Source organism: Euprymna scolopes, chromosome 13, assembly GCF_053919585.1.
Source record: "Euprymna scolopes isolate OS-2025 chromosome 13, ASM5391958v1, whole genome shotgun sequence".
NCBI lineage: Eukaryota > Metazoa > Mollusca > Cephalopoda > Sepiida > Sepiolidae > Euprymna > Euprymna scolopes.
Window position 1 is genome coordinate 126,025,383 of NC_136494.1, and position 138,969 is coordinate 126,164,351.

Genomic DNA, 138,969 nt, shown 5'->3' on the forward strand with positions numbered 1-138,969 from the left:
TGTCAGTCTTGTAATTAGAATCGATTCATCCAATGTTTCTTCTGATGTTTTTCTATTCTTTTAATATAACTTTTTCTCTTTTAAATAAATCATTATGTAACAATCTTTGTATTCCTGATAATATACAGGCATGTGGTTGCATAAGATATAAAAGTTTTATCGATTATTTGGAAGCAATATATATTCTTTTGATTCCAATCCAACACGACAATACACAAGTCATTTTGACATATTGTATATGTGATTCTGAAGAGAAAGCATGGAATTGTACGGTTTTCAATAACATATGTTCAGGGTGTTTTTATTCTCTTCATCATCGCTGTTTTGTCTTTTGGTTGCTGGAAAAATAAGCTTTTTTTCATGAAGAAAGTAGACACAAGGAGACATTCGCTGAGTTTTCTTCAACGTTTTATTGAAAGAAAATGAACTCAGGAAAAAGAGACACATTATCTTAGCTAATTACTTATTTATTAATTTTATTTTCTATTTTACTGAAATCATCATCATATTGTTTATGAATCCGAATATTCTATTGTTGGCAATGGTTTCCCAAATATTTTTCTAGTCAGAATATTTATAGAAAGATAACAGGTACTTACAGGAGGGACCATGTGAAGGTTGTCAGCATTCTAAGTGAAAGTAATTCCATGGAACGGACTGGATTCGGACATGGAATACCCAGGAAGTCATCCCTGTCGTTATCCCCTTGACAACCGTCACCTCAAATGAGTGGCACAGATGGACAGATACATCAAGGCAATATCCTGTTTAGATTATTTCTACGTTATTGACCGTGTCTCATTCGTACTGCTTCCATGCAGAAACTAATTTGAAATTTTTTGCTTCTCTCAGCTCGAAAACGTGACGTCATTCGTCATCGTTTGACATTTTTGTCTACTGTTTGATTTGCTGTCATCCTTGTCTCAACTTTACGTCACCTGTCTCTGGAAACGATTCTGTTTACAAATTAAGGTTTTTATAACATGCACTAAATGTGGCCCCTGTCAAAATTCACACTAGCTAACTTAATCGCCATTGACAAGGGGTCCCTAATATATAGCAGAATGAAAACCACCTGTTATCATTAATGGGGAAATGTTCACAATGTGGATGGGGTAACCGACTCAAACAAGACCAATGATAAGGGGAGGTTCTGTCATGATTTCTCCATTGCTTATGACCTCACCCAGATTGTTCACGAACCTACCCATGTGCCCGACAGTGACGGCCAGTATGCGAGTCTACTAGACCCTTTTCTCACAACTTCCCCTGAACTACGTTCAGTTTCCATTCTGTCTCCACTTGGATCTTCTAACCATTCTGTTGTATCAGTTACGATAAAAATGAAATGTAATAAGTCCTCAGACGTACATTTCCATCGTACAGTATATCGATACACTATGGCTGACTGGAATAGCTTCCATATATTTATATTAGATCTACCTCTGTGTTCTATGTTTGAAAAGGATGTGTCCTCTATAGTATAAGATCTGACGGAATGGTTAATTGACCGTTTCATACACCCACAAAAGTTTCAGCAAAAACCTAACAGCCAGCCATGGTTCTCTCCAGAATGTGCTGCTGCCATTGTGCACAGAAATCACTTTTTCCATTGCTTCCAATATAATAGATGTATTGAGACTAAAGCCGCTTTCAGGACTGCCAGCAACCATTGTAACAAAGTAATAAAGAACGTGAGAGAGTTGTATACTCAATCTGTGAAGTCCAAAGTAGCTGAGCAGCGTGTTGGTTCCCACCAGTTCTGGCAAATAGCAAACAGGATCCTGAACAGAAGCGTGTGCTCTATCCCAACTATCATCAATGGACCTGAGGTAATCTCGTCAGCATCAGACAAAGCCAAACTCTTTGCCAAGAACTTTACAGCTAATTCTAAACTTTGTGACCAAGGCCGCCAACCCCCAATATTTCCTCCTGTATCAGTAAACACAATATGTGATATACAAATATCTGTATGTGATGTTGCCAAGCTAATCAAAAACCTTGATTCCAGTAAAGCAACTGGTCCTGACGGTATTCCAATTATAGTACTCAAAAAACTTCAACCAGAACTAGCGCCCATATTTAAAAAACTGTTTAAACGTTGTCTTAAGGAGGATTGCTTCCCATCTCCCTGGAAAATCTCATCAGTATGCCCTGTATTTAAGAATTCAGGTGATTGCTCATCCCCCTCTCAGTACAGACCAATAAGTCTCTTGTGCGTCATGAGTAAGTTGCTGGAATAAGTGTTAAATAGAGAACTAATCAACCATCTCAGCAAAAATAACCTTCTTAGTGACACACAATATGGTTTCCGTTCTGTTAGATGTACAGCAGATGTGCTTACAGTTATATCTCATAGGATTAGCAAATCTCTCGACAGAGGCAACCTTTCTAGGGCAATTGCTCTTGACATATCTAAGGCCTTTGATAGGGTATGCCATAAATGTTTTCTTCACAAGATCTCCAGCTGTGGTATAGCTGGAAATGTCTTCTCAATTATTAAATAATTTCTCTCTGATAGGCTCATAAGAGTAGTGGTTGATGGGCAACAATCAGAAGCTCACAGTATTAATGCTGGAGTCCCTCAGGGGTCCATCCTGGGCACAACTGTCTTCCTGATCTACATTAATGATCTCCCAAATCACATCCTTACATCATTTGTAGGCATTTATGCTGATGACACTACCATTTATGATAGCACATCTAAGACCATAAATGACCAAGTTCTCTCCGATTCTCTCTCCTCTGATCTTGAGCGCGTGGTACAATGAGGAAAGGAGTGGCTGGTTACTTTTAATTCATCTAAAACCAAACTTTTATCTTTACATAATCAACGCTCTGATCCCCATCTGGCATCAATTGAAATGAATGGCTCTCGTCTTGAGGAGGCCTCATGTTTTGACAAGCTTCTGAGCTTGACCTTTACTCCTGATCTTAAATGGAACATGTATATCAAATCTGTTGCAAAGGCCGCTGGAACAATAGTGGGATCCTTCTATCAATCCACTAGATATCTCATTGCTGATGCAATTCTCTATCTATATAAGAGCCAGGTACGTCCAAGGATGGAATACTGTTGCCTCATTTGGGCAGGAGCTGCTAGAATGGACTTATCCTGTCTTGATAAAGTTCAAAATAGACTTTGTAGCTTCCTAGGCGATGTCCTTTTCTCTTCCCTGCAACCTCTATTTCACAGAAGAGATTCTGCAAGTCTCTGCTTCATCGTTATTTTCATGACAAGTGCTCGACTGAGCTTCAATCTATGGTCCCCTTTCACCAAACTTTCACAAGAAACACCCGTCTGGCAGAAAACATTATCAATAATTCCCCCCACACTTTATCTGTGCCTAAACCTTAACATAGATTCCATGAACAAAGTTTCTTTCTTAGAAGTTCACGCCTCTGGAACTGTCTTCCGTTTTCGTGCTTTCCAGCTAACTACAATCTAATTGCCTTCAAGTCCAATGTAAACAAGTTCTTGATGAGCCGTTCCACTTAAGTTAACAAATTTACCGAATTTCCATTACTAACGATTACTATATTGTCCAATTGACTACTGTACACACTTTAACCCTTATACACTCTTTACCGTTATCCTCAGGTGGTTTCTGGGCCTTGATAAGTGGTGATGCCTTAGTAAAAAAAAAAAAGATTTATTTAAAAATCAGATACAGCGTTTGTTGTGTAATGAAGGGTTTCCAAAACTCCAGGACACTATATAGCCCCTGAGCAAGGCAAAGGTTTTTCGCAGAGTATTAACAAGATAATTTTCAAAATAAATATGAAAAACATTAATTTCAAATTTGAACACAAACTAATGATTTAGGGATTCATTTACTAAAGGCTCAGGCCAAAGAGAGCAACCACATGTATCATTCTCTTTCCAGTAAAAAAAAACAAAAAATCAGTGATTCAATGTCTGCAGCCATTTAATTTTTCTATATAAATCATTTGGTCCTTTTTGAGATAGGGGAAAGTGAACAAATGTTTGTGGAAGAGGACTGGCGAATATCCGTCTTTTTTTTTTTTTACAAGGTGGTCACCACTTATCAAGGCCCGGAAGCCACTCAGGGATAAGGGTTATTGTAAGAACAGTACGTTAGTGTGGAGATTTAATAAAGTGTCTACTTAAGGGGGCGGTTCATCAGGAATTTGTTTACGTTGAACTTGAAGACATCCAGGTTGTAGTCAGGTGGGAAACAGGCAGACGGAACAGAGTTCCACTGGCGTGTAGTTCCAAGAAAGAAGCTTTCTTCATGTAATCTACGTTTTGGTTTAGGCACAGATAAAGAGTGGGAAAAGTTTTTGACAGTGGATTCAGCTGGGCGTTTTTCGTAAAAGATTGGTGAGGAGGGAACAGAGATTGGAGTTCAGACGAGCACCTGCCATGGAAATAACGATAAAACAAAGATAGGCTTGCAACATCTCTTCTGTGGGAGAGAGGTTGCAGGGAAGAGAAAAGGGCATCCTCCACTAAGCCACAAAGTCTATTTTGTACTCTGTCAAGGCAGGATAGGCTGTTTTTAGCAGCTCCTGCCAAGATATGGCAGCAGTATTCCATCCTTGGACGTACTTGGCTTTTATATACATAGAGAATTGCATCAGTAGTGAGATATCTTCTGGAGTGGTAGAAGGATCCCACCATCTTTCCAGCGACCTCTCAACAGACTTGATGTACGTGTTCCATTTCAGATCAGGAGTGAAGGTCAAGCCCAGAAGCTTGTCAAAACATGGGGCTTCTCCAAGACGAGAGCCATCCATTTCAATTGATGCCAGATTGGGATCAGAGCGTTGATTAGGTAAAGATAGGAGTTTGGTTTTAGATGCATTAAAAGTAACCAACCACGTCTTCCCCCACTGAACCACGCGCTCGAGATCAGAGAAGAGAGAATCAGAGAGAGCTTTGTCATTTACAGCTTTTGATGTGTTTCCATAGATGGTCGTGTCATCAGCATAGATGTCAACGAATGATTTAAGTATGTGTTTAGGGAGATCATTGATGTAGATCAGGAAGAGAGTTGAGGAATTCCAGCATTAATACTGTAGACCTCTGATTTTTGTCCATCAACCACTACTCTTATGAACCTATCAGAGAGAAATTATTTAATGATAGAGAGAACATTTCCAGTTATATTGTAGCTGAAAATCTTGTGAAGTAGGCCTTTATGCCATACCTTGTCGAAGGCCTTTGATATGTCAAGAGCAATTGTCCTAGAAAGGAAGCCTTTGTCAAGAGATTCACTAATCCTATGAGATATAATCATTAGCACATCTGCGGTAGATCTTGCAGAACGGAAACCATATTGTGTGTCACTAAGAAGGTTATTTCTGCTGAGGTGGTTGACTATTTCTCTATTTAATATGGATTCCAGGAACTTACTCATGACACACAGGAGACTTATTGGTCTGTACTGAGAGGGAGATGACTTGTCACCTGAATTCTTAAATACAGGGCATACTGATGTGGTTTTCCAGGGTGTTGGAAAGCACTTCTCCTTAAGGCAATGCTTAAACAGTTTCGTAAGTATGGGAGCAAATTCTGGTTGGATCTTTTTTAACACTATAATTGGGATGCCGTCATGGCCAATTGCTTTACTGGAATCAAGGTTCTTGATTAGCTTGGCGACCTCATGCACAGATATTTGTATGTTACCTAGTGTGTTCTGTGTTATAGGAGGAAATATGGAGAGTTGATGGCCTTCGTCGCATAGGGTAGAATTAGCTGCAAAATTCTTGGCAAATAGTTTGGCCTTGTCTGAAGCTGTGGTGTGTTAGTAGCTTGGTGTCAGCAGAGATGAGGTTTGTGAAGTTACATATAATGAAACTGAAAAAATCAAACTCAGCAGTTTTTATCAATCCTTTCTCCTTGAAAAAACGTTAATCTTTTAATTTTTTTAAAAATCTAGCTATTTTGTTCTAACTATTTTGTTTTAGCTAAGCTGAGTGGTCGATTATACTCGAGGGTATTTTAAAGGCTCCCTTTAAAGATCCTACTCTATTACCAGGATTACTCCACTTATCCTGGATCCTCATTTTGTAATGCTGAGTGTTTAACAATAGGTCATCAAGTACCGTTTTATAAGTTTTTTTGTTTATATAATAGTCAAATAAAAAATAAAACGCTAATGGAAACGTTGCATCCCTCTACCTGTTCTACAAGTATTTTAATGGTGAATGCTCTGACGAACTGCAGACACTTGTGCCCCCACGACGTAGACACCCTCGACAAAGTCGACAGGCAGCTAAATCCCATCCCCACACAGTAGAGATCCCTAGATGTAAAAGATCTTTCTACTCCAGTAGTTTCTTCCCCAGAACCGCTAGACTCTGGAATTCCATTCCAAGTTCCTGCTTCCCTAACTGTACTGACATGCAGAATTTCAAGTGCAACGTGAACCGACATCTTGCTGCCCAAATCCCAACATAGTGCCCCAGTAGTTGCTGCCCCTGATAGTAGCCCCCTACACCAAAGTGGCAATGCGCCTTGTTTGGGGTGAAAATGTAATAACAAATTTTTTTTTAAATGTCTTTTCTAGAGCGACAATTTTATCGTTCCGTCCTGTATAGTAGTAAAATATAGATGGAACTTGATTGCAATAATATTTAAAAAAAAAAAAAAAGCTCTAATAAAAACAGGTTTTTGAATTCCGATGCAACAATTTATATATGAAAGTTTAGCAGAGATTAATTATGATGCATTTACTCAGCTTGCAAATCATGTAATCATACCAAAAACACGCTTAAAAGCTGAAGATAATTTCAGAAAGATTCAAATTCCTCCGTTTTTTTTTTAATATATATATTTACTTTACTGATATCCATCCGAAGAAATTACATTCCATTATTATAATGAAGTGTTTACTTTAAATATATGGAACACGTGTTCCATTTCCGAGATTTGTTTCCGTTGCCTTTATTTGCATTCAAAATAAAACCGAATATATTGTGTTTCAAAGAATAACGATGTTTGCTTTGGATAGGCAAGGTCAAATATATTTTAAATATAAAGATATATCTATATATCTATAAAAGTGAGAATGCCAGTGTGTATGTGTGTGTGAGATAGATAGATAGAGAGAGAGAGGTAGAGAGAGAGAGAGAGAGAGAGAGAGAGAGAGAGAGGACAACTCTCAACCTATATTCTCAACGAATTTTTGATCTACCGACTTGAAATTTAGTATATAGGGTATTTCGGCATGTGGAAAAAATTTTAATCGGTTTTTATTCGGAAAAGGGGCTGCTAAGGAGTCAAAATTGAAAATTGCTGCTTAGAGATCATCAGATTTTATCTGCTTGTCAACTGTTTCACGACTGCGCATGTGTAAATTGTTCACATGGCAACTTCCTTATGTTAAGAATAAGTAGGTTTGAAAAGACTTTTTTTTAAAACGTGTCAAGCTGGCCTATTGGTTATCGTACATGACTCGCTGTCTCTAAGTTTCTCAGCTCGAGTATTTTTATTTTTACTTACAAGAAATGAACTGTTTAGAATAAACATAATACTTGCATGCACATGTCTCAGGTTCTTTCTGAGTTTTTCTTTCATGTATTTTTTTAAGGAATTTAACGTTACGCTTAATACCGGGCAAGACCGTGTACATCTAGTAATATATATAAAGTTTTATGAAGAACTAAGAATTGAACCCATTAGAGAACACTTTTCCATTATACCAAATGGGACAGTTAAAATTTATTGTATAACCTGCATCAGAAAGACTCTATTCAGACCCAAAAGAGATCTGATTTGATTCATTTGCATTTTTCCAAAACTTGGCCAAACTATTTTCAAATTTCCTTGATGAAATTTATTGGCGATATATTTTTTCGCGATTAATATTTTAAAATGCACTAGAAAAATGATATCGCACTCCAATAAACATCAGTGCTTCTTTGCTGTGAGAGAATAATTCATTACTGGAAGAACAAGATGTCAAAACATTTAAAAATGGCACTCAAGTTATTAACTAGTTTAAGCGCATCACTTGTTTCAAGTTTCACCAATATTCCAAAACAATTGTTTTAAATAATTAACCCTTATTCCTGAGTGGCTTCCGGGCCTTGATAAGTGGTGATCACTGTGTAAAAAAAATGAAAAGAATGAAGTAGGATTGGTTTTTATTTTGGTTGTGTTATTATGATTTTATTTTGGTTGTGTTATTATGATTTTTATTTCGGTTGTGTTATTATGATTTTTATTTTGGTTGTGTTATTATGATTTTTATTTCGGTTGTGTGATTATGGTTTTATTTTAGTTGTGTTATTATGATTTTTATTTTGGTTGTGTTATGATTTTTATTTGTGTTGTGTTATTATGGTTTTTATTTTGGTTGTGTTATTATGATTTTTATTTTGGTTGTGTTATTATGGTTTTTATTTTGGTTTTGTTATTATGATTTTTATTTTGGTTGTGTTATGATTTTTATTTCGGATGTGTTATTATGATTTTTATTTCGGTTGTGTTATTATGATTTTTATTTTGGTTGTGTTATTATGATTTTTATTTTGGTTGTGTTATTATGATTTTTATTTCGGTTGTGTTATTATGATTTTTATTTCGGTTGTGTTATGGTTTTTATTTTGGTTGTGTTATTATGATTTTTATTTCGGTTGTGTTATTATGATTTTTATTTCGGTTGTGTTATTATGATTTTTATTTCGGTTGTGTTATTATGATTTTTATTTCGGTTATGTTATTATGATTTTTATTTTGGTTGTGTTATTATGGTTTTTATTTCGGTTGTGTTATTATGATTTTTATTTCGGTTGTGTTATTATGATTTTTATTTCGGTTGTGTTATTATGATTTTTATTTCGGTTGTGTTATTATGGTTTTTATTTTGGTTGTGTTATTATGGTTTTTATTTCGGTTGTGTTATTATGGTTTTTATTTTGGTTGTGTTATTATGGTTTTTATTTTGGTTGTGTTATTATGGTTTTTATTTTGGTTGTGTTATTATGATTTTTATTTTGGTTGTGTTATTATGGTTTTTATTTCGGTTGTGTTATTATGATTTTTATTTCGGTTGTGTTATTATGGTTTTTATTTTGGTTGTGTTATTATGGTTTTTATTTCGGTTGTGTTATTATGGTTTTTATTTTGGTTGTGTTATTATGGTTTTTATTTTGGTTGTGTTATTATGGTTTTTATTTCGGTTGTGTTATTATGGTTTTTATTTCGGTTGTGTTATTATGGTTTTTATTTCGGTTGTGTTATTATGATTTTTATTTTGGTTGTGTTATGGTTTTTATTTTGGTTGTGTTATTATGATTTTTAAACATGCTGCACTTCACCTTTTTCACTTCTCTTTTGTGGTTTCGGTTAGTGGAGGAGAAATCCTTCATGACTGATACATTTTTTATTTTTGTTACTAACCAGAGTGCCCCCTTTTGGGGAGCTGGTTCCACCCCCACCTCCATATTAAAAACTGACCTTGTGTCTAGCTCTACCCTCGTGGGGAGGCAAGTAAACAAAAATAACTTGCTTTCTTTGACGTCTTTTTGAAAAATTCTGAAAGTTTTATTCTTATTTGAGATGGTAAGCACCTTTCTAATACTGTTGGAATCATCATCAGCAGCAACAGCAGCAGCAGTAGAGCCAGCAGCAGAGCCAGCAGCAGAGCCAGCAGCATCATGTGTTCTTTCATAGAAACATATTTTATTTCCCCGGCATATAAGCACAATAATTTTTATTGTGTGTCTGAATCTGTTTTCTTTTTTTTTTCTTGTTGTTGTTGTCACGTTCATCACACCTTTTTATTTTATTGTTTTTATTTTATTGTTTTTGTTAGTGGGAATTGCCTTACGCTCGTCAACTGTCCATTGCCATATGTGTCAACACTCGTTATATAAATGACATGGTTTATAAGGCTACAATCCTCAGGCCATATAAATGGCATGGCTAGCAAACAACACCAGATGAGAAAAATGGTGCTTCCCAGTGAAGCCTTGAAGTACTAAAAATTTAGAAATTCCCTTTGGAATTTCCTCCCTGTTTCCCGTTTACTAATATGTACAAGTTTAAATGTAATGTGAACAAATATTTTGTTGCACAATTCCCCACACAGGATCCTCCTAAAAATCTTACCTTCTAATCACAGTATCCCCTGATATCTCAATAGCAATATACCTTGCATGGATAAACGTAAGTTTAGAAAAATGATATCTATGTATGTTAAATTATATCAAATTTGAATTTAGTATATGTTTAGAAATACCTCCCACATTTTAAAATTTCAACTATATGTATTAGTATTCATCAGACTACTGTTCTCATCTTGAGTGTGATTTTCACGTTTCGGTCGAGATAACCTCCGACCTTCTTCATGTGTATCTTGTCGAACTCGAGAATATTTCTGTCGAACTCGGAAATTTGGATGGAATTTTGAGGGGAACCCTTTATTTATTTCACGGAGGGTAGCATGCTCTTGTTTCGTCAGCCATGACTGGATAGAGGTCCTAAGTCCTAAAAAATTCGCAAATATATTCGTCGTCCACACTGAGGATTGAATCTTCAGGAGAATATCACTTTTACCATTGATTTTTCTCAGAACTCTAACCACTTGTAGACAATTCTAGTACGAATTTTAGAAGCCTTAAACCTGTTTTTATTTCTAGTTGTAAATATCATTATTTATTACTAATTATTACTACATATTAATGTATATCTATCTCTATACTTATTACTTGTATATGTTAATGTTTTTATTTATTACTTGTGTATATTATCTATTGTTTATAATAACTGGTTCCCATATCATATTGAATTCTATACTAGGTTTACTTAACAATTGGTTATTCCCCAGCATATGTGCTGCTTCTTTCAGTCGTCTTACTCTCCACCATTCCTCTCTGTCTATAATTTTCACTTCGTCCCATAATGGTAGATGGTTTCCCTTTTCTTTCCATTATGGTCAGCTTTACCTGACTTTTCAGTCTCTCCATGTACTATGGCTTTTTGATGGTCTTCTAACCATACTTTCAACAGACAACATATTCTACCTCTGTATAGTTTTCCACATTTGCATGGGATTTCATATACAATATGAATATGAAATAATAATAATATGTTTAATAGGTTTTAGGCTCCTAAAATATGTTTTAATAAGTTTAAGGCTCCTAAAATTTGTACTAGAATTGTCCGCAAGGACCCGTGGCGCAGTGGTTAGAGTACTGGGAAAAATCAATGGTAAAAGTGTTATTCTCATGAAGGTTAAAGGTTCAATCCTTAGTGTCGGCGACGGAAAAATATATTTACGAATTACTTAGGACCTCTATCCTGATGGCTGACAGAACAAAAGCATGCTACTCATGAAGTAAATAAAGGGTGCTGCTCGAAATTCCGTCCAAATTCCAGAGTTCGACAGAAACATTCCCGAGTTTGACAAGATACACCTGAAGAAGGTCAGAGGTTATATCGACCGAAACGTTGTGAAAATCACACTCAAGATGAGAACAGTAGTCCGATGAATAATAATACAAGTAACGAATCTTCATCTCAAAAATTCAGACGCATCATTTCAACTATATGTTGCTAATGAATTTATGATGTATTTTGCTAATAACTTACCATATATTTTCAAGTACTTTCATCAAGTTGGTTTAGATTGGTACACATCATGCTTTTATTGTTGAACTGTTTCTGAAGAATGGTGAATCTGTAATTGCAACACAGGGAGCTTTCTGAATTCATTACAAGCATGGTGCTGTTCCAGATAGAAAATCAATACAGCTATGGGTTGCAAATTTCAAAGCTACAGGGAAGGCCAGACAGTATTCGAACTGTGAGACTTTCTGTAATTCAGTCTTCTACTCGCTCAGCGCACAAACATGCTTTGACCTTAAGATTGTCTGATCGAACAGTCAGAAGGATTCTACACACTGATATGAAGTTCCATCCTTATAAGTTAATGATTGCTCAGAAACTGCACGAGTGCGACTGGAAAGATGGCATGTCAAAAAATTTCTGCCCACTCTGTATAAGATAAAACTATAATCCCAATTCTAATTTAACCACCGTAAGAAGATAAGAATAATCTACTTACAAGTTTGGCTTAATTAGCCTAATAGAAATTTGATATCCTAACTTTTTTAATTTGATAGTAATAAGCATTAAAACTAAACAAAAAAAGAAAAGACATTAACTACTGACATATGACTTGGAAAAGAGAAACATGCTGACAAAACAAAAAGGAAATAAAATAAACTAAAATAAAATAAAATAAAAAATATCATTTTGAGTTGCGTTTGTTCAGCATATCAGCATCAATGTCAGTATTTGTCATCTTCATCTTTTTATTCATGATGTCTGTCACCTGCTATCATCACAAACATGTTTTTTATATAAAATAAGATGTAAATTTACAGAAAAGAAACCTCAAAAGACTGGCTGACAAACCATAAACATTCTACGATGTATTTTTCCTTTTCTTTTAATGGTTTAATTAAACAAGAAGTATAATATTCAGATTCTCTACTTATTGGCGTCCTCAATAGATCAAAGTGAGACACAGCGTCGGTTATTAATATGTAGAATATACAGCTCCCTAAAAGAGTTACTAAGGATTGATCCAGTCGGAAAGGATTTTTTTATTTTCTTACTGAGGATAGAAATTTTATTCCAGTCTGAAATGAAAAAATCTCTTTTTCTTCCGTATTAGTTTTTTGTTAAGTCTAATTGACAACACTCTGTCTTCATACCTTTCCAAATAGTATTAGAGTATAACAAGCCATACACTATGAACTATGCAAATAACTGCACCTTGAGCACCCAGACAAATTGTACAAGCACAAACCAATAGCAGTACTTGAAAGCGGAAATCATAAAATTCCATGGGACTTGGAGGTATAAACAGATAAACTCTTCTAAGCAAGGAGACCACATGCCATAATAGTTAAGAAGAAAATGTCCTGCCAGATTGTAGATTTCACTGCCCCAGCAGATCATGATGAATATAGGAGACTGAAAAGTGAAGCAAATAAATGGAACAGACCAAAGAGCTTAAGGAAGTATGGAAGATGAAGAAAGTCAACATAACACCAATAATAGCAGAAGCAGTAGGAACAATCTTAAAAAACTTTGATAAAAAAAAAATGGGAGATTGGAATAAGGAAAATCGCTGAGAAAATACAACATATAACGATTATGAAAACGGCTGAAATATTAAGAAATACTCTTGAATACAGAAACTATTATTCATGATTTACAAACGATAATTCGACGCCTCTGTTCAGTATCGAAAGACAAAGGATAACCCCTGTAGGGGCAGCTTCGCATGTAATTGTGTGACAAGGGATGCGCAATCTCCAAACACACCTCTCTTGAATCGGCACTGCTTGAGCCCAATGGCAAGGAAAAGACTAGGACAACTGGAAACAATGCCGAGATAAGCTGAGAGTATATACAGCACCTGGAAGATCCAAATGGTCACCCATCTGGTACTGGCCAGGCTCATTGCTGCTTAACTTCAGTGATCTGATGGGAACCAGTGTGTCAAACGTGATTATGCTGATTATGCCCTAAACGATAATTAGACATATGGAAACCGCAAAAGAAGTAAAACCAAAGGATAGAGAAACATTAAATTAATTCAATCAAACGAAAACCAAATAATTGTAAGCTACCCCCTCCTCCAAATAATGCAGTGTCGACATCAAGTGGCACCACTCGAAATTGTAGTAAAGAGTTAAGGGGATGGACAGACCAAGAAAAGAAAGCACTAACTAAACTTCCACTGGATGAGTGCAAAGAGGACTAGGACCTTAGAGAGGCTTATTGCCACCCAAATTCAATGGTTGCTGCCAACAAAAAAAATCAAAGCAGCTGTTGCGATAATGCAAATTCATCTGCAAAGGTGAAAGAGGTGGAGAGTACTGGAAATCTGGGGAGACTTGTTGTGACTCAGACTTCAGGGAACACCACAAGTTGTTCTTAAAGAGAAATGTTGATGACCTGTGTGACTACTCCTGGTGAATAAATAATAATAATAATAAACATGCCTCATATCATGGCTACCGAGAGAGTGACGTACTTACCAGATCAAACATGTAGGTAAAGAAAGTTTCCGGTGTTCAACCACGTGACCAAAAAAATATTTTCGTTGCCTTAGATTGTGCACGTTTTTTCATTCTCCTAAAGAACTGCACGCCTGTGGAACTCTGTTCCGTCTGCCTGCTTCCCACCTGACTACAACTTGGATGTCTTCAAGTCCAACGTTAACAAATTCCTAATGAACCGCCCCCTTAAGTAAACACTTCATCAAATCTCCACACTAACGTACTGTACTTGCAATAACCCTTATCCCTGAGTGGCTTCCGGGCCTTGATAAGTGGTGACCACCGTGTAAAAAAATAAAGAATAAAAAAATAAAAATAAAGAGAAAAAACAATTCTTCATTTGGATAATTATATAATTGCAGTTATTATAATAATTTCACATTGGGATAATTTTAATCTAACAAAATATAACAGTAAGTGGATTGTTTTTGAATTTTTATATCTATCGAAAGAAGTCGAATATTTCATTTTATTTATTTTTTTAAACTGCAAACTAAACAATTTTTATATGAGAATATTTTTCGGTTTGTTCTTTTAATAATAAATAAAACTTTTCATTGAGTATTTCCAAATATTTTAAAGTTAGAAGCATTTTTCACAACAGTTTTTTTTTAACTAAAACAATCGATTAATTCAATATTCTAGCACCGGGCGTAATTTATTTCTTTGAAATATATTTAAAACTTAAAAGTTTTTGTTTGTTTGTTTGTTTGTTTTATAATATTTTATCTGTAAATAATTTGCATGACTGAAATGGGAAATGAAATAGGAGATTCATTATTTTACTCCTGAAACATACGAACATAAATTCATCTTAAAAATTCATCAACTAATCAGTTTTTATTAAAGTTTTGACATGAACTAAAAATAAAGAGTACATTAAATTTTAGTTAACATATTTTCTTGTGTTTATCTTATGAATAAATATTGTTTGGTATTTGTGCTGTGTACTTATCGTGCTGAAATAATAACGTTATTTAGAAAGCCATTCTTTATAGGGGAGGCTTTCTAACTATTCTGCACTTTCACCTAACAATTTAATTAAAAAAAACATACCATAAAATTTTACTTGAAAATCCTATCTAAAATATAGCACGGTGCATACACTGCATAAGCACCATTATTATTATTATTATTATTATTATTATTATTATTATTATTATTATTATTATTATCATTATTATTATTATTATTATTATTATTATTATAACAACAACAATAACAAAAAAAGTACTTCACAGGGAATGTGGACCCTGCATAAATGGGTTTTAATTTAATCGTTGCTCCCTAAAATTTTCTTAGTTTTTAACCAATGTTCACATTATAGTATGATTGTCTTTTAGTAGTTATGTAAACTGCATTTCCGTATTCATGTATTCTGCACTGATATGAAAATAAAGACTATAGTGAAGTATAGGATTCCTAACCATGTAACTGATGAAAATACACTACACATTTTGATGAAAAACATGGGAAAAATGAACATAGAAGAACAGAAAACCAAAACTTTAAATGTAATTTCTGTATTAAAAGTAATACTTATTTAAATATTTCAACAGATAATCTCGTGGGGATAATCCAGCTCCCCAATAAGGGGCACTCTGGATAGGAACCAAAATAAAAATTATCTCAATAACGAAGGATTTCTCCTACACCGGCCGAGGACAGAAAAGATGAATTTTAGCATCAGAACAGATACTACACTGCGATCTTGTCCCGACGGCCAAGAATTGTTTGTATTTTATGTTTCTTTAATTGTTTGTTCCCTAAATTCATAATTCGGTTTTATCAGTATTAGATTGTATAATGCTTTGAAATTGCGTAATTTTACATAATATTTATATTTTATATTGAATAAAGTTCAGTTTCATTATTAATTGAATTGGGTGCCTTTCTTTTCTTTTTTAACATGCTTTAATGCTTTTTTTTATGCCGTCATATAGTATCAACAGTAACATTTCGACAAATCTTACCTACATTGCCTACAGGCATTTTTCAGTTAACAGGCCCTGTATATCTTGGTGGCCGTGCTCGTATACATTTAAACCAAATCTTTCCCATATTCTTACAGCCGAACGTTGGTATATTATATGATACTTATAAACGTTTGATTAAATATACCTTATCATGCAAGATTGCTGCGACAGATATGTGCCTATAATTTTGTATGTTGTTATGAATTGAAAATTATGGAGGGACATAAATGAGATGGCTTGCTGCATTGTTTGCTTTCCGAAACGAGCAACGGGAAAAGTGACACCTGTGAGGAGAAATGTCATTCGGCATTTGCGCAGCTTTTGTGGGTCTTGTGTGGAAGAAGCGTTGCAAGTGAATTGAAGCTGAATTGCCATTTGCTGACCACGTGCACATGTACACGTAATCCATCTCTTCTGTGATTCGTTCGTCGCAAATACAATAAAAGCATTATTAACGTTCATAGCAATGCCATTGTCTGCATTAATTAATCAAACATACCATCTAGAAATAGGAGATAATAACAACACTTTTTTTATTGATTTATTAGCGGGAAACCTCCACGTTGCTTGGGAATGAGCCAGAATCCCTGTGTATCCATTCTTTCCAGCCTCATTACCAATCTTATTCGTTTTTTTTTTTAAACATTTTATAATTATACAAATTCCAAAGAATGAATTAAATGAAATAAAGTAAACCGCTGTTCATGAATGACCCTACGATGTTATTCTACCTCTTGCTTCCTTTATTTTCTTCTTTAATCCTTACATTCCATGAGCGATTTCTGACAAAGATGGAAGAGTTACTGTTTTCTAGGTTATAATCTATTTCATCTAATACTTATCACTGTCAAGTTTTTGACTTTGAAGTAGTATTTTTTTTTTAGCTTTTTACATCAAGTGGCTTCAGGCCTTGTCTGTAGCAATTTCCATTTAAAATATATAAAGTAAATAAAAAGCTGGGATTCCTCATAACATTTAACCTGAGAAAGATTGTTTTTGATCTTAGTATAGTTGCACCATATTTTAATCATTCGACCAAACAAAATTTTAATTTTCCAATTATATAAACATTTAAATTTTCCTATTATATAAAAATTTAATTTTCCAATTATATAAAAATTTAAATTTTCCTATTATATAAAAATTTTGATTTTCAATTATATAAAAATTTTAATTTTTCAATTATATAAAAATACTGAATATTCAATGTTACTTCATTTAAGAACTTAAATGTAGATACGATTTAGCGAGTGCAAGAAGATTGATGCCATTCCTTTCCATCAATGCAACTAACACTTGAAAAAGAATCAAGAGAATATATTTGGTCCTGTTGTTAGATAGTCAAGGTCGGATGTACTCAAACACTGAAAATCCAGATTGAATTGGAAAAGGAAAACAATGAGAATGATTCGTTCTGGCTACTGAACATGTTGTCGTAAGCTGATGTCATCAAACATAAGAGGCTTGAATCAATTGTTAAAAAGGTCACTGCAAATTGCATAAAAAGCTTGAATTGATTTGAATTCACTTGTTTTTGCTTTGGCATACAGAAGGAGATCGAATCCAGAAGAATCCTTTTTTTTACAGACCCGCAATGAAGCGATGGGCAGTATAAATTACTTGATAAGAAATAAAATGTCATAACTTCGTGAATATCGCATGGATTTGAATATAATTTTGGGAAATAACTAAACTTGAAACATTTATTTGATGATACAATTTTCATATTTGTGTGACGTATATTTAGTTAAATATTGATATTTTACTAAACTGCAATAAAGTTATTGACACAGTTTATATATATATATATATATATATATATATATATATATATATATATATATATATATATATATATATATATACTCAAAACAACTGTGTTTCCCTCCCTTGCTGTACCTCCTTTCTATTCTTTCCCTTTCAGGTTAAATAATATAATTACTTACGATGTTATTTCCTGTCTCTTTATAACATACTTTTCTAATATTTTCATTCTTTTCTTTCTTTATTACTTTCGACTGTTAATAAATAGATAGATAGAAATAGATTGTGACAGAAGCGATAGAGCGCATATAAATAAAGTGCAAATGAGAGTGATAGGCAGAAACTTAAAAAGATCACTTGATGAGTCAATTGCAAATTAAAGTTAACAATCAGAACAATTAAAACGTTCTTGATTTCAAGCTGTTCTAAATTCCACAAAACCATTTGCAATAGACATTTGCTACCCAAATCCCAACATAGTGCCCCAGTAGTTGCTGCCCCTGATAGTAGCCCCCTACACCAAAGTGGCAATGTGCCTTGTTTGGGGTGAAAATGTAATAAACATTTTTGTCTAACCACAATCTTATTATAAATTTTCGTAGTGCCTGTCTGTCTGTGGGTGTGTGTGTATGACGCGTTTTATCTCAGCCTAGAGACAACCCACCCCAGCAAGTAAGGTACCGAAATGAAGCTTATGACCCAGCGGATGTTTTAGTGATATTTTTATTCATGTTTGGTGCATGAAAATGCAAAAAAAATGCAAAAATTGCAAAAAAAATAACGATTTACTAAACAACGTCTTATTTACTGGATTTTTTCCGATATTCAGCGGAAGTTATTATTTTCCTTAGTAAGTTTGATTTACTCTCTGTGTGTGCGACGCGGTTTATCTCAGCATAGAGGCAACCCACCCAGGCAAGTAAGGTACCGAAATGAAGCTTATGACCCAGCGGATGTTTTAGTGATATTTACATCCATGTTTGGTGTATGGAAATGAAAAGAAAATGCGAAAGATAATAACGATTTACTAAACAAGTTTTATTTACTGGATATTTTTCTTGTACAAGGACTCAAGTTTGCCCAGCTGGGCAATCTTGGGTTCTTGTATATAAACAAACACTTAATTATTTTTTCTTTTTCATAAGTTTAACATACTTGAATGATTGAAAGCAAATAACCTAATAATATTACTACAAAGGTTTAAGTGATTTACTTTTTCTTTTTAACTGTTTAATAGTAATTTTTACTATTAATGTTTTTTAATAGTACCATCATTATTGCAATCACAAAGATGATTGAGTATTACATTAATTACATTGCGAATCTTTTACTTTGAGGAAGAAAAAGTTCAAGCATAATCTTTTATTTCGAATGTTTTACCCTAGAATTTTTATACAAATTTGAACATGTTGATGTCTTTATTTAAATAAATTTTACAAAAATTTTCTTTAATACTAAATAAGGTGTACTTCAGGAAACGTGCTTGCTATGTTGATAACGAAATGAATAAATTAGATTGTCTATTAAATTCTGGTCATATAGTGTCCTTGTTCGTAACATATATATATATATATATATATATATATATATTACAGGTGCGGACTTTCTTTTTGACGCCCTATATATATATTATATATATATAGGGCGTCAAAAAGAAAGTTCGCACTTGTAATTTATTTCAAAAACTGCAAATTTAAGCTAAATTTAATGTAACTGTTTAAACAAACTATACTTCATTTGATTGGCCTTTTATTCTTCTATAATTTTACCTGTTCATATTTGACTTTTAATTGAACTATTCTAGTGTTCACGTCAATTTTAAAAATAACTTCAAATTGAGGAGGCAAAAAGAAAATCCGCACAATGGAAAATTGTTATTTAAATGTAATTTTAATGCAACACAAATACAACAGAAACACAATGAACTAGTTAATATTTAGTAGCATAGCACTTCTGTAATTTGACAGCCTGTAGACTTTTGGGAATTACTTGAATTAGACTGCAGCAATACTCCGGGGAAAGGGCATCCCACTTTTCTTTAATTTTTTGTCCAAAGTTCTTCCAAATTTGAAATTTTATCATTGTGTAGCTGTTACTTTCGATAGGATTGAGGTTTGGAGATTGTGCAGGCCAATCCAAACACGGAATATCATACCCTTCCAGGAACTTCTTGACATTGCCAGCTGTGTGAATGGGAGCATTATCCTGCATGAAGATGGGATTATCATCTAAATTCCAACCAAAGTAGGGTAGAAAATGCTCGGTCAACATATTAATGTACTTCGTCGAATTAATTCGACCTTGCAAGCAAACTATAGGCTCTGGACCATTGGTACTAATACTTCCCCATACCAAAATGCCCCTCCACCACCTTGCAGCGTTGAAATTGAACACCTAGGATTAAATTCTTCGTCTTATGTTTGATTCATGTGTGGAGGCAGCCTTTATGAAGCTTTACTTGTATTTTGTAAAGGGGAAAAATACTTCTGTTTTATTATTAGGTGCAAAAATTAGGTGCAAAAATAATGTCGTTTTTGACATTCAACTTTAAAAGATTATACCTCCTTTCACAATAAACTTTATTAATCGAAATAAGAACTATTAGAATCGACACATTTTTGCCAATGAGAAACAAGTTTATTTATCCCATTTGCATAGAAATCCCTTCTGGAAGCGATGAAGTCATTGAAGGCTGATTCGGCATCATCTTGGCTTTTGAAACAGTTTTCACGCAGGACGTTGTCAAGATGCTTGAAAAAATGGTAATCAGTGGGCAAGTGGTCCGGTAAATATGGCGGATGAGGCAGAGTCTCATAGCCCAATTCATTCAGCTTCTGCAGGGTCAGTTGAGCAACATGCGAGCAAGCGTTGTCATGGAGGAGAATTGGTCCCTTCATATTGGCCAAACTCGGGCACATACATTGAAGTTTGTGGTGCATTTCGTCAACGTGTTGGCAGTACTTCTCCATCCATAATCGTTTCGCCCGGATTGAAGAAACTATGATTGATGAGACTGGCCGCAGATCACCAAACAGTCACCATAACCTTTTTTTGTTGCAATTTCGGCTTCGGGAAGTGTTGTGCAGTTTCTCCCACATCCAACCACTGCGCCGAACATCGCCGGTTGTTGTAGAAGATCCACTTCTCATCATATGTCACAATCTGCTCGAGAAATTGGTCGTTTTTGTTGCGCAAAAGGAGGGTAGAAGACACCTCAAAACGAAGATTTTTTTTTGATTATCGTTCAATTCATACGGCACCCATTTATCCAATTTTTTTTTTTACTTCCTTATTTGCTTTGAATGGTGAACGACTGTTGTGATCGACATTGAATTCAACAGCAACTTTTCATGTGGTTTTGTGAGGATCAACTTCAATTAGGCTTTCAAATGTTTGTTATCAACTGCAGTCAGCCAGCTGCAACCGTCTTCATCTTCGAAGCTCTCGCCACCATTGCGAAATTTCTTGAACCACCGTGGTGCCACATATTCGTTAGTAGTTCCTAGGAAAAACGCATCATTGATATCAAGAGCTGTCTCGGCAGCTTTTCAGTCTAGTTTAAACTGGAACAAGAAAATCATGCGGATTTGAATTTTGTCCATGCTGTCGAAAAGCGTGTAAAAAAATGAATGAAGAGATTGAGAAGGGAAACGAATAACACAATTCGACAGAGCGAAAAACGCACTTCAAAATGATATATAACATGGCGATATATATCAATGAATTAATTCAGAAATCATATATAAAAGTAACACATGTGAGAAAACGATATTGTTTTTGTACCAACCTAATATATATATATATATATATATATATATATATATATATATAGAGAGAGAGAGAGAGAGAGAGAGAGAGAGATTGAGAGAGAGAGAGAGAAGATATAGAGAGGAGAAGAGAAGAAATGAGTAATAGTATACAGTTGAAATTTGATTGGACCTTGAGACCAGTGTTTTTAGAAAGCGTGTCAAATCTGTCTAGAAAGTACTTTAATGATTCAGTCAGTAAGCCTAACAATATTTAAAATCAAAAGTTGTTCTGAATCAGAAGTAAAAATACACTAAAATATTTTAGATCATTTTCAAGTGTTGAATATCAGGCCTGAGGTATTAGAGATAGCACCTGTCTGGAAGAAATAAGATTCGGTTGTTTGGTGCAGAGACACATTTAAAGACACCTGCAGACATAAAAAAAAAATAAACCAGTTTGTTAAATAACAATACAGCTGGAAGCCATGCGCTCAAGCTATGTTCAGTGTGAGGGTAAAATCCTTGTTTAAATTGAGATTGAAAGAACGTTCGTCCTCCAATGCACCCTCCGTCGCTCACAACTCTCAATGACTCATTCGCTGCAAGAATCCGTAAAGATGTACTTTTTGGAGCAGTAAATGTACAACATAAATTGAAATGCTCAATGGATCAAAGATATGAGTAAAATGGCACCAATTTGGCAAGTTGAAATATTAAGAATAATAAATCAAAGACGACAAGCGATTACTTACAACGATGACCATTTTGGTCACCTGTGTGAAATTGAGAAAAACAGGACAAAACCATTGTATTTGGTATTAACCATGGTATTTGGTATTAACACTTAAACATGAATGTAGATAATATTTTGATTACAGTTTTCCTAGTTAGTTTTCGACTACTTAAAGTCGTTGAATCGAAACAGATCCAGAAACATGCGGAATGTTGTTACCAGATTGGAAAAATGAATTTGATCATTCTTGTTGGATAAACTTATGATGTCAAAAGGCCTTAAATCCTTGAATATCAGTGCAGTACGGTGTATTTTCAAAATATATTCTTTTTTAAAAAAAATGCAAGTTTTTTTTTTAATTTAAATATAATAGTAAATTTTGAAACTTTGAAATATTGAAAGTCACAAAGAATTTTGAACCTTGGACTGGTGGTACCAAAGCAGGAAGTTTAAAAATACAAACTTCGTGGGCGAAAATGTACCAAACATTGATCTTATTTTTTTTCTTTCTGCCCCTTTGTAAAACTCAATCATGTTCTGCAAAGCTAAAATCAAAATCCGACCTAGGATAGGTATTTTTCTACTGTTATATGAAAAGAAGATTTTTTTACTGTCAGAAATTTTGTTTCCGTCTTCTTAAAATCCTAACAAATTTTTGCTTTCCAAAAGAGAATATGATGATTGACAATCCGAAATATTGTAGGAAGCATAAAAACAGACATCTGACATTTGTAGTTGAAGAAATTGAACGAAATTGCAGAAGTTTCTGTTTTTCCACTCAATATTCATGATTCTTCTAAGCATCAAAATATGTTTCGAAAACAGGAAAACAAAAAGAATTTACTTTTGTTTATTTTTGTTTTTTTGTTTTTTTTCTATTTGTTTCTATGGCTCTGGTCAATCATATATTTGCCAAAGTGAATTTGGTAGCACTTTGAGTATTAAGAGAACTAAGGAACAACTACAGGTGAATAAAATATGTTAGCATAGCTTCATTTAAAACCAGAGAAAATAAAGAGTAGTTTATGTAGGTATTAACTCTGACAACTTACATAATTCTCACTAAAACTAAAAGCCTCAAGTATACAATAAAGACAACAGCTGGATGCACTCATAAATCTGCAAATGGTCTATATATTTATACAGGTTTTGCATGAAGAGGAAGAGGAAGAAGAGGAAAAGAGGATTAGAAGATGAAATAAATAGAAAAAATAGGAGTAGGAGAAGAAAAATGAATGTTAGTTAATATATATATTTTTTTAATTTCACTGAAATACATGGGTTTATATTATCAGTATATTCGTTAAATAGCTGAGCGGTCTTGGCTACAGGTTCGAGTAATAATCTAGTGTTGCCTTACTAACCAAATGTATGTGGTTGGAGGTGGTATTCCTTCGAGTGAAGCTTTCATTGTATCTTTTGACAGCTCTACCAGTCAGTGTTTATGACTTAACCAGCCAATCATATCCTTGTAAGGAGAAACCCAGACGTAATAACACAATCATTACGTCATCAACAAATTTTAAAAATGTATATTTTCCTTTGTTGAAATTTTAAAAAAAAAGTGCAACATCATTTCAACAACAAGTTTTAAAATTCTATTAAAGACTAAATGTTTTAAAAAATAATTCATAGCTGATATTTATTTAATGGAAAGAGGATTAATAGGATCAATTTTTTAAAAATTCTGTTATAATGAGTAATTAATTCAACATTACAAAAGAATAAACAATTCAACATTACGAAAATATATCAAAGTATTAATTACAAATTACGAAATTACTTCGGCAAATTCTCATAATTTAAATTATCAAGTTGATGTGACTAAAAACTTTTACTTCTTTTGAAAACTAAACGAACTGTATACTAAACTAATTTTCAATGTCTTTCTCTACTGTTACTAAAAAGGAACTTTGTATGAGTGTGTGTGTTAGTGTGAGTTTGCTTCGTATGAATTCAGTTACTGCTGGACCATATCTTTAAATTTCACATGAAGGTACTTGATGTGTCTGGGAGTGTTCTTAAGTATGTTTTATATCAGAATGCGTCTGATATATATCGACAATCGATAGTAAAAAAAAAAATCCAATTGAAGAAGGAAGTTCAATTTTGATCAAAGTTAATAATTTTATACAACCTAACATCATAAGTGTGTTTGAGAAATTTTATCACTGCACAAGCAGAAATGCTCAGTTTGTAAAAGTAACTGGAGATTCTTTTATGAGACAAAGGCGCGTTCGAAATGAACGTTTCCTTTTAGAGATCAATTGAACCATGATACTTGACTTTTGTAAGTTTCACTCAAGTATAAGAATAAATAATTTCATTAAATGCACAGTTGATGACAGGGATGTGTATAAAATCAACAGTAGATCCTCCACCAAGCAATGCAGGCTACAATGTATTATGAATTAAGTTACTGCGGGGAGGCATGTGAAATTTTTCCCAGTACGCTGCAGAGTAGCTCCCTAACTAGAGCACACACAATGAATCGATTTGATAAAAAAATATGCAATGTCACCGATTTTGATGACAGTAAAAGTATGGGAAGGTAGAACAATCCAGGTCAATGTCGTGTTTCCCTGTTAGAAGTAGAGATTTGATATATGTCTGTTTGAAGCTGAGACTCTACTATTACTTCTATTGATCCATTATTGTACTACCTTTTAATGTTCAATTGAGTTTACTATTTCAGTCTACTGTGCTTCAATGCTCAATCCATGAGGGTGATATAGTAATTGTTCTATTTTGAAAATACGCTTCTCCCAGGTATTACCTCTTTCTTTTTATTGGGAAACAGGTAGTGCAGTATCCGTTCTATTGTCATGAGTCAATCTTCACAGGCAGTTTTTCCTATTTTTTGATGGTGGAAGATAATGCAGTATATTTTCCTTCGACTTGATAGCATCCTCTCTGGCATTACTTTCTCCTTTATTTTAGGCTTTTCAGAGATCACATATTTTTTGCTAATACAGTATAATTTACATATGTGAGTAAGTATCAACTATGACAACATTCTATAAGATTGGTTAAAAGAAATAAATGTGGCTCATTTTCCTAGTTTTTTTTTTAATTAAATGTACTATTCGCAAGACTATTGATGATATCTTAAACACATATTTTTCCCTCACATAAAGGTATACAAATGTAAAGGTACATGTTGAGTGAAAACTAAGAGCTCATAATTTCGTACCGAAAAATTGGTTATGTTAGGAACATGTTTTTTATTTCTTATTCAACAGATGTGGCTCATTTTTCCTAGTTTTTGAAAAACTGAAATGTAGACTATTGAGGATATCTTAAACACATGTTTTTCACTCACATAAAAGCATACAAATGTAAAGCTGACTGAAAAGTTACTCACATTCATTAAGTGCTCGTGATGTAGTATGGAAACGTTATTATTATAAAAATTGGTTATGTTAGGAACGTGTATATTATGTTTTTGTTTTTGTTAAATTCATAATTCAATATGGGCACCAGTATTTATCATCAGCTTCTCAAACTGCCTGAGAAATATACCAACTGATTTTTATAAGGAATTTTTTTACTTTTACTTATAAGTCCTCACTTATCAAGACTAAAAAAGCCACTCGCAGATAAAGATTAATGAAATGGATACATTGACAGTTGATATGAGATATAATCTATGAGATGACTGACACACTTAAAACAACAACCAACCCACAAAACAGCAATTGTTTTTCCTTTGTCAGAAACATCGCTCACTGCAACACAAAAAAGAAGGAAGTGTGAGTTAAAAGAAACACATCAAACTGCCTGAGAATTGCATCGACTGATTTCACAAGTATCTTTTTTTATACTTCATTTCTTTCAGTATAAATATCACTGTAGTAAAAACCTTTAATAATAAGGGGTTATTTTACAATCACCCTATATGTCACAGTAATTTTCTTTTGCTTACAAATTGAGAAGTATCATGTTTCATAAGTAAATTGCCATTTTGCATATATGCCATCCTACATGGACGCATGCCTATAAATACTTACCAGTAGACGGGAGAATTCATATTCAAGAGAGGTAACTCCTGACATCATTACACTTTCTCATTAATGTATTTTTTTCAACTTATGTTAAATCAATTGTTTGTAAGCATTTGATTCCAATAGGTGTTGTAATGAGGCTTTAAATGATCACAAAAGAATTAATCTCTATATGAAGTAATACATGTGTATATGTTTATATACTTTTATGCACAGGATTCACTCCCAAAATAATTAACCAATCATTACAGATTTGGGGACACAGCTGCTAAGCGTAAGGTACATTTTAGATATTGTCTAGATCATGTAATTAATTGTAATTAAAATGAGAATAAGGATTCTAGACATAAGATTTATGTGATGTGGTCGTTACACTTTAACCGTGTCATTACATTTCAACCACTCGAACCTGCATGTTGTCTGAGATATCATTGCAAAGGAACAAACAAAAAAAGGAAAGAAATAAGAATCCGACTCAGCATTTTTTAAAGTGCAAATGAAAAAGCACTTATTCGTGGTTCCTTCAAAAGAACGCATTTCATTATATTGCAAAAGTCTTTTATCGCACGAATGTGCTTTACAACGCTCTGCCATATAACATATACTTTATAAATATCTCTTTGCCCGCCACCTCATGCAGGCTCTAGCCAGCACGTTCACACCTTCGTGTTCATATGTCCATCTTCCCCAGTATGCATTTTGCATCTCTTCTTCGCCACGTGATGTATTTTTCTCTCGTTTTCTTGTGACGCAAGATCGCTAAAACTGATGCTGCTAATATTTTCACTTGTCAGCTATCCTACAGCTGCTGCTGATTTTGTCACACGCACGCCATATATATTATGCTACATTTAGTATCATTATATCATGAGTTTAATCTTTGTAACAGGGCATAAATGTGGTGTAAAACTGTTCATGGGATAAATTTGATTTGTCAGGAGCGCACAGTAAACTATTGAAGCAGAATTGATTGCGAAAACCGTTTGATTGTTGTAAATCTTGATGGCAAATGTAAACGATTCGTTCTGTGTAAACTATGCCTTCTAAACGACCATTGTGAACGATTCGTTATTGGCGCTAAAAGTACAAACGTATCAAACACATGGTTGCTGTTTGGTGAGGCAACAAATCCTTTGTGATGAATGCAGTCAACGTATTTTAGTCTTCAGCCAATGGAGCAAATAAACTACGACAATTTGATGAAATGATTATTTACTTCCATGGTTTGCTTCCTCTGATATACAAAATATTCACCCGTTTTTTTTTTGTTTGGTTGGTTGTTTGTTTGTTTTTGTTTTTGTTCTTCTTTTTTGCTTTTTTTATTTTCTTTTTGTTCTTTTTTAAGGAGGGTGTATTTTAGTTGAGGTTAGAAATACAATTTAACAGATCTAAACATAGATTTTTTTAAAAACTTTATTTCACTTCAAACAATGCATGTTACTACAAGAAGACAAAGCGTTGCTATGATTTGAGGAGAGATTTATACTGGCCTAAATAGAAGAGTTGATATAGTAGAAGGAACAGTGGGCAGGAAAGGAATTCCAAAGACAAGCGATTTGAGGAAAGAATTTATTTGAATAGAAAGCTTTTCTGACATCTTGGTATCTCTAAATAGAAGGGGTAAGAATTCGCTGCTAGTCAGGTTTGTCGTAAGAATTTACATTGTAAGGGGGGATGCAAGTGCAGTAAGTTCATTGGAGCACATTACGTGGAATGTACTTGTAAAACGAGCGTCGGGGTGCAACAGTATGACGATGGGGCAGAGGTTGGGACTTGGTAAACAATACGGGATCTGTTAGGTTAGAGACTTTCTTTTGCAGCCTGTCCACTAGGGAAAATCTAGTGGTTAGTGCACTAGCCCAAATGTAGCTGCAATTCTGCATGCTGGTTTTACAGTAGCTGGTATAAGACACTGACAGATGTGAGTATTTTTCTAGTGCAGTAAAAGGAGCCCACTTTCTTTGCAGCCATCTTGGCAGTATTAACTATGTATTTGTTCCAATTCATGTTACCTGTGACCGAAGAGTGTGAATATTGGTCTCTCATGAAGAGTGCTATCAGTCATAGCAGTCGGTGGTTGAAACGGCTTCTTATAATTATTGAAGAAAAGGAGCTTTTTTGATCAATAGAAAAACATTACAGTGTCTTGGTAGTATTGAATGGAACCATCGACTTTTGACCTCATTCTACTACAAACCGGAAGTCATTTCCTAAAGATTCAGCCATTGCCTTGGATATGTGAATGTTCAATTTCATTTCATGTCATGATAGAGCGAGGTCTTATTAGCAAATGTACCCATCACAGAGGTAATTGGTGATAATAAAATAACTGATGCAAGCAAATACATTAGTGATAAGAAAGTTATCAGACACGTTTACATTTGTCAGTGTGTTTTTCATGTGTAAGTATTTTTACATTAACTTATTTGTTAATTGATATTTTCTTTTAGTTACAGACACATTTAAAATAAAATGAACATTTCAAAAGCCTATTTAAAAATATTGCATCTCTTATCAAAACGTGAATTGGCTTTTAGTTGATTGGTGTATAAATTTTGATAAAAACAATGCAAAACAATCAGGTTAGTGCAGGAAGACATAGAAGTCGCCATTCATTCTCGGCAACACTGAATATTCCTGCAAAATAAGAAAAACAAAGAAAAACGGTTGCATATGTGCCTAAACTATTTGTTCCTTGGAATTTGCACTTTTCGTTTCCTTCTTTGAGTAATAATTCGTAATTTTGTTGCATGTCGTGCCAACTATTTTAATTTCATTATTTCAGAAATGTTTTCTCTGACCTATCACCTTATCTGATTGGCCAATCACAGTTTACTATTTCTCACTTCTCCTTACCCTCTTAAAAATGCGATTCATTCAAGAGTAAAACAAAGATAGTAGTGAATAAAGTACTCGGTAAAATTCAGTTGCAAGTTACGCTCTTCTGAATGTTCAATCTTCAGTACGATTGACACCAAAATACAATTGTGAACTACTTAGGACTTCTACTCAGTGATGGCTGACAGGATGAGAGCATGATACCTCTATGTATTAAATAAAGGGTTCCGTGCAAAATTCTATGTAGATTCCCGAGTTCGACAGAAATATTCCTGTGTTTGATAGAAAGATTCCCGAGTTCGCTAAGATACACGTGAAGAAGTTTGAAGGTTAAAATAGTATTTGTTTGATTATTAGATTAATTATAAAATATGCAAAATAAAACGACTCTTATTTCTTTTATTTATTCTTTAAATACTGTTGAAAATCGTCAGGGACGGTTTATTTTAATTTAACTATTCATTTGCATTAAAAATAATTTGATATTTAAAGGAAGTTTAAAGCAATTTACTTCTCCATGAATGGTAACTGAGTCATTATTACTCGTCACTTCCAGCCATTACAATAAGTAGAGTAGAAAGTAGACTTTCCTTATTTTGTCCTTTAGTCTTCAGATTCCATTAACTATGTTTCTAACAAAGAATTGATATTTTTTGGTTGGAATTTATGCATATAACATTCATCATTTGATAATCTCTATCACCGAAATTAAGCAACGTTGAGCCTACACAGGAAGCTCGTTCAACCCGCCTAGAGTGGGTACTGCTATAGTACAATAGTTGTAGTTTCTATCTTGAAGCAGCATTTTTCAGCTTCGTATATCAAGTGGTTTTATGCTTTGTCTGGTGTTATTTTCATTAAGAAAATATTAGTATTCATTAAAACAATTTAATTTTTAATCACATTTTTGTATGACTTATGCAGTTATGTTATGAGGTGCCTTTAATAAGTTTCCAGACTTTTTTCATATGGGAACTTCTATTGATAGTACACACATGAAACTTTAGACTCCTTCAAATTAATCTCCTACGGCTGCAATGCACTTGTTGTAATGTTCCAACAACTTCTGGAAGGCCTATGTGAGCAAGCACTGTCACAGCCTATTTCTTCTCCTATATTGACTCATAACGACATTCTCTAACGTTTTCCTTGAGCTTAGCGAACAAACAAAAGTCACAGGGAGCAAGGTCTGAACTATAGGGAGGGTGAGGAACTGTTTTGATGTCCATCTTGGTCAAATAGTCTGTGACAAGGATGGAGTTGTGGACTACAATCTTGGGACTGGTGCAGAAACGTAATCGTACAAATTTTCTGCATCTCCAGTTCCTAACAAATATGTATGTACAGTTCCCACTCTGGCATCAAACTGCACACTTATTGTCTCTATAGGCACATGACGGTCCTTATTCATGGAATTCTTTACTAGGCCTATCAACTCCGGTTTTCTGACTTTCTTATTTCTCTTACACCATTTATCATCCCTCACAGACTCCCTGCCTTCCTTAAATCTCTTTTGCCACTAAAAAACTAATGCTCGATTCATGCAAGATGGTCCAAAAGCAGTATAAAGCATTCCATATGTTTCTGTGGTATTTTTACCAAGTTTAAAACAGAATTTTATTGCATTTCGTTCTTGTAAAGTCTTCTCACGTCCAGATTGCATTTTTGAAATTCACCAGCTGTGACAGTAAGGCTTTAGTAGGGTGTATTCTAATTTCTGCTGTAATAGTTCATTTATACCTGAAATCATAAAAATTGGTCAGTTATTTCATAAGATGTCTAGCAATAACATACTTCATTTCTAAGAGTCTCAAATCATTTTAAATGCCTGTACAAAAGCAGTCTGGAAGCTTATTGGATGCACCTCGTATTTTTTTAGTTTAATTTATGGTATTCCTTTAACGATTCTAACTCTTTAAAAAGTTATTTTTTCCATTTATTTATTTGCTGATCATTTTCTCAATTACAGTTAGGGCCAACAATTTTGGTAGACTGTTATCAAAATGGGTTTTCCTAATTCTAGGATTTATTTAAAGAGACAAGTCAGCTCCATTAATTAGATAGAAAGCGTAGACATTCACCGATTTATTGCCACTTCCGGAAATTATGTGAGGATGTTTGGTGGCTTATTTCCGTTTTGAATTAGACATCTGTATGAAAAAAAACAGTGAGGTTATGGTGAACTGATTACTGTGATTGTGAAATGATTATTTCTAAAAACGGCATTCGATTGTCAATATCTACAAAAGCAGACTTAATTATCCGATTCAATAAAATGAAAATTAGAAGAAAAGAAGCCAATTAGAAAAGTCTGTCTGACCGACGGAAAATATTTCTTATTGCGGATCTTGAGTATTTGTTGAGGGCAAAATGGATAATAATCTTCTTGTCATAGGAATGTTAACGGGAAAATTCCGAGCGGAGAACGTATATCTCTTTTGATGGAATAATGATTGGGGAAAGAAAATTATTTGAACTAACGAGGGATGGACTTTCCCTGTATCAACCGCTGTTCAAAGAATTTCTAAAATTAGGAATTGTACTTTCTTCTCGTGTCTGCACTTTGTTTAACTTTGCTTAAATAAAATGGATGCACTGTTTTTTGTCAGATCGGTGAAGTTAAGCACCGTTGAGTGTGGTTAGTACTTGGATGAGTGATGATTGGAAAATAGCTTGTGTAAGCAAAAACTGCACCCAGATCGGTTCAACATTTGTTATTTCTGCAGGAAACAATATTCTCATACGAACTACTGAATTTCATATATTGTCATTAAAACTTGTTTAACTCGTTTCAAAACTTGGTTTTAAAATAATTTCGAAATTATGGAACGTGTGTGTGTGTGTGTGTGTGTGTGTGTGTGTGTGTGTGTGTGTGTGTGTGTGTGTGTGTGTGTGTGTGTGTGTGTGTGTGTGTGTGTGTGTGTGCGTGTGTGTGTGTGTGTCTGTGTGTGTGTGTGTGTGTGTGTGTACAAAATAAGCCCTACTCCCTGTCCTCCTTGAATCTCTTATGCGACTCAAAAACAGATGGTCGATTCATGCAAGATGGTCCAAAAGCAGTATAAAGCATTCCATACGTTTCTGTGGTATTTCTACCAAGTTTAAAACAGAATTTTATTGCATTTCGTTCTTTTAAAGTCTTCTCACGTCCAGATTGCATTTTTGAAATTCACCAGCTGTGACAGTAAGGCTTTAGTAGGGTGTATTTCAATTCCTGCTGTAACTGTTCATTTGAACCTTAAATCGTAAAAGTTGGCCAGTCGATTTATAAGATGTATAGGAAAACATATTGAATTTTCAAGAGTCTCGGATAATTTCAAACGCCTGTACAAAAACAGTCTGGAAGCTTACTGAATGCACTTCGTATTTCTTTAGTTTAATTTATCAAAACTTAATCTTTAAATAATTTCGAAATTATGGAGTGCGTGTGTGTGCAAAATTAGCTTATGGAAAATAAACATTAGGTGTATTTTCAGCAGCATTATAACTCTCACTTTCCTTATTTTGTCCTTTAGTCCTCCCATTCCATCAACGTTTTTGACAAAAGAAGAATTGCTGTTTTCTTGGTTGGAATTTATTCATATAACATTTATCGTTGGCTACTTTCTGACTCTGAAATGGTATGTTTTATCCTGTTACATCAAGTAACGTCATGCCTTGTCAGGAGCAAAAAAACAAACTTTATGTACATTTATGTTTTTACAAAGAAATCAATTCTTATCAAGGCCCAGAGGCCACTCGAGGATAAGAGTTAATGAGTTATTGGGACAATAGTGCAGTAATCATTTAGGAAAAGTGAAGAAAAAGTATATACACAGACATGACAGAACAGAAAAGACATTCATAGAAACTGTTTATTTCAATAAACATATAATTTATAAAACAAAATAAAAAATAAATGATCACAAATTTGATAACTAGTACTTGGTTGACATCTGTTTTTAATGCTAGGATCCTTCTAGGCATGGCATTGATCAGTTGACGAATATCATCTTGAGGAATTTCTTGCCATGTCCGATGCAATAATGCTAAAGGTATAGACTTAGAAGATGGATTCCTTTTCTTTTTGCAAATGTTTCGGTCTAATATGCCCCAAAGGTTTTCAATTGGGTTCATATCTGGGAACTGACTTGGCCATGGAAGTTTATTAATCCCATTTTGGCTCAAACAATATTGTGTCGCCCGAGCAAAATGACAAGGAGTCTCCGTAACCCATACCCTTCCACTGTTGGGAAATAATAAAATCATGATTGATCAGAGAAAATGACATTGTTGCAAAAGTCATAGGTCTTTCCACCATCTCATGAGCCCAATCTTTTCTGTGCTTAATATTGGCAGGACAAAGAAGAGGTTTCCTTCTTGCAGCTTTACCATAGTAACCCCGCTTGTGAAGATACCTGACAGCTGTTTTGGGACTGGCACCATCTTGTGTTGCAATTTCAGGGGATCCTCTTCAAGAGTTCTTTCCACAGAACGCAAGGTTCGTTCAAAGGGCCAGGAACAACCTAGATGAGGTTTTGTGCACTCTTTGTCCTCTCTTGTGCATTGTACAATCACTCTATTTACAGTAGAAAGGAGTATTTAAAAATTTTCTGCTATTTTGCGTTGACTAAGACCACCTTCATGTTTAACCACGATTCGTCCTTGCAGAAATTCTAATAGGTTCAATGCTTCTTTAGTTCGTGGCATGCTTCAATGTTTTTAGATGCAATTTCAATGAGATTATTTCAGCACTATTCCTATCTGTAAATATAAATAAGCATATATTATTCTTAGGAAAAATATTCACTTAGTGTCTATTCTTTTCTGTCATGTCTATGTATATATATATATTATGAAATATTATTACTTGCATAAAGGTATACCCATGGACATGCATGTTTCTATTTCTCAGTCTACATCAGCATGGAACTCATGCCACCAGCATCTGTTCTACCATTGAGCAGTATGGTGTTCTACCATTGAGCAGTATGGTGTTTTACCATTGAGCTACGATGACTTACCACTTAAATGCCCGGTTTTTATCGCTTTTAAATTTAAGATTTGTTGTTGTTTTTAGCAAAATTAACAGCTTTAGAATGCTGTTATTTATTTTGTGACCTTAGAGTTGTTAAAGTTATAAGCGTTTTTTGTTATTCATATATATATATATATATATATATATATATATATATATATATATATATATATATATATATATAGAGAGAGAGAGAGAGAGAGAGAGAGAGAGAGAGAGAGAGAGAGAGAGCTTAATGTGTAAGAGGAAAAGAGAGATTTCAATTCCATAAGAGGAGAATTATCCGGATAATGCCAAGCTCGACAATTATTATTGGAGCTTATACAATAGGACGACAAGAGTATGAAATGAAGTCACAAAACTATATATTGGTAGATATACAATGGATCATTTATTGAATTTGGGGCTTGATTTGTGAGAACTTCGACTGAAATAAAATAAAAGTGAAGATAATTTGGAAAATATGATAATGGATAATTTCATCAACGTGTTTCTTTTCTTTCTTTTCTCTTTTCTCTGCTCTTTTTTCTTTTTTTCTTCTTTCTTTTTCTTTTTCATTTCTTTCTTTTTATTGTTAGTTCCATTTTTATATTTATTTAAAAAAAAAATTTTCCCACTGTTTTCACTTTCCTTCCCTTTTCTGAATTTGTTCTGTCTATCACATGTTTTTAGTTTAATTTATTTCATTTATTTTTATTCTGCTACCCAACTTGAGAGAAAGAGAGATATATAAAGACTTGGCCAGAGATAGGTTATTTTTTAAATCAATCTATTAAAGCGATTTAGCACATGACAACACATAAAACGGACATAAATTGATGATGATGATGACGATGATGATGATGATAATGATGACGATTACAATAATGATGATGATGATGAAAATGATGATGACGATGATGGTGCTGCTGCTGCTGATGATGATGATGATGACGATGACGATGCTAATGATGATAACGATGATCATGATGACGATGATAATAATAATGATGATGATCATCATCATGAAAATGATGATGATGATGATGAAAATAACGATAATGATGATGATGATGATGATGAAAATGATGATGACGATGATGATGGTGCTGCTGCTGCTGATGATGATGATGATGATGATGACGATGACGATGCTAATGATGATAACGATGATCATGATGACGATGATAATAATAATGATGATGATGATCAGCATGAAAATGATGATGATGATGATGATGATGATGACGACGACGACGCTGATGATGATGATGATGATGATGATGATGATGATGATGATGATGATGATGGACGACGACGACGCCGATGATGATGATGATGATGATGATGATGATGACGACGACGACGCTGATGATGATGATGATGATGATGATGATGATGATGATGATGATGATGATGAAAACTTTGGCTAAAAACTCTTACACAAATTAAATTCTATCAGAAATATTAAAACAATTAAAAACCTACAATTATTGATATGCTGATACTTTTCATAATGCATACAGTTCGACTCTCTGATAAGTTCTGGGTATTTACTAAGATTAGCTGTCTCTTTCAGATTCACATTGCCATCAGCTTAAGTGTTGAAACCTATTTGGCATCATCATCATCATCATCATCATCAGTTTATTCTTACCACTTCTCCCATGATTTCCTTGGCAGTCCTTTATCAACAAACCCTGCTATCTCAACTGTTCTACACGTACTCACCCATTCTTTCAATAAGACTATACTAAAGAACTCTTCTGTTCTGCACACATATCTCTATACTGTCCCAATTTAAACTTCTCCTGGGATAATCAGACCTGAGACTATCTTTAAGACATGTAAATTCACTATATTATTCTCGTAACATTATTCGTCAAGTACTGCATATCCTCAAATCTCGCTCGCACATCACGCTGCATACATAGGTCTGTTAGACGTTTTGTTTGGCCGATAGTTAAAATGGATTTTTTACACATAAAAAACATTGCTTCTTGTCTTTATTGCTTCTAACTTTATCTTCAACATTTCCTTCCTCAACCTCTCATCTCAAAGTGTCATTTTCCGTTTGGCTGTTTTTTGAATATTACTTTTCAATTTGCCTTTTTCTTGTTAGATGTTGGAGTTTCATTCTTTTCTTTGTAATTTTATGCTGATTGTAATCGTTTTAAGTTCGGCAGATTCATATTTGAATTCTGAAGTAAAAAAACACATTCAAATGTCATTTCAGTAACTCATATTCTTATATATATATAATTATTTTTTACTATAATAATTAAATACCTACAGACACTAGTGTTTCATCCTTATGGGAATCCTTAGTGCAGAGTGTCAGGATTAACACCAGTTGAACGATTCGAACCCCGCAACACGAGACATCTCTGGCTCGATTAGTGAAGACGGTATCAATTCGGCTCCCATTAACCATGTGAAATAACGTTGAATTTAAACATTTTAATTTTAAATGTTCATTTACGTCAATTAGACAGTGATCTAATCGTTATACGATGATCTATGCACACACACACATATATATATATATATATATATATATATATATATATATATATATATATATATATATATATATATATATATATATCCACTATTATATAAAAGTCACTTTGTGTGAGTGTGTGTTCTTTCCTCATAGGTTCTGAAACGGCTGAGCCTATCTTTTACAAATTTCACACAAAGATAATTTATATGTCAGGCAGTGTTCTTAGATATGTTCCGATAAGTATCAGAAATGGAAAAAATCCGAAATAGTCTTTCTCCCTCATAGATAAAAAAGAAGCATTTTTACATGGGAGGACAGTTTACGTTACACCAGGGACTTGAACCTTGGATCACCCACTAAGGAGGCCTTCCTATCAGCAGGTACAAAGTACTGAGGCTGCTGTATCGCCATTTGGTGAATAGATTATGGACCATGCAGTAGCTTCTGGTGGGGCTTCTCGATATCATATCAGTGGGGGGGGGTAATTGTTACATCTTTATCTTATCATGGTCTACAAAAAAAAATATTTCTTCACATCTTTTTCTCCCTTAATTCCTTTCTCTGCATTGCTCTAACCAAGACTGTCCACCTATTCCACAAATCTCAAAACTCCATCATGCAAAGTCTCCAGAAAAAATATATAATTAAACCCAAAACTCCAACTTCCAACGTAGACTCCCACTACAATGTCTCCTTCTCCAACATCAGGGTGTCTATGTTCCAATCTTCCAGAGGTTAAAACCCAATTACAGGAGACTAAACAAGACTTTTTATTTCTAAGCGAAACTGGCATTTGACCCACTATTTTATTGTTCGTAATTAAAGGATATTCTTATTGAATATCTAAATCTGACCCTCAAGATCGCCATGGGCATGAAATATGTACCTACATTAGAAATAGCTTTTCATGTAGTAGAAACATCTCTAGAGAATAAATTTTTATTTATTGCGGACTATTATCCTCATCTTTTCTTACTTGTTTCACAACGTTTCGGCCAGCTATTCTTCTGGCCTTCATGGTAACTGCGATTGGATAGGAACTCTGAATCTCCTGACTGCATTCACTGCAATTACTGCCTTCTCACCACGTTTTCGGTCAAGTAAGCCTCTGGCCGGCTTTGGGTAGGATTGAAACCGCTATCTTCAGACAATTCTCACCTGGAACCGTAGATATTCAACATCTCTATCAACTGCGCCACGGGCCCCAAAGGACAATCAAAGTTGAATTTTTTGGTCTTATGAATACATGTTTATTTTATTACCTGATCTTCCATGGTCGGGTCTGTACCAAATGGTATATATTATTTCATTGAAATCCATTACTGAGATGAGTATTATTTATTAATTTATTTATTGCGGACTATTGTCCTTATCTTTTCTTAGTTGTTTCATGACGTTTCAGCCAACTATTCCTCTGGCCTTTGTCAGGTGGTAACCACGATGGGATAGGAACTCTTAATCTCCTGACTGCATTTACTGCAATTACTGCCTTCCATAGTTGTTTTCATCTCACAAGGTGGTGAGACGACAACAACTATGGAAGACAGAATTCCAATTAAATAATACATCTCCAGAGAAGACCCTAATGTGCTTCTGGGTTGCACTTGCTCGCACCAATCCATTTATATTTGCCTTCTTTCACTCCCACACAGCTGTGTCTCTATCTTTAAGAGCATATCTGAGAAAATTGACCACATACTTTCTGCCCATCCTTCGACTAACATTCACGTTTGTGGAGACTTCAATGGTTAGCTCACTCAAACAAGATAGATGAAAAAGGGAGGTTCTGTCATGATTTCTCCATTGCTTATGACCTAACTCAGATTGTTCATGAATCCACCCATGTGGCCGACTCTGACGGTCAGTATGCAAGTCCCCTAGACATTTTTCTCACAACTTGCCCTGAGCTATGTTCATCCGCTATTTTGTCTCCACTGGGATCTTTCAACCACTCGGTTGTCTTAGATAAAATAAAAACAAAATGTAATAAGTCCTCTGACGTACCTCTCCATCGTACTGTATGTCGATACTCTATGACTTAATGGGATAGACTCTGTACATTTATATCAGATCTACCTCTGCATTCTATGTTTAAAAAGAATGTGTCCAATATAATATCAGACCTGATGGAATGGTTAACTGTATACTTCATACCTTCTAAAAGATTCGAGCTGTGGTTCTCTCTTGAATGTGCTGCTGCCATCACGCACAGAAATCACTATTTTCATTGCTTCCAACATAACAGATATACTAAGACTAAAGCCACCTTCAGGACTGCCAGCAACCCCTGTAAAAGAGCAATAAAGAACACAAGAAAGTTGTATGCTCAGTCCATCAAGTCCAAAGTAGTTGAGCAGGGGCTTGGTTTCCACCCGTTTTTGGAAACTCAATGTGTGTGTTGTATCCTAATCATCATCAATAGACCTGAGATAATCTTGTCAGCATCAGACAAAGCCAAACTCTTTGCAAAGAACTTTGCAGCTAATTCTACCCTATTTGATCGGGGCCGCCAACTCCCCATATTTCCTCCTGTGTCTGAAAACATGCTATGCAACATACAAATATCTGAGTGTGATGTTGCCAAGCTAATCAAAAATCTTGATTCCAGAAAAGAAACTGGCCCTGACGTTATTCCTAATATAGGGTTCAAAAAACTTCAACTAGAACTAGCTCCGATGCTTACAAAGCTATTTAAGCATTGTCTTAAGGAGAATTGCTTCCCAACACCCTGGGAAATCTCATCAGTATGTCCTGTATTTGAAAATTCCGGTGATCAGTCATCTCCCTCTCAGTACAGACCAATCTGTCTCTTGTGCATCATGAGTAAGTTGTTGGAATTTGTATTACATAGTCAACCACCTCAGCAGAAATAACCTCCTCAGTGAAATGCAATATGGTTTCCATTCTACTATATCAACAGCAGATGTGCTAATAGTTATATCTCATAGAATTAGTGAATCTCTCGATAAAGGCTTCTTTTTTAGGGCAATTGCCATTGACATAGCAAAGGCTTTTGATAGGGTAGGGCATAAAGGTCTACTCCATAAAATCTCCAGCTATGGTATAGTTGGAAATGTCTTTTCAATCATTAAATCATTTCTCTCTCTGATAGGTTCATAAGAGTAGTTGTTGATGGGGTAGAAATCAGAAGCTTACAATATTAATACTGGAGTCCCTCAGGGGTCCATCCTGGGCCCAACTCTTTTCCTGATTTACATCAATGATCTTCCAGATCACATCCTAAGATAATTTGTAGACATTTATGCTGATGACACTATCATCCATGACAACACTTCAAAGGCTGTAAACGATCAAGTTCTCTCTGATTCTCTCTCCTTTGACCTTGAGCAAGTGGTGCAATGGGCTGGTTAATCTTAATGCATCTAAAACCAAGCTTCTATCTTTATATCATCAAAGCCCTGATCCCCGTCTGGCATTAATGGAAATGAATGGCTCTCGTCTTGGGAAGGCTCCATGTTTTGACAAGCTTCTGGGTCTGACCTTTACTCCTGATCTGGCTGCTGGGAAAATGGTGGGATTGTTCTATCGCTCCAGTAGATATCTCACTGCTGATTCAATTCTCTACCTGTATAAAACCCAAGTATGTCCAGGGATAGAGTACTGTTGCCACATCTGGGCAGGAGCTGGTAGAAGCACCTCACTCGGTAGCCTAGTGGGGGATGCCCTTTTCTCTTCTCTGCAACCTCTTTCCTACAGAAGAGACGTTGCAAGTCTGCTTTATTGTTGTTTTCATGTGCTCTGTTCGTCTGAGCTCCAATCTATGGTCTCTCCTTACCTTTCTTTCACGAAAAACACTCGTCTATCTGAAACCACTATAAATAATTTCTCCTACACTTTATCTGTGCCTAAACATAAACGTAGATTCCATGAACAAATCTTCTTTCTTAGAACAGCACACCTGTGGAACTTTGTTCCGCTTTCCTGCTTTTCAACTGGTTACAATATGGTCGTCTTCGAATTCAATATGAACAAGTTCTTGATTAGCCGTCCCCCTTAAGTAATTCAATTTACCAAATTTCCATTACTAAAGATTACTACAATATTTTTCCATTGACACCATACACACATTAACCCTTATCCTTGAGTGGCCTCCAGGCCTTGATAAGTGGTGAGTGCTTTGCAAAAAAAAAAAAAAATAGATATAGCTCATTGGTAGAGCGTTCGACTAGAGATTGAACGATCCCCTGTTCTCACCATTGAATTTTAATTTTTTCTTATTAATGACAATTTATGATAAAATAAACGGTACCATTTAAAATCGCCGCAAATCATTTCTTTGTTTGCATATTTTAAAACTAAACATTAATCAGAAGTGACTTTTCCAGGGCATTCATCGTCAAGCCCAAATATCAGCTGACGTGATATTGTAAACAAACACAGACGGAATTTGATGAATGAAAATATTATTATTATTATTTTTTTATTTTTCATTTGTTGGGGAATTAGTCCACCATGCAAATTATTCCTCATAGTATATGATAATCGATAGACTATTGATTCTGTAATAATACATATGCAATCTGTATAAATTAAAACATCATGTTTATTTATATGTCCGTGTCCTAGAAAGTTTTCATCTTAAATTCTACACAATTATGCAAAATGTTGAAATCATGCATGAATAGAATTCAGCATAATAGTGAAACCAATTATCTAATAAGAAACCATAAAAAATAAATAAGTAATTAATTAATGCTCGTTTTTCGAACGAATATGCAAATTAGTTAACCTTCATGTAATCGTTCGCATATGCAGGAAAGTTTGTTTTATTAATTTTTAAATAAATAGAAAAATAAGGGGTTTAATATAAATGTCAGAGTGAGAAAATAAACAAAAAAACTATATATATATATATACTAGGATGGGTATTCTGGGTTGACATGAAGTTCCGTTTGAAACACGCCTGCTATACTAATCATTTTCATCATGAGTAACGTGGATACCCCCACAACAATTGAAAAAATAAAAGAACTGATAAACACTTGTAAATGTAATCGCCCCCCCCCCCACCAAAAACAAAGAAGTATCTGATACCATCTCCACCAGATATTTTGGCAGAAGGGATCACTGCCCTAAGAAAACTCACGATTTTGTGAATCTAAAAAAATTAACGTTTATAAACATTAATGCGTGCGTTTATTTTTTATTTTGGTAAATGTGTAGTTCTGCAACGTAAATTATTTGCTTGACAATAAATTATAAAAAACTAGTTATTTTTATATAAAACACATTGTTAGACCCAAAGGCTGAAATAGAACCAGAAAAAGATTTCATTTTTACTATTTTTTCATCATTTATATTTATTATTTAAGGCAGCTATTTGGATTTTCAAATTTGGCTTTTATAAGGTTTGGCAGATTGGCCTTTTTAAGCTCTTTCATGAACTATGTTTTTAGCTGCCATATATATTTTATTTTTGTAATTAAAGGGCGTGAAAAAGACCAAATTTGGCCTTAAAATGGCCAATTTATCAAACCTAAAAAAGGCAAAATTTTAAATGAGTAAGGCGTGCACATTTAGTCCAATAAAAAATGATAAAAAAACATAAAAATAAATGTTGTGTGTGTGGGCGGGGGGGGGGGTATTTCAGCCTTTGGGTGTAATAATGTTTTATATAAAAATAAATAAATTTTATAATTTTTTTGTCTATCAAATAATTTACGTCGCTAAACAATACATTTACCTTTATTTTTTTTGTAAGAGCATATTTTTACTAGCTTTTATTTTTGTAAATAACGAAAATTTTCGATTTGCTTTTTCTAGGGGGGGGGCTTTCGATTTGCTTTTTATTTGTCGTTTTATGTTTCTAGTGTAATTCCCCCCCACAAAAAAATGAATTTGTCATATTTTGGGATTTGTTTTGTTTATTAAATTGTTAGGTGAAAGTAGAGAATGGTTTCATGAAAAATAATTAAATTTTTTGTTATTTTATGTTTCCAATGTAATGCTTCCCCCCCTCATCCCTTGAAAAATTATCGATTTCTGTATAGCCGTTTAAGGAATAAAATAAAATAAACAAATGAAATCTTTTCAGTTTATTTTCGTAAGTGTTTTTTTTTTGTTTGTTTGAATATTAAAAAAAACAATAAAAGTCAAAAATTTTCCTATCTACACGGAATTATTTTTCCAGCTAGAAACTTACTGAAATTACCAAATGATTTTATTTGGCGAACCTTTGCATTTATGCATAGCATCTAGACGCAAATAACTCTAAAAAAAGTTTTTTAAAAAGGTCGCGGTTGGAAATAATAATTCCAAATAAATTAAATTAAATATATTATCAATATAATTGTTGTTTAAAGTTTATTAAATAATTATTTTAAATAGAATGCTTAAAACAATTCTCTTACTAAAAACATTAACTAAAATACCGTTATTTAGTAAAATCGATTTTTCCTAATGTCATATGCAAATAAGGTGATCACTTAATTGTATATTTTTTGCAAGAATCAGACTATATATATACATATATATATATATATATATATATATATATATATATATATATATATATATATAGAAATAACTGAAAGATTTAAGTAAGACACGTTTGTGTTTATATATATTAATCAAATTGTAAACAAACAAACAGACAGGAATACGAATTTATATATATATATATATATATATATATATATATATATATATATATATATATATATATATATATATATGAATATGGTGCTCATAATCTGTATGTATAAAAAAAATTATAACTTTATTTGCATGCTTTTCATCACAAATGTAAATATGTTAAAATTTTTTTAATGCACACGGACTTTATGGGTATCCTGTATATATTAGGTTGGTGCAAAAGTGATGTCATTTTTTGACGTTCAATTATATATATATAAAAAAAATATAAAAATTTGCTCCAACCTTATATATATATATATATATATATATATATATATATATATATATATATATATTGGTAGGTAGGTATGTGTTCATACTTATACATTTCCAAACGAATTAACCGATTATTAGGACTTTTGAAACACAACTGCTAGGGATAAGATTTGGTAATGTGGGTTATATTTAGTTTTACGATTAAAATATCTTTGATTTGTATTAAATTTGATCCATATTCATTAGACACAAATTGAACAAGATTCTCTGAATTTCACTTTCTTCCTATGATTCATTAAATTTAAAAAATATGCTAGAATCAAAATGATGTAATAAATTTTGATCAAAGTTGGAATAAAAATTCTAGACATAACGTTTAGTCACAGTATATATTTATTTTAATCTTTGTAAAAATACAAAAGTGGTGTAAAACTGTTTTAATCACTAAATTAGCTTTACTCGCCCTGGGACATTTTTTATTCTATGAAGTAATTTTATTTATACACATCTTCCACATTTTGATATGCAACCTTCCTAGTTGCAGTTTTTGAGCAATCATTAATTTGTATGGATGGAACTGCATATCAGTGTGTAGAATTCTTTATAAGTGCTCAATCAGACAATTCCAAGGCCAAAATATGTTTGCGAGCTGAACGTGTGGGAGACTGAGTAACAGAAAGTCTCACAGTTCAAATATTGTCTGGCGTTCAAGCACTTCGAGGCCTTCCAGGTGTATTTCTTTTAAGTTCTGAACCTGTAGCTGTGAAATTTTCTACCCATAGCTGTATTGATTTTCTATTTGGACCAGCACCATGCCGTCCTAACTTGTAATTGAATGAGAAAGTGTTGCAATTACAGATTCACCATTCTTCAAAAACATTTCTACAATAAAAGCATGATGTGCACAAATCCAAACAATATTGCTTGATGGAATACCTTTATATATTACGTCTATATTAACCTTTATATTAACTGAAAAAAAAAATGGCCAGTTATTAGCTAAATAACAACATCGTTAGCACTTGCATATGTTCATTAGCAACATAAAGTTTAAAGTTTCAAATCTGGCCGGTATTTGTTTTTGTTTTTTCTTTTTTTTTTTTTGTAACTTAAATATTTCTTTATTGCTGTCCTAAACAATCATTTTAAAATGGTGTTATTCTTTTATGTATGAAGACACTTTAAAAGAAAATTGTCTCTGTTCCATAAGTTTTATACCAATACATATACAGTAATTGTATACATAATCATAATTCTGTTTATATAGTGGCTCTTATTTTATAAAAAATACTTATGAAAAGTCTTTAAAAAGAAATGCAGTTGATTTGGCAAATATTAATTCAACAAAAGCAAAGATTAAAAGGATTCATTGTTTTGGATATTCAAAGATAAACAGAGATTGTGGATAATGGTGTTAAAGAATTGTGTCATGTTCCTTATTTTTCTAATCTGTTAATGCCCGCCTGATCGTGATTATCTTGTGAACACGAGACTTGATGTGTCATGCTGGCAATAAAGAGAAATGTCGTTCAGTTAGAAACATCTATAAGTTTAAAAATAGCAAAATAATTGGAAACTAAAAGCCTTAACATTCAAAAGTCTCCTGTTATTTAATAAACCTGTTATTATTTTAATATTTTAAGCAGATAAATGCTTCTAAATCAACGACATAAGGAAATTGTGATTAAATTCCTTAAAAGTTTAGTACAAACCTGATGTAATGCAAGATGTAGTATCCAGTGGCAGACAAAAATAAATAAATAAATAAATAAATAAATAAATAAGTGGCTGCTGCTTTTTATTATATGCTGGTGATCTCGTGATGTAACAGAATTTCTCATTACCTCATATGCAAATGAGATGCTATATGCTTGAATAAAAGCCTGTTTTGCTGTAATTGAGCTAGATTTAGAGTAGCGAGTTTTAATAGCAGTGTTTTGAATTTGGAGTCAGGAGCAGTTTGTCGAATTTAAGTCAGGAGCATTTTGTCGAACTTAAGCTTAGAAATTAGTAGTTGAAAGTGCAGAATAGTTAACAATCCATTTGGGAAAGTGCGGAATAGTTAACAGTTCATTTGGGAAAGTGCAGAATAGTTAACAGTCCGTTCGAGAAAATGCAGAATAGTTAAACAGCCATTTAGGAAAGTACAGAATAGTTAAAAATCTACTTTTCGAAAGGGCAAAATAGTTAACAATTGGTTATTTAACTACAGAAACGTGTTTAGCGTTTGCTCTTTTTCGATGCTTAATATTGCTATTGGTGTAAATAAAAACAAAAGAATCTAGAGTTTATTTGTATAACAACATTCCTTAAATAAATATTTTGCATTCCTAAGGATGATGAATAAACAGTATTTTGTCTTTAGTTTTTTTCTTTAATGGAAAAACATTATTCAAGGACTTTTTTATATTAAACATTTGTGAATCAAACGCCTTCTTTTCTTTCTCATTCCTTAAAATCATTAATGAAGCCAATACACGTTCAAAGACAGAAATGCAAAACAAATATTTCCATGTTGTGCTGTAAACATCACGCCAATTCTAATTAGATGATGAACATGACTCACATGATGATTTATATCAACATTCTCATTAATTCAAGATTCACATAAACTTATCTGCTCCTATATGAAAGGTATCTATGTGTATACTTATTCCTGTGATGTTTTTTTATTAAAGTGTCACTTCTTATCAAGGGCCAAATGCCACTTGAGGATATCGAAGATAAGAGTTAGAAATCACGTTTTATTTTCAAACATTCAATCAACACATACTTGTTGTTGAGCTAATGAATATGGTTTGTAAGACATCGCCTTAAAGCTAATTTGATATCTAAACTCTTTGTACCAGGGATTGTATACTTTCCTGCAATCATCATTCACCACATGTTTGTACAGTCTCTAATTGTTCGTCACCTTTACTGGATCAGAATGTGTTCTACTAAAGGGTATATGAGTGGTGGGGAGCATAAAACAAATCTAGGAGACCCTTTTTATAACTGGATTTGTTTGTGAGAAGTGCAGTGTTTGAGTTAAATGTGGATATACATAAGTATAATATTTCGATTTTCATATTTACACACACACACACACACACACACACACACACACATATATATATATATATATATATATATATATATATATATATATATATATATATATATAAATCCCCGAAACAGTATTTCATGGTAAACAACTGATGATCCCTTAAAAAATAAATTATTACTGGTACTATAGTGAATTCGAGAAAGCAAGTTGATGCAGTGATTGCAGGTGATTTAATGACTTACTGATTAAATGGTTTTCTAACGAATGATAAAAAATAATTTTTTTTTGTGTAGTTTTAAAGGTTAAAAACTTCGAAGACTATATATATATATATATATATATATATATATATATATATATATATATATATATATATGTTAGTCAAGTTGGTTTATGACCTAGATATAACTAAGAGAAAATTAGATTTCATTTGTACATAAAGCACTGATGAGAGCAGTTGAGAGTTTCTCCCCTTCTTTTTGTTTATTCCACATTATATCATACTTTAAACAGCTTTAAAATATTCAATATAAGTACAACAATATATTAATTTAATCTAAATTAACTACAGAAAAATTCATCTAGCAAAAAGTACATGAAAAACTGCTTTTCAGTTAATTCATTCCAATATTTTGCCTTCATGAAATCGAGTTATTTAAACAACTTTTCAAATGATTCTACAACATTGAAAATAACCACATTTACATGACTTGGATTTTTTTCTTACAGCATGAAATGCGTTTTTTTCTTTTTTTAAAAAAGTAAATCATTCTGTAATATACTAGTATTCATTAGATTTTACAACTGATCTTGTACCACCATTATTTCTATTTAGTATCTTTTTTACACCATTATTTACATTTTATTTTTCAATTAATGTGATAATAAGCAAAAAATTATAATTACATCTATTTTGCTAACAACATTTACTCGGATGAGATGAGCTATTCATTGAAAATTCATGGATTATGGAAAAAAAAATTTGTGTGTAGTTTTGTGGTGAACTTTGAAGGATAGTTTATTACAAAACTACACACAAAATCGATTACATACATTTCTACTCACACCATAATAATAAAATAAAAACAGGGATGATAATTGGTTTCTTTTTACGCGCTTTCAGAATTTGCAGTCCTGAATATCTGGACAAAGAATTCAAATACCTCACAAACATTTTGAAAACCTTGCAATATCCGACATATTTCATATTGAATGCTAAGAGAAAAGCCACACAAATATTTTCCAGAATAAATAATGATAAAAAATCATACACGCCAGACCTTTCTCTCATAAACATACATCTTCTTTTACCTACACACACCAATAATACAATAATCTATAACACACTAAACAAACTAGAAATTCCTATCGTACAAACCACATCACTAACCATAAGACATATATTAAAAACTACGAAACATCTCCATAACAAACCAGTTTCCAATGGAGGTATATACACTATCCCTTGCCATAATTGCCATCATAAATACGTTGGTGAAACTCAGCGTAAATTGGAAAAAAGGCTCAGTGAACATAAAAGATATATAAAAAATAGCAATTCTCTAAGTGCATTATTCTCTTATTCATTGCAGCATAATCACACCTTTGACTTTAAACAGGCAAAAGTAGTTAAATTTATTTCAAATAAACAGCGCCGGAGACTTCTTGAATCTGCGCTTATCGCAATTTCAAGCACAATTAAACAACGTGCAGGTTTCTATAACATAGCGCCATTAATAAGGAAATCCTTCACGAAAAACACCCGTCTAGCCGAATCCACTGTGAAAAATTTCCCCCACTCTATATCTGTGCCTAAATCAAAACGCGGATTCCATGAGCAAAGCTTCTTTCTTAGAACTGCACGCCTGTGGAACTCTGTTCCGTCTGCCTGCTTCCCACCTGACTACAACTTGGATGTCTTCAAGTCCAACGTTAAAAAATTCCTAATGAACCGCCCCCTTAAGTAAACACTTCATCAAATCTCCACACTAACGTAATGTACTTGCAATAACCCTTATCCCTGAGTGGCTTTCGGGCCTTGATAAGTGGTGACTACTGTGTAAAAAAAAAAAAACTTTTATTAAAAGAACATTATTTAACTGTAGACACAGGTTAACCTTCTCACACCATTCAAACACCCCCTGTAATAATTAACACATAATCTCAATCAATAAATCACATAAAAAACACTCATTTCATTTCTGTTACAAACCTATATTTGAATTTCAACAGATATATCTTTTTTTCAGCAAGAATATTAACTGCGTTCATATTTTTCAAGTTACATTAACGACTATATGACGTCACTAAAATTTCCCTCTCGTTAAGAGCGCCAAGCCTCCCCCCTCCTTTTTGAATTTTCAACGCCTTTTTCCGTTTTTCTGAAATAGAACTGCATGCCACTGCGCACGTGAAACATTTTCAAATATTTTGTACTGGTATTTTTTGTTTCTTAATCTCATTCATCCAGAGGAAGTCTCGAAATAAAGATGAAACGTTGATGAACACATAATACGGTTTGTTCCTTTTTATTTCTCTATTTTGTCGGAATACTATTTCCATTATTTTCATCATATATATATATATATATATATATATATATATATATATATATATATGTCACAATTAATAAAAAATGACATACCTAAAACACATAATTATCATAGATGCAGGAGATTTATATACGACCTTATTTGTATAAATGATAATGATGAATTTGAAAAAATAAGCATTTGATTTATCCTAAAAAGTTAGAATTAAGCTATGAACATAGAGGAACAAACCCTACATTCCTGGATTTAGATATAAAAATTTAAGACAGAATATTTATTTATAAAATGTTTCATAAAAGAAACTCCTTCCCCTTTAAAATAGTACGTATGCCATATAAAAATAGCACATGCCCTATATATATGTGTTTTACGGCAGCATTATGCCCGAGAATAGCACGTGTTACCCTAAATTTGATAGATTTTGTATTTCCAATATCTAATTTAGTAATAAGAATGATTTAAGAAGGTGGTTAAAAATAAAATATTTAAACAGTTTAATTTCTATCTTTACATCACCAACGCTCTGATCCCCATCTGGCATCAATTGAAATGAATGGCTCTCATCTTGAGGAGGCCTCATGTTTTGACAAGCTACTGGGCTTGACCTTTACTTCTGATCTGAAATAGAACACGTACATCAAATCTGTTGCCAAAGCCGCTGGAAAAATGGTGAGATCCTTCTGTCGATCCAGTAGATATCTCACTGCTGATGCAATTCTCTATCTATATAAGAGCCAAGTTTGTCCAAGGATGGAGTACTGTTTCCACATCTGGGAAAGAGCTGTTAGAAAGGACTTATTCTGCCTTGACAGAGTTCAAAATAGACTTCATAGCCTCATAGGAGATGTCTTTTTTTTCTTCCCTGCAACCTTTATCTCACAGAAGAGATGTAGCGAGTTTGTCTTTGCTTTATTGTTATTTTCATGGCAAGTGCTCGACTGAGCTTCAATCAATGGTCCCCTCTTGCCAAACTTTCACAAGAAACGCTTGTCTAGCTGAAAACACTATCAATAATTCCCCCCACTCTTTATCTGTGCCTAAACCTAAAGTAGATTCCATGAACAAGGATAGAAACTCGAAAGCAAGTCAATTTCAATCAGCTGTTAAATGCAAAGTTATCTAGAATACTCCCCCTCCCCGAGAGGAAAAAAAATTGTTTTAGGATTACTACTTAACTTTTTCTGTATAAATATAAACGAAATCATCTCTCTCACCGCGACCCTTTCCCACCCAGTCTGCATGAGGACAGAAACTCGAAAGCAAGTCAATGAACGAAAAGCCTTCAAACGCGTTGGAGGTGTCTTTTTGGATAAGAAATAAGTTTAATGAATATGTCAACAGGTGATAATCTCTGCAGCGGTATTTAAAAAATTATTTTGGTGTTAAATTGTCATTATAATTTCTTTATTTTGACTTAATTTAGTCTAATATATTTTATTTCAGTCAGCCGTTAAATGCAAAGTTATCTAGAATACTCCCTCCCCCCTCCCCGAAAGGAAAAAAAAATTTGTTTCAGGATTACTACTTAACTTTTTCTGTATAAATATAAACGAATGGATAGATCAAATGTTACAGGACAAAAAGTGTCATTTTTGGCCATTTTGAGGCACTTTTTACCTCTTTTGAGCCCTTGTAGGCGAAATGGGAATTTCCACACAAAAAATATTTTTTACTATGCACATCTATATATTGAAATATAATTTGTGACAAAATTTCAGGAAAAACTAATGGACGGTTATCTGTCAATCATCTGGACTAACTGACAGACAAACCCACCAAAAACATAGGTCCATCTGAATTTATATTAAGAACAATGCCCTCCACATTTTGGGAAAGTTTCAGAAAAATCTAATGGATGGATCAAATGTTACGGGACAAAAAGTGTCATTTTTGGCCATTTTTTTTTTACCCCTTTTGAGCCTCTGCGGGCAAAATAGGATTTTTCGCCAAAAAAAAAAAATAAATAAATAAATAAAAACAATTTTTTTACTATGCACATTTATATATAAAAATATAATTTGTGACAAAATTTCAGGAAAAAGTAATGAATGGTCATCCATCAATCATCCGGACTAACGGACAGACGGACCCATTGAAAATATAGTTCCGTCTCTGATAAATCGGGGGAGAAAAATGTTACTCCATACCCCTTGCTTAAAAAAATAAAATAAAATGTAAATGTGTTACAGACCGACTGATGGAGTGACTTGCATGCGACTAAAACTGCCTTAGCATGGAAGGGTTTCCCCTTCCATTGCCAAGGAAAAGTTACAAATGTAAGTGCAGCATCTGTTAAGAACATATACTACACTTTGATCTTAGCCATGTGGCCAAGGAAAAGTTACAAACATATGTACAGCATGTAATAAGAACAGATACTACACTTTGATCTTGTTTATATATTTTATTGAGAAAGAAAAAATTGAACATAAAAAACGTACAAAAAATTCAATTCAACAAAATTAGGCACAAGGCCCTACAAGAAATTGGGAGGGGGAGGGTACAGGGTCTTTTTGACTATGTAACAGATGAGACTTTGAAGTCTTACTCTTGACTGGCAACATTTACCAAAATACCTCAATCACTCTGTGGATCCTAATCTAACTAATAACCCCAGCGTTCAATGTAAAATTTAACTATGTACAATTTGTATATTCATTTCTGTATGTTGTGTGTGCATTTTTTTTTTTTTTTTTTTTTTTTTTTTTTCCAAAAGGCCAAGAAAAGTGTATTTATTTGCTCCCCCACCGAGCAAATTAGGCACAAGGCCGATTTTTAATGTGAGGAGTGAAGGGGAAATGGGGACCAACTCCCCGGGGAGTAGGTGAGCTGGATAGTGACAGCTGGTATGAAGGGTTGCTCCTACATTGACTAAGGTCTTACATGTGGGATTGTCCCCCCACATATGGTCTTTGCTTGCAGTATCTGCCGGACAGATGGTATTTATTTGCTCCCCCACTGAGCAAATTAGGCACAAGGCCGTTTTTAATGTGAGGTAAAAACCAGCTCCCCTAAAAGTAGGCAAAAAGGGGGCACTCTGGTTACCAAAAATAATAATTGTCCCAGTATAGAGGGTTTCCCCTCCATTGACTGGTACAAATTATCTTAAGTGCAGTATCTGCCGGACAGATACTACACGTTGATCTTGGCCAAAAGGCCAAGAAAATCTTAAAAAGCTAAGAACAGCATTTATTAACAATAGATATTTGATAACTAAAAAGACTAAGCACAAAAGTGTTACAGACCGACGGACCGACGGACCGACGGAGTGACTTATAGAGTTGCTTGCACGCAACTAAAAAGTTTAATACCTTAAATGGAAATAACAGTAATGTATTCTATTTTCATTTCCTTCATAAGCATGGGAGAGGAATTAATCTTAAAATTTTTATCTATTTTTTTTTTTTACACGGTGGTCACCACTTATCAAGGCCCGGAAGCCACTCAGGGATAAGGGCTATTGCGTGTACAGTACGTTAGTGTGGAGATTTGATGAAGTATTTACTTAAGGGGGCGATTCATTAGGAATTTGTTAACGTTAGACTTGAAGACATCCAAGTTGTAGTCAGGTGGGAAGCAGGCAGACGGAACAGAGTTCCACAGGCGTGCAGTTCTAAGAAAGAAGCTTTGTTCATGGAATCCACGTTTTGATTTAGGCACAGATAAAGAGTGAGGGAAATTTTTCACAGTGGATTCGGCTAGACGGGTGTTTTTCGTGAAAGATTGGAGAGGGGGAACCAGAGATTGGAGTTCAGACGAACACCTGCCATGGAAATAACGATAAAACAAGGATAGGCTCGCAACGTCTCTTCTGTGGGAGAGAGGTTGCAGGGTAGAGAAAAGGACATCCCCCACTAAGCCACAAAGACTATTTTGTACTCTGTCAAGGCAGGATAGGCTGTTTTTAGCCGCTCCTGCCTAGGTGTGGCCACAGGACTCCATCCTTGGACGTATTTGGCTTTTATTTAGATAGAGAATTGCATCAGCAGTGAGATATCTTCTGGAGCGGTAGAAGTATCCCACCATCTTTCCAGCGACCTTGGCAACAGACCTGATGTATGTGTTCCATTTCAGATCAGGAGTAAAGGACAAACGCAGAAGCTTGTCAAAACACCGGACTTCTCCTAGACGAGAGCCATCCATTTCAATTGATGCCAGATTGGGATCAGAGAATTAATGATGTAAAGATAGGAGTTTGGTTTTAGATGCATTATAGGTAACCAGCCACGCCTTCCCCCATTGAACCACGCGCTCGAGATTAGAGGAGAGAGAATCAGAGAGAACTTTGTTATTTACACTCTTTGATGTGTTGCCGTAGATGGTCGTGTTATCAGCATAGATGTCAACAAATGATTTAAGTATGTGTTTAGGGAGGTCATTGATGTAGATCAGAAAGAGGGTTGGGCCCAGGATTGCCCCCTGAGGGACTCCAGCATTAATACTGCAGGCCTCTGATTTTTGTCCATCGACCACTACTCTTATGACCCTATCAGAGAGAATTGATTTAATGATTGAGAAAACATTTCCAGTTATACCGTAGCTGGAAATCTTGTGAAGTAGGCCCTTATGCCATACCTTGTCGAAGGCCTTTGATATGTCAAGAGCAATTGCCCTAGAAAGGAAGCCTTTGTAAAGAGACTCACTAATCCTGTGAGATATAAACATTAGCACATCTGCGGTAGATCTTGCAGAACGGAAACCATATTGTGTGTCACTAAGAAGATTGTTTCTGCTGAGGTGGTTTACTATTTCTCTATTTAATATGGATTCCAGAAACTTACTCATAACACAGAGGAGACTTATTGGTCTGTACTGAGAGGAAGATGACTTATCACCTGAATTCTTAAATACAGGGCATACTCATGAGGTTTTCCAGGGTGTTGGAAAGCATTTCTCATTAAGGCAACGCTTAAACAGTTTCGTAAGTATGGGAGCAAGTTCTGGTTGGATCTTTTTTAACACTGTAATTGAGATGCCGTCAGGGCCAGTTGCTTTACTGGAATCAAGGTTCTTGATTAGCTTGGCTACCTCATGCACAGATATTTGTATGTTGCATAGCGTGTTGTCTGTTATAGGAGGAAATACGGGGAGTTGATGACCTTCGTCGCATAGGGTAGAATTAGCTGCAAAGTTCTTGGTAAATAGTTTGGCCTTGTCTGATGCTGACGAGATGACCTCTGGTCCATTGATAATGGTTGAGATAGAACGCATGCTTCTGTTCAGGATCCTATTTGCTATTTGCCAAAACTGATGGGAACCAAGCCACTGCTCAGCTACTTTGGACTTAATGGACTGAGCATATAGCTCTTTTGCACTTTTTGTTACTCTTGTACAGTGGTTGCTGGCAGTCCTGAAAGCAGCTTTAGTCATAGTGTATCCATTACGTTGGTATCTATGGAAAAAGTGATTTCTGTGCGCGATGGCAGCAGCACATTCTGGGGAGAACCATGGCTGGTTGTTAGGTTTTTGTTGGAATTTTTTAGATTGTATGAATCGGTCTATTCCTACAATTAACCGTTCGGTCAGGTCTGATACTATAGAGGAAACTTCCTTTTTAAACATGGAATGCAGAGGTAGATCAGATATGAATATACGGAAGCTATCCCAGTCAGCTATAGAGTATCGATATACAGTACGGTGGAAAGGTACGTCTGGGGACTTATTACATTGCATTTTTATCTTAACTGCTACAACAGAGTGGTCGGAGGATCCCAAAGGAGATAGAATGGAACATGAACATAGCTCAGGGAAAGTTGTGAGGAAAAGGTCTAGGAGGCTTGCATACTGACCAGTAGTATCGGGCACACGGGTGTGTTCATGAACAATCTGAGTGAGGTCATAGGCAGTGGCAAAATCATGACAAAACCTCCCCTCGTCATCGGTTTTATTTGAGTGGGTCAGCCATTCTACATTATGGACATTGAAGTCACCGCAAATGTGAATGTTAGCCGAAGGATGAGCAGACAGGGTGTGGTCAATTTTCTCAGATATGCTCTTAAAGATAGTAACCCCACTGTTGTGGGGGCGATAAAGGCCAAATATAAATGCAGTGGTGTAAGCTAGTCCAACCTGGAAGCACATATAAGATAAATTAGGGTCTTCACTGGAGATATCCCGACTACACGGAAAGCCATCTTTAATGTAGGCACATATTCCATGCCCATGGCGATCTTGGGGGTCAGATTTAGATGTTAAGTTAGAGTATCCTTTAATTATGAACTCGTCTAAAGAAGTGGTTGGCCCTATGCCAGTTTCGCTTAGGAAAGAATATGTTCGGTTTCGTCTCTTGTTATTTGATTTCAACCTCTGGAAAGTCGGAACGTAGACCCCTGATGTTGGAGAAGGAGACCTAGTAGTAGGAGTTTACGTTGGAAGATGGGGTTCTAGGTTTATTCGAATTTTTTTTCTGGAGGTATTTCATTTTGAGGTTTTGGGATTTGTGGAACAGGTCGGCATACTTGGTTAGAGCAGTACAGAGAGGGAAAGTAAGAGAGAAAAAGACAGGGAAAATTTTTTGTTTTTTGTAGCACATGAAAAGGTAAAGCCGTAACAATTACCCACTAGTATGGCATCGAGAGGCCCCACCAGAAACTGCTGTATGGTCCAGAATCCATTCACCAAATGGCAATACAGCAGTCCCAGTACTTTGCGCCTGCTGATAGGACAGCCTCATTAGTGGTTAATCCAAGGTTCGGGTCCCTGACTATCAGGCGATAACGTCAACCCAGACAAAACGTTTACCTCCAGCACCCTTACTAGTGACATGGCCACAAGGATAGACATAGAGATAGAAAATTTCCGACATCTCAGACTACTGTTCACCAAGTACGACCGACCTTTAAAGCAGCTTTTTCTTCACCATTTGTCAGAAAAATCACTCACTTGAATGAGGACTGAAGGATAAAAAAGGAGAAGTGAGAGTTACTGGAGCTGCCGATAACACATCCACTGTATTATCTACTCTCCATCTTCAAATATCTTTAATTTCGAATTAGAACCACGTAAGTAAATATTAATAAGTTCTTTAACCCCCCCCTTTTTTTTCTTTTTAATGGTGAGTAGGCAACGCATTGTGGATGCGTTATCGGGAGCTCTCGTTCATCTCGCTTCTCCTTATTTGTCCCTCATTTCTCATCTCGAATGAGTGATTTTTCTGACAAAGGGTGAAGATAAAGCTGCTCTCCAGGACGGCAGTACTTCATGAACAGTAGCCTGAGATGTTGTAAATCTTCTGTTTCTATGTCTATCCTCGTAGCCATGTCACTAGTAAGGGTGCTGGAGGCAAACGTTTCATCTGGGCTGACGTTATCCGCCTGATAGTCAGGGACCCGAACCTTGGATTAACCACTAAGGAGGCTGTTCTATCAGCACATGTTAAGTACTGGGGCTGCTGTATTGCCATCTGGTGAATGGATTCCAGACCATGCAGTAGCTTCTGGTGGGGCCTTTCGATGCCATACTAGTGGGTAATTGTTACAGCTTTACCTTATCATGTGCTACAAAAAAAAAATTCCTATATTTTTCTCTCCGACTTTCCAGAGGTTGAAATCAAATAACAAGAGACGAAACCGAACATATTCTTTCCTAAGCGAAACTGGCATAGGGCCAACCACTTCTTTAGACGAGTTCATAATTAAAGGATACTCTAACTTAACATCTAAATCTGACCCCCAAGATCGCCATGGGCATGGAATATGTGCCTACATTAAAGATGGCTTTCCGTGTAGTCGGGATATCTCCAGTGAAGACCCTAATTTATCTTATATGTGCTTCCAGGTTGGACTAGCTTACACCACTGCATTTATATTTGGCCTTTATCGCCCCCACAACAGTGGGGTTACTATCTTTAAGAGCATATCTGAGAAAATTGACCACACCCTGTCTGCTCATCCTTCGGCTAACATTCACATTTGCGGTGACTTCAATGTCCATAATGTAGAATGGCTGACCCACTCAAATAAAACCGATGACGAGGGGAGGTTTTGTCATGATTTTGCCACTGCCTATGACCTCACTCAGATTGTTCATGAACACACCCGTGTGCCCGATACTACTGGTCAGTATGCAAGCCTCCTAGACCTTTTCCTCACAACTTTCCCTGAGCTATGTTCATGTTCCATTCTATCTCCTTTGGGATCCTCCGACCACTCTGTTGTAGCAGTTAAGATAAAAATGCAATGTAATAAGTCCCCAGACGTACCTTTCCACCGTACTGTATATCGATACTCTATAGCTGACTGGGATAGCTTCCGTATATTCATATCTGATCTACCTCTGCATTCCATGTTTAAAAAGGAAGTTTCCTCTATAGTATCAGACCTGACCGAACGGTTAATTGTAGGAATAGACCGATTCATACAATCTAAAAAATTCCAACAAAAACCTAACAACCAGCCATGGTTCTCCCCAGAATGTGCTGCTGCCATCGCGCACAGAAATCACTTTTTCCATAGATACCAACGTAATGGATACACTATGACTAAAGCTGCTTTCAGGACTGCCAGCAACCACTGTACAAGAGTAACAAAAAGTGCAAAAGAGCTATATGCTCAGTCCATTAAGTCCAAAGTAGCTGAGCAGTGGCTTGGTTCCCATCAGTTTTGGCAAATAGCAAATAGGATCCTGAACAGAAGCATGCGTTCTAGCTCAACCATTATCAATGGACCAGAGGTCATCTCGTCAGCATCAGACAAGGCCAAACTATTTACCAAGAACTTTGCAGCTAATTCTACCCTATGCGACGAAGGTCATCAACTCCCCGTATTTCCTCCTATAACAGACAACACGCTATGCAACATACAAATATCTGTGCATGAGGTAGCCAAGCTAATCAAGATTCCAGTAAAGCAACTAGCCCTGACGGCATTCCAATTATAGTGTTGAAAAAGCTTCAACCAGAACTTGCCCCCATACTTACAAAACTGTTTAAGCATAGCTTTAAAGAGAAGTGCTACCCAACACTCTGGAAAACCGCATCAGTAGCAGGTCATAAGTCGTCTCCTTGTCAGTACAGATCAATAAGTCTCCTGTGTGTCATGAGTAAGTTGCTGGAATCCATATTAAATAGAGAAGTAGTCAACCATCTCAACAGAAATAACCTTCTTAGTGACATGAAATATGGTTTCCATTCTGCCAGATCTACAGCGGATGTGCTAATGGTTATATCTCATAGGATAAGTGAATCTCTTGACAAAGGCTTCCTCTCTAGGGCAATTGCCTTTGACATATCAAAAGCCGTCGATAAAGTATTGCATAAGGCCTACTTCACAAGATTTTCAGCTACGGTATAACTGGAAATGTTTTCTCAATCATTAAATCATTTCTCTCTGATAGGCTCATAAGAGTAGTGGTTGATGGGCAGGAATTAGAGGCCTGCAGTATTAATGCTGGAGTCCCTCAAGGGTCCATCCTGGGCTCAACTCTCTTCCTGATCTACATCAATGATCTACCAAAACACATACTTAAATCATTTGTAGACATCTATGCTGATGACACAACCATCTATGGCAACACATCAAAGGCCGTAATTGACAAAGTTCTATCTGATTCTCTCTCTTCTGATCTCAAGTGTGTGGTACAGTGGGGGAAGAGGTGGCTGGTTACTTTTAATGCATCTAAAACCAAACTCCTATCTTTACATCATCAACGCTCTGATCCCCATCTGGCATCAATTGAAATGGGTGGTTCTCGACTAGGGGAACCTCCATGTTTTGATAAGCTTCAGGGCTGAAATGGAACATATACATCAAGTCTATTGGCAAGGTCACTGGAAAAATGGTAGGACCTTTCTACCGCTCCAGAAGATATCTCACTGCTGATGCAATTCTCTATCTATATAAAATCCAAGTACGTCCAAGGATGGAGTCCTGTGGCCACATCTGGGCAGGAGCTGCTAAAAACAGTCTATCCTGCCTTGACAGATTACAAAATAGGCTTTGTGGCATTGTGGGGGATGCCCTTTTCTCTTTCCTGCAGCCTCTCTTCCACAGAAGAGACGTTGTGGCCCTGTCTTTGTCTTATCGTTACTTCCATGACAAGTGCTCGTCTGAGCTCCAATCTCTGGTCCCCTCTAACCAATCTTTCACGAGAAGCACCCGTCTAGCTGAAACCACAGTCAAAAATTTTCCCCACTCTTTATCTGTGCTAAAACCAAAACGTAGATTCCATGAACAAAGCTTCTTTCTTAGAACTGCACGCCTGTGGAACTATGTTCCGTCTGCCTGTTTCCCACCTGACCACCACCTGGATGTCTTCAAGTCCAAAATAAATAAATTCCTGTTGAACCGCCCCCTTAAGTAAGACACTTTATCAAATCTCAACACTAACGTACTGTACACGCAATAACCTTTATTCCTGAGTGGCTTCCGGGCCTTGATAAGTGGTAACCACCTTGTAAAATATATATATATATATACATATATATATATATATATATATAGATATATTATAGGAAGAACTTGAAATCTTATTAGATTAGACACTATCCTCGACTGTCTAAAGCGTCTCTGTAGAGGGGTTTGTCAGTAATGAGTATAGTTTTCCCTGATTAAATATTTTTATTAAATCCTTGTATTTACGATTTTACCTCAGGTATCAGCACGAAGGTGAATACTCCACTAGATTAGATGAATTCTTGTTTTATAATCCAGTAAGATCAGGATATCACAAGAAAAATATGCTATAACATATTTATTAATCACGATGAATTTAAAACTAAAATGTGAAAAAGCCAGCTGATCGGTTTCGGACCTCACTCAACGGAGCTAAAATCGAGGTTAATAACGATTTAGCAAACAATATATGAGATGGAAATATGTCAGGGGATAAGTAGAAAAAAACAAGAACAGAAGCAGATGGTAACTACAATAAGTCCTAAAAGGTTTTCTCTTTGCAAATAGAAGGTCTCACGGAAACAACAATATAAATAATTTCTAAAATGTTCAAATGAAAGGGAGTGTGACCTGCTCAAAACGGAAAACAAGTCGAAACTGAAGTTCAAGGCACAGACACAATTATTTATTAAGTGTTCACAGTGAAACATCCTGTATATATAGCAGTATAAAAATGTGATAATGGCAAGTAAGCTACACGATTATTCGGTGGAATTTATAGTTTATAGCCGGGCTGAAGTCTAAAACAATCCATAGAATGTAAATAATGCGTTTAACCAGAAATTTTCTTGAAATGTAAAACTAGTTCTAGTGGACTTCATAATATTTTATGCTAAAATTCAGTTCTACTCAATACTGAGCATTATATATATATATATATATATATATATATATATATATATATATAATACGAGCAAACAGTTAATAAAACATGTTAAAAAACACTTTGAAATGAGTTAAAAACATATTTAATCTGAAAAGGAAACACTAGATAAGTGGACAGTCCTTAATCCGTGGAGTTTCGAAGAAATACTTTCCTTCTCATCAGAGGGTAGGAATTAGCAAAATGCGGGATAGGATTTTGCATGCAAAAGTATTTGATGAAACAAGAAGTAAGTCAAAGATCTTACTTGATAACAAAAAAAGTGAAGCAGAGGGAATATAGTGAAGAAAATATGTAACTTCAATTACGGAATTGTTGGATTTTATTTGTGCAAATGGAAATTCAATTAACTTTCTTAAAGTTACATATTTGGATTTTACCGTCACTGGATTATTTATCTTCCACCAGACTATCCATTTATGTGTAATCACCTTTTTCTTCACCATATTCCCTCTGCTTCACTTTTTTTGTGTTTTTAACATATTTTATTAACTGTTTGCTTGTATTATAAGCTCTATCTCCTATTTTTGTTTTATCGAGCTTTTACATCTGGCTGAGATAACTTTATAAATATTAATTCTGTAATGTTTATAATATACTTTAATTTTACCATCTTGGATCATTTTGGTAAATTTAATTGTAATTTTTATTTTATAAATATATATATATATATATATATATATATATATATATATATATATATACACGTTTTATTTTTTGTTACCGTATTTTTCTGTTAAGTTACATTATTGTTTCGGCTACAGAGGGTAGGAATTAGCAAAATGCGGATCGGATTTTGCATGCAAAAGTATTTGATGAAACAAGAAGTAAGTCAAAAATCTTACTTGAAAACAAAAAAAGTGAAGCAGAGGGAATATAGTGAAGAAAATATGTAACTTCAATTACGGGATGGGCATGTATATGTACCTGTGACCGTTTCTTTTAAGTATATATGTGTGTACGTGCGCATGTGTGTACCCGTGGCTGCGACCGCTAGCTGACCCTCTCCAAGCATTTAACAACAAAATAAAAACTAAAAATAAATAAACCGAATCATAGCCCCCCCCCCCCGCCTCCAAACATAAGCGAACACCCAACAGCTCAAGACATACTTACCAAGAAATACCTTCACCAACGAGACGCTAAAAAACTAAAAAACTTCAACACCAAGACTCGAATTTTAAAGTAACCCCCCTCCTCCCACCCCCACATATTCCCCTTCCCCTCATGTATCCCTATGCCCTCAGCCACACCAGAAATGAACTTCCCACAAGTTCCTTAAACCCCAAAACTAAAACATTATCGACATACCAAACGCCCCCCACCTTCCCTCCTTGTTCCCTTCCTCTCTCCCTCTTCCGTCCTCCTTGCACCCCCAACCTTATTCACTCTTCCCCTCTTTCATTCCAAAATAGCGAACATTTCTGTAAAAGTCTGAGGACGCCACAGACGGCCAAAAAAAAAACGGCCGTGTAGCCGAAACAATAATGTAACTTAACAGAAAAATACGGCAACAAAAAATAAAACGCATATTTGCTCTACAACGGTATTAAGCACTTTCTTCAGTTGTTATTAATTACCATCTCCACTATATATATATATATATATATATATATATATATATATATATATATATATATTCTTCCCACAGAAGAGACGTTGCGAGCCTGTCCTTGTTTTATCGTTATTTCCATGGCAGATGCTCGTCTGAACTCCAATCTCTGGTCCCCCCGCGCCAATCTTTCACGAGAAACACCCGTCTAGCTGAATCCACTGTGAAAAATTTCCCCCACTCTAAATCTGTGCCTAAATCAAAACGCGGATTCCATGAGCAAAGCTTCTTTCTTAGAACTGCACGCCTGTGGAACTCTGTTCCGTCTACCTGCTTCCCTCCGGACTACAATTTGGATGTCTTCAAGTCCAATGTTAACAAATTCCTAATGAACCGCCCCCTTAAGTAAACACTTCAGCAAATCTCCTCACTAACTTAATGTACTTGCAATAACCCTTATCTCTGAGTGGCTTCCGGGCCTTGATAAGTGGTGATCACTGTGTAAAAAAAAAAATAAAAAAAAATAAAAAAATAAAAAATATATATATATATATATATATATATATATATATATATATACATATATATATATTCATTATTTACTTATGTACATATACTTTATATATTTACTTATATTATTATATATATTATATATATATATAATTTATATATTTACATATATATATAATACACACAAACAATATTTTCGTTTTCTTTTTCCATAAGAATACATATATATCTTCCATGTAGCTACATACCATTTCATGCATCTGTCTCCAGTATTTATTTCAAAAGTGCTCAATACACGAGTAGAGCTTGGAAGAAAATTTTAAAAGTATATATGGAAATTATGCTATACAGAATCTTTGCGTCGTCGTAGAGATACATCAGAGCATATATATATATGTATATATCCTAACGAAAAAATCAGATGAATCAAAATTGGATTTAAATGACTTCGAAAATCATGCAACACACTTAGATCACGTAATCGTGTTGCACATTTTTTTTGTTTACTTGTACGCTTATGATATATATATATATATATATATATATATATATATATATATATATATATATATATATATATATATAGGTGCGTGTGTGTCTGTGCAAGGGAGATTAATCATTGTTTCGTGTTATTCTATCGTTCATAGACGAAGCAGTCACTTAAAGTTCTTTAAACGTCAGTCATTGAATTGATTTCTTTTTTATATTCAGCTAATAATCACTTAATGTTTTCTTGCCTCTCAAATGAGGAGAGTTAATTTCACACATGCGAATAACACGTTTCTCTTGTTCACCGCGCTTTCCAACCTATCACTCTTAGCGCATCCAGACGAGTCACGTTGACCGTGATGTTTTCTTGGCTGTTTATCACGTACTTTCGGAAAAATAACAAACCCCAAGCTGATATCGACGCGGCTTTTCGGTTAAGGATGAGGCGGATGTGGAAAGCAAAGGAGGGGAAAAAGAGTTTGATGAGAAGGTCGCTAAAAAAAGACACGTGTTCCTGCCTTTATATAACAAAGCTTCATCTACACAATAGCACTTTTCACCTTTCAATTACTGGAATTCCGCTTTCCTTTCTTCTCTAACATTTTCATCTACAATTCATCATTTTATTTGGGATTAATTTTTTTATTTTGTCAAAAGGGGAAAAATGATGAATTCAGTTTTAATGTAAACATGAGCTTAGCATAAAATTTTTAAAGAATAATCTTGCAAAGTTGGAATATTGTAAACATGTGTTTTGTTTGGGTGATTGGATGTGTAATGTTGTTACGAAGCTTCTCTAATTTTATAACCATTTCTCCCTAATATAACTGATTGCTTATCGTCGACATTAGTGTACGTTCGTCTCTGTCTGTTACAAATGGACCCTATGTCAATAGCGAGTAAGTGAGCTAGTGTTGATTTTGACAAGAGACTCACTAAATACATGTCATGATGGCCCAAATCTGCAAGATAGAATCGTTTCCATAAATGAATGACATGAAAAGTTAAAACGCGCAGAAAAGGTCAGACAGAGTAGACAAAATAGAGGTATGAGTCGAGATGAGATGACGTCCGCAATATCGTTGTGAAAGAAACGATGGTTACGAAAATTCTGTATGTCTGTGGAAGCTGTGCGAAAGAGACCATCAATAATAGCAGTTGTATGTAGAAGTGGGTACGAGACACACTGTCGATAACGCTGAAAGGAAAATTTGAACATCGCCAAGAGCGAAATAAACACTCTGAGATTTCTGTTCGCATGTCACCAATCTTAGTTAAGTATATTAGTTAAGTAAATAATTAGTTAATCTCTCTCTGCCCCCCCCCTCTCTCTCTCTCTCCATTTATCTCTTTCTCTCGCTTTTTCTTTGTCTCTCCCTTAACCTCTCCTCTCTCTAGCACTCTCTTTCTCCCCCTCTCCCCCTCCCTTTTTTATCTCCTCCTTCATCCTCTGACCATTTATCTCTCTCCCCCTCCCTTTCTCCCTCTCTTGCTTTCTCTCTTTTCTGTGTGAGTGAATTTTCTCCGGAAACTCTCAGAAATATTTCCGTATTTCAGGGAAAAGTTTTATCCTTCTAGCAACACTAAGACGATCTATAACCAGAAAAAATAAGAACGTCGACGTCAATCAAAATTGAAAGAGAAGAAGAAAAACGGCGAATTAATGTACGTCACACGCGCATATACATAATACACATTTGGGGTTCCATATAAAGTAAAAGGAGAATAAAACACCCACGTATAAAAACTTTTTTGGCAATGAAAAAACATTACATGCCTTCCGTGTGTGTCCATTTTGGTCAGCTTCTGTTTGTGATGCAGTAGCCACAAAATAAATTCTCTACTTCTGATTTTGCTAGGAGCAAAGTGTAGTATCTGTTCCGACAGATACTGCACTTAAGATAATTTGTACCAGTCAATGGAGGGGAAACCCTCTATACTGGGATAATTATTATTTTTGGTAACCAGAGTGCCCCCTTTTTGCCTACTTTTAGGGGAGCTGGTTTTTACCTCACATTAAAAACGGCCTTGTGCCTAATTTGCTCAGTGGGGGAGCAAATAAACACCATCTGTTCCGGCAGATGCTGCAAGCTATGACTAGCTAGGACTAGCTATGATTAGCAAAGACCAGATGTGGGGGCAACCCCACATACCTGACCTTTAACCAGCTCCCATTTCCCACCTCTCGGGAGCTGGTCCCCTTTTTCCCTTCCCCCTCCTTTCACTCCTCACATTAAAAATTGGCCTTGTGCCTAATTTGCTCGGTGGGGGAGCAAATAAATACCATCTGTTCCGGCAGATGTTGCACTTTGTGACCATTGCCCTTGTGGCAATTGGTTATTGGTACATGTAGGGGCAACCCTATATGTACCATCCCCTTCCCCTCCCTCCCCCTTCACCTCACATAAAACCGACCTTGTGTCACATTTTGATTACGTGGGGAAGCAAATAAATACCTACTTCTGATCTTTTTATTATTTTTCTGAGCTCAAAAAAAAAAAAAAAATCACGCATGGACCATAGTATTTATTGTTCATATGCTTTTATATCTACCCCGATTCCATGTGGTCTACATTAAAGTTTTTGACTTTTAAGGAATAACCACATCTTGTAAAGTTAAAATTAAATATGAAAGAAACGTTGACTGTTTGCATCTATGACGTCAGAGCAATGTGTTATCCAATCAAGTTTCACACCCCCCACCACATCAATATATAACATTGCAAACATATCTGCACTTGTCAAAATGAGGGAATTCATTTTGTCCCTTAACTATATTTCATAGCAAAATGGAATGTGTCGAATTATGAATAAAACTTATACCGTGTTCGTCTCAACAGCAAATATCAAACATATTATGGATATTCTGTTTGAATATATTAATGTAATGTTTGAATGTTTCAGTTATAGATATTAAATTTGAATTGGTTTATTATTAATTAAAAATCTATGTAGTCAATTAATCACTATTTTATATTGAAATATTGATAACATCTCTAAGAATTAGTGATGAGACGATTCGAATATTTTTCCGATTACCAATTCCGATTCCGAATGTTTATAAATCTCTAAATATTTAACTATAGAGTTGTTATTTTTTCTGATTACTGTAAAAACACATGTTAAATGTAAACATAAATATACACTTCTGGACATATTTCTGACCACAGTTTCTAAGGATTGTCTAACAAATGCCTATTGCCTTCTCGGGAATTCTGATTACGCTGTGATAATGATAAACATCGCCCTAATCTCTCGACCCGAATTTGAAGAGCCACTGCACAAAACAACAAGGTTCTAGGATAAAGCTGACTGATGCCATCAGGGATCACATCAGAGATGCTCCATAGGGAAATATCTTTTCTTTTCCAGCTGAACAGTGCGCAAATGAGATCACTGAATGGTTCAAAGCAGATATTGAAGCAAATGTTCCCACACGAAAGTTCTATAGCAAACCCCACTCTCCCCAACGGTTTACTTCTACCATTGCTCAAAGGCAGCATGCATACCACAGATTTATCTGACATAAGTCCAATACAAATAAACAAAAGTTTATAGAAGCTAGAAGTAATTGTAAAAAGGGAATAGCCACAGCCAAGACAGAATACACAGAAACCACCAGCAAACTGGCTGAAGCACAGAAATTAGAAACTTGTGACTTCTGGAAAATTTGTAACAGTGTAGTAGATAATGGGCAATCAACAATCCCCCCACTTTCCAACAACAATCTTGAATTTATTTGCACGGCAAACGAGAAAGCTAATCTGCTTGCCTGTCGTTTTAACTGCAACTTTACTTTAGACCCAGCAAACCACTCCCTCTCAGATGTTCCTCTGCAGATAGAAACCACACTAGATGATTTGAAAATCACCTCTTCTCAAGTACATGATATCATAAAAAACTAGAACCCTCAAGAGCATGTGGACCTGATGATCCCGGCTGTACTATTAAAAAAATGTTCCACTGAGGTTGCTCCAGTTCTCTCCAAACTTTTCAACAAATGTCTTAATGAATCTTGCTTTCCTGACTGCTGTGGTACTAGTTTACAGGACCTCTGATGAAATTATCGCCCCATTAGCCGCCTCTCTTTTTTACCAAAATATTTGAGTCCATAATTAATCAAGCTTTAGTCCACCACCTCACAGCTGCTAAACTTCTGTTCAAACAACAGTATGGATTTAGACAAGCCCGTTTTACTGCCGACATCCTAACTGTAATCTCTGAAGATATATATCATACACTGGGTGAAGTAGGGGATGCTAGGGCATTAGCCCTAGATATATCTAAGGATCTTGACAGGGCATGGCACAATGGTCTTATGAAGATCAGATCCTATGGTATTATTGTACGAATATTTAATATAATTAAATCCTTCTTAAGAAAGAGAATAATCCAGGCTGTCCTTGATAATCGTACATCAAAACAATATGATATAAATGCGGGTGCATCTCAGATGGCGATCCTCCGACCTTTACTATACTTGATATTCATAAATTGCCTCCCTGATAAAATTGTCTCTTACATGGGTATATTTGCTGACAACACCACATTCTATAACAGACACGAGAGGGAAAACAAATGAACATGTATCCAATGTAATGGCGGAAACCCTAGAGGAAGACCTCTGGTTTGTGGTGGAATGGGGAGAAAAATGGATAGTCGCAGTCAATGCTGCCAAGACTAAGCTCCTTTCCTTTAACAGCTGCAAGAAACCTTCTCAACAACTAATAGCCATGGCTAATGAAACATTACCTGAAATTACTTAATTCAAAATTCTCGGCTTAACCTTCATGGGGAATATGAATTGGAATAGATACATTGAGTGAATTGTCAAGGCTGCTGCAAAGAAGGTGGGCTCTCTCTACCGTAGAAAGTTATTTACGCCTGAAAATATCCTGTACCCTTACAAGTTTATCATTCGTTCATGTGAAGAGTATTGTTGCCACATTTGGGCTGGTGCATCTGCTATTAGTTTCTCTCTCTTAGACAGGGTTCAAAAGAAAGTCGCCAACTTGATAGGTCGTGCACTATCAGCTAGGCTTCAACCGCTGTCCCATCCACGAAATGTCGCATCCCTCTGCTTGTTTTACAAGTACTTTAATGGTAGGTGCTCCAACGAACTACAAACCCTTGTAAACCCTCAAGTAAATACCCCAACAAACCTGACAAGCCACAAACTCCCGCACCTATACAATAGAAATCCCTAGATGTAAGAAAGCCTTCTACAATAATAGTTTCTTTCCTAGGACTGCTAGACTTTGGAATTCTCTTTCGGGTTCCTGTTTCTCTGACTGTACTGAAATGCAGAAGTTCAAGTGTAATATAAATAGATATCTTGCTGATCAGCTTCCTACATAGCACCCCTACAAATTATATCCCAGAAAGTTGCCCCCTACATCAAAGTGGCACTGTGTCTTGTTTGAAGTGACAATACAATAAAAAATTTTGGGGGGTAAAAACACTTTTAGGGGGAATTGTCTATAGATTTTAGTTTTATTGGTAGTTTAAAATTAATAAATATTTATTATTTTAACTTTATTACAAACAGTAGATTTTGTTTTAAAAAAAAATCAAATAAAATAGAAAATTTTAAAAAATCGTTTTTGGCATCAGGAAATAAGCACAATTTTTTTCGAATCTGATACCGATACCCCCAAAAGTTCTGATTTTTCTGATTCCCGATTCTGATTCCAATCAATCGTCCCAACACTACTAAAATGCAACATTCTACTTAAATTTGTATTTTCAACAAACAGTGTTGCCTATCCTAATCTGTAGGCAGTATAAAATTAAATACCTCGCACCCGAACGTGTTAATCCACTCACATGACTACTGGTTTAATTTTTACCATCTCTAATTTTTCAGCTCGTTTTTAGAGAAACTTTCAGCATTGACCTTTAAAACACCTCTTAGTGCTTAATGAAATTATATCGGATACAATGAAAAAAACAAACAAAATATTTAACTTTAGAGGTCCCCCTGCACTATCTATTAAGCTCTAACCTCTGTCCCATCACGGCAATGTTGCACTTCTGTATATGTTTTATAAGTACTTCCATCTAGTTTGAAAGTCAATATCACGGTTTTTCTAATCACCTTCAACAGTCTGTCACACGTGTTCGTCTCCATAACATGTCTTATTCCAACTCACTATCTTGTTCTGTCCACGGTTCCTTTTATCCGTCTGATATAGTCTCATTTGCGCAGAAACAGCGAGAGTTTGTGTTACTCATGCATGATCATTAAAGCATAAGAAAAGCAACTGCAAGTCGTCATTTTTTTTCTTTCTTGTCAAGCAACCGAACCCTACAAAGCATATGCATGCTATTCTAGTGAGTTACGATTTTCCCTACATTCCACGAAATGTACTCCAACCAACTTCCTGTATTTTTACTTTCTCACAGTAAGTATTTTACTTTCTCATAGTAAGTACACAACTAGCAGCAAAATTCCACGTCTTCATTTAGAGATGTCTAAATGTAAAAAATTTTTCTATTATGAGAGTTTCTTTTCTCAGACCACTTGCTTTGATATTCTACTCCGGACCCCTGTTTATCCGACTGTACAAACACGCAGAAACAAGAATCTTGGTGCACTTCAGGATGCCCTCTTTAAATCTGTCTCCTAACTTTATGTCTCCGATAGAATATGTCTTGTCTGGAGTGATTAAATGTTTAAAAAAAAATAAATACATACACCAAACTGTTATAATAAATCATTCTTTTATTGTATTTTCTTTCATTGATCCATGATTTTCTTTCATTGATCCATGATTTTCTTTCATTGATCCATGATTTTCTTTCGTTGATCCATGATTAATTCCATGTGTCTAGATATCATACCTATCTTGTTCCTTTTCTCTCAAGCGGCATGCAATAAACTATCTTTCCCACTTCAAAATAGATAATGTTTCCAATTAACAAACCAGCATATTTCAATTGAATTGACAAGAAACAATAACAACGAATATCATATTTTTTGCAAGTTCTTCATTTAAGTTCTGCTTTTTCCCAAGTGAATGTCTGATTTATTAGTTATCAGCACAAAAGATAAAAAATAAAATAATTGCTATATATATATATATATATATATATATATATATATATATATATATATATATATATATATATATCCACTCATGAGCAAAAAAAAAAAAAATGGCCAAGAGGGAAAGCAGGAAGAAATCGATTTTTCAATATTTTTTCCATTAATTTTTGTTAATTTTAACTGAAAATTTCTATTTTGCAGATCATTATTATTATAGCATATAACAATAAGTGGAAAAATGAATCCTAAAATTGGTAAGACCGCATCTTGGCAAGGATATAAAAAAAACAAATTGCATGGGTTAAGGCAGTCCAAAATGACTTACAAGCAGATTTTTGATATTTTAAGAAAAAAAAAGTGAAAGCCTCTCTTTCTCTAGTGAACAGAATTGATGAAAGGTTCGAAGTCAAATGCTTGGTAAAAGGGAAATCTGGATCTGGTCGTCCTAGAGCATCCACTTTGAAGGACAACCACAGGCTTAAATTAACTGTTTTGAAGGATTGAAAGAAAACTTATGTTGACCATAGCAAAGAATTCAAAACAAGGGCTGGAAATTCTCTTTCTATATATACAATATCTAGACGAAGGAAAGAAATAAGATTTTCTTCTAAAAGGTGTGCAAAGAAGCCATTTTTATCTAAGAAGAACATCAATGATAGAAAGAGATTTTTCTTGTGTTATAGCAAGAAAGATACAAACTGGTTCAGGAATGTTTTCTGGTTAGATGAATCAAGATTTTGTCTAGTTAGTGATGCTCCCGATGCTCCCGAACGGTGTAATCGAAGAACTGGAGAAAGATTTTGATTATATAGAGCATGTATACGAATTATACGAAGCGTGTTAAAATGTATAGGAATTGACTTTCCTGGGAAAATAAATATATAACTATAACGGCATTCAAACACTAGTGACCCTACGTTTCTGAAATTTTTAGATGAGGATTGATAAGTTTATTATTTGGGTCATTGGGACTACTACTCTCGTCTTCCATGTTATTTTTACAACTTTTATGCCGATGTAACCTCTGACCTTCCTCGGGTGTATCTTGTTGAACTCGGGAATCTCTTTGCCAAATTCATAGATCTGCACAAAATTTCGAATGGAACCCTTCATTTAATCCACTGTGGTTGAAATGTTCTCGTTTCGTCAGCCATGACCGTGTAGAAGTCATAAGTAATTTGTAATTGTATTCTACCACGACCACTGAGAGTAAGAAGAAGGCATGTTAACTGAAAAATGCCTGCAGACAATGTAGATAAGGTTTGTCAGACTGTCAGTACTATATGAGGGCCATTTGAAAAAGAACAAGAAAATATTTTTTAAAAGAAATAGGAACACAATTCGATTAGTACTGAAACTGAACTTTATTCAATATAAAATATAAATATTATCTATGTAAAATTAAGTAATTTTAAAGCAATATACAATTTAATACTGATAAAACTGAATTATGAATTTAGGAAACAAACAATAAAAAACATATTAAACACCAACGATGAATAATTTTAAAAGTGAAAACAAACGATAAATAATTTTAAGAATGAAAACAAACGATATTTGTTTTCAATCTAATATATTTGACACCATTTTTGTTTGGAAGTAAAGAAAAACGTAAGTTAAAACACAGTTGGAACATTAGTAACTTATCTTGTCTTTGGTAACATTTATCTTCGGCACAGAATCACAGTGTAGTATCTGTTCTGATGCTACACTTCATTGGTTCTGTCCTCGGTCAATGGAGGAGAAATCCTTCATGACTGAGACAATTTTTATTTTATTTTTGTTCCTGTCCAGAGTGCCCCTTTTTGGGGAGCTAGATTTTCCCACATAAAAATCCGACCTTGTGTCTAACTGTAACCTCGTGGGGAGGTAAGTAAATAAATTTAAAAATATATTTTTGACACATATTCTCATGTAAAAATTATTATTTGTTTATAATTTTCAAAAGAAACAATCAATTTTAATATATAACGTTCAATCACCGCTAATTTTATTAATAGCCGCGTGGTGAATAATTTTCAAACCGACTTTAGAAAAATATATAGAACTTTAAAATATTTGGAAATACTCAATGATAGGTTTTATTTATTATTAAAAATACATTTTGACAAATATTCTCATGTAAAAATTATTTTTTTATAATTTTAAAAACTAAAACAAAATTAAATTAAATTTCCAACCTTCTGGATAGACTTTTTAGCCTTATAAGAAATGAACAGTTAAAAATATCAACATAATATTTGCTGTATTAGCAACAAATAGTATTGTTTCTTTAATTTATACTAACAATGTTATCAATACAGTTCTAATTAAATGCACGTTTAATTATTAACAAATAACATTACTTACTTTACTATATTTCGTTGGGATAAAATTTTCCCTTCTAATGGCACATATCCAAATTGAGACTTGTTCCTTCTCTTTAGGAAAAGAAAATATATGTACTTTGGTGCCTTTTGAATAATTTCTCCGGCAATTTGGAACAACGCAAGAATAAACCATGTTGAACAGCAAACTGAAGAATAGACGAAACTTCTGCTGATAAGGGACGTTTAGCCTACACCATATACCTACAAGTGGATCTGGTAATGACGTCACGCTGTCATGGGCATCGGTCTTCTTTACTCTCGGTAGCCACGATTCTACCCGGTCATGTCCGAATAGCACTAAAATGAATACAAAATCTGAATAACACAAATAATACAAATCAACGGTACTGTGTATGAACTTCAAATGCATTCGGTGGTGAGCCTCCAATTTGCGAGCACTAGATAATATACAAGCGACTTGGAATTGCCATTACTTCTAGATCAACATAGAGTATTTTAAAAAAAATTTAATTTATGTAGTTGCTCACCTTAAACAAGACATACGAGTGCGGCGTAAGGTTAAGGACTAGATTTAAAGGGCCATCCTAAGTGAGCAACACTGTTTTTTGATCATCGGCGCTTAAAATCAAATAAAACTCGAATTAATACACATAACGTAAAGCTCTTGTTAGTTTATGTGCATTATTAAATACCCTCTCCTCAAATCTGTGTCATCGGTAATGGGATTATAATTAGTCATTAAATCTTCAATGTAATTATTGCCTTCGACACTGAATTATTTAGCACTGTGCCAGCTACAGTGCTTTTATTTGTTTGAGTAATCGCTTGCTTTCATGTGTTACATAGCGGGTCTCTGAGGTGTGTATGAATTTATACACACCAGTCAGTATCTCCATAATCATCTCATTAACTTTACATGATGCCGAGGTTTATTTCAAATCAAGATTTTTAGTTAGACAAAGTGACAATTACAGGGATAAAAGGAAAACATTTTTAGGTATTAGTCCATCAGAAAGAGAAAGAGAGAGAGAGAGAAAGAGAGAGAAAGAGATGCACTATTTAGAAAACATTATGCGCCCACTACCACCAGGGACGAGCAACTTTTTTTAGCGTGATTAAACCGTTCAAGTATTTGCTAGCAAAGAGATTGAACTTATATTGTTCCATTACTTCCGATTATTTACTGAGATCAACTTTTTGAACCCTAATTCGTCAACAAATCTCCCCCAAGTGGCGACTTTCGTTATATATATATATATATATATATATATATATATATATATATATATATATTCTCTCTCTCTCTTTCTCTTTCTCTCTTTCCCTATCTATCTGTCTATCTGTCTATCTCTTAAACCTCTTATCTTGTGGACAATATATGTTTATTTAAATTATTACTTCATCTCTCCTCGATCTGTGACAGCAGCAAACATGTAATTAAGTAAAATATGAAATTATTTCTGCTAATGTTTTATGTATAATGATGCGCTTTTTGGCGGAGTCTCATGTTCGAGCAGTGATACGGTTATTAAAAGAAATAGTTAATTTATATACTGGGTTGAGAGCGAGTAGAGATAGCCAGAAATTAATATATTCCTGTATATTTTCCAGTTTGTTTTGTGAAGTAATCCAATAGAAAGTCCACGAATTGATTGGTGTAATATTGTTGCGATGAAATAAGTTACTCTGTTTAAATTTAACTTCTAAATGCGAAAATAATGGATTAGGTTCCATTTTTCTGTATTTCATTTCTTTTTCTTTATTCTCTTAAGTGAAGAACTGGAGTTAAAGCATTGAAAACAATTTTTTGCGAACCAATTATTTTACAACAAAAATCTCGAAATTTTGTCTTCGAAAAAATAATTGAAAATTCAATTTGGTACTTGGCTTCCTAATAAGGAAAACCGAGATTATAAATGCCAGCTAATAATCTCTGTTCTTTGTCGAAGTCATTGCACTATTTTGAAAACAGTTTACTCGATGATTTGTTTTAAGACACAGAGAAAAAAAGGAAATACTTCAAAGTATTTTTCTTGTGCATTTCGGCTTTTGATTAGAAAGTTTTATTCCAGGGCAAGTCAGTGTTCTACACTGAATGAACTTCTGTAAGAAACGAAATAAAATCGTTTTTTTTTTTTTCTGGTTTTCAAAATGAAACGTTTTGCTATTTTAAATCTTTTCTTGAAAGAATGATAAAAAAAAGTAATCTTAACATACTGTCTTCCTTTTTTTCTTATCTATCTATCTATCTATCTATCTATCTATCTATTTATCTATCTATTACATAAAAGAAACTTTGTATACATATATGCGCGTGAGTTCGCTCTCTTTGGACTCGAAAATGTCTGGGTCGATTTTTATGAAATTTCACAAAAATGTACTTGGTGTGTCTGGAAGTGTTCTTACGTAGGTTTTGAATCAGAATGCGCCCGATAAGTATCGGAAATCGATAACCGAAAAAATCCGATTAAAGAAGGAAGTTCGATTTTTACCAAAATTAACACGTTCATACAACCTAAAATCACAAATGTATTTGAGAAGTTTTATCACCGCACAAGCAGAAAGACCCACCTATAAAATCAACTGCAGATTCTTTTATAATGATCGTTCGAAATGAATATACAAATACACACACCAAGTGGTCTTCCCCAGTGCTGTGCTTAGCAACATTGCGCCACACCCACAAAATGCATAAACTTATCTACCCGCAAAATACAACTTGCGCCCGCAACATATCGAACCCACAATAAATGGTACTTCAAACAAAATAACATACGCTAGGAACGCAGATATTCCGTGATCATGAAAAAAGTGAAGTGATCGCAGAATTTGTGTTTTGAAGCTATACATTACGAAAGTTTTCACAACTTTAGCTATATTTTAGTATTTCCTATTTTAAAGTCATTTTAGTGTGTTTCGGTTGTAGATCTTCTTTAAATATTTAAAGGGAATTTTAAAAAATTTAAGCCCAAATTTCAAAAGTATTTTACTACAGAAATTTACAAAACTGTGAATGTGTAAAATAAAACAACCTTTCGGTAAATATTCCTTCAAAAATGGCATTAAATCAGATTCTCAGTCACAAAAAAAGTCTATGCAGCTGAAGCAGAAAATACCGTCGGAAGAAAGCTTTAGTCAGAAAAAGTAAACAGATTTGACCAAAATTGAAAATGAAATTGAAGATAACTTGTGTCCCTGCTAACCTTATAATTAAAATTCACTTTTCTGGCTTTTTCGGTGGCAAGTCGCTGTACTAAATTCTCTGTGTAAAGTTCTCAGCTTCGTTCATGTTCAGTGCTTATAACAGATAAACCAGCCAGTCTTTCCTGAGACATGGAGTTCAGAAGGAAGTATTTAATTAGCTCCAATTTAAAGAAACTGCACTCACAAGATGCCACTCTAATCGGCAACATAGTTACAATTCTGAGTGCAACAGCTATGTTTGCATATAAATCGACAAGTGCTTCTTTCATTACATAATTTACACATTCAATAGCGTAAAATGTAATACACTGTTTATTGATGAATTTGATAATCTCTCTTTCAAGTTTCTCAAAGTTAATTTCGTCTTCTCCAACACGTTTTGCCAAATCAGCGTATTATAATAGCAACGTGTCCGAGGTTATTACAGCATTCATGTTATTTGCGCCACGCACAAAGAAAGTACGTTGATTTAAAATCATTTATGTTTTCATACCGTTTCTAAAGACTTTGCAAAATTGTATCCAAGAAAAATTCTCGGCGAAACGATTCTCCATTAATCTGATGATCTAAATTATCTGCCGGTTCGTGTCTGAAGAGACATATTTTGTTTTGTGAAAAAATTAATTTCCAGCAACGAATCAATGACCGCTCAGATCGAGAAGGGAGCAATGCACTTACCTTAGGTTGCGAAAGAATTTCCCCCTTCCGCGACGTAACCGTCTTGTAGTATCTTCGCCAGACGAAAGTGGAAAAGATTTACTTTCAATCGCCGGCAACTGAATCAATTTGTGGTGAAAAAAAAGAGAAAAAAGACAAGGGAATCTCCCCTCTTATATAATGGAATGATCAGATGATTAACTATCACGTGATCCGGAGCACAAAATAAAACTTTAAAAGGGTGAATAACAACAACAATTCTTCTTGGTTAGTATTCAAGGTAAGTGCACGCCGATCCTTCTCTTCTCGAGCAATCATTAATCCTTTTTTTCACACGATCCCCAAGAAAAAGAAAAAAAGAAAATGCGTGGAAAAACAAAGGATATAAAGCCATGCAATTACTTAATATAGTTAACGTATTAGTATTTTTTGTTTTATTTTTTTTTTTTGGAGTCCCTAACTATTCTGGGAGGAGGCTAGGCCTACCTCGTCGTCGTCTCTTAGGTGCACAATCCGTACAATACCACTTCTGCCTTTCCGGAGGTGGAGAAACAATTCCCACACACCTGAAGTGACACCATTAATCGCTGTTTAAAGAGAGCTCAAGTGGAAAGAGGTTCTTCAATGAGTGAATGTGTACTGCATTGCCCCCCTGCCTTACCTTTGCAGACCTTACTACACCATCCTTACCATAAAACATTACCAATATAATAACAAGAACCCAAAACAGTGTTGGTTTAAGAGAACTTTTAACTAAAACGACATCGCCGATCTTAAGCCTGTTTCGGAAAGGCACCCTTGAACGGCCCAGGGGCTTCTCTCTGAGACTTAAGAGGTATTCATCATACCATAGTGCTTTGAACTTCTCCAGACACTGGTTTCGTACCTGCATGGTCCTGAGAAGCTTCTCTCGACTTGGAGGGAGGTGGGAAGAAAAATCTTCCTCATTTAAACTCAAGAGTAGTCCAGGACTCTTATTGGGCCTCAGAAACATGTTTGGAGTTACTGCCTCCAGCTCAGTCTCCGCAGATTCTCGATAAGTTAGAGGGCGGTTGTTAATTGCCCTTTGTATATCCGATACTATGGTTAGTAACGTGAAATAATCTATCTCACCTCTACCAACCACCTTATGCAGACAATTTTTAATTGTCTGAATACTCCTCTCCCAGACCCCTCCTACCCAAGGCGAAAATAGAGGGATAGGACAGAATTTAATCAGACACGAGCCAAACTTCTGTTGATAATTGTGGCTTAACATCAACCTCTTAAATAACCGCCTATCTCCTATGAAGGTCTTAGCATTGTCACAGTAAATGGCTGTTGGAACACCATGGAGGTTTGTAAAACCTACCAAAGCCTGTAAAAAGGACAACACACTCATGTCTAGTACCACCTCAACATGTACAGCCCTGATACTGAGACAGGTGAAGATGAGTAGATACATCTTCACCACCTTAGCCCCTTCCTTAACCCAAAGGTGGCCCGTAAAATCTACTCCCGTGTGTTTGAAGGGAACCTCCAGTTCAACACGTGAAGCAAGCAAGCTGGCCACATTGTGGGGGGGGGGCAATACTTGTCTGGCATTGTACTTGCGGCACAGTGCACATGAAGCCAGGACTGTTTTCACTGCTTGTCTCCCCTTGGGCACCCAGTAACCACACCGTCTTAACTCTGCCAGAGTGGATGCAACCCCCAAGTGTTGACACCTTGTATGCGCATCCATTATTATAAGCCGAGTTACTCTGTGATATTTTGCTAACAGAACAGGGTGTTTAACTTCCGGGTCGAAATGGAGAGACCTTGCAATTCTGCCACCTGACCTGATAAGACCCTCACCATCAATGAACAGGTCGAGATCATGCACCAAACCCGGAACTGTCCTACCTGAAGAATCCCGCAGGAATGCTAGTTCCTCAGCATATGTCTGGCGCTGCATCGTTTTCATCAGCAGAACGGCTGCAAGCCTTTCCGTGTCAACTTCTAACTGATGCAGCCGATGGATGAATCTGAGGACCAAGGAAGTCACTCTCAATAGCTTGGTGAAGGAAGAAAATCTTTCGAGAGGAAGAACTGTAGGTGGTTCCTCTCCCTGTAGGATGGCAGCATTCCAAGAAGAACGGGCCACCACTTGGCTGTGTTGGCTGAGGCATGGCAACTGCTGTGCAGCCCATGGACTGATCCCGCTACTTAACCAATCCGGACCAGAACACCAGAATTGAAGGCAAGCCTTGAACCTTTTCAAAGTTAACTCCCTAGTGATCAAATCGGCAGGATTCTCAGTCATTAAGACATAACGAAATGAGGGCGAGAAACCTATTGTGGCTTCCAACTCAACACTCATCTGTTGGATGTCCTTCAGTCTATTCCGGGCAAAGAGGTTTCTGCTTACAATTGTTCCGGAAATCAGCCAAGAGAGGACCACCTGCGAATCTGTAGCTCCATGAATCTCAGAGGGAGATAACCCTCCAAAATTCCTCAACAAAGTAGGCAGGTACCGGAGAGCCAAAAACACAGCCATAAGTTCTAAGGTGGGTAGAGTTTTCTTTTTCAAGGGAGCCACCCTAGCTTTTGCAAACACCAGACCAGATTGGCAATTTTGCACTACATATGCTGCGAAGCCATATGCCTCTGGAGATGCATCGCAGAAAAGAAAAAGTTTGCTAGCCTCATTCTTGCTGAGTGCTCTTCTGGGGAAGGAGACGGTCTCCAGCTCAGAGAGATCTAGGGAAAGCTTCCTCCATAAGGACAAGTATTCCGGTGGGACCGTTACATCCCATCCCAATCCCTTCTTCCAAAGTTCACTCAACAAAATACGGCCACGTAACGAAACCGGAAGGCACAATGATAACAGGTCATAGACTCTAGCTGTCTCGCAGAGGATCTGTCTCTTGGTAAAGGCACTAGAGTCGCACTTAACAGCTGCTACACAAAAAGTGTCTGAGAGAGGACAGTATCTATATCCGAGCACCTTCTCCCATTTGTTGTCATGGTCACTCAGGGAACCATGCTCCTGCATTTTGTTTTGAATCGCCACATGGTTAGAGTTACAGGACTGCAGTTCGAATCCTCCCTGACGCAATCGTTCCCAGGTGAGTGTATATAACCGGCACAGTTCATCGGGATCATCGTGCGACATAACCAAATTATCCACGTAAAACCGATTCTCCATCATGGATCTACAATTATCCATGGGAAACTGCGCTGTATGGTATTTAAGGACATAATTTAATATAAATGGACTAGCGGCATACCCAAAAATAAGAAGGCCTTCTTAATATCTGCTAACATGACGTGCTTATTAGCACGAAAGGTAAGTAACAAATCTAGTAGGTCACTAGTAAGATTTATTCCCTGGTAGGTAGCGTCGTTAAGGGAAGGACAGTCTCCAACTTTGAGGCTGCAGTTGAACACTGGCCGAATCTTAGTGGTGGAGGTAGGGTCCGATTTCAGGACAGGCCTGTGCGGAATCCAGACAAACTCTCCGAACCGTTGAGGAGGCACGAAGATCTCCTCTATAATTCCATCCCGTTCCTGCTGATGGAAAACCTTCAAATATTCATGATAAAGTTGCCTCTTCTCCAATCTCTGCATGACATGTTCCAATATTCGCAGAGCCACTGCATGGTTGGAAGGAACACAAAAGATCTTATCGTCCTCCCATGGCAACTGAACGTAATATTTGTTATCCTTAAATGAAATAGACTGTCAAAAGAGAGCAATCTTCTGTTCATCATAATTAGACAGTTCCTGTTCTTCAATACCCAGTGACTCCACACTGAACATCTTCTCCAAACCCCTTTGTACATCACTTTCAGGGAAGAAATCACTTAGAGGGTCTTCATAGGTGCCCTGAGACTCCAGCACAAAACATAGGTGAGATGAGTTGACCTCAGCAGTCGACACAAGTAGAGCATCGAAGGTAAGGCATTCTGAGTTCTTGTCCACAGAATGGTCAGTATGTAAAAACTGCTTCATCTCACCGAAGGGGACGAGTCCTATTGGTGTCAAAAATGCCTGTCCAAGCCAACAAGGAACCAATTGAAGGCTCCCTAAATGTTGAATGATATCCAGCCCAATTATTCCATGAATTGGAATAAAATTTGTGCCTCTGTCAAATCTGGCGGCTAAGGGACATTTCAGGCGATCAAATTCATCCAAAATAAAATCCAGATTCTCGATGTGTACCGAAATATCAATATTTTCGTGTACCAACACCGTCAGGGAAAATGGACAACCGGATCCAATGCTAGCCTCCAATGCTACCTCTTTAAAACGCCTGTCGCAATCGCCAATGGTGGTAGTCAGCCTAATTTCACAATCATGTCCAATGGATTCTAAGTGACCGAGGGGGTCCAAGACCTTACTGGACAAATAAGTCCGTCTACTGCCTGTGTCCAATAGACAGTTGACGGAAACACTTTTGTCACCCCTACCAAAGGTAACACACAAAACAGGGGGAAGGCTCGAGAATTTTCCACCATGAATGCTATAGGCTGAGTTGGACTGAATAGAGGAATCTCTCCGTGAAGTACCGGATCTAGGTCCTGAAGATACATTCCCTAAGCGCCCCCCCCCCGCATAGTGTTACAAGCCGAGCCAGGGATCTTATCCCCTTTAATAAGGAGACGTTTAACAGCTTCCTTAGTATCTTTCAGAATTGATGACAAGGTGGGGATTCTCCTAACCGAAATTAAGATCAACTCCCCCTTGATCTCCTTGGGGAATTTTGCAAAGAGAATCTTGGCCATAAGCCGAGCCCTAGAAGAAAGGTCGTTTGAAAACGAACAGTCGAAGGAGCCCTCCAACTCAGCCAATAGGGAAGCTACTTTGGATATGTAGTTAGCCAGGGCAGTAACGGATCTGTCCTGTTTACAGGAAAAATCTAATATGTCTTGGAAGATGTTATCTATTATTTCATCTTCATCGAAGTACTCGCTTTTCAGGACCGTAAGAGCCACCTTATAATTTCTGTTGCTGATGGAAAGATGATTAATCAACAACAGGGGCTGGCTAGATAGTGAACACTTCAAAAAATTCAGTCTTTCGGCATCATTGGCCATGCCATCTACACAATTCTCAAAACGCGACAAGAAATCCTTGAAGCTCATAGGGTTAGATTGCATGTCCAATCCATCGAAGGTGGGTCCCGTGATCTGAATTTGAGGTGGTTTTACAGTAAATGAGGCCCCAACTCTTCCAACTTCTGGGGAACATGGAAGGCTCAGAGAGTCCATGGCCACTGGGAGGAGCTTTAACTCAATATGTTCTAATTCTCTTCGGAATCTCCGGGTGTGTGCAAGAGACTCCCTCTCAATTTGAATCCAATCCTCTTCCTCAGAAGATTGAAGTTGGATTTTACTAACACATATGTCTACTTCAGTCAAATATTCCTCCACCGATTTCTGCAGTGCATAGAAGGATTTAACCGAGAGTTCATCCTCCAGATTGTCCATCTCCAGAATCGTTCGGATTTTAGTCCAAAGAAGAGAAATTCTCTTCCTTAAATCTGGTTGACTCACATCCATGTTAGTATGGGGTTTCTTTCGCAAATATGTGAAAAAATTAATTTCCAGCAACGAATCAATGACCGCTCAGATCGAGAAGGGAGCAATGCACTTACCTTAGGTTGCGAAAGAATTGCCCCCTTCCGCGACGTAACTGTCTTGTAGTATCTTCGCCAGATGAAAGTGGAAAAGATTTACTTTCAATCGCCGGCAACTGAATCAATTTGTGGTGAAAAAAAAGAGGAAAAAGACAAGGGAATCTCCCCTCTTATATAATGGAAGGATCAGATGATTAACTATCACGTGATCCGGAGCACAAAATAAAACTTTAAAACAACAACAATTCTTCTTGGTTAGTATTCAAGGTAAGTGCACGCCGATCATTCTCTTCTCGAGCAATCATTAATCCTTTTTTTCACAGTTTCTTCTCCTTGGTTCCCGATAGGCACAATCCACTTCAAGCTCATCAACAAATTTTCTTGTTTTAATTTCTATTACTGTAAGTCTTTCCTACTTGTATTGTGAAACAAATGACATGTCAGCCTCAACGTGAAACCTCTGGTCACTGCTGTCTATTGAAGACCTCTTTTGCGTTTTACTTATAATGTTTAGTTGAAACAGCAAGTCATACCAGGTAATCAAACGAACAATGAAACTCCACCTCCTGATTTCTCGATATTCCGTGCTGATAAATCTCGTTCTAATTCTTCAATCGCTTCCAAAATTTCTGTTATCTAAAAACAGAACGATTTAGCAGCTTCTACCTTTTCTTCCAATCTTGTGTCCGGAAAACTTTTAACTGTAACGTAGGCCACATGTTTCTTGGGAATAGCCCACCACTTTGTTGACGGAGCAAATAACTTATATATAAGTTGCATATAGCCAAAGACATAAATGGAAGTACTTGACGAGCTTGCACCATCAGCAATTACCCAATTAAGTCGATGACTGGCGCATGGCATGTATACATCTTTTTTATTGACTTCCAAAAAATGCGCCTGTATATCATTCACCCCTTCCATGTTGCATCCGCTATCGGAACTTTGGCTTTATTTCTCCGAGAAAATTTCCATTTCTGGTGTCACTGAGCTTTTCATTTGTACTCCAGAAAGCCAAATTTCTCTCAGCCAAAAACTGAATTATATTAATCAAGCGAAATAAAACTGCTTTCGAATATGTCTGCTGTCCCTGAATCAGTTTACCTGATTGTAAGTCAACAAGTTATCCGATCATTTATTATACACTTCTTATGATGGGCTGATTGTTCATGTGTCTTCAGAGTTTTCGATAGACAGCTCCATTGTCGACCAAATCCTAGGAACAAAGTCAGGCCTCAACGTCTTTTTTGCTTTCATTACTGAATAAACAGCAGGCAAAACAGAAAACCCGGTCAGCTATGAACGACGAAGTTTCGTTATTTTTCAGTGTTAAATAATAGCTCTTTTCTGAAAGTTTCCGTGGCGTGTTCTCCTGGTTTAATGGGAAATCATAATCCGTCAGCCGAAATGGAAACGAGCGTGTAGTACCTAATTAGCGCTGTTAAACAAATGTTATTGATATCACAGGTAATAAAGCGTTGGTATTGCAGATTAAGTGTATAATTGACGTGTGTATATATAATTCCAATCTTTAGATAAAAAAGAACAGTGTGTGTCAAAAAAAGTGTATGCAAGAACGGGACGTAAAGTTTCAAATATGGTTTCAAACAGCAATGTAGAGTGTATATATATATGTGTGGTCAAAGATTTTTATTGACGATTCAAATAAACAGTTCAATATAAAAAAAAAAAGCTTCCTTATTGACAAAATGGACGTCTAGTTCCATTTTTTTAGTTTTTCGTTTGTTTCTTAAAACACATTTTACATTTCTTTAAAATACAGTTTAAAAAAATCCACTGACTATTATGTTGAAGCCAAATTTATTTTGATTTCCAGCTTTACTTGGAAAGAAGTTAACTCTACCAGAATAAAAAGGTAACTGTTTCAGTAATAACTAAAAAGAAGTAACTGTAAGAAAGAAATAGCGACAGCTAAGACAGAATTTGCTGAAACCACCAAAAAACGCATCGAAGCACAGAAATTAGGAACCTGTGACAGTGTAGTAAATAATGGGCAATCAACTATTCCCTCACTATCCAACAATCATGAGGTTGTTTGCTCAGCAACAGAGAAGGCTAACATGCTTGCCAGTCGGTTTACCTCAAACTCCACACTGAACCCTACTAACAACCCCTTCCTGACTTTCCTTTGCGGACAGACACCGCACTAGACGATTTGAAAATCACCCCTCCTCATGTGCATGCTATCATAAAAAATCTTGACACTTCAAAAGCATGTGGACCTGATCTCATTCTGGCTGTGCTATTAAAAAAGTGCTCCGCCGAAGTAGCTCCAGTTCTCTCTAAACTTTACAACAAATGCCTTAATGAATCTTGCTTTCCTGACTGCTGGAAAACTGCTTCTGTGTAACGAGTTTTCAAGAATTCTGGTGAAAGAACTGACCCACTAAATTATCATCCCATTAGCCTCCTCCCACTTTTCGCCAATATATTTGAGTCCATAACCAACCTCTTTCACCTTACAGATGCTAAATTTCTGACCGACCAACAATATGGATTTAGGCAAGCCTGTTCTAAGGCTTTTGACAGGGTATGGCATGAAGGTCTTCTTAGGAAAATCAGATCATACGGTATCACTGGAAGAATACTTAACATAATCAAATCCTTCTTAGATAAGAGAAAAATCCAGCTTGTTCTCGACGGTCGTACATCTAAACAATATGATATAAATGCGGGATGCCTTAAGGGTTTATCTTTGGACCTCTATTATTCCTAATATTCATAAATGACCTCCCTGACAAAATTGTCTGTGAGATGGGTATATATGCTGATGACACCACGCTCTATAACAGACACGAAAGGAAAGCAAATGAATACATATCTAAAGAAATGGCCAAAACACTAGAGGATGACATCCAATCTGTAGTGGAATGGAGACAAAAATGGATGGTCACATTCAATGTTGCCAAGATTAAACTTGTTTCCTCCAATAATTACAAGAAACCTTCTCTACTATCAATAGGAATGGTCAAAGACTCATTATCTGAAAGTACATCTTTTAAACTCCTCGGTCTAACGTTCACAGGAAACATGAGTTGGAACAATTACATTGAGAGGATTGCCAGGGCCGCTGTGAAGAAGGTAGGTTCTCTCTACCATGCTAGAAAGCTACTAACGCCCGAAAGTATCCTATACCTCTATAAGGCCACCATTCGCCCATGTATTGAGTATTGTTGTCATATTTGGTTTGGTGCATCTGCTACTTGTCTCTCGCTTCTAGACAAGGTTCAAAAGAGAATCGCCAACCTAATAGGTCTTGAACTGTCATCCAAGCTTCCGCCTCTGTCCCATCGACGAAATGTAGCATCCCTCTGCCTGTTCTACAAGTAATTTAACGGTGAATGCTCCGACAAACTGCAAGCACTTGTACCTCCTCGACGTAAATACCCCCGACAAACCCGACAAGCAGCTAAATCCCACCCCTTCACAGTAGAGATTCCTAGATGTAAGAGAGCCTTCTACTCCAGTAGTTTCTTCCCCAGAACCGCTAGACTCTGGAATTCCCTTCCGGGTTCTTGCTTCCCTAACTGTACTGACATGCAGAAGTTCAAGTATAACGTGAACCGACATCTTGATCTCTAACTCCCCACATAGTACCCCTGTAGCTTATGTCCCTGATAGTAGCCCCCTACATCAAAGTGGCAATGTGCTTTGTTTGGGGTGAAAGTGTAATAAATAAATAAATTTTCTTTTTAAGTAGTTTGATTTTATGACATTTTATCTATGCACCCAATATTTATATCTTTTGAAGATTCTTTTCACTACCAGTTCAGAAACATACGAAAAAAAAGAAGAACTGACTTGAATGTCTTCGCTTAATCACAGATCATGTGAAAAACTTGGAAATCAAGTAGATGCTCACAAAACCTAAGAAGAGGGATTAATTTGTGATATACTTAATAACTGAATTGATCAACGTCAGAAAGAGGCGTTGTATATATTTGTATATGTGTGTGTGTAAACGTTATTTTTATCATTTAATCAAAAGCGTGACACACGTAGATACAAGTTATTTGCATTAGCATCGGGCATTACTATAATGCTTTTGTAAAATCTGCCGCCAACGTTGATATTTATTGTTTATAAACAACGCACTCATTAGATTTTCGTAAACGTTTTACGACATCATGAAAGTCTGAATAAACCTGTTATATTCTTATATGTTGAAATAGATATATATAATCGATTTCTCTCTCAAGTTCATTGTTTTAAAAATTACAAATGATTTCCGGCCTTTTTTTCTGACCCCTTCAACCCGGAAGGCTTTTATCAAATATTATATATAGAATTTATGGTTAAATTCTTTGAAGAAGTAAAAATATAGTATTATTAGACAAAAAAATTTATTGATTGAAACAAAGAATACAATAAATTTAAAGTTATTTCCTTAATCCATGAATGTTCAATGCATAGCTCATGCATTCAGGGGGACTGTATTAAGGGGCAATTAGAAAATCCACGGATTCAGGAAATAACTTAAAATTTCTAGTATTCCTCGTTTTTAACAATAAATTTTACTGTCTAAAATTCTATATTTTACTTCACAGAATTTAACAATGTTTTTAGTTTGCTCTATCTTATATATTGAGCTATTTTATTTCCTGGGATTGTCTTATAAAAATATTTCCACTCAACACTATTGTATAAAACTGTATACAACATTGTTCATATATATATGCGCTATCAGTATTTATATCCAACTTTGAAAATTCAAAAACTCCAATAAGAGAATATTATATGTTAGATTTATAGAAAATGTTTTGTTTTGTTTGATATTTGAATAAAAGTAACTAATACTTCTGAAAATTTGTAAGCAATACTAAGCTGTCAATATCAGTATTTCTATCCTTAAAAAGTAACTATCATATTTAAAATATTTGCATCTCAAATATCACATTTAATTATGTGGTAGCCATTATATTGTTGAGCCTAACTTCCCAGGCACGAATTGTTGGAGGTTGTTTTTGAATTCGACGTTTTGTAAGTGTAAATATCTGTTGTAATTCCAAATGGAGAAAAGGCAAACAAGCAAGATATACATATATTAGTTTGTTACGTTTCGACCTTGTGTCATACATGGAAGTTTATAATCTTTCTTTGTTCCGTTTGTTCTTGTGTGGATCTTTTCTATACTATTACCAAACAGAGGAAACACCACCTACAATTAATTCACTTCATATCTTGTAAAATGACTAATTCAAAACCAAACTTTTAGAAGACAAAGGGGGTTTATTCTGCTGGATCTTTGTTCCAACTCATTGACCAGTGCATTGGGGAAGGGGGATAATGAGATTGATAACTACTCTTTACTCATATCTTACAACATTTTAAAATAGTACGATGTGCAATGTTTTCAACTGAAGTGCTGGCTTCTATCACTTACTCTCTCCCTGAGTCATGTGACGTCACATTCGCGTCTATCAATTCTCACAGCCGTCTCAAACTAACCTCAGGTGTACCAAGCCGACTCCAACTGACATTTCATTTTCTGTTATTTTAAACTAACCCAATTATACACAAATGGGTTTACTCTCCCAACATTTAATTTGTATTATTTTATTATTATGACTATTGTTCTCATCTTGAGTGTAATTCGGACTAGAGTTCTGCCGATGTAACCTCCGACCTTCTTCAGGTGTATCTTGTCGAACTCATAAATCTTTCTGTTGAACTCGGGAATCTGTATCGAATTTTGGAACTTTTTATTCAATACATGGAGGTAGCATGCTCTCATTCCGTCAGCCATGACCGGGTAGAAGTCTTTAGTAATTCACTAGCTTTACCCTGCCACGCGTTGCTGTGGCTCAATTTGGTGTAATGGAAAAGTCTAATAAAAAGAGAAAATGCATGTTTTTTTATATTCTTAGTACAACAATCGACTCCCCCCCCCCAAAAAAAAAAATGCGGAAATGTAAGAAGTAGTACTCTTGCAGTACGTAATGGTTAGATATTTTAGTGTTTTTATTTAATGTAAAATGTTCAGTCATCTCGAAGAACACAGTGTTTATGTCTGTATTTGGAGAAGACAAATGGTCAAGTTTGGGTAAATACGTTAAAAACTATCTAAAACAGTGTAAGAATTATTTAGTTTGAACTGACTTTCGCAAACATAACGTAACGTAATCAACGGTGTCCGCCAGCAGTTGTATGTTTGAAAGATACACGTAAAGACTGTTGTTCGAGCCGACTAAACGGTACATTAAATAGAAAGAGTTTGATGAAAAAGTTGTCGGAAAATGTAGCAAATGTAATTTCGTTAATGAAGAAGAAGTATTCATAAATGTTAATGTAAACACATACGGAATTGTTTAGCAAAGAAGAAGCAATCCAAATTTTCTGATCTTAATCAGACCTTTATCTGGTTCTTTGTTTGTTTTTGCTTTTAAATTTGAATGCAAGTAATTACACGATCTAAATATGTAAATAAAAAAATTAAATACTAAATGCTCATAGTTAGAATCGTCGGTTAAAGTCGTCCAAACCGGAAGTAAGAACCGAGTAATCGCGCAGTTCATGGTATTGTTTTTGTTTTTTTTTTTTGATTTTCAAGTGTAATGCAAATAATTTCACGATCTCGTTGCGTTGTAGTAGTATTAATTTTTTTTGTTTGTTTTTGATTTTTAAGTTTAATGCAACTAATTTCACGATATGATTTCGATGTAATAGTAATTTGTAAAAAATTAGATGTTAGTTTTTTAAAAAATTGTGTAGTTGAAAGCAGTAATAAATGAAGCTCATAGTTAGATTCCTCGGTTAGAGCCGTCAAAACCGGAAGTATAAACTTAGTAGTCTCGCAGTGTGCGTCTGGCGGAAGAAAGAAATGCAAAACAAAACAATCTAATCCTAATCGGCGCGTTTATTTATTTTTATTTTATTTATTTATTTATTTTGTTTTTGTTTTTTAAGTAAAATGCAAGTAATATCACAGTATCGTTGCATTCGAATAATAAATGGTAACTAAGAAAAAGTTTTTATGTAATAAGAAGTTTTTAGTGGGAAGTACTAATAAATAAAGTTCATAGTCAGATTCCGCGGTTAGAGTTGTCAAAACCGGAAGTCAAATCCGAGTAGTCACGCAGATTGCGTTGTATGTGAAAGGGGGGAGCAGAAAGGCAAAAAGATAATGTTTATTGGACCGTACTTTTTTTTATGGGAGAGAAGCGAAATAAATAGAGAAAAAGCAGGATAAAAATGGCTTTAATAACACTTTACGATTCCAAACCGATGTTTATTCCTTCTGTTCCTTGTGGACGCGTTCTCAGCGGTGTTAAGTGGTAGCAGGAGTAGTAGGAATTCAATAGAGAGGAAAGATTTTACCAGTTCTATTGATTTTTACAGGTTTTGGAGGTGAACTCTCACCAGGAAAATATAGGAATGTACGCTCATCGAGGAAGTGTAAGGGTAATAGGCCTATAGCACACCTCAGATCCTGTGCTGCAGTTTGTGCACATTACATTTGCATGTAATGTCTTGATTTTTAATCCTATTAAGGTCAAACTCACACGGGAAAAATGAGTTCATTTTATTTATATAGAGAATAAGAAGAGATAGAGAAGATAATGGTATATTTAGTATCACTCACACTGAGAATTAAACCTTCAACCTCCAGAAGAGTGTCACTTAGAACTGAATTTTATGTAGTACCTTATCTGTTACACCATGCAAAACCCCTGTTCTTTGTCTCTCTGTGTACCTTAAATGAAATGAAACGTTCATCAACTAAATTTTTTTACTATAGCTTCCCATCTTTGGAGCACAGTGCCACGAAGCTGCATCTCAGTTGATTACAAAATAGTGTTCTTCAAGTCCAATGTTAACAAACTCTTGTTGAGCCGTTTTCTTAAATAATCAAATTCTTCACATTTCGCCCATCATTTCCAATCCTAATAATCTCATTGACCTTTATCCTTGAGCGGCTTTTGAACATTTATGACTCATTAGTATAAAACAAAACTTTGTAGATATAGTTTGCTATTCTACATTCACTTCGAATAAATGAACGTTACGAATGCAATCAAATGACAAAGTTTAACGATTTTATGGATTTGGTTACTAAATCAATTAGAGAAACGGAAAGGCCATAGAGTAAAGCATGTCTTTCAGCTTAGATATTGACCTTCACAATCAGATGCAATTAGTCATGATTCACTTTCAATGCTTATTATATGACGGATCGAGCAATGGTGTACAAAGGGTCAATTACATAGATAAATGGGTTCATGTGAAATGCGTATGTTAACCATGGAAAACGAGTATTTACACCAATGTGTCCATCAGCTTTGGTAATGTAGGTTGGTGAGAGAGATGATATTGCACTGTGAACCTGCCTGCATGCAATGAAGTGTCGGTGGCCGGGATAAAGTATGTCTTCATAATACTGAATAATGTAAGATACAAGCGGTTATCCAGATAGGTTTGACAAAATGGAATCCAGATGTACCGATCTTAATTGCATGCGTTGATATCTGATTGTTCAATTTTATCGTGTGACATAGTAGGTGTTTAAGGATTATATATGTAGAGAAGCTAAAGTAGTATTTATGTTTGTACGGTTGATGGAACAAGCTGCATAGAGTGAATTCTAAAGACAAGCTATTAAAGTGGAAAATTTTCCGGCATCTGATGATATCTTCAATGAATGGGTGGGACTTTGTTGCTAGTTGGGTTTGTTGATTTTATTTACATTCAGGAAGTACAGGTATAGTTCCTTCATCAGAGCAGATTTCATGAAAATACTTGTAAAACAAACACATGACTGTAGCATTCCAGCGATGGGACAGAGGTTGAAGCTTGGTAGACAGTGCGAGACTTATTAGGTTAGGCACTCTTATTTGCATCAGTCCATATTTGGCCATAATATGAATAGTAAATTTTTAGAGATATGACATACATGTTAGAAGTTTACTATTCTGCAAAAGGAAGTGCATCTTCTTTGCAGAAGGTTTGGCAGTAGCATCTACTTATTTAAATGTTGCCTGTGAATGATTCAGGAGTTTGAATGCTGAACTGCTATCATCCATGACAATTGGTGTTTGCAAAAGTTTCTAATAATTGTTAAAGTAAAAGAGCTTCCACTTGGTTGAATTAAATGTAACCTCCATTTTTTTTTACCCTATTCCACTTCAGACCGGAGATCATTTTTTTAAAACCATTGTCTTGTATATATGTCTGATTTAACCACATGTTAAGAATAAAATGTGGTATCGTTTGCAAATATACTTAATTCAGACATGATTGCATTAGGGAGGTCGTTGATGAAAATCAAAAATAACAAAGCCAAATATCGACACTTGGAGCACTACAACTATGGAGTAATATAGTTACAGAGGTCACGGCTACTACATATATTTAAAAGATCCTTCAAAATATGTTTTTGTTGTAATTCTATATTCTTTTAACAGACAAAAATCATAGTTTTAAAACCATTTTTTTCAAATGTAGCAATCTATCACTCTCTTATACTGACCAAGTTAAATGGAAAAATTGTTCAATATTTTAAAAGAGAGAAAAATGAACAGAGAAATTGTGTAATAGGATAAGATGAAAATAGTTGAATATTAATAAGTATCGAACATGAATTCCTGATATGAAAAAGTTCTATCATTCTAAAATCTTGTTTATACTAGAAAAATACGTCACGAGCGAATGCAGACCCCACAATATCATAAACATGTATAAATTGAAAGTAAAACATATTTCTCTTTTATAGCGAGTAAAATTAATTCCTCAAATAAAAAAGTTGAGCACTAATTTATGTCTCTTTACAAAAATTAAAATCAAGTTATAACCTTACTTAAACTTGAGTCCAGAATCCTTAGTTCATTTTTAATCAAAATTTATTACATTATTTTGATTAAAAATGTGTGATATTTAAAACTTACGCTTAATGGGTCTTAAGAAGAAATTGAAATTCAATGAATCTATCTTTATTAGTGTCTAGTCGTTATGGATCAAATTGAATATAATCTTCAAATGAGAGAGTGTGTCTATCTCATGCCCCTTAATACTTTTTTACCGCTAATTAACCTATACACAGTCCACATTACTTACCCTTATGCCTAATAGCTCTCTTCCCAAATTCATAATGATCGGTTAATTAGTTTAAGGGTGAATCCTGTACATAAAAATATATTAACATATACACACAAATTAAAATACAAAAATTTATATGAATAGAAATGTCGTTATTTTTTTTATTTATGGTTTCTTAAAGCGCTTTTATTAAATCTCAAGAGGTAATACGTGTATCATTTGAATAAATGTATCAATTGTTTTTATTTATGCATGTTTCTGAGATTAAATTTTTATTTGGGAAATATATAACAAGCCTAACAATGTTTTAGATATACATAAAATAATCTCTTGTATATATCAGTCCTTGTTATTTTGCCAAATAATTCTGGATTTAATATATCCAACATGTCAAATTGGCAATATTTAACGATTTGTGTTGCATTGCCTACTGGTGCCAATCTGTTGATTATAATATTAAATGTGAAAATATAGGATTTTTTTTTTAATTTTTTTTTATTGTGTATTTATTGTTTATTTGGTAGTAATTAGTCCATATGTTTGTTTCTAGCACTAGCATATTTGTGTCTTTTAAGTAATTTAAATGCTGAATCCAGTATTTGTAGTAAAAAGTTTTATACTTCAATTTCTGAATATTGCAAAATATTTCTTCATGGCATTTGCATAAATAAGTTATTCATTGCATAAACGTATGTGCAATGCATATTGTACTTATATGCATGTGCAATGCATGTTCTGCACAATATACATGTTCATATTGAGCATACCACCGGATACAGCTTTGTGTTATACAGAGGATAGATTCTGTTTAACACAATGACGGGGGCCTTTACATATGCCTTTACATATGCTACCACTCTGGTTCACACATTATTTCGGAGTAATGGCATTTAAGAGGTGAAAACACTTTTACACTCAAAAAATGAGGCCTTAACATCGGTTCCTGGGCCCAACTCTTTTCCTGATCTACATTAATGATCTTCCAAATCGCATCCTTACATCATTTGTAGACATTTATGCTGACGACACTACCATTTATGGTAGCACATCTAAGACAGTAAACGACCAAGTTCTCTCCAATTCTCTCTCCTCTGATCTTGAGCACGTAGTACAATGGGGAAAGGAGTGGCTAGTTACTTTTAATGCATCTAAAACCAAGCTTCTCTCTTTACATCATCAACATTCTAATCCACATTTGGCATCAATTGAAATGAATGGCTCTCGTCTTCAGGAGGCCTCAAGTTTTGACAAGCTTCTGGGCTTGACCATTACTCCTGATCTTAAATGGAACACGTACATCAAATCTGTTGCCAAGGCCGCTGGAAAAATGGTGGGATCTTTCTATCGATCCGGTAAATATCTCACTGCTGATGCTATTCTCTATCTATATAAGAGCCAGGTACGTCCAAGGATGGAATAATGTTGCCACATCTGGGCAGGAGCTGCTAGAAAGGACTTGTCCTGCCTTGAAAGAGTTCAAAATAGACTTCGTAGCCTCGTAGGAGATGTCCTTTTCTCCTCCTTGCAACCTCTATCTCACAGAAGAGATGTTGCGAGTTTGTCTCTGATGTATCGTTATTTTCATGGAAAGTGTTCGACTGAGCTTCAATCTATGGTCCCCCCTCGCCAAACTTTCACAAGAAACACTCGTCTAGCTGTAAACACTATCAATAATTCCCCCCACTCTTTATCTGTGCCTAAACCTAATCGTAGATTCCATGAACAAAGCTTCTTTCTTAGAACTGCACGCCTGTGGAATTGTCTTCCGTTTTCCTGCTTTCCGGCTGACTACAATATGGTTGTGTTCAAGTCTAAAGTAAATAAGTTCTTGATGAGCCGTTCCATATAAGTTATCAAATTTACCAAATTTTCATTACTAATGATTACTATATTGTCCAATTTCTACTGTACACTCTTTAACCCTTATCCTTGAGTGGCCTCTTGGCCTTGATAATGTGGTGATGCCTATGTAAAAAAAAAAAAAGAAAGTCTATGTCTTACTATATTTCAACTTGTAGTCTATGTAAAACCTAAACAGTAGTGATGAAAGAAAACACAACAGATGACTGGACGCTTTGTTTGTTAAAACTCGCACCACTCAAGGGTACAGGTCACCTCACTCTGAAACCGCTTGGAAAAATAAAACTTTGCAAAAACAAAAAGAAAAGGTAAATATGTTTGCAAAAAAAAAAAAACATGTTTAAAATTAAAATATAACAAAAACATTTATTTTTTATTTCAAGGGTGCCATTATATACATTTTGTGCTTCCATAACTGGGTGGACAGACAGTAAGGCCACCTATAGTTAAACGGAGGAAACAGGCTCTCTCTTTCTTCCAGATTACCTTAATTTTAAAATGAAAAAAAGTCAATTTGGTATACCTTTTTGGTATTTTTTTTTACATATTTTTCAGGTATGCTTTCAACGAATAAACACCCTCAACATCCCCATGTTAAGATCAGCTTTCGGAACTTTTCTCAAAGTAAAAAAATCGCAAAATAATAATAATAATGACGGTGAGGGGGGGGTTAAAATATGTTTGTTATTGAATTTCAAAAAAGAGGGCTACTACTTTGCTACATGATCATAATGCTTCGAGATCAGGATTATAACAGAACAGTTCAATAAATTGATGCAATTGTGTCAGCAGAAATACCTGGAGCCGAAAATCTAGAGCTCCGTGATTTAGTAAAGTTTTTGATGGTCCAACCTCATTGTAATTGTTTTATTATGTGATAAGAAGTATCTTACCTATAAGTTTTTGTTTTTTAATTTTCAACAACCGTCCAATTTCCAGGGGTTCTGTTAGTTATTATTATTATTATTATTATTATTATTATTATTATTATTATTGAACTATTTATGAAAAATAATTCTTTGCAACTAACCCTACAAATATTTCACTGTGTACATAACTTGATCGTTATTATGAATCAATTGATCCTATTGAAGACGGCTAGTAACATACAAGTTAAAGGATAAAAAGGAATCTCAAACACGATTTATCTAAAAGTGAGACGGACAACCACAATAGAAATTCCATTTCCCATTTCATAAAACTTTGCCCAAATAAGTCGAAAGTAAAAGTCTTCTCAAATGAAATGCATTGTGAATCGTTTCGTGTTGGCGAAGTAAATCCAAGATGATTATTATCTTGGGATAATGCCAACCAATGACATTTGCAACCATCTTTGGTGCCTTGATAAGGCCACACATCGTGGAAAGATGTGTTTTACCATCTTTTTCCTACGCGTATAGGAAATGTCGTTTTAGCCTTGTCAGTTGCAAATCCGGCTTGGCTGGATTTATGCGATCAGACAAAATAAAAGAAATTGATAAGAGTAAAGGTCATGAACCGAAGGTCATTTATTTACAAGATGAAGTGTGTCATGTGCAGAAACCTTTGAGAAGTTCGAAACATGAAATTGATCTCAAGTGCTCACAATTAAGAATTTATTAACCATAAATATTTTCCTTTTATAAACAACATTTAATTGAACATATTTTACAACAATAAATATTTAAAGGAGACTTATTTGAACACTCCACTGCATTTTCACGGTAAATCAGATCCTCAGAACCATATTATTATCCCACACGTCATATTTGAAGTTCTACTTCATTATATTCGGTTTAATACATGCTTTACATGCTGGCATGTGTTGTACGGCTTCAAGAAATTGACTTCCAAACTAAGTTATCGTTCTTTCAACGTGACTAAAACGACATAGTTTTCAGTTCTGCACACATATTCCTATACTATCCAGATTAACCTTCCTTTGAGGTCATCAGAACTGAGCCTGTCTTAGACTCATGTTAAAAATCCATTGTATCATTCTCATATCATTCCACTCCATGCAACACATGTCCTAAACCCTTACTGATCAGGTTCCACTTTACTACATCATTTGTATACACACTTGATAAACTCTTTGCTTGATTTAGAGTGGTAATTATTTATACATGATGATTGCAACGTCTAGTCAGACGAATGCCACTCCCTCAGACACTTAAAGTCCATGATCCCAAAAATGACTTCTTTTTTTTTTTGTTTAGTCCTACTGGTGAATTCACACGCTCAAGCAGGCATAATACTGAAGACGGCCATTGAGATCAATTATTACATGCTTCCATTATTTCAAGCCTCCACACGTCACAACTTTTCCATCGCCACAGGACCATTTTTATAGACAAATGCCTGAGGGAGTATCTATACACAGATGATGTTACAGAGTCTTAGCTTTGTACGATAGCTAAGTCTCTCTCTCAGTTCAAAATGTTGAGATCCAGCAACAAGCAAGAGCAAGATAACCAGCAACAAGGTAAACTGCAGACCAGCTTAATGCGGGTACTGGTTTCCCACTTTATGTTTTTTTTTTAAATCAGAGATTTGCTTCTCCTAGAAAGGTTGCCTTTAGGACGGCTTGCGGGAGCCCTCTTTACCCCAACACACACATACACACAAACACACACGGTGCTAGTTGGCCATTTACCCAGAAAAAGGGTTTATTCGCCCTTTGGAAGGTCTTTTTTTTAATCCTTCAGGGAGACTAGCCACCTTCCTCACCAAACAAGTCTGGTGGGGGAACCAATTTAGTTGCCGGTGACCCGACCATGAGGCAGGTAGTACTGGGTTACATGGTACCAGTAGCATATGACATGACCTGACACATGTATTTATACGTACATACATATATATATATATATATATATATATATATATATATATAGGGTGTCTCAAAAAAATGTACTCACACTTCGAGTGGCGAGTAATCCTTTATTTATAAACATACAGTGAAATGGAATAGCTTTGAATACAGAAGACAAATGTAATTAAAGAATCATATTCATAAATGTTCGAATTGATGATCATTATTGTCCAGAAAAATGTCACAAAACAGGTTATTAGGAATATCGCAATATTGTCTTTCAATTTCCATTTTCAATGCATCAATTGTTCTTGGTTTGATGCAATAAACTTTGTCTTTGAGATATCCCCACAAAAAGAAGTCCATGGGCGTGAGGTCCGGGGAACATGCAGGGTATTCAATGGCACCCCTATGTCCAATCCATGTGTCTGGAAAAGCTGCATTGAGGTGAGCTCGTACATCGCGATGGTAGTGGGGAGGTGCTCCATCTTGCTGAAAGTAAATCTCGCCGTCATCACCAAAGATCTCAGAAATTTGTGGATCAACAAACTCCTGAAGCAAGTTAAGGTATCTCTCACCAGTGACAGTTCCGTTAATAAAAAATGGCCCTATAATGTCCAGTGCGGATATCTCACACCACACCGTTACTCCTGGCAAGTTTACATGGTGTTTAAGTGTTACAAGAGTATTTATAGGACCCCAGTACGTGCAATTATAGCGATTAATGGTGCCATTTCATTTAAAGGTTGCCTCATCGCTGCACAGAATTTTCTGTGGAAACCCTGCATCCTCTGCACATTTTGCCAGGTACCATTCACAGAATTCGACTCTCCGGTCAGGATCGTCTTCGTTGAGAGCATGAATTAGTGTTGGAATGTAGCATTTCCAGTGTAGACGCTTCATGATGCGATCGACGCTATCTTTTGAGATGTGGATTTCCCAAGCAGTTTGTCAAAGTGATTTCTGTGGTAATCGAAAGTGTTTCCTGCATCTGCTCTTCTTTTCCAGGGCTCGTGGATGTCCGATGTCGTCCAGAACGTTTCTTGTTGACGTTCTGGACGGTTCCATCTGCTTCAAATTTCTCTTTGATGCGAGCAATGGTCCGGCGCGTTGGTGGTGGTCTTGCGAATTCCCTTCTGAATCGTCTTTGCACTTCAATGACGTTTTCTGTCTTCCAATAACATTTCAGGACAAACTTCCTCTCTTCCAAGCTAAGTTGATTTCCTGCCATGTTGTGGTTCACACCTTACACCTGCAACACAAAAAAGACAGCATGTTAGCAAGGGTTAAAGTGGGAGTCCATTTTTTTGAGACACCCTGTATATATATATATATATATATATATATATATATATATATATTGTATCCACGTGTATTCCTTTTAATATATTTAAAGATGTATGAATAAAAAATCAATACGAAAAATATATAAACGTTTATATCTTTTCGGTAATAAAATTTCGGTTTTATAAAAGACTTGGTGTGGAATAGAGGCCACACAAGTCAAAAATGTTGGAAGGATCATGCTCGAATAGATCTTAACCTTATTGCTATACCCGTGCTCCTCCTGCTGCTAACCCTGCCTGCCCTACACTCATGTTTCCATCATTCACACTGAGGAAGATCGATGGATCGGTCGAAATTATGTGCTTTTGAAAGAAACATTCTTGTTTTTTTTCTAAAGACCTTTTGTATTCCTACACGTCAACACATAAGAAATAAATACATGAAAGATATAAACATTTATATATTTTTCATATTGATTTTTTATTCATACATCTGTAAATATATATATATATTTATATAAATATATACACGCATACATATAGACGAATACCCATATACTTATCAAACAAATATACTATTCATACACATACATAAAATACAGCGAGTAGACAAGTAGAGATATGAAGCTAAAGATGTATAAATAAATATAGATAAATATACATAAATTGATATACTAAACATGAATAATAATTGTATATTAGCCATAACATATAATAAGTCATGTATAACAGAATTAATAATAATAATAATAATAATAATAATAATTCAAAAATCAAAAGAAAATGATATATGTCATCTAAGAAAAAGAAAAGATGTAATATACATATTGAAATCAATATAGGAATGGACAAATTTATAGCATGACGTTTCTGAATTTTTGAGATGAGGATTGATAATTATTTGGATTCATCGGACTACTGTTCTCATCTTGAGTGTGATTTTCACAACTTTCGATCGATGTAACCTCCGACCTTCTTCAGGTGTATCTTGTCGAATTCAGGAATTTGGATGACATTTCGAGCGGAACCCTTTACTTATGTTATGGGAGTAGCATGATCTTGTCCCGTCAACCATAACTGGATAGAGGTCCTAAGCAATTCGCAATTGTATTTTTCGGTCGCCACACAAAAGAATATCACTTTATAAAACTGTTTTTTCCAAGTACTCTAACCACCACGCCACAGATCCTTGCAGACAATTCTAGTACGAATTTTAGGAGTCTTAAACTTGTTTTTATTTCTAGTTGTAAATATCACTATTTATTACTAATTATTACTACATATTAATGTATATCTATCTCTATACTTATTACTTGTATATATTAATGTTTTTATTTATTACTTGTATATATTATCTATTGTTTGTAATAACTCGTTCCCATATCGTATTAAATTTTATACTAGGTCTACTTAGTAGTTGGTTATTCCCCAACATATGTGCTGCTTCTTTCAGGCGTCTTACTTTCTCTCTGTCTATAATTTTTACTTCATCCCATAATGGTAGATGGTTTCCCTTTTCCTTTCCAGATATGGTCAGCTATACCTGACTTTTCAGTTTCTCGACGTAAAACGGCTTTTTGATGGTCTTCTAACCATACTTCCAGTGAGCGACACCTTTCACCTTTGTATAGTTTTCCACATTTACATGGGATTTCATATACACAGTTCTTAGTCATGACTTTTTCTGTAGGGGGCTTGCCTCTCACAAGCTGTTTCCAGAGAGCTAAATTCCTCCTGAATACTGTCCTGATGTCATATGGATTACATATTCGTTGAAGTTTTTCAGACAAGCCCTTCATATATGGTATGCAAATGGGATCTGATATATATCAGCCGGAAGAAGGTCTGGTGAGGGGATCATCATTGTCCCCGGTACTGGCTAATGCATACATGGAATACTTTGAGGAAACAGCATTAGGATGAACACCACTAAAGCCAACAATGTGGTTGCGATATGTAGTGAACATATTCATACTCTGGCCCCATCAGGAAGATGTTCAAATGTTACTAGACCATTTGAACTCGATACGTAGGACTATACAGTTCACAATGGAAAAATAACATAATAAATTATCGTTCCTAGATGTGATGATAACCTATACAGGTCAGGGGTTTATGTTATCTGTATACTGAAAGTCAACTTTTACTACTGCTTGTTTGAGAAGACATGATTGTTCATAGGAATACCCTTCAGCCTCCAGAGGAAGTCAACTCAATGGAAATTGCTTAAATTGTATGTCACATCTGCTTCAACATGTACAAATATGCAGCGGAACTGTAGAATAATCTTAGATTACATGGATTACGAGATGGGGGAAAACTCAATGTGACGGCGATCATCTGGAAAGGTGCAACAATCATCATATGGATATATATATATATATATATATATATATATATATATATATATATATATAGGGTGAAATTATACAATTGTCGTCCTAGAAAAGATGACATGATTCCATTTCCGTTTTATGAAAACGGTTTTCTTTTTTTGTTGTAGACCATCTACTAGTTGGCCAGTTGTGTACAAATCTCAAGAGCGATAGAAGCCTTCTATCATGTCTAAAAGTAATACAATGTTCAACGAGAATGCGCCGCTGTCCAATTCATGCTCTCTACCAACCCAAGTTATGACAACAGAACGATTACCAGCACCCTCAAAATGCATCGGTAGATTGCCACAGAATAACAGGCACGTGCTCAGTGTGATGAAAACAAAGTTTCTGGACACGGTTATATTCCTTTGTATGGTTTCCAGTGAGGGCCACATCATGCCATCTCACATCTCCAAAATCGGCTTTAAAATCAACACCAAAGTGTACCTAAATGTGCTGAAGAGTGTGGTAATCCTCTGTGCAATCAGGAGCCGCTGACAGACCCACCGGCAGACCCGGGCGTCGGCCCACAAGTCCAAAGAGACCCGGGTTTGACTTCAGAAGGAATGCTACGACTTTGTATCCTTCTCTCACTGCACCCTCTTCTCCCTCGATTTGAATCCGCTGGACTACTTCGTTTGGTCATACGTCGAGAACATCACCAACATGACCTTCCACAGCACCAAAGCTAGCTTGATTGCCAAGTATTCGCCGAGCTCTTGTGGAAAAGGCATACTCCCAGTTCTGGACCCATATTGAAGCAGTGATGTAGGCTGAAGGTGGCTACATTCAAAAGATGTCAGCTCTACTACATTATTAAGTTACCTAAGTTGATTTTTTTAATAAAAGTTTTAAAATAAAGCTGTAATATTGGTTTCTTTAAGGCGACACTTTTATCATTCCACCTTGTATATAATAATTTACAGTTGGTTATTGTTATTGTTATTGCGTTTTTAATAATTTATGTGAACCCAAGGTTGCGACCATAGAAGAAAAACCTGAAACACGGATTAGGTATAAGAAGTTATATTAACAAAATGTTCAAGGATAATAAAGGGTAAGCAGAGCTTTATATTTGGTAGTGTCCAGTATGGGTACTGCACACTACTAGTACTCCTACTGATTCTACAGTATTACGCTGCTGCTCCTTTGACAGTGTTATCTCATATCATAATATAGTACTGAGAGAGTCCATGGTGCAAGTAAGTTTCGGTCTCATGACAATAACAATTATCAATATCAAATATATCAAATATATCAAATAATATCAAATAGATGTTTGAAACAAATAATAACTAAATGATCACGATCTTACAGATATTTTCAATTTTTTTTTTTTTTAAATCCAAAGAAAATATGTATATTAAAATATTTTGTTTATTTTATAGATAGACTTAGATCTGATGAACTGGGAGCTAGAACAAATCTGGTCAGTAGAGGACGGTGTGTGCAGAACAGTAGACTTTATTGATTTTTGTCACCAAATTTTATAATCGAGATCTGTTATTCCTTCTGATACAATTGGAAGAAACCATTATTGATCTGTGTTTAACAAATATAACTATTCTCAAAATTGATAACCATCAATTTTCACCTCTATTAATTATATTGATTTCTTAAATGTTTATAAAACCGTTTGAAATTTTTGCAAATAACTGTTTAATGGAAAAGAATGACCAAACTATTCGAATTGCATAAACACATTATCTATTCAAAATGGTGGTCTCAATTATGCAAATTAATTGCATATTTTGAAAGTACAACAGCATTCATATATTTGCAAAGTGTCCATTATCAATAATTCAAGTACTAGTATCATCCGCAATATAACAATTTTAAATGGAAAAAATGTACAGTGCCTAAAGGGTTAGTACGATCATCTGGTTTGTTAATATAAAAAATAAGTTCCATGTTTAAAAACTAATTTATTTGAGACTAACAAGCCTACCGGCGTTGCCCGGTTAGAAGATACACTTAAATATTATATTTTAATTCATGCAAATTACGTATTAATTATTATAGAACTAATTTTCAATCGATAATTATGTTGTATTTTCAGGTTTATATAACTGTGTCTATGTATGTCAAGTGTATATAAGGTATATATGACCTGTAATCGATGTTCCTGTATCGTCTAGTGGTTATAATTATAAGGACAATTACTTTTCTTTGTATCTGGGGTGTTTGTACATGTCGATCTGTTACGAGTATATTTAATAGTCTTTTTTTGTGTATGCGGGTGTTTTCACACATTTGCGACAATAACAAACGAGACAATAAACGGGCAGTCTTTAACAATGACGAATAACACACTTGTCTACTTGAAATTTGCAATTGATCTCATTCATTGTGTCCCTCTTCTTTGGCGGCAGGCACCTGAAATGAAGGCATCTTCTTCCGAATGAAACACCCAAAATGCCGAGTTATCATTTCCAGGTCTTTGTTTCCAAAATGTTCCACATCTCGGAGTTTGCAGCTCTTAATCTTTTCTCTTATATCTTCCTTAGTTGTTCCTAAATGCTTCCATCAGACCACAGAGATAACTTCTATTTGCTAACTAACCCAGTGACTAACTAACTACTAACTTGTTTTTTTTTTAACTTTCCGTTACAGACTAACTCCTAATTGTGATTTCTCCTGGCTTATAGGTCTCTTACGTCAGCCAGAGTGGGCAATCTTATTTGTCACATAAGCCACATCATTGTTTATTAAACCAAATTCCAAACTAACTTTTGCTTATGCGTTTCTTCTATTCATAACATTTTTCCTCGAGTAAAAATTCCCCAGTTAAATATTTACAAAAATATTTTAACTAGGATTTTTTTCTTTTGAAACATTTTTCTGAATATCTTTTTAACTTAAATAATTTAACAATTAATCATAATAATTGTTCTGATACTTGGCACTGCCCGTCACAACATAACACTGATACTATATTGTAATTATAGCCGAACGGTCACAGCATAACGATTATATTGTACCTCATATATAGTAATGATATCAAAAGTAAAGAATATGACTTGGGTGCAATCAGCTTGCATACTAAAACTAAAACATACAACTCTCCAGCCTCATACTTTAATCTCTGAGCTACGCCCATACGAACATAGATAGTTGAAAAGAAACGTTATTTCACCTATGGATGTAGATTTGTGCATGTAAGAAAATTTACTCGACTTCTCCTACAAAGGTTTTGTTTTCAATTTTGACTCCTTAGCAGTGATTTTTGCCGGCTAAAAACTAAATCAAATGTGTGCCACAAGTCCAAATACCCTATATATCAAATTTTAGCTCTGTAGTCCAAATATTAAAACATAAATAGTTTAACTAGGATTTTTTTCTTTTAAAGCATTTTTCGAACACATCGCCGTTTACTGTATATTTTAGTTTTCATTTTTAATTCTCATTTTCGCTCTTTTGCACTTTTACTTCAACACCTGAAAATGATTCGTGGACGAATCGAAAGCGCCCATGACAGCAACAACTATGGAACTTTTATTAATATTTTTTATTTTGATATAAAATGATTATACGGAAAATCGAAAAATTAAAAAAAAATGAATCATGAAGCAAAGTATCTCTGTTGCATTTAATAATATTTGCTTGAACGAAAAAATGCTGCCTAAATATACCAATTTCAATATATAATATATATGTATATATGTAATAATATATATATATATATATGTTTTATCTGCTTAGTTACACATGTTATGATTACTGAATAATAATACCAACAATCCGACAATTTCATCAGACTTTATATATATATATATATATATATATATATATATATATATATATATATATATATGTATATATATATATATATATACATACATGCATACATGCATACATACATATATATGATATATGATTGCAACGTCTTGTCAGACGAATGCCATTCCCTCAGACATTTAAAATCCATGAGCCCAAATGCCTGAGGGAGTATCTATACAAAGATGATGTTACAGAGTCTTAGCTTTGTACGACAGCTAAGTCTCTCTCTCGGTTCAAAATGTTAAGATCCAGCAACAAGCAAGAGCAAGATAGCCAGCAACAAATTAAACTGCAGACCAGCTTAATGCGGGTACTGGTCTCCCGCTTTATGGCTTTTTAAATCAGAGATTTGCTTCTCCTAGAAAGGTTGCCTTCACTACGGCTTACGGGAGCCCTCTCCACCCCAATACACATATACGCACACACAAATATACACGGTGCTAGTTGGCAGTTGACCCAGAAAAAGAGTTCATCCGCCCTTTGGAAGGTCTTATTTTTAATCCTCCAGGGAGACTAGCCGCCCTCCTCACCAAACAAGTCTGGTGGGGGGATCAGTTTAGTCACCGGTGACCCGACCATGAGGCAGGTAGTACTGGGTTACATGGTACCAGTAGCATATGACATGACCTGACACAAACATACATACATACATACATAGTTCTGTGTGCTAGAACATTTTCATCTTAAATTCTACACAAGTATGCAGTATGTAGAAAATATGCATGAACAGAATTCAGAATAATAGTGAAATGAAGCCAATTATCTAATAAGAAACCATAAAAAATGAATAAGTAATTAATTAACGCTCGTTTTTCGAACGAATATGCAAATAATTTAACCTTTTTGTAGTCGCTTGTGTATTCATGAGTGAGTATATCAAAAAGTTTGTTTTAATAATTTTTAAATAGAAAAAGTAGGCCTTTATTATCAATATCAGAGCAAAAGAAATAACTCAAATTTATAGGTATTGTGGATAAGAATATTTAAGCAAGCAATCAAGTGATATTCAAATATTAATATTTATCATTCGCTATCAAATGAACCTCGTTTCAACTGACTCCACATAAAATCATACATTTTATACAAATATATATGATGTCCAAGTATGTTTGTGTGTGTGTGTGTGTGGAAATCACTTCAGACAATATATGGTGCGATATAAGGAGCTAAAAAAATACTATTCGAAGGTAAAACATAGACATAAATGTTAGATGGCTAGTTTCCGATTCATAAAAAAGCTAGAGACGGTTTATTTAAATGTTGCCCGTTTCATCTGAGCAGTTGAAATCCATTTGAAAAGTACTCGATGTCTCATACATGGATCACATCACAAATGATGCAGTGTGTATGAGTGGCATCTTGCACATTAAGCATTTTGAAGAACTGTTAACTATAGTAAAAAAACAAAAAACTTTGATGTTATGGGTATGTGACGAGAGCCAATGGTGTAGTGAAGACAGTTCTCCAGAGGACAATGCAACGGGAAAGAGAGAAAGGGCAAAGAAAGAGATGGACGGATAATATTGTGGAATGAACGCTAGAGAGCTTTTCACGGTACAGGCTCTCATCCCTGACTAACAGAGATGTAGGCAATTGGTGCAACGTGCAGCAATGAAGCGCCACCACGACCACAGAGGGTTAAGGGATTTGTGAATCGTGAAATGTGAACATTCCGTATAGGTTTTGCGTGATGTTGAATGGAATTTAGGTGGAAAATGTAATCCTCATGAACCAGTATTTAATGACTTTTGACCTGTTTGCTTCCCACAAGAGGAGCCATACGAAGGTTGCCAAGACTTGAACATGGTATGTTAGACTGTCAGTGCATACTGCTATTATTTATTTCCTCCCCACCACAGGAAGATGTAACACAACGTTGGAAGGTGGGGTAAAATCCAGATAGCGGTCCTAAAGGTAGAGCACTCCAGCCTTTTCAAAATTGCCTGACCAGCCTCGTCAGTATTCCCTTGTCCGGGCACTTCAGACAGTAAATAATAAACTTATTTCGCTCAAAAGGCCGTAGACAAAGCCTGGATGGGTAGACATCTTGGATAACCCAGAACGAATGCCTCAGCTCCCTCCAAATAAAGGCAACCAAAATGATTAAGAATCTGTATGGAATGACTGGAATCTTAACTGGCATGTATCAGCAATCGGGGTGAGAGGTCAAATGAATGGCCCAAATCGCAGTCCATACTGTTGTCTACTTAACCACAGCACTCCACCCCTTTCTCAAAGAATTAAGGTTTGAGAGTTTGGCCATCAGAGTGACAAAATCTCATATTGGTGTGTTACCATTCGAATAGAGATTTTTTTGTTTTGTCTTTTGAAACGCATCAAACCTTTTGGATATTTAATGCTAGAAGAACGCACCAATTTTAAACAGAACAATCGCTGACAATCTGCAATATTATAAATAGCTGCTCAGAATAAGTATCATAAATTTCTTGATGGTATCTGTTCATTATTAGATGTAATGAACCCGACAGAATCAGATTCTAAAATCTACATCGGTGAACAACTGACCTTTCGCTAAACATAACATATTATGAAGTTTGGTTAGGCACAGATTATGCTACCAAGAGCACCCATTGTTATCGCTGATGAATACTGTCGCCATGAAAAGGTGCATCTCATCTTCGATTATGTCTGATTGTGTAGAATATCTTCTGCATCAATGATAAGATGCTGTTTCTTGTAAAACATCGATCGAATCTTTATGTAGATCCTATTCTGCTTCTACTACACCCTCATCTTGATTTCACTATTCCATCCATACAATAATAATATTTTACCTTGCAGCTTTTTCAGTAGGAACCAACATGGTGATACCTGATCAGGCTATCTGAAGATACCATCTTCCTGTCCTAAAATATGCCAAACATTGATGTTATTGTTTTTGTTTTCTTTCCTTTTACTTTGCAAAACTCAATTATGTTTCTGTAAAACCAAAAACAATAATTTTCCTCTACGAAATAACCAAATAAAACCCTATGAATAAATATTTTAAAAAAATATAACGTTTTATAAAAATGATCGAATTCTACATTAAATAACCTGAAACGGGTTAATATGCCATAAAACAAAACAACTAAATCAAAAACCATGAATAAATATTTGAAGATATAAATAACTCAAAGCAGAAAAACTTTTTTTCAAAATGGCCAGATTAAGTATCAACTAACCCGAAAAGGGTTGACATAATGTCAAACGACATAACCAATAGTATGAATCACCAGGAAGTTATTTTATTGATATTATTAAATAGTCTTTTGCCAAAATTTCCTGATCAAATTGTGAGATATTTAAGAAGAAGTTAAAAATTTACCCTTGTGAGTTGAAGCATGAACAGCTGATTCTAAGAATGAGTAACCCACTTTCAGTTTGACTAGTTTTTCTATTATTCTAGTTCTCTTATTTTGCTTTACTGTTATTAACGTGTATAAACTGAATCCAAGTGTGTTTTGTATGGCTGTATTCCTATTATTATACCTCTGTTGCTTTTACCAGATAATAAGAGAAAACAAAGCCGCCCTATATTTTCACAGGGGTAATAAGATTTCAGACCACCCCCTACTTTTCTGATAAACTAAAGATATTATATAAGATGAACGTCGAACCGATGATGATGATGATGATGATGATGATGATGATGATGATGATGATACAGTAATAGTATTCCAAGTGCTTAAGATTATTTGATTCCCAAAACCACAAATTACGCTATTTATCATGTGTACTAGAGTTGAGCTCTCTTGCTTGAATACTCATCATTTTTACGATCTTGTTGCATGTCGATCATCATTGTGTTTTAGCTCAAATTTTTATGAGATATTTTTTTTTTAAATTTGAATAAAAAATTTTCTGTGGATGAAAATATATTCTGTTACATTCATATGTATGGAAATTTTGTATTATTTGTATTATTCAAACTACTATTCTCTTCTTGGTTGTTATTCACACAACGTTTTGGCCGATGTAACATCCAATCTTTTTTAATTTATGTCATTCTCATTCTTAGTTATCATTAGGGCTGTGACAACAGAATATTCTTTTCATTCTTTTGACTCTCGGGTATGTATCCGACACAGTAAGATACAGTTAATCAGCCGAGAACCACATCCGTCTATATAAAAACATATAAGATATAAACGGATATATACTCAAGAGTCAAAACAATGAAAACAATATGCTGTTGTCACAGCCCTAGTTATTATTGCCTGTAGTAAGGATTGAACCTTCAATCTCCTGATGATTGTTAATTAGAACTGATTGCCAACCAATAGGTCCGTGTTTTGAGGTTCTCGTGGTCGACAGGAAGGTTTTTTTTTTTTTTTTACAGGGTACTCACCATTATCAAGGCCCGGAAGCTGCTCGGGGATAAAGGTTATTGCGTGTACAGTAATCCATGGGATAATATCATAGTAATCGTTAGTAATGAGATTTGATAAAGTGTTTATGCTGGACTTGAAGACACCCAAGTTGTAGTCAGGTGGGAAACAGGCAAATGGAAGAGAGTTCCACAGGCATGCACTTCTAAGAAAGAAGCTTTGTTCATGGAATCTACGTTTTGATTTAGGTACAGATAAAGAGTGGGGAAGATTATTGACAATGGTTTCTTTTAATAATATTATTTGAACGCATTCCCTTTTCCTTGCACCCATTTATGAATTATTCCACGGATTTCTGCCTTTTGGATTACTTTGGACCATCTTCCAATTATGCGATTCGCTTGGACTTTACTTATGGAAATGGAAATTTAATCAACATTTTGGATTTTACTGTTATTGGATTTTTTACCCTTCACCAGACTATCCATTCACGTGAAATCACCTTTTTCTTTGCCCTATTCCTTCTGCTTCACTATTTGTTACCAAGTAAGATCTACGACTTACTTGTAGTTTCATTAAATGCTTTTGCAAGCAAAATCCGATCCCGCATTTTGCTAAATCCTACCCTCTGATGAGAAGGAAAGTATTTCTTCGAAACTCCGCAGATTAAGGAATATCCACTTATTTTGTGCTTCCTTTTTAAATTAAATATGTTTTTAACTCTTTTTCAAAGTGTTTTTAACATGTTTTATTAACTACGAGTTGTTCTTATATATATATATATATATATATATATATATATATATATATATATATATACATTGCATTATCATCCACATATACGTGTTTTGTGTTTTGAAAGCGTATTAATGTGGCTTTATCCGGCCAACATATCAATCTCAAGGATCGAACCATTAGAACTTCAGTTGAGCTTCGTATCTGTCTCAGCCAACTTGCTAGCTGTTACACTGACATTTTTAACTGTTTCACTCTTGCAAAAAGGCCGCTAAATGGGCGAAATATCGATTATTTAGGGCTTCCCTCACCATTTTTAAATCACACTCACCTATATAATGAGATTGCCAGTTATATAATGTAATTTCTACTTTTATAATGTTGTTCTGAAAGACTGGGATCTTGTTCAAATTGTGAATTGTTACAGGCGAAAAGTAAAATCTTGATGGATCAAGTAATTGAGAAATAAATTGAGCAGCAAATATGAAGTCTGATAAACCTAGATTCTTTTTAAAAGATTTGGACTCATGTGTCAGTCTGTATCGAGGCCGGAAGAGATAAAGGTTAATGAGATTATCAGTTTGTGAGAAAATTGGAAATGATGTGTGAAATTGTCAGAATTTGATTATTTAAATGAACGGTTCAACAAGAATTTGTCAACACTGGACTTGAAAACAACTGTTTTAAACAGCTGGGAAGTAACCCTATGTTATATTATTGTTCACGTGAAAATTTTTGGAAGTTGTTTTTGAAAGGAAAGTGTTTCCCAGATGATGCAGCCTTGATTTCTCAAGTCACATCGTGGTTGGAGGACCAAACTGGCGTGTTCTACAAAAACGGTCTCCAGAGCTGCATCAAACGATGGGAGAAATGCATAACTCTGGGTGGTTCCTATGTAGAGAAAGACTAATAACTGTGCTAAGTTTTGTTGCTCTACTGCTATGGGAAGTGGGTCAGAGGCATTACTTATTGCAATCATCTCGTAGCATTCATAGGTACTTAATTTTCTTGCAATTATATGATAGTTACAAGTGGCCTGGAGGAAAGATGCTAGCCTGCTGAGCCAAAAGTGTCTTTGTTGACTGGGTTCGATACTTTTACCAACAGTAATTATCACTTCCTATACTGATGATTGAAATGTTTGAAAGTATAAAAAGTGTTAATATTTATTTTAAAATATCATATATATATTATACATTTTTTGTATTATTGTATTGTAGGAATAATCAGAGTGCTCAATTACGTTTGTAAAAACATATGTTTCTATTTTAAATAACACTATAGATTGATTCGTCTTCCACTTAAATGACTGAGTATCATTTCAGTGCCAGACTTTGAAAGTGTACCAATGAAGAAATGATGATTTTAGTGTACAAATTATTCAGTATTTGTGAGTTGATATGAAGAGTCATATTATCCGCCATATATGAGTGAATATGAATGCCGACAAAACTCTAGAGTGAACTTGAATGCCTACAAGACACTGGAGAGATCTTGAATACCACTACAACTAAACCCAGACTAAATATTTAAACAATAAACCATTCAAAGCCAAACAAAATCCTTTTGGCATAGCTATCTTACACTGACTTATATGAGGATTTGTGCACCTTTTCTAAATGATGTGGTTTGTAGTAACAACAGTAAGCTGGATACTCCACCAGACTAGATGAATTCTTGTTCTGGAATCCAGTAAGACCAAGAAACTAAAAGAAAAGTATACTATAACGTAGTTAACTGGTTAATTAGTGAGAAAATTAATATTCCTAACTTTTTTACTAACTCAACATTTGAGATGTATTATTTTATTTTTTATTGTTATTTATTTTTTTATTTATTATATTTACTTATTTATTTTTTATCCTTTAAGATGAGACTTCATAATTTGTGTATTCATTTTTTGTTAACTATTATCCTCATCTCCATAGCTGTTATTGTTTCACCACGTTTCGCCCAACTTATCCTCTGACTGTTTTCAGGTGGTTAACCGTGATGGGATAGGAATGCTGTATCGCCAGTAATTACTGTCTTCCATAGTTGTTGTTGTTTTACCACGTTTTTTGGCTAACTAATCCTCTGGCCTGCTTTGGGTAAGATTGAAACCGCTATCTTCAGATAATGCTCACCTGGAACTTCAAGGCCTGTAGCGCAGTGGATAGAGATGTTGAGTCTATGCAAATAAATTTGAGATGTAAATGAGAACTTTAATTTAATTTAACAACATTCGAATATCTATGTATCTCATATAGAGATCAGGTATTAGTCCCAGGAAACGGGCCCCTTGATTTTTTAGAACTTCGACTGAAAAAAAAAATGAAACAAAGATAATGGAAGTTAATTTAGGTTTTTATCAAGATGGCGATTTTTCCTAGATATGACTCCATGTCTATCAGGTATATATGCATGTATAAATATGTATAAAAAAACATGTCTATCAGGTATATATGCATGTATAAATATGTATAAAAAAACATGTCTATCAGGTATATATGCATGTATAAATATGTATAAAAAAACATGTCTATCAGGTATATATGCATGTATAAATATGTATAAAAAAACATGTCTATCAGGTATATATGCATGTATAAATATGTATAAAAAAACATGTCTATCAGGTATATATGCATGTATAAATATGTATAAAAAAACATGTCTATCAGGTATATATGCATGTATAAATATGTATAAAAAAACATGTCTATCAGGTATATATGCATGTATAAATATGTATAAAAAAACATGTCTATCAGGTATATATGCATGTATAAATATGTATAAAAAAACATGTCTATCAGGTATATATGCATGTATAAATATGTATAAAAAAACATGTCTATCAGGTATATATGCATGTATAAATATGTATAAAAAAACATGTCTATCAGGTATATATGCATGTATAAATATGTATAAAAAAACATGTCTATCAGGTATATATGCATGTATAAATATGTATAAAAAAACATGTCTATCAGGTATATATGCATGTATAAATATGTATAAAAAAACATGTCTATCAGGTATATATGCATGTATAAATATGTATAAAAAAACATGTCTATCAGGTATATATGCATGTATAAATATGTATAAAAAAACATGTCTATCAGGTATATATGCATGTATAAATATGTATAAAAAAACATGTCTATCAGGTATATATGCATGTATAAATATGTATAAAAAAACATGCTGCCGAAAATGAATATCATAATTAGTAACTGGAAGTCATTGAATCTTGATCGTTATATGAAGATGGTAAGGCACTATCAGAAAAGAATGGTCTCTCATCAGAAACAAGAATGGCGCATCGCCACTGGATACACTTTAAGGTCACAATCAGGAATCCTGGCAGAAGAGGAAATTAGTTTTTGATTGGCCTGCAAATAGCCCGGTCGCCAACTATAATCGAAAATGTATAAGGAATTTTCGGGAAGAGATGAAGAAAACATTATCAAATATTGAAAATCTGAAGTGTGTCTCTACAAAAGTTTGCTCATCGGTGACAAGTGTTGATTATTTAATGGAGTAATTACCAGAATGAATTAAAGAAATGATAAATGCAAAAGATGGAACAACAAAATATTAAGAGTATTTACAAAGATGTGTTCATTAATAAATGTTTTTTTTTCAATGTGGTTAATGACACGGACTGAATACCCGGGTGTGCCAAGTATAATTCAAGTTTGTTTCGCAGAAAAACTTTCATCAAACCAACACTTAACCTTGTGTCTAACCGCCTTGAGATGAGGTAAATGAAACAATGTGTGTGTGTGTGTGTGTGTTATTTTATATATATATATATATATATATATATATATATATATATATATATATATATATATATATATTGTTTCATTTACCTCATTTCAAGGAGGTTAGACACAAGATTAAGTGTTGGTTTGATGTCAAAACTAAACATCGTTAAATTTATTTACCTACTCAGCAGCAGCCGTATAGCTTAATGATGAGAAGCTTTGACTGTCATTTAGGCGGTAAGGTTTCGATCCTAGCTTGAGGCAGTTGCCTGTCTAGCTGCACTGATAATTTGTGTAACAGCGAAATATTACTGTATGTGGATGACTATATGCATATATATTTATTATATGATTATTTTATACATACAGACACTAGTGTTTCACGCAATTATTTTTTCTTTGTTCCCACACCTCGTGACATGTCATAACTGTTTAAGGGCTGCAGAGAAAATGAGAGTGAACCCTACTAGAAATGAAAGAAGGGGGTTTATCCGCCTGCTTTTTTTTCTCTGCTTCGGATTTCAATCTAAAAATAGATTTCATTAAATCCTTTTTTCCTTTTTCATGGCTGATAAAATACGTCCGATAGCTGAATCTATGGCTTTCGGAACCGTATCACAGTGTAGTATCTGTTCTGATGCTACACTTCATTTTTTCTGGCCTTAGTCAGTGGAAGAGAAATCCTTTATGCTTGAGGTAATTTCCACTTTTATTCACACACAGTGCCCACTTTGGTAAGCTTGGATTTCTCCATATCAAAAACTGATCTTGTGTCCAACTCTGTTCTCATGGGGATGAAAGTAAATAGGAAATAGATATAGTTGAACGTTCTCGTCCCTTCAGACCGACTTTAGTAGCAGGATTTTAAAGAGAATGCATTTGTGGACTCTTGTTCAGTTCAAAAAAATATTAATATTTATTCTATCGCTAACAAATAAGGAAAAATATGTAATGTCGAGGTGGTCATTCGTGAATATATATATATATATATATATATATATATATATATATATATATATATATATATATATATATATATATATATATTAACAAAAACCAAGATTTAAAAGAATACAACAAATAGTGTATTTAATCGTTAGTTATAATTGGTTCAAGACTATTCGGACAAATTCAAACATTATGTCGTTTGAAAATTTTCACAGGAACAGCGCCTTTCTTCAGACTTATTAAATAAAAAACACTTTAACAATAAAACATTATGGAAACCATTTCCCTTATAAGGAAAAGAAAACAAGCGAAAATATTTTACCTATATCTCATCCTTGCAAAGTATTTTTTAAAATATATATATATATATAATAATGGACTCTCCCGTTGTGTTCGACTCATGAGGGCCAAAAATTCGCTCTGTTTCGCTCTGCCTTCAATGCTTGTGCTGCATGTGTGACACGAGGCCAGCTCTGCTCCCACAAACCAAGCCGCACGACTCACAGGATCACAGGATACAGGCTGCGAAGGTGCTGTTCCTACTTTTGCTCTACAAAGATTTGTATATTCGATAGCCGTGTGTCAATGTATGTGTTAATGCCCGCAAAATATTTTTCCCTCCACAATTTTCTATCATAAGCATCTTCTTCAAAGGTTTTTGGGTTCAGGCTTGCGTGCTTAAGATTGTCTTTCAGCTTATCCCTGTACTTCAGAAATGGACGACCCACATTTCGATTACCCTCTTTCAGTTGACTGCATGCTAGTTGCTTAGGAAGACGGTTTTCATCCATGCGAACAAAGATACCAGCCCACCAAAGCTGAGACTTTATCAGGAAGGCCTCAATACTTAAAATGTCGCACCTAGCAAACAATCCCGAGTTAGGGGCCTTGTCTTTCTATGTTGATCCACATATACTGCGAAAGCAACGCTTATGGAATGTATCCAGTTGCGCAATCTGCCTACGGTATGGGGTCCAGGCTTCCAATCCATACAGGACTATCGAAACAATCTGCACGATAAACTGATATTTTGGTCTTTAGAGTCAGACCTCTTTCATTCCATACCCTTGACCGCAGTTTGCCGAAGGCATCAGTCGCCTTTGAAATTCTGCTCAATATCTCATCATCAAGTGATGCTGACGAATTCACCTTACTTCCAAGATATGCAAAGGATTTAACATACTTTAGAGGCTGTCTATTCATTTAGATTTTCTGAGGCGGTTCCACATATTCTGGTCTCGGAATATTCACACTATCTTGCTGCAACGGGGTGGGCTTTGGTTGGTAGATAACTTCTGTCTTTTTAATACTAATCACCAAACCAAATGCTTTTGCGGCATTGGAAAACTTGTCAACTGATTCTTGTGCTCCTTCAAATGAAGTGGCCACGAGTGCAGCATCGTCTGCAAAAAGAAAATCACGAACCATTTTGCTTCTTGTTAGTGTTTTAGCTTTGAATCTTTGATGATTAAAAAGACCCCCGGTAATTCTAAACTCAAAATGGACACCTTGCGTGTAATCTTTAAAAGCATGCTCGAGCATGATTGAAAAGAAGATAGCAAAGAGCACAGGTTTCATAACACAACCCTGTTTCGTACCGGTTTTTACCTTGAATGACTCAGAGAACTTTCCGTCTGCTCTTACTCGTGCCTCCATATTCTCGTGAAAGGATATTATTACATTTAACATTTTTCAGGGATTCCAACTTTATTCAAAATCTTCCAAAGTGCGACAAACAGATGCTGATTTTTCTCACGTGCCTTCTCTGCAACTTGGCGTAAACAGTAGATCATGTCGATGGTTCCCCTTCCAGATCTAAAACCACACTGCGTCTCAGGATAAATTTTGTCTACTAGATGAATGATTATCCTGTTCAAAATGACCCTGGCTAGTACTTTTTCAGCCACAGAGAGCAGTGATATTCCACGATAGTTATAACAATCAATGCGCTTTCCTTTATTCTTGAAGAGATGAATTATTGACGAGTTCCTGAAATCTTGAGGTACAGAACCGCCTTCCCAGATCCTGATGAATAACTTCAAGAGTTTTTTCAATATATATATATATATATATATATATATATATATATATATATATATATATATATATATATATATATATATATATATATATATGCCTTAAGAAGCCGACTTCTAAAAAGTCTAGATTTATAAAAGAGAATTCAACTATATAAGGATAAAAAAAATAAAATCTTTTTTTTTTTTTAAATTAGAAAAACGGTGATTTTCAGCTGTTTACCGTGTAGCTGTTTCGGAGATTTAAAACAGGACAGCTGTGAAATACATGCCTCCCCAAGTGGAAAATACCACTTCCCAAATAAAAAAAAATATAGAACAATACAGTTACTATTCATACTAGTATATATTAAAATAAAATAAAATAAAATAATAAAATATTAATAATATATATATATATAAGTAAATTTAATAATAAGATTGCATTCCCTTATATATATATATATATATATATATATATATATATATATATATATATATATATATATACTAGCAAAAGTACCCGTCGTTGACTGAGTTCAAAAACAGCCTACAGAAAATGGACTCTGATTTATGAAAGTATGGTAGGTTATGAAAAGGAAGGGTTGTAAATTTGGGGGTATCAAAACCAAAGCAAAATATGATGAAAGTAAAAATAAAATAGATAAACCTTATAATTTATTATACCATACTTGTTCACACTGAAACACTTATCACAATATTCTGTGGATCTATATTAAAAACCTTGTTAAACTTTGTGACATATTTCCATTCTGTGGAGGTCAGGCGCGAACGAACACCCCATAATTTTATTATACCATATTTCTTCAAACTGAAACACAATTATCAAAGTATACTTACGCAGATAGATATGAAAATTCTTTATTAAAGTTTGTGCCTATTCCATTCTACGGAGGCCAGGCGCGAACGCAAACCCCACAATTTTATTATACCATCCCTATTTAAGTTAAAACATACTTATCAAAGTAGTCTTATGTACATCTATATCACAAACACTTGTAAACGTTTTTTTTTTTTTAATTTTTTTTTTTTTGTTTCCATACTTTGTGGACCGAGCGCGTACGCAGACCCCACAATTTTAATTAATCATCATTATGCCAGATCAAACATACCCATTCCTGTGTTTCGATACATCTTCTATCATTATATGTGATGAGTTTTCTATAATAGTCAACCATATAGGAGCCTATTCGTGACCAGACACACAGACGTTCAGCTTTATATTATATATATACTAGCAGTTCAGCCTGGCTTTGCTCGGGCCCTATGTACTGGTCATAAATTTATGTGCATATATTATATATTAAAAAGTTTGACTCATGTTCAGGTAATCTCCATCTTAAACTTCAAGTGTTTAGACCCAAAATTGGCGGAGGAGTTTTGTAGAGACTGCAAAAGTCGACTCTTTCAACTTTGACCGTTTGGCAGTAAAATTTTCCCCAAAAAACTGATTAAAAAGCTTGCTGCATGCCGTAATACACTTTATGTAAAATTTCAAATGTTTAGACCCAAAATTGTCTGAATAGTTTGCTAGAGACCGCAAAGGTCAAACCTTTTTAACTTTGACTCCTTGGCAGCCAAATTTACGGTCAAAAACCGATTAAAAGACTTGCCCTATGTCTGAATACACTTTATGTCAAATTTCCAAATGTTTAGACCAAAACTTGTCTGAGTAATTTGGTAGAGACCGCAGAGATGAAATTTTTGTTAGCTTTGACCCCAATTTTGTCCCCTTAACATTTATTGTTTTGGGCTTAAATCAAATTAAAAAGTGTGATCCATGTCCAAATAACCTACATCGAAACTTTCAAGTGTTCAGGGCCAAAATTGGCCGAGGAGTTTGGTAGAGTTTTCAAAGATCAAATCGTTGACCTTTGATCCCTTGACAGCCAAATTTCTGACCCAAACTGATTAAAATATTTTCCCAACTTTCAATACACTTTATGTCTAATCTCGAGTCTGTAGACTGAAAGTCGACAGAGTAGTTTGGTAGGGAAATGTACACACTCAAACACACACACAGAGCCAATTACACTTTTATAGATATATACTAGCAGTTCTGCCCGGCTTTGCTCGGGCCCTATGTACTGTTCATATGTATATATTAAAAAGTGTGAATATGTAAAGTAATGTATTTCTGTATAATAGTCTTCCTTCACTACCATAGAGAAAAGACAGACAGACATTTTCACTTTTATAGGTATAAATAGATAGATAGATAGATAGGTTGGATGCAATATATAATAATGATTTAAAAAGTATAAAAAAAGACTCATGCGCCACCACCGAGAATCGAAACCAAAATGTTCAGATCCCAATTTATTTTGCCTCTACCGTAAATGACTGGGCTATGAAAACATGCTTACTGTAAGGCTAAAAATTAAAACATGAAGCAATAGCAACTACATTATGCATTCGTAATGCCGGCGTTCGACCTTCACCTGGCAAATTTCATTTTTTTTTAATTTTCACACTTTTGCACCGTCTTTTTTTTTTTTCAGGCTAAAACCCAAATATAAAGTTTTGCATGGATTCAAATACCTTATATATGAAGTTTTATGTCTGTAGACCAAAAACTCTAGGAGGAGTTTGGTAGGCAAACTTTGTGCAACAAAAATATATACGTATACATAAATATGTATAGAAACAATTTTGTGTTTCCTGTAAGCATTTTACGCAAATATTATATTATGCAAGTATAAATCATGTAGAATATCTACATGAATATAATTACACGTAATAGTTAACTAAAGATTACCATCCCATAAGAAAACCGAAAAAAACTAATAGGGAATTAATTAAAATGAATGTTTAAAAGAATATGCAAATTAGCTAGATCTTTTGCAGACGGATGCAATTGTACAACCCATATATAAGAAAATTATATATATATATATATATATATATATATATTAAATAAGTAGAAAAGGGGGGTTTTAATATGAATATCAATACACACAAAAGAAAAACGAATTTATAGGAGTATAGATAGATAGATAGAAGAAGATAGATATAGAAGATAATATAACGGATTATATATATATATATATATATATATATATATATATATATATATATATACATATATATTGAATTAAGGAAAGACAGCATTAGAAATTAAATTTATTTCCTTCAATATTCATAAAAACGAAAAATAGATCTCGTTTACAAGCGAACAACTCAAGATTAAATTTGGATATTCTATAATTATGGGCATCATAGACATGAAAATAAGAGCAACTGTCTAGACTTACAAATGGATATGTCAATTTCAGCATGCAAATGTAATTTCTATTCACAATTCCAGACGGAATCATATGCCAAAATCATAACAATATTTATTACTAACAGGCTGCCGGCGTTGTCCTGTCGTAAAGTACACATAAATAGTATATTTTAATTAATGCAGAATTCTTATTTATCTATAATATAAATATCACCTGTCTGTTTAAATGTTTGTATGTCTGCCTAAAACTTTCGACAGGCGACGGATTTTCACGAGATTGATATCGTTTTGAAGTCGATCCTTCGGACGACAAATATCGGAAAATTGACTAAAAACTTTAATTCCTTAACCCCCACCTGGGATTTTTTCTACAAGGAGAGGTCGCTTTTTTTCGCAGATATTTTCGAAAGTCATTGCCTTTTCGATTGTCTAGCCTTAATTCACTTCCGTTTTGGTGATGGACGCAACAGCAAAGATGTCACCTTTTTTTCACGTTCTTTTTCTCTTTCGCGGGACGGGTTCGAGCCTTTTTTTTAATTTAATTTTTTTTTTTTGCTCAACACCCCCCCCCGAACACCCGGGTAACGCCGGGCACCCACCCAGGCTAGTTTATTATAAACAGGAATACCGTGGGTATTAAACGTAACGTAGAAAAATGAAGTAAGAAAAAACGAAAAGAAACTGAGACATGTGCATGCAAGTATTATATTTTTCGCTAAACAGTTTACTTCTTGTAAATAAAAATAAAATTACTCGAGCTGAGATCGAAACCAAAACTTAAACATAATAAACCAAGTAAAATAACCATTCTGCCAGCTTGACATGATCGCCAAATAGTATTTTCAAATCTACTTATTCTTAACATAAGTAATCTGGCATGTGAATGATTCACGCATGCACATTCGTGAAACAGTTGAAAAGCAGATAAAAATCTGATGACACCCCTTGCGTACCAATTTTGCAATTTTCACCACTTAGCAGCACATTTTTCCGACGAAAACCAATTAAAAAGTGTCTGAATATTCTATATATCAAATTTGTGTGTGTAGATCAAAAATTCGCTGAGTATATAGGTTGACAAATGACTTTACACACACATTTTTACTTCTATAGATATACTAGGAGGCCACCCGGCGTTGCCCGGCCGTAAAATGCGCATAAATGTTAGATTTTCATTCATACAGAAACTGAGACATGTGCATGTGAATATTTTTCTAAACATTTCATTTCTTGTAAGTAAAACAAAAAGAAAATACTGGGGCTGAAATAAAAACCTAAAACAACGAGTCAAGTACGATAACCATTAGGCCGGCGTGACACGGTTTAAAAAGTATTTCATACCTATTTATCTTAAACATAATGATTCTATCATGTGAAACATTCACGCATGCATATTCATGGAACAGTTAGCAACAGATAAAAATCCAATGATCCCCCCCACGTACTAATTTACCAATTTTCACCCCCTTAGCAGCCCGTTTTTTTTTTCAGTATGAAAACCGATTAAAAAGTTTCCGCATGTCTGAATATTCTATATACCAAATTTCAAGTCTGTACATTAAAGATCTGTTGAGGATATAGGTTGAGGTGTGCTCACACACACACATACACATTCTTACTTTTATAGACATAAACTAAAATCAAACATTTATCTGCCATTTTACTTCAGTTTATAAAAGTCACGGGATCGGCTAGATATAATCTTCCACAAAAGTTGTGGATGGTGGAGCAGCGACCCACTGAATAATTCTATTTTTTTATATGGAAAAACAAATTAAAAAGAGCTGATGAAGGGCTCTTTAGTTTTGATGGGCAATTACCTAGAATGATGATCTGATGAAAAAAAAACTGGTCTCCATCACCTCACTGAGTAGAAATCCTAAGTAATTCGCAATTGTATTTTAGGTCACCTGCACTAAGGATTGAACCTTCAATCACCAGAAGAATAACTTTACAACAGAATTTTACTTTAAGCGCTCTATCTACTTTGTCATGGGTCCTTCCATGCAGATTCCCGAATTCGAGTTCAACAGAAAGATTTCCGATGTTTGACAAGATACACCTAGAGAAATTCGAAGGATACCTTGACTGAAATAGTGTGCAAATAACACTCAAGATGCGTGAAGAATCCAAATAATACGCATATTCAATCCTCATCTCAAAAATTCAGAAAGTTATGGTCATGTTGGTAGAGCCATCTGATAATTTCGAGGATTTTATGGAGAAGTGGATACCATGATAGGAATAAAGAAGAGGAAAGGACTTTATAATTTCATTTTGCCATGGACATGATGGTTGCAAATACCGTTTTTAAGAAAAAAAGCCATCTTATTACGTATGGATTTAGAACAGTAAAGACTCAAGTAGACTATTGGAAAGGAAAAGGCCCAGAAACATGATGTGTAACTAATCTTGAAGAAATTGAGACAGCATTAACCAGTTATGTGTAACTTTAAGTTAGAAAATAATCTCATGAGGAAAAGAGAAAGCTTGTTCCCAGCAGAAAAGTGTGGATGTTAAATGAAGAACACGTGAAATGCAAGTTTAAAAACTGTGATTAACCGTACGGAGAAAGTAGAGAAAAAAATGATCAGAACTCTTTTTAGCTCTTAGCGTTGTAATTTTATTTTCGTCTCGCTTCTTCGCTCAAGCAGCAGTTGGACTTTTCTTTTTTTTTCTTCTTCTTTTTAACTCACAGCGAACGGACTTGAACGAGATATCGTCACTAACAAACGAAAAAAATAACAAAAACGTCGTTTTATGTTGCGACCTCAAACCCTGAGAGCACCTAAATTTGCATTTATCTCCTTATTTTCGTCTTATTTTTTGTACCGGGCGGGTTCCAGGTTCAAGTGCCAGTACTTCTATACGTGAGCGCTTTTGCTGCGACTCTCCACACTATTTCTAAGTTATCAGATCCACGAGAAAAAAAGTGTGGAAAAACAATGAAAAAAGTTCAAGGATACACTGTCGGGAGAAACTGACCAGATTTGTTGGTGAATGAAAGGACAGCTAAGATGTTGAGTGGTTGAATGAGAAAGTTGATATGTGTATCAATTAAAAGCACAAATGTTGTCAATTGAGAAATTGTTTAGTGAATAACAATGTGTATGAAATGTACAAAAACACTGAAAGTCGTGTTAGAATTAACAGCACATTTGATGTTTAGGTGGGATAACATGAGTGTTCTTTACTGAGTCTATTGCTTTTCATTTGCCTCACAAAATCTTTTTCCAGGGAGTTTCATATGGGTTGGCCAGAAGAAATGCCCTATGCTGTATATTTAATAGTTCTGTGCAAAACAATGGAAAACTGGAAATAAGAAAACAACTGGCATATTAGGAAGATCTCCATCATCCGCATAAAATGCTATATAAGAGATTTAGGTATTTTTGCATAATTTGAACCAGACGTAACACAACGTTCGATCGGCGTTGCTCGGAACACGACGTTAACCGCCGAGCTTTGCTGATTATGAAAGCATAACAAACGCTGCTCAAAAAATAAAAATAAAGGAAACATGTAAATATATTAATTTTAACAGAATAAACAAAGCAAAAAATAAACCAAGAAACAACGAACTACCGTAACAAGATTTTTGTTATATTTTTTTGTAATATAAGTTTTTTTTTACCGTATTTTTTTTTTGTTTTGTCCAACGAAAAAGTTCAAAACAAAACAGATAAGCAACGCGTTCTTTTATTTATTTGTTTTTTTAAGTTTTTGTGTAACAATTAAAGAAACTTTTTTTCAAGAAAAAGATTAATAAATATGTTGTTTTTTTTCGGTAATGGTGGTTCTTAACATGGGGAGGGTGTCTATTCAGAAAGCTGTTCTTAACATGGTGAGGTTGAGGAGTGTTTATTCCGAAAGCCGGTCTTAACATGGGAGGTTGGGGGTTATTCCGAAAGCTGTTCTTAACATGGGGGTTGGTGGTGCATTGCGTGCGCGTGCATCTCCACCTACATCCATTCTTCTCAGATCTTCTTTTGCCGATGATGCACTTCTCGCCAGTGGAAACGCTTCTTTTTTTTTTTTTTTTTTTTTTTTTTTTCAGCAATAATTTTTTTCCCCTGACAATATGAGACCGCTTGTTTCGACATATTCAAATACTTTTCCAAACTGGGGAGATTCATTTTTTTTATTTTATTTTTTTTTTTTTACTGTTGTCACTTTTCAGAAAAGGACTATTATACGTATGTGCTGCTTAGTAAGTTTAATGATTTTTTACTTCGTTCCAATTTTTATTTCGAAAAGTTCGTCTGCTACTTTGCAGTGCATTGATTGGCTGATCGGCGTCATGTTCTGAGCAAAGTCGCTCGGACGCTGAGTTACGTCTGGTTCAAATGATGCACAAGTACCCAGATTTATTATTTTTTGCATCAATTTTCAGTATTTACTTCAACAGTGCTCAATACATGAGTAGCCATTGGTAGTATGTAAGTTATGAAAGTATATATGTCAATTAGCCTGCACAAAATCTGCCGCATTTCATCCTTGTATACCATATATATTTTGTGTGCGTGCGTGCGTGCGTGCTCGTATGCGGGTGTCTGGGTTTGAGTATATATGCACATAAATGTGTCGCGATGTTGTCAGCGTTGATATACATGTTTAATTATACAAGTTCTACATCATATAATCAATATTTGTAGTAGCTTTCTTATTTTTTTTTTCTCAGGTTCATGTTTTTATTGGCGGAATTCCGATGTTCTTTATTGCATTCCAAAAATAAGTTTTCTTGTACTCAGAAATACCAAATGTTTCCTCGTCCACTGATTTTGTTTTTACTTTTCCTGCTTAATTTTTGTTTTGACAAGAAAAAAAAATTAACAAATTTAAAACGCACATTTGGTTATTAAGAAAAGATTTTTTTTTTTTTTTTTGCAAAAGCTAAATAAAAAGTGCAAAGATACGAAAGAAGAGGAAACGAAAGAAAATCAACAGAAAGCTTTGAACAACTGTTGCAACTTGTCTACCTACTCTGTTTCCTGGCCCGATGATGGAATCACCAAATCAATTCCCCTTTTATTTATTTTTCCCTTTTCTTTTCTTCTTTTTCGCTTTTTGCCTCGTTTCCATTGCTTTGTTTTCTACATTTACATGTAGAAGCACTTTTCACGTGACTTTTTCAGTTTTAACTCACATTGCAACGTTATACGAACGGTATGTTCCATAAGAAAAGATTTTATAGTAATTATTTATATATCTAAATAAATAAATGCTAAGTTGTTGTTTTTTCACATGTATCCGAACTATACTTACAGCAAAACAAGATAGGCTTATGTAATTCAATGATACAAGAAAATAGTTTTAAATAATCTCTGCATTGAACGTAATGACTAACACAATTTGGCACTTGTGCACTTATGCGTCGGTACAACCTTTTTGGTTTTCAGTTGGGACATGGGGAGGGTGCATAGCAGAGCAGACAAATGCAATTTCAAGACCGAATCGAAAATCGAAACCAGGATTCTGAAATTTTTGAATGCGTGTTATTTTTGAAGTTTTTTTTTTAAATAAATATAATAAACTTATAATAACAGAAAATAGAATTTGATTTTAAACAAAAAGAGGCTTTGTATAGTAAAGCTACTAAAATTTAAGATATTGTTCACCTACATTTTACTAGCGGGGGGGGGGTCCCAGCTTTGCTCGGGCGTAAAATACGCTTAAAAATGAGATCTTAATTTGTCCAGATTTCGTATATATTATTATAGAGTCGTGATTTCAAAAGTAAAAGAAAAAGTATTTGGATGCCATAAGCTAGAATCGAAATCGAAACTGCAGCATTTTAAGCTGGTGACGTTACCACAGCACTAACGTGACACTCATATAAAGTGGTTAAAAATTAAAAGTTACAAATAAACTAAAATTAATGTACAAAATGCTTCACGAGTTTAAAAACATTTGACCCATTTTTGATCCCTATAAAAACAATTTAAACCGGCTAAAGACCCATAAAAGAACGGCCCGTAAAAGATCCAATCATTTGAGGCCCCTAGCGCCGCTCTGCGACTTTTAGTTTCGGAGGAGATAAAGTTTGAAAATATGGAGAAAGACAGACAGGACAGACTGATATATAGCCATTTATATATTAAAAGATTATATTTAAAAAAACAACAAACAAAAACAAAAGGAAGATGTATAGGGATGTTTTCATTAAAAAAAAAAAAATAAGGCAATTCGAAAACAGTATCGACACAGCACTCTCGACGTTGCCAATCTGCGACTCTCTCAAGCGGTTAAATGGAATATTTATTATCATATCTATCTATATATATATATATATATAAAGTGAAAGTTTCTGTGTATCTGTGTGTCTGTGTACATTTCCCTACGCAATAACTGTCAATTTTTAATCTACAGACTCGACATTTGATATACAGGTTACTGAGATTTGAGAAAAATCGATGTGATCGGTTTGGGGCCAGAAATTTGGCGATTAAGGGGTCAAAGTTCAACGATTTGACCTTCGAGAACTCTACCAAACTCCTCCGACAATTTTGGGTCTACGCACTTGAAATTCTACATATAGGTTCCTTGGACATGGATCTAGCTTAACTTGATTTGAGCCCAAAACAATAAATTTTAAGGGCTCATAATAGGGGTCAAAGTTTTAAAAAAATTGACCTCTGCAGTCTCTTCCAAATTACTCAGACAATTTCTGGTCTAAATATTTGAAATTTTACATAAAGGGTATTCAGAGATAGGGCAAGGTTTTTTCATCAGTTTGGGTCGAAAATCTTTAGTTACCAATATATAAATGTATGTATGTATGTCTGTTTGCATGTCTGCCTTAAACTTTCAAGAGAGGCGACGGATTTTACCAAGATCAGTATCGTTTTAAAGTTCGATCTTTCATACGACAAATATCGAAAAATTGGCTGAAAACAGTATAATCGTCACCTTCAACTAGGCACTTTTCTACAGGGTGGGGGGTCACTTTTTTCGCCGATATTTTTTTAAGTTATCCTCTCCTTTAGATTGTCTAGCCTTAATTTAAAAAAAATGTCGCTTCCGGTTTGGCGGTGGTCGCAACAGCATAAACGTTAGGTTTTACCCCGTTCTTTTCCTCCTTTGTGGTACGGGTTCGAGCCTGCCTTCCTACTACGACTTCTTTTATTTTATTTTTTTTGGCTCAGCATACACATCCAAACACCCGGGCAACACCGGGCTGAAATGCTAGTTGTTTATATTTCAGAAACACTATCTAGTCCGTTTTTGTAGTAAACGGAAGAGTTCATTATCTGTAAGGTGGACACACCACAAAAAAGTAAAGTGAGATTTCTTTCTATTTCATTGGCTGGCATAACTTCATAAACAAAACTAGACAAACAATTAATTATCCCAATAATTTTATCTTTGCCACGAAAATAAAATCACTTTATAGGCCCTATAGGCCGATTTTACTGTTTGATTCGTATCAATATTTTAGTGCTTGTTTTCATCTTGCTAAGAGAACAATATCGAATATTTTTCCCTTTCATTAATATATATTACGGTTGCCACGAATTACATTGGATGATTTCATTTATTGAGTTCGATATTATTTTGCTTCGGGTGTTTCTAACATTACAGGTGAGCATTTTCTAGCATAGTATTATTTACGAATTATTTTAAACAGTTCCCTTCAAATTAGTTTTCTTATCAAACACATTAATTATTTATTGGTTGTATTTTTCCATTATTTATTAATTGTTTTTTTCCATTATTTATTAATTGTATTTTTCTATTATTCATTAACTATATTTGTTGTATTTTACCATTATATATTAGTTGTACTTTTCCATTATATATTAGTTGTTGTTTTTCATCATTTGTTAGTTGTATTTTTCCATTATTTCTAAATTGTATTTCTTGTATTTTACATTAATTATTAATTGTATTTCATCATTATATATTAGTTGTACTTGTCCATTATACATTAGTTGTACTTTTCCATTATATATTAGTTTAATTTAATGCTATAAAACTTGTCAGCGCACATGATATATACTTTAAATGAGATCGACAGTTATAAACATTCCTGATTTTTTCAGCTAGGTGTTATTTAATTCATTCTCATCGCATGAAGAGGTGACACAAGATCAGAGGGTAGGGGAGTGTTAAGCCAGCGCCCCTAAAGGAGGAGCAGTCTAGCATATTCCAAAAATTTCCTGGGCAGCCCCGTCGGCATTCTTCGATAGAAGCGCCTCAGGAAGTAAGTAATAAACTTACTGCACCCAAAAGACCTGGAGAGATGGACCTCCTTGAATGGCACAGGGTATCAGCCGTTTCTCAGTTAGCAGGAAAAGGCCATTTCACCAATGATTCATTTTGTGTTGGCTTTGGAGGTGAGGTAACTCCCCAGCTAGAGACTTCCATGCATTATGTTATACTAGTATGCCGCCTGGCGTTACCCGGTCGTAAAATACGCATAAATATTATGTTTTAATTAATACAGAATTCTTATTTATTATAAACAGAAATATCCTATGGTATTAAACGTAACGTTAAATTACTGTTAAAATGGATTAAAAATCGGAAAGAAACTGGGACATGTGCAGGTGAGTATTATTTTTTTTCTAAACAGTTCACTTCTTGTAAGTAAAAAAAAAATACTCGCGCTGAGATCGAAACCAAACCCAAAAACAATGAGTCACGTATGATAATCATTAGACCAGCTTCACAGGATCTTTAAAAAGTGTTTTCTAACCTATTTATTCTTAAGTAACCTGTCATGTTAACGATTTACGCTTGAGCATTCGTGCAAACAAACAGATAAGAATACGATGGTTCCCCTGTCTCGAATTGATCCCTTAACAACCCTTTTATCGGATGAAACCCGATTAAAACGTTCCCACATTTTCCACATACCCGATATACCAAATTTCAAATCTGTAGATCAAACATTCCTTGAGCATATAGGTTGAGAAGTTGCCCTCACATACAGATTTTCACTTTTATAGATATATAAAATGAATATAGCTTTGTTAGAGGATTTCCGACTTTGCTAGGAATACATGAACATGTTTTACTCATAGTTAATTACAATTTGGCTGAAATTTTCACCGTCTTTCGAAGTCATATTAACTATGGCAAATTTACCATTGCATAATAATCGCATTCATGTATTCACAGGGTAACAACAGTAAACCTTATACTTTGTCAACGTTTTTCTTTGCTAATGACTAGGGATAAGACAACAGCATATTCTTTTCATTGTTTTGACTCTCGAGTGTGTATCTGTTAATATCTTATATGCTTTTATGCAGAATGATGTGGTTCTCGGTTGATCAACTGTGTCTAACTGTATCGGATATATACTCGAGAGTCAAAACAATGAAAATAATATTCTGTTGTCATAGCAATGACCTATATACACACTTCAAGTGAGTCAAAACTTTTTTTTTTAATTGCAAATATTGCTGATTGCTGTTATGTTGCAAAAATGTAGAACTAAGTTTATTTCTAACTGTTGACTAGCAGGAAGGCCTGCCGTTGTTTGGGATTAAATGCGGATCAAGGAATGTTCCACACCATATTTTTATTGTCATAAAAATCGGTTAAATTGCCCATCTTTCAATCAAATCGATTGATTGCCTGCTCTAGTTAGGAACACATCAAGGTATACAAGGAGGAAGCTTCATATGCCTTCCTGAACGGAATTAGTCCAAAATACTTTGCAGTCTAGATTGCACTGTAGAGAAATTACTGTTGATTTATTAAGTTATTTTATATAATGGCCTGAATTAAAGTTTAAAATGCAAAAGTCAAGTATCATGATTCAATTATGCTAATATTAACTAATCGGTGAAACACAATATCACAGGGCTGCTTCCCAGCCGACTACAACAAGATCGTCTTTAAGTCCAAGGTAAGCAAGTTGTTATTGAACCATCCCCTTACATAATCAAATTCTGACTAGTTACAACCATCGTTACTAATCCTCACAATATTGTCTCAGCGTTCACCAGATTAACTCATTAATCTTTAGACTCAAGTTGCTTTCTTAACATTGATAAGCGATAATTCGTTAGTAAAACAATATCCTAATCTCTTTCATAAAGAAATTACACTTTTCTTATTTTAGTGCAAATCCATAGTTTTGGATTCCAGGCAAAAATTTTGTGTTCATGTAATTTACGTTGTTTAGTGCTTTTACTGTTTATTAAGAAGTCATCAAAATATGATGTCGTAAATTCCAGTCCGATACCAAAAATGATTCTTTTAATTATTTTTTCTGTCTTTTTGTAAAAAATTTAATTTTCCATGGTGATACTAATAATTAAATGATACTGTTCACCCACCACAAGTGTATTTTTACATTTATCACATATTACATGGGTTTTATTGTACTTGAAAAAAAAATAAAAACAACAACTGTACAGCTAAATATTGCAGGTTATTAAAAAATCGGAATCGGAATTGGGTATTTAGAACTGAATCAGTAATTGTATCGGAATCCGGAAAAAATATTGGAATTGCCCAATCACTAATAAATATAAGCGTTTGTATAAATTTCCAACAAGACAAAAAAATAATTAAAAGAATCGTTTTTGGTATCGGAAAATAAGCACAAAATTTTCCGATTCCGATACCCTCAAAAGTTTTTATGTTTTTGTTCTCGATTTCGATTTTAATTAATAGTCCCAACGTTAGTATTTATACATTGTAGCTTTCAGCACTCATCGTCCACAGGTATTTGAAGATAAGTATATTTGTCTTTTTTTCTCAATAAATATTTCTTGGAGTCAATATATAACATCCATTGCTCCTTCTGATTCTCGTAAAATCGGTTTTCTCTATCGCTCTAAACATTTTTTCACACCCAAGGCTATTCTCTATCTTTACAAAACTGCTATGAAACCCTGCATTCTTTTATTTATTTTATTTTATTTATTTATTTTTTTTTACATTTTTAGTTTTTTGACAGAAATAATTTACCGTAATCAAAACCAAAAAGGTTGCTGGTGTTGGTCATTACGTGCGTTTTTAATTGTAAAACTTTTCATCTGAACTTGACACATAAAATCAGTTCGAGTTACAAATTTTATTATTTCACCAGTCACGTTTTGTTCGTTTTTATCATTGTTGCTCTGCTTAGGTTTCTCTATGTCTGAAGATTTATTATTGACAAATCTGAATTTGAGTTAAATTGATTTTATGTAATATTTTTACTTGTATGTATTTCCTGATAGTTTCAGTTTCGTTACTTTGATTTATTTTTACAAAACTCTGAAGTGTGCACATGTGTCCAAAATTTAAACAATCTTGTTATATATATGAAGGACATTATACTGTTGCCTTTTGATTTTGGGACTTCCGGTTTGCCCGAAGTTTTCCGGTAAATGGTTTTTCCCTTAATACAATGTACTAATAATCTTACTCCGATGTTTAACTCTTCTTTATACCTTTTTTAAAGGACAACAGGATCTCTAACATTGAACACATGTTGTGTAGTCGATGTACATATTGGAGTGTGTATATATCGGGAACTCAGGACAGGGATAATAATGACATTTATAACAGAGAGAAACATTTATATTCTTGGTACATCATGACGGCTGTGATGATAATCCTTTTATCATATTATAATACAGAGCTGAGGCATTTATACAGTTCTTGTTAACACAGAGGAGGGACACATTACTTGAGGGGGGGAGTTATACAAAGTTCATTAAAGATGACGATAGTCAAAATACATTTACCTTTTAAATTGGTGGAATGACGACAGACGAAGACAACAGTTTACAGATATTAGACGATTTCTTTATTCATCAGTTGGCCGATTGATGATGTCAGGAATTCAAACTTGTATAGCTACATGGTCTCTCTTCCACCCTTCGCCTTTAAGGGCATCAGCTTCACTAGAGTCGCTGTCCGACTCTCGTCTGTGACTGTGACTGTGATTTTCTGATCCTCTGATTATTCTGATCTCTAACTTCGAACCCGATTTCAATATATTGAGAATCTCCTTTGTTTCTTACGTCAGAGGTGTGCTGTCAACCAACGTGACTAAATTTCACGTGGATTTTACATATGCCTGTCCAAACACACTTTTGGCAAACAAAGAATTCCCAATTTTAATTGTTCCATATCTAACCTATTTTAATCATTATCTATAAACTCGCATTGTCCATTCTTTTAACTGACATATTTAATATCCAGTTATTTCTTTTAAAAAATGAAAAATCGCTCTTTTTCTGACATAAATAATAAAATGCATAAACAAAGTTCATCTCAACGTAGTTTCCAACCACGTGTGTGAAACAACAATACTTCAAATCTTACCATTACCAATAGCCAAAAAAGTTTCAACGTCAACTTATTTTTCTTTATTGGTTGACCAGATTTAGTTGGAGAATTAGTTTATTTTCCTGTTGTATGTGTGACTCCGTTTTGCTCAATATTTCTTGAATCTGACGAACAGTAACAAAAAGGTGACAATATACTGAAGCAGTACCCGAGTTTATTAAAAAAAAAACTTATTTGGTTTCTGTATCCATATTTTATACTAAGCCACGTGTAAAAATCATTTAAAGTTATTTGAAGTTAATAATTGTGATAATTTTATGTTATCGCAGTGTTTGCTAACGAAAGTTGTGTAGTCTTTGCCATCTTTCCTTGTTAGGTTCGTACATTTCCATTTTTCATAAACTCTTTAGCCGTCTTTACTACAGCTGTAGTCTGCTCTCTTCCTGATGTGTTGTTAGGGGTTCGACATGGCTTAGTGTTGTGGTTGCAAGGTTGAACAATAATTAGTAAGGAAATACAATGAAGACGCAAACAACAAGATAACGCAATAATAAGTATATTGAAGAAAAGGTATATTTACAATATGTACAAATGACGGTGTCGAGTCAGAGAGTCTTGGTGGGAGGACATGTACGCTCTTCGGCGTCACTTCTGGTGGCATTTGAGTAAGACACCCCAAGGCTAACCTAGGCTTGCCATTTATAGTGTTATGTTATTCGCATATGCAAATAAGTGGTTGCCACCACAACACCCCCCTCCCAAGATTTGAAGTCACACAGATTTCAATATCTTTTTCTTTTTGGGTTTACCATTAATGGTTCATTCACTTTTCTTTTCCTACCTGATCTTCGGGGTTCAGGTGCATTTTGAGGCGGTTCCAAATTAAAAGATTCGTATATGATATCAATGGTGTCCTCCTCTTCGACTGTTGTCGTATCATCATCATCTTGGATATGACGTTTTTTATCTGATTTAGGTACCTTTTATGTATATTCTGTGGACCTTTAATCATGTATGTACAATCACCAATGCGTTTATCCACTACTCCACATTCCCAGTAAGATGTGTTATTTCTGTAGCACTTAAAATATACTCGATCTCCCGAGTTATATTTCTTTCTTCTCGTGTGTGTAGTGTTTCGGATAATTGCCTGCCTTGGCAATAGTTGGTCAAACGCTGATTTTACCTTTCTGGCAAACATTAGATCAGCTGGTGATATGTTTGATGGTGTACTAGGATGTGGTGTAATCCTATATACTTGCAAGAATTGTTGCAAAGCTTTTTCTGTTGGTGTTCCAATGAATTTCTTTAACGCTCGTTTTAGCGTGTCCACGAACCTTTCCGCGAGGCCGTTCGACCTTGGATGATACGGCGGAGTCGTGATGTGTTTCACTCGGAACGTGTCGCAAAATTCCTTAAACTCTGCGGATGTGAACTGCGTTCCGTTGTCAGTGACCAGTGTGTCTGGTACACCGAATCTTGCAAACAACTTGTGTAGGAACCCTATTGAGCTGTTCGTTGTTGGATTCCTGCAACGCATTACCTCCGGCCATTTTGTGAAACTATCCACTACAATTAAGTAATAGTTTTCACCTACTGGACCAGCGAAGTCCATGTGGATTCTCGACCATGGTTGGTCGGTTTTCGGCCAAGGTTTGTGTACTATAGGTGGAGATTTTGCCGCTAACTGGCATCCTTTACATTTATCAATTGTTGTCGCTATGTCAGTGTCCATGTTACGCCAGTACACGTAGCTTCTCATTAACGACTTCATTCGATTTATCCCCGGGTGTCCTGTGTGGAAATCTCTTAACATCCTATTCTGCAATGTTTTGGGTATTACCACTCTCTCGCTGTACAGTAACACATCGTCACATATGGAGAAAACTTCCTGCGCCTTTGTGTCCGTTATAATTTTCTCTTTTATGTCCTTTATATATTCGTCTTTCTCGGCTTCCCTTTTAATGTCCGACAAAGTTACGGGTAGTTCCTTAATGATGTTTGCTACCATATTTTTTACTTCAACATTTGTCCGAATTGCTGCAATGACTGATTCTTCCAGATTGTGTTTCTGTGGTATCAGTCTTGACAGTCCATCCGCATGGCAAATCTTTTTTGATGCTAGATGTTGTAGCTGGAAATCGTAATTAAGTAGTATTGTACCCCAGCGCAGCAATCTATTTGCGGTGTATACCGGCAATCCTATTTTTTTGATCCATAGATCGTGACTAACGGTTTATGGTCGGTTTCAAGTATGAATTGTCTACCATATAAATATCGGTGAAATTTAGTTACGGCAAAGATTATGCTCAACGCTTCTTTTTCGATTTGCGAATATGCCCTTTCGGCTGGTATCAGCGTTCTCGAAGCGTGCGCTATTGGTTTTCTAGACCCATCCGGCATAATATGTTGAATGCATGCTCCTAAGCCGTAGGAGCTAGCGTCACTAGCGACGACTATTTTTAAGTTTGTGTCAAAGTGCGTTAAGAATAATTCGGATGTTAGTGCGCTCTTTATTTTGTCAAAAGCGGTTTGACATTCTTGCGTCCAGTTCCACGGTGTATCCTTTTTAAGCAGATTATTTAAGGGGGCTCGCAAGTTATGCATTCCTTCAATAAAAGATTGGTAATAATTTGCGAGTCCCAAGAAACTCTGCAAGGTTGTTACATTATCGGGTGCTGACATATTTTTTATTGCCGCAGATCTGTCTGGGTCTGGACGTCGTCCATGTTTGTTTATTATGTGTCCAAGATACTTAATCTCGCTCATACAAAAGTCACATTTACTTTCTTTTACTTTAAAGCCGAATTCTTGTATTCGAGTAAATACTTGTTTCAAATGTTCCTTATGTTCTTCTAGGGATTTGCTCCTGACAACAATGTCGTCCAGGTATGCACATGCGCACTCAATACCACTTAGCATGGTGTCCATCGCTTGCTGAAAGATGGCAGGCGCTACTTTGATGCCAAAAGGCAATCGGTTGTATTTGTATAATCCCTTATGCGTATTGATGCATAGTATTTTTGAGCAATTCTCCTCGACCGGTATTTGCAAATACGCGTCGCTCAAGTCTATCTTGGAGAAGATATTACCCCCATTCAACTTCGTGAATATTTCCTCTGGGCTTGGTAGGGGGTAATGGTGATCTTTTAATAGGGAGTTGCCCCCGGTCGAAAAGTCTGCGCACACTCTAACTTCGTCATTCTTTTTCTTTACGTATACGGTGGGGGCTGCCCACTCGCTGTGTTCTATTTTTGATAGAATTCCCGTCTGTTCCAATCTATTTAATTCTTTATCAATCTTTTCCAATCCAGCGAACGGAACATTTCGCTTTTTTCTAAAAATTGGGCTGGCGTTTTCTTTAAGTTCAAACGAGGCCTTGAATTTATTGCAGCGACCTAAGTTAGTCGTGAATGCCTCAGGAAATAATTCTTTTAAATCGTCTTTTATATTTACTGTTGTTGGAGAAGAACATTCTAATTTTTTACAGAATGTATTGATTGGCTTATCCCATAGTCCGAATTTCTCAATTAAATCTATTCCAAACAGATTTTCACTATTTTTTAGTACGAATATTTTTAATTTCTTCGAAATCCCTTTCAATTTTATCGGGAGGACAACTTCTCCTTCAAATTTTATACCCCCACCAGTTACCGTCCGGGCTGCTTTACTAGTTTTCATCATGGCCGGTTTTCCCAACTTTTTCCACGTATTCAGGTTTATTATAGAAACATCGGAGCCGGAGTCGAGTTGTAACTTTATTGATGTTTTAAATATTTCCACTTTTACGTATTTTCGCCGATCTTTGTCTAATTTTGTATTTGATTTTGTTTGCTGTACTCTCTTTCTGGTGTAATCTTTATATCTGCAGAAATCGCTTTTGTGTCCCACCTTCTTACAAATGTAGCATTTTTTCTTCTTATAAGGACAATCTGATTCCCAATGCTTTTCTGCACATCTCTTGCAGTTATATCTAGGAAGAGGCTTGTTATATTGTGTACTATATTTATGGTTATTATCTTTGGAATATCCCGTTCCATTGCTTTTCTTTGTAAAGTTCTTGGTTGGTGCGTATGGTTTTCTAACTTTTCTTACATATGCCACTCCGGATTCTTCTATATTTTTTTAATCCTTTTTTAGTATAATGGCCCTTTCACAGTCCTCTGCTAGTTTCTGGAGGGTTAAATCTTGCTCAGATTCCAGCTTAGACAACACTCGTCTGCGTATTTCTGCATTTTTCGTGGAAACTAACCCTTGAGCGAAGATTAGACATTTAAAATCTTCTACCGTTAGTTCTGCAAGCTTAAAATTATCGCAGTTTTTATTGAAAACTGATGCGTATGTCAAATAATCTTGGTTGTCCATCTTTCTTAGATTCATGCACAGCCATCTTTTATGAAAAAGAGATATATTTGGATTAAATAATTCTTTTAGTAATTTTACAGCTTCCATGAACTCTAATTCCGCAGTTTTTTTAGGTAATATGTAATCTACGAATTTGCTGTGTTCTGATGTACCCAATTTTCTGAGTAAGAGGCTCACTTTCTGACTATTTGGCCAATTTTTACAGTCCAGTTGAAAAACATCCTCGTATCTTGTGTAGTATGCTTCAAAATTCTTCTCTTCCTCAGGCACATAATGAAATGTGTCCATGCTATTAAAAATAGTTGTATGGGAGAAATTAACACTATCGACATATTCTCGATTACTCTTTACTAGTTCCAGTGTTTTAGCAAAACGTTCCTCTTGTCTTTCTTCATATTCCAATTGTAGTTTCTTATGCCTTTCTTCCTGTTCCAATTGCAGTTTTTTCTGCTTTAATTGTGCCATTTTCTGCTTTTCTTCTTGTTCCTGCTGCCATTTCAATAATCTGTCCTCTCTCTTTTCCTCGCGGTCAGCCTGTGCCTGTATTTGTGTTTGCAAAAACTCGTTTTGTGTAGCTTGTCTGCGTTCATCCCGCTCAGCCTGTGCTTGTAAAAATTGCATGAACATTTTTGATAAGTCTTCCATGTTTTTTTTGTTTTTTTTAGTGTGTAGTTAAAAAAAAATATTGTACCATGTACAATATACACCGGTTTGGGTTACAACAAAAAAGCAAATTGCTGTAAGCTCCTGTGTTCAATAATAATATCGCTGCTTGCAATAATATATTCTTTTTGCGAGTCACGCTGCAAAAAAAAAAATAAAACAGGTTTATCTGGAATCACGAAATGGAATTGACTTTCCGTTTTTAGGCACTTACTACTAAGTAACTCTTTCCACAAAATAAAAGTTTGGGTTTTTTTTTTTTAATCGAGTCACAATTGAATAAATGTATGCAGTACATTTAGTTCTTTGAGTTTTTTTTTTTTTTTAGTATTTTAGTAATTAAAATACCTCTTAAATTGAGATTACCTTTTTTCCGTGATGTTTTACTGTATTATCCGTTATTCAGTGACAACTCCAAGAAAAAAATCCTTTCCTTGAATTTTAGTTTTAGCTGTGGTATTTCCTTTTAGTAACGACGTCAACCAAAACATTAATTAAAAAGTCCTTTAGTTGTTGTTTTGTTTACGGAGAACAGTAATTAGAATCCACTGGTGAACTTTTTTCGTAGGTTACTTCCTTGCTTTTCGTAATACTGGTCTGACCTGTCGTTTTTGCGACAGAACAAAGTTCGCTTTTCGTTTGCAAGTTGGTCCTTTAGTAAGATTTGTCGTGTAGCGACAAAACAAAAATTACATTCGTTTGCAAGTCGGATTCCCAGAAAATGGCGTAAATTGTCGCTTTTGCCACGTTAGAGTTTTTTTTTTCACTTGAGTTGAAACTTCTCTTTAGCGTAAAATCCGTTTGCTCGTCAACACTTTGCATTCCTTAAAAAAAATGGTCAACCTTTGCGTTGTACTTTTTTTTTTTTTTAAATAGTTCTTCGTCAAACTGTTATATTTGACGCTTCATATCTCGTCGCCAACTGTTGTGGTTGCAAGGTTGAACAATAATTAGTAAGGAAATACAATGAAGACGCAAACAACAAGATAACGCAATAATAAGTGTATTAAAGAAAAGGTATATTTACAATATGTACAAATGACGGTGTCGAGTCAGAGAGTCTTGGTGGGAGGACATGTACGCTCTTCGGCGTCACTTCTGGTGGCATTTGAGTAAGACACCCCAAGGCCAACCTAGGCTTGCCATTTATAGTGTTATGTTATTCGCATATGCAAATAAGTGGTTGCCACCACAACACTTAGGAAGCTTTTCCTTGAGTTCAGTCATTGGACCGCTGATCGACTTCCATAATGGAAATAGCGTTCGTCATTGATAATTTTCATGACAATCTAACTTTACGAAAACTGATGTGTTGATTGTAACAGTGACAAAATTATCTTTAATCTATGAAACTTACGTGTGCAATACCATTGTTTTTAATATGTTAACATTGAAATAAAATTGTTTTTAACATGTTAAGATTGAAATAAAATTGTTTTTAATATGTTAACATTGAAATAAAATTGTTTTAATAGGTTAACATTGAAATAAAATTGTTTTAATAGGTTAACATTGAAATAAAATTGTTTTTAATATGTTAATAATTAAATAAAATTGTTTTTAACATGTTAAGATTGAAATAAAATTGTTTTTAATATGTTAACATTGAAATAAAATTGTTTTTAATATGTTAATAATTAAATAAAATTGTTTTTAATATGTTAACATTGAAATAAAATTGTTTTTAATATGTTAACATTGAAATAAAATTGTTTTTAATATGTTAATAATTAAATAAAATGGTTTTTAACATGTTAAGATTGAAATAAAATTGTTTTTAATATGTTAACAATGAAATAAAATTCTTTTAATATGTTAACATTGAAATAAAATTGTTTTTAACATGTTAAGATTGAAATAAAATTGTTTTTAATATGTTAACATTGAAATAAAATTGTTTAATATGTTAACATTGAAATAAAATTGTTTTAATATGTTAAGATTGAAATAAAATTGTTTTTAATATGTTAACATTGAAATAAAATTGTTTTTAATATGTTAATAATTAAATAAAATTGTTTTTAACATGTTAAGATTGAAATAAAATTGTTTTTAATATGTTAACATTGAAATAAAATTGTTTGCAATACGTTACACTTAAGATTGAAATGGATTTTTTTCCGTGTCTTAATTTGCCATTGAAATAATATTTTATTATGAAGTGGCTGGATGAACATAATCGATACCGGAATAAGCAGAGAAGACTAATGCTATTTCAGAGTTTTTCTTCTAGATAAGTAGCTTAACATTTTTGTCAAAGAATCAAGGTGTAATATCTGTTCAGTGAGACCATTCTTATAGGTATTACCAGCTCATTTTGGAGAGGAATCAGTATATTATTTGTCAAATGAATCACTCTTATTTGTGAAGTAGTACCGACAGAAGTATAAATATTATTTTATCTTCAGTCCAAAATGACCTTGTTAAGGGGATTGGATTCCTCATCTTAAAATATCACCTTGTGTCACACGTTTATCTCGTGAGAAAGTAAATAAATTGGGACAAGTTGCTAGAATTTTTGTAGGAATTTTTGACACCCCTAACATGAAACTGCGAATAAAATATAAAAAAAAACTCGTAATTTCTCTTTTAAAAGTGGGTTGTATATTTTCTTTATGGATTATACTTCCAAAATAAGCTATTAAGATTGTATAAAAAGTAACAGAAATATTATTTTTTTATTTAAAAAAAAAACAGTAATGAAATTAATTGAATTTTACGAGTTCAGTATTCTTCAATTTTTAAACTTTAAAAAATCTAT

General features: G+C 34.7%; 2 protein-coding genes and 1 pseudogene across 2 annotated transcripts; all 3 read right to left on the minus strand.

Moving 5' to 3' along the window:
• Nucleotides 1-28,856: 28,856 nt before the first annotated feature.
• Nucleotides 28,857-79,322, minus strand: LOC145292332 (uncharacterized). The gene is made up of 2 exons (XM_080138661.1): nt 77,990-79,322; nt 28,857-28,915 (listed from the first exon to the last, which is right to left on the minus strand). Exons 1-2 carry the CDS (start codon nt 79,320-79,322, stop codon nt 28,857-28,859), a joined length of 1,392 nt encoding a protein of 463 aa, XP_079994787.1.
• On the minus strand, nt 52,113-52,258 carry LOC145292564 (U2 spliceosomal RNA; annotated as a pseudogene).
• A 56-nt stretch (nt 79,323-79,378) lies between the features above and the next one.
• On the minus strand, nt 79,379-79,744 carry LOC145292333 (uncharacterized). The gene has a single exon (XM_080138662.1). The coding sequence runs from the start codon at nt 79,742-79,744 to the stop codon at nt 79,379-79,381; it is 366 nt and encodes a 121-aa protein (XP_079994788.1).
• Nucleotides 79,745-138,969: the final 59,225 nt, after the last annotated feature.

What these genes read in the sequence shown, in the direction of transcription:
- LOC145292332 (XM_080138661.1), bottom strand. Translation starts at nt 79,322, where the DNA reads ATGGAGAATCGGTTTTACGTGGATAATTTGGTTATGTCGCACGATGAT. An exon ending in TCTCGACCTGTTCATTGATG is followed by an intron (nt 28,916 to 77,989) that starts GTGAGGGTCTTA and finishes CTTATTTTGCAG; the next exon opens with GAATATTCAGTGTTGCCGAG.
- LOC145292333 (XM_080138662.1), bottom strand. Translation starts at nt 79,744, where the DNA reads ATGCAGAGATTGGAGAAGAGGCAACTTTATCATGAATATTTGAAGGTT.